The following is a 144,179-nucleotide window of genomic DNA, read 5'->3' as shown; positions in this document are numbered from 1 at the left end:
TCTTGTTTCCCTCAGATTTGTTCCAAAGAGATGACAATTCTGCCTCCTTTCATGGCTAAATAAGATAAATGTTGGACAGCTGATGAAAGGTTCCACTGTTTGAAGACAAAGCCTAGTCTAAATAATACATTCCTATGTATCAGCCACAAAAAAAAGTATTTGATTTGACAATGTCATTTTTAAAGAAAAAGGTTATTGATAACTTCTATTCCCATGTTCTTGGCTCTGAAGGGTGAGCACAGTGCTACAAATAAAAGGTATATGACTAGAAAGTGGAACATTAATGCAATTTAACTTAAAACTATCTAGAAAGTTATCAAAGAACCATGCTCTGGAGGCTGTGAAACATATGCCACTCCCATTATATTTGTCAAATATTCAAGTTTGACTCAAACAATTTGAAAGTATTGTTGAGTGTCCAGACTAGAGAGCAGTGAAAGGTAAGTGAGAGCCAGAAGCTGCAGCATGGTTTACATGCAAGCAGGATGCTCAGCTCTACTAACAGGATTGGACCACCCGGCCAGTTTACCAGTCACTTCTGTCCCAATCCAGTGAGAAGGCACATGTGGTGTACTGCAGGGATCAACTCATTTCTCAGGAGACAGACTTTCCACATCAGCAGTTCATCCGTTGTAGGGCAGGACTAATGTTGTTTGTACTTCAGTCCAAACAGAAGTGGTAAACCTAACTTTGCCAGATTTGGGGAAAATTTGCTGCCCTCAAAATATATCCACAACATCAGTAATCATTCTAGTTCAGAAATATGTCACTAAAGACAAAAAAACCAGTCTGAATAGTATGAAGTTTTCTATGACTTTGAAATGCTGTTGAAGGAACAAGGAAATGAATTATTTTAGTAGGAAATGATGCATGCAATTATCAATAGTTGATCACACAATTATAGGAAAGGGAAATTATTTTACTCAAGGAAATAAGGTGCTGTTGTCATGAAAATTTGTGTTTTCAGTAATCATTTCACTTGTCTAAAAGGAGAGTGCTAGACCATGTACCCTGAGTTACTGTGCCCACTGTGCAAAGTAAATGTATCCTCATTGGATGTAATGACGTAAACGTATGAAAGAATAGAAACAAAGAAGAAAATATCTTTAACTTTACAAGCATGAGAGATCCCAATTTGAATGTTCAAGATAGGGGTTTATGAAGCCTAAAAAGTTAAGTGGGTAAGGAAATAATGTAGCACAGCTGCATGAACACCTCAAATAACTTGCAGGAAATATCCTTAATTACCAGTGCTAGAAACCAACAGTTATAACCCAAGGATTTTTACGTTCTTTCATGTCATTGTAGAAGAACTTTGCCTGTTGGTATTTTTTTGCCTTGATTTTAATTGTGTAATGGTTTTGTGGCCACATAACTTTTTCCTTTTTTTTCTTTGTTTTCTTTTTTTTTGTTGTTGTTGTTGTTGTACTAGCAGTAGTAAGACCTTTTGAGCTATCAGAAGTACTTCTGAACAGTTATTTTCTTCTCCTCATTCTATGGAGATACATACACACACACTTTCATATGTGTATATGTTTATGGATATAGATATATATGCCCATACATACATACACACATATATACTTTTTTGTTACTGGAACACAGACGTATAAAACTTGGAAATTGTGTTTGTATTACCACAAAGGAAAAAGCTTCTAAACTGATTGATGCCCAAGATATAGAGAAAATAGTAGAACATGTTGTGAGTAGGCACGATGTATCCTTATACAAATGTTTAGGCAAACAATAAATACTGAAATGGCTTGCAGTATCTGTAAGAACACCTCAATACTTCAGCTCCTAAACTTCCTTCACATGTAGCTTTTTACTCTGATCTGTGCACGCTGCGTTGTAAATTTAACCTCCAATAATACATTTTCTACGGACAACATGTCAAGGCTCAGTATCATGCTTCCTGGTAGAATGTCTGCATTGTTCCTGATTTCTCATTTTACTGTGAGCCATAATGTATCTGGTGCTTCTTCAGAGATGCCAGTCATGTAATTATGGGACTTACTTCTTCCAGTAAAAACTTCTTCATTCTCTCCACAAAATGTAGTTTCTGGACGCTCCTGAATGTGTTGTCTAAATGTGTAACAGTGTCAAACAACTAAGAAATCCAAAGAAATACATTCCTTTTTCCATAGATTTTCTTGTCAATAGGAAAGTGTATGCACGTGTGTTTTCTGACCGTTGCAGATTTGGGAAAATCACCAATAAGCATACCTATAAGGCTGTCCCCATATGCCAGACAGCTTTAATGGTACGATTTGAAGACATCTTCTAGTGCCTTCTCTGGCATTCATTCAGCTTCTTATCAGAACGTCAAGACTAAGCTCTGCATACTAGAAAGGAGCATATGTTGCTATGGAAAATCCATCTGCATGTATCTTAGTGCATGTGTCAGTATTTCAGTACAAGATCCACCTATATCTCATCTAGGTGCTCATCAACTCAGTGCATGTGCATCTCTTTGTTCTTCTGCAGGTATTATCTATTTAGAAAATAAGTATTGGGAGGGTTTGCACCAAGGGTCAACAAAGTCGATAAGAAGTAGCCCTTAGTTTTAATGGTTTATGTTATATATTCCTAATTATTATTTATTCACTAATTGGAGGCCATTTTCACTTGTTAAACAGCAAAGAATTATAGGGAACTGCAATACTGCTGATGATGGAGTTTGCTGATGCCTTGACCCTCTTATTGATGTTTAGTCAATCAAATCTGCTGTTCATGCTCTTCAGGTTTCTTGTGACATCTTACCATTTCACTGATTTACAGAAAATCAGTTTGTCAAGCCCTCCATCTGTATTCTGTTATTAGCATCCAATATTTATTCAGCTTTCTGGATGAGAATGTACCCCTCCACATCCTTTTTTGGGGATCTGTATCCTGTATCATCATTATAGATTCTTACTTTGGCTTATAATATGATATTTTGGGTTTATAATATGATATAAAATTATATTTCATATTGGTCTATCAGTAAGAAATACTGACTTTTTTTTTTTTCTGATTTGCATCATGACATGACAGAAAAAAAGGATGATGTTCTTATTTCCCTCTCTTTACATCTTCCTCATCAACATCAAAACACCTTGCTAAAGGAGCTGGAATAGAAAAGAGTATAGAAAAACTTTTCGTTCTTGATGTCTTAAAGTGAGTGGATTAAGTGAGTTTTCCCTTGCCACCTCATTATCATCATAACCCCTTTTAGACTGTCTATCAGCTGCTTCTGATGTGCATAGGTTGTCCGACACTGGAGCCAGCCCTTATCTTCTAACATAGCATTAGGTTTAATTTTATCAGATATTGGGGATTTCAGATCTCTCTTTGATCTCTAAAACAACTTTTTTTTTTTTTTTGAAGAGGTGATAAAACTAATGAATTGCAAATCACCTTTGAGAGTTTTGAGATTTTAGTACAAGTATTAGGAAGGATAACACAATACTCCACAGGAAGTTGAAGCTTTTTGAAAACCACTGTAAAGCTTCTTACTAAGAATAATGTTCCCAGAGAAGACCTAATTGGCTGGGAAACTAGTGCTAACATTCAGTTACTCTTGGAAATGGTATAAAGGGAGAGTGATTTCTAACATTACAGTGTTTCTGTCATGAATGTACACTTTCAAGCCCTGAGGGCACTGCAGGACCTACTCTCTCTGGCCCCTGGGGCTCCCCAGATACTGCCCACAGCCCAAGATCCCGTGTCATTCCTCTGGGGATGTCAGCCCCTGCCCCAGCAACACTACAGCAGGGCCAGTGTCCAGTTCCCCACACCCCTGCCCTGCACAGCTGTGGGGCACGCTTAGCCAGGCCCACGTCCCAGCCCAGCCTTGGCCCGTTCCCATCCCATGGAAGTGCTCAGTGCCGAGGACCGGGGCTGCCCCAGTGCCCTCCAGCTGCCTTACTCCTGTCTAGGATGGCAGGATGGGACCCAACTCTTGTAGCACCCTGATAATATATTTTCATTGGCTTTAAAATTTGTCAGTCAGTCATTCAGTCAAATTTTTACTTCAACAGCTCAAAAAGCTGTGAAAGCAGTATGGAAAAGCAGAAGTAACATGTCCAACGGAAGAAGACATGACATTTTTAATCTTTCCATTGTTGCCAGACCTAGAAAAACATCTTGGAAAAATCAATATGAAAACCTGAGTTTTCTACAGGGAGGAGACACTACAGGAAGTTCTGCAGAGATCTTTTGGAAGGAAATGGACTGTTCTGTCATACAGCAGGTGGCTTTAGCTCAGAAGTCTTTTAGACGTGTTAACACACTTTACTGATCTACTATATAGTGTCTCCAGAGACTACTTTCTGAATTATCTCTTCTTTACAGTATTTTCTCCAGTTCATTTGTGCTTTTTCCTCAGTTACTTGAGCATCATCTGTAAAGCTTGGACTGATTGTATTGATACTTGTTGTAACAAAATTTAGGATAGTCCCAAAGTATTTTCTTTTTTTTCATTTGGTGACACAGTAATGCTTTCGTATCTTCATCATTATCTTGAAATAAAATATAAATAATCTAAATAGAACACAGAACAGCACCATAACAGATTTGGCATTTCCTGGTTTGGGCCTTCAAGACTTCAACTTGATTTTTTGTATTCACTTTGAATTTCACATCACATTTTAGACTAACTCAATGATTCATTCTACTATATTTCTGTTTCCAGATTTTAATTATGTATGTTCTAGATCAGTCCAAGCATTGTTAAGATTAATATTTACAAAGAAATATATTTTTTCCTCAATTTTAGCTTTCTGTTTTCATTATTTTTTTCTTAGAATAAGAAAAGTAGTTTTTGAGTACTTAAGCCTGTCTTTTAATCAATAGGAAACAGATAAAATATTTTTAGAGCCCATCAAAGAAGTACAGACACACTTGGCATTTTAGAGGCCACCCATCAAAAGAAATACAGACACACATCTGGCTTTTTAGAGGCCTTTGATTGTAGTCCTGTGTTCCTCTCCCCTTAAATACATTTAGACTTATGGCCGTAGGTCATCTCCAAATAGCATTTCACTCTTGCAGATCAAACACTGTGATTCCCAGACCAAACTAACAGAAGACAAACATCTGATTAAGGTGAGACACATCTGTCGGTGAAGATTAGGGATGTTATTCTCGCTGCCATCTCTTGTTTCTCTAGTGCATCGGGCACCCCTTAGGCAGAGTACAAAGGGAGCCTGTGATGAACATTTTTCAACCAACTCGGCTATTGTAATTTAATTTTGTTCTTCTGACTCCAGATCTCTCAGCAGTGGCTGTTGGCATTGGAGAGAAGCAGAAGGTAGAAGCAGGAGGTTTGATGGGCAGATTGACCAACTCCATCATTGCATTAAGTGCTTTACAAATGCACTTAATGGCAGTAGTGGTGCTGCAGAGCACCATGTGAAAAGGATGTTCATCTTGGGAGAACAAAGCACTTGTCTACAAATATCTAATGAGCTCATATGTGGTTGCGCACACCATAAAAGATCACGGTGTTCCTCAGCAATCCTTTAGCTATTGATATTTTGACTCAATTCAATTCAGACATGCAAACAATATTTCTTAAAAAGCTCTAATTTGTCTTGCAAGCACAGAAACAAAAGAGGGAGAGAGATATACATCTGACACAACTTTAGGAAAGACGGGAAACTCAGACTCACAGGGGAGCACTACCCTCTCAGAGAAGACAGCCTCCTCTACAGTGCTTCTGGCAAATCCTATCCAACAATCAACATCTGTTTCCCCTTACTGCAAAGGGATTATGATCACAGTAGTGAACTGTATCTATTTTATTTTCTAGCTCCTCTCTTGTGTGCTACATTTCTTAAAGACAAATAGGTCAGATGGACTGCTGTAGACAGGGGCAGAGATTGCTTCTCCCTTGGGAGCAACCAAGTGTGTAAAGGGAAAAGAACATTCCAAAGACAGTCTAGAGGAGATGCACTCCTATAACCAAGGGACTTGAGGGATTTTTTGGGATTTGATGCCACTCAGAAAGCTATTAAGTAGACTGAAATTGCTCCTGGAAGCAAAAACATGCCTTCTTGATACAGTGAGTTGGTTATAAAACACTCTTATTTCTGTTTCATGTGACATAGTCATTTTGGAATTTTTCTGTTTAAAAAGTGAAATGTTCTATTTATATTTCAAGCAATCCAGTCTTTTTTTTTTTTTTTTTTTTTTAGAGTTTGAAGGCTTCTTGCTCTTTTGGAGTGTGTTTTTGTATGGAAAGTCCTAGAAATATCTACCTCAAAGCTTTGACAGACTAAAGATCCTGTCAAAGTTACCAAGGCAGAAAAGAAGCTGTGACCCCTGTGCAAAACTACTGGGAAAAAAAACTGGCCAATTTTTGCCTTTTTCTTTGAAATGGTAGTGACACAGGAGGGGACAGCTTCAGCCACCGGATCTGAACCAAGAGATAGATTCTACACCTTTCTTGACACATCCTTCTCAGAGAAATTTCCAGATCACAAAGAACCCTTACAAAAAAAAAAAAAATCCCATTTGGCATTGTTCCTTTTTCCTTCCTTTTCTATTTTTGTAATATACTCCTTGGTTTCTCCTAATATTGGCCACCAGACTTGTGCTTCAGAAGTCTATGCATAGGTCACACCTTTTTTACATATATGAAAAGCTCCTCAGTTAGCATCTTCTGCCTCTGGTGAGCCTAGTGGGCCAGTAAGTTATTTCTTCTTATATACCTGCATCTTTTACTCTCGGGAAAACTAGATCTTAGGACTGTTTGAAGCTAGTCATCCCTGTTGACCATCCCTGTCACAATGGTGAAGGTCCCAGTGAGACTCCTTCCTTTCACTAATGTCTGTTTCTTCTTCCTGGTTGGGTGTTTGCACCTTTTACTTGTACGGATCTTTGAGAGTGGTAGATTTTAAGAGAGGCATATATTTCATGTCAGCTGACACTTACGTACAGTGTCTCATTAGCTATCCACAGCCTTCTAGAAATTCTGTCTTTTCAAATTAATTCCTATCTGGTCCAGCTTTTGGCTTACTGCTCTGTGGGGAAAATGGTGACCAAGTCTGTTCAGTTGCAGACTACCTTCACTAATTTGCGCAATGTCTGGTTTGTGTGGACTGGCTGCCCATGCATGAAGAGCAGTTGAAGGGTCTTCAACAGGTTTACGTATTTTGTATGGTTTCTGCCCCAACAAGGCATATAAAAGTAAGAGTATTGTAAAGTTTTGGCTTTGGGCCAGTGTTCCTTGCTGCTGGCTTCATCCGTAACATCCAGTAAGCTGAAGCATTGTCAGAAGAATATGGTTTCTAGGACAAGGTAGCTTCTGCCTAACCATGCCCCTCTATATCTACCTATGAAAAATCATATGTTAGATTGGCAGCATATCCCAGTGACTATGGTAGACACTCAAGACACCAGTCTTGAGTTTCCCCTCCTTCTCATACGTTTGTAGCTCCTCCCTGATCTCTAGCCTGTGCTTGAGATTTCTTCTGTATCTCCATAGTTGCAGGCTCTCTATTCTAATGATCCTGTCCCCAGTCCTGTTCATCTGGTCTCAGTTTAACACCAGTTGTAATCTTAGTAGCTATCAGAGAACAAACTGGAGATTCAATAACTCTCTCAAGGACAAAGACAAATGGCAAGGGATTGAAAGCTTTTGTATATGCATGTGAGTGTTGCTCTGTCTGTGAGCTTCAGATTGAGTTTTACTCAGTGGGCATAGATTGGGCTGCCAGATTTATTTGAAAAAAAGAGTTAGGCTTGTGACATAATTCTGATGTAGCATTCAAACAAGATTTGGGTGAAGTTTCAGAGGGTGAAGACCTATGCATCTGTGGGAGTAACAGCTTAAGGTTCTTACAAGATGAATAGAAAGAGGACCTAGCTCCTAAACCTGCCTGGGCAAGTAAATTTGGGAGATGAAGCTGACTGATACTATTTCCAGTTATATAGGTTCTTAGACAGTTTGTGGAAGAGGTATGTCTCTGAACTCTGGATCTGCTCATTGAACATATACATAATGAACAGATTAAGTCAAATAATTGATTTAATCATAGTTAGAATCTGTAGTTTCCTTAGACATTGAGAGTATTTTCTCCAACAGGGATAGATTCTCATAGTAATTCTCAAAGTTACGTTTACCAGGAAATATATGACACAGTTGACTTTTTTTTTTTCCCTGAAACTCCAAAAGAGTCTAACCTCCACCTCTTCCATAAATGGAATAAATGAAGGGGCAAATAACTTGTAGTCCTTCCAAAAATATAAGTGTAAGATCTATCAAGATAAAAATAGAGACTTCTCTTAGGTTTTGTTCCTAATGCACAACCAAAATGTCGTTGTTTATTGATTGGGGTTTCTTTAAAAAAAAAACAAAAAAAACAAACAAAAAAAAGACACAGAGACAAAAGCAAGAAGTTACACTTAAGGCATTGACTAGGTTTTGATTTCTATTTATTTTCTTAGCTGAGCCAAACTATTCAAATGATTTCCCTAAAAGGTATTTTATTAAGACTGAACTGTGACATAATGTTCCTCCTCACTAATGAGTTTAAAATATCAAATTTTCTGAAGTTGAATGGTATAAGCTCAGCCCTGCAGCCACATCTCTACATCTTCTATTATATGTTCAGCAATGACTCCTACTCTTTAAAGCCAGGGAGTCATGCAGTGAGTGAAGTTTCTTTTATTCTCTCCATTGTAAGCAATTTGGCTGTAATTCTGGTTATTACAAGATCTTACTCACTGCATTACAGACCTACCTCTAGGCTGAGCCATGTTGCCAAAGGCTTTGTACATTCATTTAGGACAGGTGATTCTTGGTGGTAACGGTATTTTTCTAGTCTCACCAAGCCAGGAGACTGAGATTATGACCAATTCGTTACATGTATCTCATTAGAACCTCAAAGAGCCAATATACATTATTGTCCGGAAAGAAAGCTGCTTATAGCTACCGAAATGTCAAAGTGCCAAAACTCTCTTCAGCTCCTATTGAACTAAGTCTGTGTTTTAGATTTGTCAGAAATGGCTTATCTGCAAGCACATTCTGTACTTAATGATTTTACCCACTCAGCCAGAGGCAATTATATTTAGTGGAAAGAATAACTTTTTGAACAGCACTCTTTACAAGTGCTTTATTTTCATACATTTCAGCTCTCTGATCTTATTGTTTAGTCCTTGAAATCAAACAATGAGAATCTTGAGAGATGAAGTCAAAACAAATAGGTGATGACAGAGTATTAGTGTCTGTCAGTGTACACAGGTGGAGTGGAAAATCAGAAAACTGATAACTTTCAGAGACAAGTAAAGCCTGTAGAATAAAGGGCACTTTCAGAGTCTACTGTCACCATCTTTAGAAAGTTGTGTAGATTAGAAGCATTAACAGCCTGGAAATTAGAGGGAAAACAAGATGATGATGTCTTATTTGATAACCATTGAATGTGTTAGGCATAAATGAGTTACATTGCTGTGAAAAAGCTTAGTTTAGCCTGTTGCTGAAATTTCTGTGATACATCATTTTACACGCTTCTGTCCTTCCATCTGTTCAGTTACTTATCCACTATTTTGTCCAGTTTAGCCAATTATATCTTGCAGTTATTCCATAATGACAGATGTAACGGTTTATAATCCATATAGATAGAGATGTGTCTCTTACCTTTAAAAGGATGATTTGCAGAAAGAAGGGAATCTCTTATCTAGCCAGTTGACAAGTTTTGTTGTTTTTTGTTTGTTTGTTTTTAAATCAGACTCCATCTGTACTGCACTGATCTGAATCCGGATTTCTGTTGGGGTTCACTTTTTTACCCAGAGAGGCGAGATTGTGACCCCTCAAACATGACAGTGATTTAAACTATTAATGAACTAACTGCTTGGTTCTCAACATACAACTTAGCACTCATTTAGAAATTATTAAAATCACATCTGAATTTATTTTAAATTGAGATCTTGTGTATGTATTTGCTACCTTAAAAATGAATATTGTATTTGAAGTCTGTCAGTTGATGATGCTTGATTATGAGTGTGCTACACAAGAAAATGTCAAATATGCAGTGCTCATACAATCTTCTGTTAGTCTATAACAAAACATAATTCTTTTGTTGAACTTAAAAAATTGCATTGCAAAAATACATTACCATTGAAGTGACATTCAGGTCTATCACACGAATTCAAAGAGAAGTCTAAATAAAGGATATATTTGACTATACAGTAAGGAAGAACAGATATGGTAAAATAAACAAGCCTTGTCACATTACGTTTTCTTCAAATATATCACAATAATGAAGGCTTGTCTTTCCTGCTCCCACACTCAGAAAAGGTTCACTTGGAGAGGTAGTCATCAACAGTTAATAAGTAAATAAATACATAAATGCCTAAATATTTTCTTTTTGATCTGCATAAGATCAAGGAGTATTTTCCATACCTGCTGTAGCCACTTTTACTGTTACTAAAAGTCTCTAACTCACTGTTGTGGTGGAAAGAGTAAATGTTCAGGACATGATTTCAGCTAACATGCTTAGAAAATGGTCTGTTTCTCTGATAAAATAGAGCTGGATGGCACTACTCATCATGTACTTTGCAGCAGTAGTTAAGCTCTACAAGAGTTGGTAAGATATCTTTGCTCTAAGCTGACAGATATAAGTTTTATGGTCACATGTTTTTCCCTATATTTAAAACACAGTCTGCAGTAAGACATTAATATGACATGCATTGTGTCCTTCTCTTTTTTTTTTTTTAAATTGCAAAATTGTTTGTATTTTCTTGGAAAAGCTAATTTTCAAGGTGCAGTTTGGCCACAAATGTACTGCAGTTGACCTAATTCTACTGTCACTCACACCAGTGCTAAACCATTGGGGAAAAAAACAAAGTTTCAGTATTTTAAGTATTTCTTCTTATACAATATTTTTATTTATGAAGATCAGTGCATGTTATATAAGTTAATAAGCCAAAGATCTGTAATCAAATGGGATCCATGTGGTAACCTTACTCCTTGTTTTCTATAAGACCCAACTTAAACATGCTTCTAGTTTTTGACAAACAGCTTTAAATTCAATTGAGATAGGGACATGCCACAGTGTTGACTATATAAATAAATGTCTTAGTCCTGGACAATTAATCCAGTTTTCTGTAGATGGCATAGTGCCTCTTCCCTGTGGTCATGCACCATACCAACAGAAGTAGCTGGCCATCACTTTCCAGCAACGAATGCAGCCCAAGGAGGTGGGAGTCAAAGTTAAGCGAGATATTCTGGACTAGAGGTATAACGGTTTCAGGGAAATTAAAAACAGTATAAGGTACTTCCCCACTTAAGTAAGTATATTTGCATCAACTGTTTTTCTGGACTTAATATCTCAGATTTTTTTTTTTTAATAAAGTCATTGAAAAATATATTACTATTAGATTCTTTGATTGTAGTAATTTCCTCATTTTGACCTAAGCAGGATGAGAATAAAAAGGGTATGTTTCATTTTTGCAATCTAACAAAACAAAGTGCAGTGAGAGATCCCAGAAAAGCTGCATGTATTTGAAGTTGCCAAAAATACCATTTTTATCAGTAATCATGGCTTTTTCTTTTTCTTCTAATTTTGAGATGGACCATGCGCTGGGTGGGGTTGTTTAAATGGAAGACAGGCCTGAATTATTTACGTAATAGAAAGCATCATTTCTTGAGTACCCAAGTATCAGTTCATTGACATTACTCTCTCCTTGAATAGAGCTCTGGAAACAACAGAATCTGCAAATATTTTCTGATTTCTCTTGAAATGACATTAAATTCAAATGGAGATGGTCTCCTTTACTAGGAGAGATAAAGAAAGATCAGTGCATAACACTGCATCAATATAAAAGTCACAGATATGTTTCCCAAGTGAAAGACCATTGTAATTAGCAGCAAAAAAAAAAAAAGTGTAATAATTTAGATCTGAGCAGAGCAACTGCAGTCTGGGAAAGCCATAGAAGTTTCAGAGCTATTCTGCGTCTTGTCAGGTACAGCAACAGCACTCTGCCACTGCTGCTGATAAAGCATCTCAGCAGCAACACATTGCTTTCTTAGTTTCCAGATATATTTATGGGAGAGCCCTGGAAGTTCCATGATTTCTGATGTGGTGTTTCTGCAGTGTTAACAATGTTCTCGTATGTACAGAAGAGATCTACTTATGTTTCCCCAGTGATACTTACATGGTACGGCAATATATTAGATCAGCTATTCCTTTTAGTTAACATACATCAAACTATGCTGAACCAGTGACAGGATACCAGATGGAACAGAGAAAAGTACTTGCAGAAGAAAGTTAAGAAAAGGACCATATCACAGGAAGGATAAGGACTTATATACAGTAGCAGATGAGTGAAGAGACAACAGTAGCTGAGCTATTTGTTATTGTAACACCTCATGTCAGTACTGTAGAAAATAGAAAGTCATGAAAGAACAGAACAGAAATAATTATAAGAATCCATAAGACACAGAAACTGCAACCATTGCACTACCAGAACACAGAATTGGGAGCAATTATTTTTAATTGCTTTTTGTATTGATGAAGACCGCGGATGTAACAATGAGAGTATTGGCTGTGGAGGACATACAGAAAGTGTGAAATTATTGATTTTAAGTAAAATTTCACTTAGATGTTAAACCTTTAAAAACATTAGTCAAATATATAGCTATTGCCCTTGCTTCAATGAAAAGCATACATTAGAATAATTAAATTAATGTTTGATTAAAATCAGTTAAAGTAAGTACAGATATTCCACATTGGAAGAATAGTTAACATCACATTTGTTAAAAGCCTAAGGTTACTGTATGTGGGGAAAGTCATCTGCACCAAGTTACTCATTTATCAGTTTATGTAAGCAATACAGCCTCTTACTGCTAGACCAACAACGGCTTTATGATGATTTATATCAGTGTTGAAGATATAATCTTTGCTGGCCTCATAGTGATGTCAGTCCCATTTTCAATTAGAGTATTTCTGAATATGGTGCCTTTTCTTTCTCTTGTTTGAGAGAGAAAGAGTTATAGTTAGGAATGGTTCCTCTTTCAGCTTTCCTCTAATTTATACAGTCCAAATCCTTCTGATCTCTTCCTGCAAGAGCCAATGAATAATACATATAAGTTTACAGATCCTGTAGAAATACTAAGTAGAAACTAGAGCTCTATTCAGGTTTGCAAATTTTAATGAGTTAATTTTAATACTTTTCTGCTTTGGAATACAAAACCAATATTTCTTTTGTGTCTCCTTTTGACTTTTAAAAAAATATTTTCTTTATTTTAGAGGACTTAAATATACCTTTCCTCCTGGAATTCAGGCAACATTCTAAGGCAAATAAACAAACAGAACTTAAAAATAAAACATTTAAATTCAAACAAATGTACATGGATAATTTCTGTTAGAGCAGTAGAAAACAATTTGTTGTGCATCAGTTACCAAGTTAGTGAAGAAGGTAATGTACTAGTATTTGGATATATTATGACTTAGAAGTTGTTTTTTCTTTTATTTTCAAATGGACGAAATAAAAATTATCCTTGAATTTTGCCTGGAGCTTTCATATTCCTGACACAGGTCTTGTCCAGCTAGAGTTGTAATAAAAAGGAAAGCCTATTACTATTTTTCTTTCAACAGAAAATCAATTGCTAATTACTAAAGATTACACTATCATCTGCCTTAATTGCCATATTGATTTTTTTGAAAGGTACTTAATAAGAAATATAAATGTATAGGTTATCTAAATAAGTGTTTTCACTCCCAAACCAGCAATTCCCAGATGATAGCGTCTAATAATTGCAAGCATTAATCTAGATTGCCTGTGAAATCACCAGAGTAATAAGATTAATTTTAATTGTCTCAGAAAAGATGGAGCCAATACAACAGCACACTCAAAATGACTTTTATTCCTAATACTTGAAAGCATTTTTATTTTTAGTTCTGCAAATGTATTAGCTGTTACTGACTCTATTTTTAAAGATGCACACTGGATTATAAATATCTAATACTTGCTAGAAGTAGGACAACACCTGTGTTCTTCCACAGAATTTGATTTTCATATTATCCATGGAATAGGGTAACTCAGCCTAACCATCCCAATCTGCTTTCAAATATAGAATTCAGACAAAAACATTTTAAAGTCCTTAATCTACTTTGATTATAGAGGAATATTAATGGTTTGGAAGTAGCATTTCTTTTCTAACATGTCAATAGGGAAGTACTAACCTTGGAAAATGATCCCTTCAAATTCCTGTTAGAAGTAAAGGTAATCCTCAATGCCCTAATTTAAAGTAGGGTATCACTAAACTAAATGCTGCACAAAATATCTAGCTGCAAATGGCACTGTCATAGAGAACTGTCACTTTATGCTCCCTGTTGTATAACTGTATCTTTTAAAACATATTCTGTCTCTACAGAGTTTCAATGACTCCGATGGATGTTCAATAAAATGGTGAACAGCAATAGGAAGTGTATGATAGAACCTCACTATCATACATACATAAAATCTTTGTTTAGGTTTCAAAGCCTGTGGAGCAGACAACAGTGAAGCAAGCTCAGTCTCAGCTAGAACCAAATGAATAAACAGGGCTTGAAGCTGTGGTGCTTGGAACAGAAGACTGCAAATATCAGTATTTGACTCGAGTGTTTCCCTGATGCAGGAGAGCCAGGACTACTACTTTTACTGCCAAAAAGTCTGCTTGGAAGCACTTCAGTCCTTCTCACCACCTCCTTCATTCCTCCTCATGACCTGGGATTTCTCAGTGCAAGTGGAGGCACAAGACAAGACCATCTGCAACTGGTATGACATTCAGGAGCTGGGGTCTTTGACCCTGAAGATGGAGCATCAAGGTGCAGGCTTAAAGCGATCAGTTTTCAATGCTTCCAATAACTTGAGATTAAAATCAGTGTCACTGTTTGTTTCAAAAGCAAATTCCCAAAATTTCAGCTCAGATTCTCTAGGAACACAGCATGCGAAGGAGAAACAGAGCACCTGTCAGAGAAGCACAGGCAGTACGTTTACGCACTAGCTAAAAGGTAGTTAACCATTACAGATGGTACAAAGGCATAGAATCAGCCATACGGACTCTCCCAGAGAGAACAGTTTTGATGACCTGAGATGATGAATGAATAACAACAAACACTAAAACATCTAGTAATGATGAAAACTAAGATAAAGTGGGAACAAAGTCTATGTTGCAGAAATACCTCTAGCAATAAAGTGCTCAGCCTCCAATGGTCAGCTGAGAGGAACAGAGCATCTCCTTACTTGTGAACCAGCCAAGAGGTAAAGCACAGTAGAAGTTTATTTTTTACAGATACAAGAGGGGTAAAACTTTATCAATTCTTGAGTCTTCCAGTTAGGTATACTGGAAATGTGAATATAGATGGATAAAAATTGCATTAACCCAGCAGAGCCCGACCTTTCTCTTTGATTATCTAAAGACAGAAATACACCCTCCCTCAAATTCCAAATTATGTTTCCTTCAGGACCTGGGGACTATGAGAAACTAAAGGAAATGCAAAGTTATATTTAATGACTGTGCAGAACAACTTTCACCTAGGTTGGGTACATATGTATAAATATGGAACCAACATCAAAAGAACACGAGAACAAAGGTTACAAACAAGCATAGAAAAACATCCATGCAAACAACATGAACTTAAATCATCTCACCAGGATTCAACAATTCACGCAGGCAGAAAGAAAACAAAATTAAAAAATTAAAATAACTTTTTTTTTTGCAAGTGGACGAACTTCCCCCTCCGCCTTTCCAGTTTTACTTTTTCAGCATTTCCAGTGCTTCTGGTTCCCTCAGACACGTGAATATTGCATAAAGATGGGAAAGAAAACACATGTTAAAACAAATTAAATGTCAAACACTTACTTTGGAAAAAAAAAATATTATCAGGAGACCATCAGAGGTCCTTGAGGCATAAAGATTACCATGGTATAAGGATATTTAATAAAATAAGTCTAGGGTCACGTAATATTTGGGTAATGCATTTTTCTGAGAAAGTTTGAGCTGTTAGGGGCTTGATTTTTTATGAAAAAAACCCTCAGGTCATTTAGAATGCCAAACAGAAGTGAAATATGGTTAGAATCTATTTCTAGTTCAAGATGTTCCTGCTCCTTGCAGGGAGGTTGGACTAGATGACCTTTAAAATTCCCTTCCAACTCAAACTATTCTATGATTCTATGATTCCATGACTTCAATATCCTTTAATTCAGGTGACTCAGCTGAACGTTAAATTGCCATTGGCTCCACTGCAATTGCAAGACTATTTAATGGGTAATCTTGAAAGTATTTCGAGTTACACTTAACTTTTTCTTTTGTATTATTATAAAATAGGGGTTTTTTTCAGTTAAAAGAAAAAAAAAAACTTCTTCAGAATTACACCAAGGAAAAAATCTAAACTACTAGTAACCATAATATGGGAATAATAAAAATTTAATTGATCTAAAAAATGTTAAAAATGCAAAGGATTGAGATTAATCTGGTTTTAACACAATATTTTTGGCTTTGGAGACAGACAATTTCATTGTCTTAACCTTTTTTATATTACTATGTAAGAAACAATTTTGCAAGGCTGAATGTATCTGTATCCTCTTTGTAATTTATTTTTTTAATATGGATTTAAAGAACTGCCTAAGCACTTTGAGCTTGGGGTATATACATAAGCACAGATAAGTATAAAAAATTTAGTAAGACTCCATTTTTATCCCAGTAACCATTTACTGAAAGACGGTTGCCCGACCATATACTGTGGAAGTGTTAATAACATAAGCAACATGCAAAAAGTAAGGAGAATGTTTGCATATCGCTTGGTAACTAACACCAGTCAGAATGCAGTCTCTTGCCAACAATGTGTCAAGGAGTTCGATGCTCATTAAATCATATAAATAACAGAGTAAGTTGGAAAACATTTTTCTTGCATGGTAGAATCAAACAAAAAGGAACAGGATTTTTTTTTGGTAGAAAGATTTCAAACAACTCTGCAAATACTTGGATTTTTATGTGTCATTATCGTATTCCACTGGGAGCTACAGTTTGTATATCTTCTTGCTCAATTCTCTCCTATAGGTTTGGTTTTCTGTGCTATACCACAGCATATCTCTCCACGAAAGGAGGCAATAATTTCAAAAGCCATAGCATGTCATGAAAAATAATGATTCAGTACAGAGAAAAGAGGGCAATGTGGTCTGTGTGGTTCCCATAAAGTAAGTACATGAGCACTAGAGAATATCTGCAGGTTTAAGGTTTCAGCATATTGTCAACAATTTCCATGGAAAGAAGGAAGTGATCCACACCAGCAAAAGCAATTGTTAGAAAGCCAGCTTTTGTGTACAGGAACAAAAAATCAAGCCAAACCCAAGAAAACCAGGGCAAGCTTGTGAAAAACTTCAAACACTCATAGAAAACGAAGAAGATACTTAACCATTCACTATTTTCTGTGAATAGAACCAATTCATTATCTCAGTTCCGTGTTAAGCAGTTTGATTTAACATGGCATAAAAACATCAAGCCAAATACAAGACACTTAAAGGAAACATACTTTAAGCTGTGATTGCTGCACTACGAAAAAAGGAACTGTGTTTCTACACCAGGTTGAGAAAAACCTTGGGGGCGATGGGTGCAGGAGCTGCCTGTACCAGAGAATTCAGTTATTCAGGAGTTACAGGAAGAAAGTCAATCAAAACAAAGAAAGAACGTCTGTTTTATTCTCTATATGTGATTTCCTTCTCACCTTTATTTAGTTAAGTTTCCTTTTCTATAACATTTGTGAAACAGATATAGATAAAATCTTCTGCAGGCACATGAGTTAAAATACAACAGAATAGTAAATACTCTGTTAGTGGCTTCTAGCATGTCAAAGTTAAATTAAGAAATTTTTTTCTACTCTAGTAACATATTCAGTAGATGACCTACTATAAAGACTTAAAACACTAAATGGAATTATTTTTAATTCTACTCTGTCAATTTGGGCTATAGCTAATAAAAGCAAAATTCGCAACCCAGTTGTCTGGCTGTCAGACTTACTGTGTCAGTGAATAGTGTGCTTTCCACTGTAAAAACACATATTTGAGAAAATACCATTTAAAAACCAAAGAGGTCTCATTTTTTGTGTTGATCAAAAGGTACAACCTAGTGACATAATACTAAATCTGTAAGGATTTGGCATTTCTAATTTTCTAGTAATTCTAAATCAGCTCCCCCTTCAGTGGGACTGCAAAGCATCTCTTGTGAGAAACAAAACTCTCCCAGCTCCTGCAGAAGTGGAAAGAGCTCAGCTTCCCATGAGAGATGACCAGCTTCTTTTAGCATTCCATTTTATCTTGGAGTCTTACCTGAGACATGTCTTGAACCTGCTATCACTCAAGTCAGTGCCATTTTTTTTTTTATTAGCCTTAAAGGAAGCTAGATTCTTCTGCTGAATTGCCAATTCCCATGCTTTTTGTATAGCAAGTAGGTTATAGCTCTGTCTTGAGTTTCCTTTTCCTTTTTGTTTAATGACTAGTATGCTTTTAACTTCTTAGTAAATTTATCTCAGCCCAATCAAGCATGAGAGCAGAGCAGCTTTTTTTTTGAAATCCACAAACAAATTATTAAGGCTACTTTAAAGGAAAGGGTAAATAACATCTTACCTGGTCTTCATACTACATGATCAAACAGTGATAGAAAGAACTTAATTTTCAAACTTCTTAAAGCAAGAAACCTAGCTTGCTCTTCACTGAGCTTGGTTCAAGGTTTGGTGGATAGACTCATCAGCATTTTGGACCATCAACAATAAGCTGGCTAGGAAGCACTCTGTGGGTGCAATTAAAGGAAAGTTGAACATGCTGAAAATCGTAGGTGATGTAAGGTGTAGCAAAAATATTTGCAGGTAAAGTGACAATTATGTAACTAATGTATTCAATATATTTGAAAACATCCACTTTATGCTGAACTAAATCTTACTTACCAAAAAGTGAGCTGCTTCCTGTTCTGTGGCTTCTTCATTTGCCTTTAAATGCATGGGGCAAACAAACTCTTTTCTAAAACCTGTTTGAATAGTCTATGTAAAACAATGACAAACAAAACAAATAATTGCTGTTTAAACAATGGAAAAGTATATGTTCATGTCTGTTTCTCTGTCTTTTTGCAAAGTGTATTTTTGTGTCAATAACTTATCTACTGTTCTGGTTTTGTTTAGTGAGTGGGGGCCTAAGGTGGTAGCTTCTGTAGGAAACTGCTAGAAGTTGCTCCCATTTGTTCAGTGGACTTGGCTGGGCCTAGGGCGGACCAAGGCTGAGCCAATTGGTAGCAGAATGTCCCGTGATAACGCCTCTGCGATAATATATTTAAGAAGGAGAAAATAGGAAAAAAAAAAGGAGAAGATGTGAAGCAGCTAAGCGGGGGCAGAGAGGGGGAGGCGCGAGCCTTGTGGGCCTTGCAGGCCTCACCCTCTGGCCTCCTGCCGGGCAGCCGACTGGGTCCAACTTGGCCCGGCCCGGCTGCAAGAAGTGGAGGGGAGATGAGAAGTGAATAAGATGTAAAAAGGATCCTGAGAGACATCTGCCAGCCTGTTGTGAGGACCGGCTGCAGACGCCAAGGTCAGTGAAGAAGGAGGGGGAGGAGTAATGCGGCTCCTGGCCAAGATTCCCCTGCAGCCTGTGGTGAAAACCATGGTGGAGCAGGTTGTCCCCCTGCAGCCCATGGAGGTCCACGGAGGAGCAGAGATTCACTTGCAGCCTGTGGAGGACCCCACACCAGTGCAGATAGCTTGATCCTTGACAATGTGCTTGTATTGCTATTAATAGCCATAGCAACAATTATTGCAATATAATTACCTTATAATCACATTATACTGGAAGTTATGGCAGTCATAGAAAACTTATTTTATGATGGAACAACTCATCCTCTCCCTTGGAACGTGTACTACTTGCTTAGCCTGGATGTCTGACATTAAAATAAGTCAAGTTAGTGAAACGGAATCCTATGTTTACTCTCCACAGTTATGAACTACAGTTCTATTGTAGCAGGCTTTCTCTATACAAGTTGAATGCAAATAGAAAGATAGCCACTGTTTCTAATGTAGCCCACTCCCTCCTACAACTATGGCTGGTTGATTGTTGGTGTATGCTTAAATATTACTTCTTGTTTCGAATTTTGCCACACAATGTCCAAAAAAAAATTATAGTTTTTGAACTTTTTTTTTCATCCATCAGTTTGTCTCTTGTCATAACCAAATATTCTGAATCTTAAAGATGCAGTTTGTTCTCCCTTCAAAAGTACCTCAGGAATCACAGCTAGAACACATAACTGTCCAGACTCTATCATCAGGAAGCTGAGTGCAAAGCATAGTATTTCTGACCAAAGGCATCCTATGCTTATGTGAGTAAAGCAGAGGAGCCTTGTTGACAAAGCCTTAGCTTTTTCAGTATGAGTGACAGCACTGGCACATGTTTTAGATGCACATGCTGGGTAAGGAGCATGGACTGCCACTGCTTTGACTTTTCATTCAAAAGCCTTTACCTGATATTCTTAGTCTTGTGCAGTAGCTCTGGTGGGTGTTTTGTTTCTTGAATCTATCTCTGACATTTTGTGAATAAAGGTTGCTTGTAGAGCTTCTTAAAGGATCTGGCCTCTGGAATTACCTTCTGTCCTTGGGGCAGAGCAGTGCTTAGTGACTTCTGTGACAGATCTGAGACACTGAGAAGAATACAGTGGATCAGAAAATCTTGAAACCAAATGGTATTGACACAGTAACTAAAAATTATCTCATACATTATGAACAAAAATTAAAATCTAAAGAATCAAAGTGCAAAACTGTAGTCAATAGCAACTCAGAACACTTTGTAATTAATCCTCTTTTCCAGTCCTCTGTGCTGTGATACAGACTACTCAAACATTATTGAAATGGTTTAGAAATTGAACCGATAGCAGCTGATTATTTTTAAAAGATGGGTTCCAGGATTACTAACTTGAGAAGTTTTCTAAATTGGAATAACTCATTAGCTATATAATAACAATGTGAAAAACAGCACATTTATATTCTATCCTACATTTTGTTGCTGATTCCAAGATGGTAATTCAGTATTGCTAACAACATTTCTTTTGGCCTTCTACTCATTTTATCTGATTTCATATAAATACCTTTGAATTCATTTATGAGTATTGTTGAGAGTGAATTAATCACCTTGGTAATATTAAATGTATTTGAACATTCAATAGAAAAGGTATTTAAAGTTAATATCCCTTGAATAATTTGCTAAGGCAAGTCTTATACAGTATAGAATATCAGATGTGATAGCTAGTAAGTATCTTTGCTTTTTCTTTATGATATGTGCAAGCTAGAACTGTGTCAAATTACTTGCAAGAGAGTAGAGTAAATCTCTCTGTGAGACTTCCTAAGGACACCAAGGTAGTAAAGTTGTCATATTCCTAATTTATCGATAAGTTTAGCAATTCCTTTAGCAAGAATTAAAAATAATTTGCAAAATCTTTCTGCCCCGCATCTTACTCCAGTAAAGGAACAGCCCAGATTCCACTGAAATTCATAGCTTATTGAATGGGACATCCTACTTTGTAAAGCTCCCTTGAGATCTCCTGCTTTTAGTTTCCACATTTTTCATGTAAAGGATGATGGGATGTGGTGTCAAACACATTAGCTCCACTACATGAGTGTCTAATTTTCACAACATATAGATGTCATCCAAAGAGGAGCATTAGTTTACCAACTGGTCACAGCAGTTCCTAACTTCCAGGCTCCAAAATTAGAAGCAGTACACTGTATGCTGTTGGCCTAAGAAGGTCTTTCTAATCTGTTGAGGTGCAGTCTCATCATAGCACAGCTCTGGGACCTTAGGAGCTAGCTTGCTGATTTTACATTATATTCCATTTGAAAATAAAAAGCTCTATTGGGAATAAAATAGCGTGTGAGCTGAGCACTGAAAAATCAGAACAATTTATATGGAGAATCAAAAGAGACAGAAGACACCAGCCAATACTAAGGTTGAAAAATCTAACAAGTTTCAAATTTATTTTACTGAATATGATGTGTTTTTGTCCAACAGCTAGCTGAATATAGAGTAGATTTTACATATTAAAGGCATTTGAAAGCAAAATCCACAGGATATTGCATTTCTGTCAAAAGTTCCTGACCAAGAAGGTTGCAGTGCACAAAATAATGAAAGACATTTTCAGTAAGAATGTATTCTATCTGGTCAGTGTGTTCCATTGACCAAACCAAGTTTGTATTCCTTTATAAAATCAAGCTGTCTTTTGCTGTCAGATCAGCTCTACTTCTTCTCCTTATGCAGACTGTTCCTTACACGAATTAAACTAAGCATGTTCTTTTGCCTTGTAACAACAAACAACATTTCAGATGTTACACTGAATGGTTAGAAGCTGCTGTCATTTATCCCTTTCATTTCCCTGCAGTTTCCCAGCTCGTTTCTGATATGCATCTGCATCCACAGGAAAGTATTTCTGGCTTATATTTGGCTTTGACATTCTAACTCCAGCAGAAAAGCAAGGCAGAATAAGCCTAATAATAAAGTATATTTTGAGTAATGAAGGCTAATCATCATTTTAGAGTTAGGTGACAACATCAGACATCATCTGCTAGAGATCTTCACTGACTGGATAAATAAGACAATATTCTCCATTTTAGGAGGCACAGGCATGGACAATCTGTGAAGGTATCTTGCAAATCAAAATAAAATAGTGAATACTCAAACTAACAAAAAATTTTCAGTATAGCTGTAAGTCTGAAATTATTTTTTATTAACAGAATGTGATGGTTAAGAAGGACCATCACAGGCAGGAAAGCTGCCCTCTTTAGAGTTTAAGGGAAAAAACTCCCAGCATTTAGTAGCCTTTGAGTTGATGTAAAATTGAATGGGCTAGATTTTTATATCCTTCTTGCTTCAAGTGGCTACCTATTGTTTTCCATGTCACTGCCAGTTCTATTATCCAGAAATTCCAGTAAAGTATTTTGCAAAAAAAAATACTTAGGCCTACACTTAAACTTATGTCTCATGTATTACTTTGTGAATTAAGTTTATGTAGCTTTAGTCATCCTGGAATCCAGCATCAGGATCTAGTGCCTCTTTCAAGTAAAGCTGTGAAATTTTTCTTCATGTTAATTGCTATTTTAGTCTGCAAATTCTAACACATTTACTCATTGATAGAAAAGACATCTAACAGGTAAAGAGTATCAGAGTTAGAAAACTAAGAAACTGCAATTATATCAATCCATTAAATTTTAATAAGTATCTATTAAAGGGAAAATCCCAATTTACACATAAGTGTCTAAATGTAAAAACGGCTGTATGATACTGGGGGATGCTAATTGTTCACCTTATATGTTGCATATGAGCTCCTTCTATTCTTTCTTTCCAGTTCCTGATCTGTACTCTGTGGACTTTTGCAGTCAGAAGTAGAATGTTTGGATTTTGCTAAATACAACCAAAGATATCCTTTAAATCTCCACAGCTGAATCATGCAATATCTTTCCTTTACCCCTTTTATTTTCACATTTCCCTTTTTCCTTCTTCCTTCTCCCTCTCACTTCCCCCCCTTCACCTTTCCTCTTTCCTCTTTCCTCTTCTTTCAATGTGTTTTACAGAGAAATATAAGCCAAAAGGGGCAGTTATGATGAATCCTTCCAATAGCAGCACTTCCACAAAAAATATCTGGCTCTGTACAACAGGAAACTGATCTACAAATTTCTTTAAGTTCTACCGCTATTATTGCATTACTCAGCCGAATGCTGTAAACATATGAGTACCCATTTTCAGATAAATTGATTTTACAGCCAAATTTGGTTTTAGCAATTAAGGACAAAAAAGTTTTGGAAAAGAGTAAGAGTGAATGTAAAAACTACCCAGGAGAAAAAGAAATGAGGTTATCCTGCCAGTAGTCATCCCTTAGCATTCCTCAACTACTCATGCTCCTGTAGCAGTGCAGGTATGCTTATTTACATACATTCTACTTACCTGTCCTTTGCTCTAAAAGAGGCAGGGGTGATGGGTAAGGTTTTGTATACTTGTTACTGGTCCAGCTGCTTCACTAATTTCATTCCTAAACTGCAGCAGTAAGAAGACACTGCATTGTAATAAATCATAAAGATGACTCCTGGAACAGCTCCAAGTCCAGATGATATTCAGTTTTTGGCTGCTGGAATCTTCTTGGGTTTGGGTAAAATTGGGTTACTTAGTTACATAGCAGACAAGTGTGAACAGTGAGTTTCAGCCTAATGGCTACAGTGAAGAGCAAGGCTAAGACTAGTGTAGAACAGCAGATTTAATGACTTAAAATATGTCTCTTTTTTTTTTTTCCAGTTGTACAAATCCACTGTAGCAAAGAACCAAACGCTTACAGATTACTTGGAACAAAAAAAGGGGGTTTGGTAACAGAATATTTAGGCTGGTACCCAAACCCTGTCACCCCTTTAGCCTTGTGTTGTATTATCTCTCCTCTTATTCTCTCAGAGGGTAGGGAGAGTGAGTGAGTGACTGCATAGGGCTTAGTCCCAAGTGGGGCTAAACTATACACTCTGCTGCTGGGACCTTTGTTTAAGTACTCTCAAAAGCACTGTTTTCACTCTAGCCCTGCCAACTAGCCCTGTTTGTTGATTGAAGAAACTGGTGATATTGCATGGGCTCTGGTGTGAACAATGTAGGGATGACCTGTTCTGTATACTACTGCCGAAATGATTGATTGCTTAGGTAAGAGTGGTTCCTGGATAAAGGAAGCTGAATATTAGGTCAATAACAGTCAAAGATTCAAAGAAGAATACAGCTCCTGAGCATGAAGATGAGCTTCTTCAAAGAGGTAAGTCTTTTAGGAGCTACTTTGAATGATAGTGGGCTGAGCAAACAAAAAAGCAGACAACCATCGAAAATTCCAAGGTGCTATCCAAAGCACACTGCTGTTTATTTTTCTCTAAACCTTTAGAATCTATTTCTTTGTGTTTTTGAGGTTATACCTGTATGTATTTATGAAAAAAAAATTTGTCTTGAGCAAAGAAATTCAGAGAATGAGAGAGAATCAGTTATGATAAATCTTAGATCACTTTGTGAATAACTTAATAGGGCTAATATACTGCAAGAAAAGCCAATAGAAGTACCAAAAAGGACAGAAATATATTGACAGATTATCTATTTTTTAAAGACTGGATAATTCTATGGTTAAGAGCATTTATTGCAATACAGGCAAATAAAATATTATTTATTCACCAAACATAACAGGAAAAGAACTTCACTAGTTCTGTGTTTCATTGCTTTATACAGTTCCATCATAATCTAAATGTTTTTTATTTTTTTATTTTGATTTTTTTTTATTGCATTCTGATTGTTTTATATTTATAATTTAATACAAAGGCAGATAGGTCAAAATCAAAATGCAACATTTAGATATGCATGCTTCATGAGTCAGTGAACCAGCTAATTAAATGTGAAAATAAAAAGGAAGGTCCTCCAGAATGGATATTATTGCTGTCCTGAAGGAGAGAAAGTTTGTATTAACATTGTCTAAGCTTATCTGAGGAAATACAAATAAATCAAAGTATCTTAGTCTCTTTTGTAGTTATATTATTTCTACACATATTTGTGATCTTAGGCATTGTTTTCTCTGTAGTTTTACAGTGTATTGATGAAAGAAAAGTAATACAAAGCCAGTCATGCCAATATCTCATTATCAGTCTAGGAAGAAAAAGAGGTATGTGTGAATTGGACAGCATTGATATGCTGCAACATTTGTGAAAATAAAATACTAGTGAAGAGTGTGACTTAATTGTAACCTCTAGGATAGATCCTGCCACTAGCGATACCCCCTCTCCTGTCCCACTTGGCTTACACTGGAATAGGTCACAGTGGCCAAATTGGACTTCCACCATCCCAGGAACAGACCCAGAAACAAACTGCAATGGGAGAAGCTTTTCCCTTCTCTGACATGGGAGGGGATAAATCTCAGTTCTGTTAAAGTGAGGTAATACACAACTCATATTGATTTCAGTGAAAGTTAAGATGCTGAGTACCTTTAAAGACTGAGTCTATTTGTTTTGATCTTTTTCTTCTTCCTTTCCTTATCTTCCTTGGTACAAGTGACAGTACAAAAGAGAGCCAGAACACCTTCCATTTTGTATTCGTCCATCCTCCCTCCCCTCATTTTCTCTCAGCTGAGAGCACTGTTTGTTCAGTTTAGTACTCCCGCCCATCCCCATGCTTGAGCTCGTGCAAGCAGAGGAGCAAGTGCCTCACTTCTCACATGTCTCTGTGAAGGCCATGAAATTACATTCATTTTAAGTTATTGCTGAGGGTGAAGCTAGAGATTTTTTTTTTTAACTGGGGACATGGTTTGAAAATATGAAAACTGTGTTTCTTACTGCGACTTTATATATACATATACACACACGTGTGTATATATATATACACATACACTTTTTGGGTTAAAGAATAACAAAATCTCTGTGTGATAGCAGAAAGATCCAAGAGGGGAAAAAAAAAAAAAACCAGTAAAAAATGACACCACCTTACTGTCATTGTGTCTTAATAAAGGTGGTTATCTCTCAGACAAAATGTAATACACTGTAGAAATGAGTAATGTCAAGATGGGACATGCCCATTTTAAAAAGTGCAGTTATTTTTAGCTCTGACACCACCTATTCATTTTGCAGCAAGTATCTGAACTCAGCTGGGCGAATAAAGTTATAAGCACTCTATTTTTCCAAATTTTCAAAAGGAGCTTAAATAGGCATGTTCCCTCCACTTGCTGCTGTCAGATTACCCATGGCACTGAGGATCACAGGCAGTAACAGGCATAAAAATCAGATGAGGGAGACAGAAAGGTAAGAGTGTAGGGTCTGTCCTCAGCAAAACCAGTGGTGTGATACTACTGATATAATTTCTTTTATGTGTATTGAAAGCAAGTAGCATGGAGAGAAAAGTGGCTAGAAACAAGCAAATGCCTCAGTAATGTAGACACAGAGAAATAAAGAAGAGGGAGCAGAAGAAATAAAGGTGTTTCCTTGATCTTAGCGGCACATTTTGCACAGTGCTTTACAGATGTCAGAATGACCACAGCCTCCTTTGCAGTAAGGTCTGCAATGCAATGGCCTGGTGTAACTGAGATGGATGGCTTCTTTCAGACACCAAGAACGGACACAGAGCCCAAGCCATCAGGCGGGTGTGGGATGATGAGACACGTCTGAGGTCAGGCCAGGAACATGGGTCAGGATCAGATGTTTTTCCCTCAGCCACTGCAGTCTCTCCCTGAATGAGTCTTGCAGGATACTCTTGCCGTATACTCTTAAAGAGCTCTTATTAAAGGACTCAAACTTAATTTTTTAATCTCAAAAAAAAAAAGAGTTTAATTGTCAGCTCTCAGGATCTGCAGACTACTTCAGTATTTTGTTCCACCTGTTAGAGTAGAATAAAAACGAAAATTTCCAATAACCCTTGGAGTTTGAGGATTTAGACTGGAATGGCACCAAATTGACTCACTCTTTGAAACTCGTTAGGGAAACTAAAATTACACAGACAAAACGTATTTCTTCTCACATACATAACTGACTATTTTTCATTAAAAAAAAAGACACAGTAACATGGCAAACGTATTTCCTGTTCAACAAGCATTTTTATGGTCACTCTGAATTGCAATTGAACATCATTCCCTATGTACTATGGCAGAAATTAAATAAATCAAAGTTTAAATAACTTTAAAAATTTTTCAAAATATTAGAAAATATAAAGTTATTCTATATTCTGTGTTCCAAAGAGAAAACACCTTGATTTGCGTACAAGTTTTAACAAATCGTAGGATTTTGTTGTTTAGAAGCATGAAAGAAATATTAGCAAGTATAAACATTAATTATTTTTGTTGAACTGCATTTCTCCTAGAATACTTTCTCTCAGACTTCTCTGGCAGAGGAGGAAAAGGAGGAATACACTCTCTTAATTTCATTGTGAATCTGATTCAGCGAAGTATTAGAGCACATAATTGGGTCCAGAGAGATTTTAACTGCATGCTCAAAGCTAAGCATTTACTTAAGACCTTGTTCAAGCCAGCATGGTCTGATTTCAAGTACAAGTCCCACAGAGGGCAGAATATGTCATCAAATGTTCCCCATTTATGGTAGAAGGATGTACAATGGTCAGAAATGCTTCCCAGTTTAGGGTTTGTTTTTGTCTGCTTGACTTTTTTTATACTGCATCTACACTGTGCTCGTGTAAAATCTGTTGGGTTTGTCTACAGGATCATTGTTCTTAAAGTAAAAAGACCCTTCTACTCTAGGGAGACTAAACCAAGTGCAGTAAAAAAAACCACCATACATTAAGAGCTGAGGTGACTGGGAATCTCTATGACAGGGTAATCTTTATGCCTGATTTGTTCAGCATTTCCCTGATATAATTTAGGACATGCTGAAAAGATGCAAGCAGAACATTATCTACCTAAAGTTCAGATCCTACATGGCTAACTATGATCACTGTGTTTCAGAGACTCCTCCTCAATGAAGCAATTGACCCTTGCAATTTCTCTGTGAGGCAGGAAAGCACAATGTCAAGAATTAGTGGATTAGGGTTTTTTTTTTTTTGCAATAGCTTAAGTCCAAACATCTCGTATAGGGGTGACATTGGAAGCTCAGCGATTCAAAACTATTTGTTTCACAAAGTAAATAAACCTGTTATCCACTTTTTTTTTGCACATTGAGGTATGTTGATACCCTGAAGAAGCAACCTTGAAAATGAGCCCAGTCACATATTAACTTCATTCTCTGCTAGGCTATAAACCACTGTGGTGGGTTTGAGATATCCAAGAGCAGGGCCAGATGGGGTTGAGGAAATAAGAGCTCACTTGGACACATTGTTTGCCTTTGCTGAGCTGTTTTTGGGCAGAGTGTTGCAAAATCAGGTTGTAATTAAACTTGTCTGGAGAAATAAAATACTTTGTCTCTTTTTACTCAGAGGTAAAGATGAAGATTTTCAACCTCAGCAAGAGCTGAGTTAATAAGGAGTGTGCTTACTCTCTGTGTTCCTGGAGGCATTTGATCCTCTACTCAAGCATTTTCCATTTCACTTTCTCCATGTCACTGAAGGACTATTTAATGTCAGGGAATTCAGCCAGAAATGATGGAGCTAGGGAGAGAGAGCTCAGATTCTTGCTGCAACTATGGCTGTTCATAGGATCACTGGCACTGGTGCTCCAAGTGCCACAGCACTAGTGGCTTGGACACTTAAATGCAAAGAGATATTCATGTTACTTCTCACAAAACCTTTAGATTTCCCTCTTTTTTTTTTTTCCAGAGCACAATAAATCTAATGACCTCCAAATCAACAAATCCTATTGTAAAATGTCTGAAAAAGTAAATTCCTGAATTGTTAAGTTACTTGGTGGGCATCCTATTTAATCTCTATCCTGTGTTGGATTGATCCCTCACATTTAAACAGTTTCAAATATTTTAAAGCAAAGATTTTATCAAAACAAGCTTTACCAGGCAAGTCCTACTTACCACAGACTAAAAAAAAATATGTTGTGGTTTGCACTTTAGAGTTTAAAGATCTGTAAAATCTAGGGAATCATCATTTAACCAAAGCCGGTATGTCCTGACCTTGTGGTATTAACTGATTACTATAAATCTTCTTTCTGCTTAGAAAACTATGCTAACATTTTCAATTTTGACATTGGCTTCCAAAGTCAGCAAGCACTGAAATCACAGTGAACTGCACGTCCCTTCCTTAGTCATATCACTGCTTTCTACAGATTCAGAAAACTATTTTATCCTGTTGTACTTCCATTGTAATGTACTTGTTCATAACTGTACAAGGTAGCAACATGCTTTAAGAAAAAATGGATGCTGACTCCCTAAGCTGCTGATAGCTGTCACATTCTGCCTCTTACTATTACAGCACCATTAATTTACAAAATTTTTCAAAAGTTCTCTAGCACAAAAAGGTAATAAAAAATGCTCAGGTTTGAACTGGTGGATAGTACAGTCATGATATACTGTGTAACGTGGTGCTCCCAGACTGGGGGCTGTGGAGAAAATAGGAAATATTGGGAAAAGGAGGATTTTTAAAGCTGTAATATAATCAAATGAGAATTTGAATGCTGAATGTATTTTGCTTGAGATTGGACAAATACTAACAAAGTGAATTGTGTGTTTTTTCAAGTCTCATGTTTCTTAAATAAAAAGCACCATTCTGCAGATATCAGGACACCAAGACTTCTGGTTGCTAATCTTTCTGAGGTAAATTAAACGTAATGGATTCAGTGTCTTAAGACACATCTAAATATTAAAGAACTCTGTCTAGTGAAGATCTAATTCTGTACAGCCCAAACATATGTGCTGATGACTTGAACAGTTCCAGCACAAAGGGCACTTTAGCACCATCAGAGTAAGACACATGATGCTCTTAAACTTCACAGAGAATGATCTTCAGCAATGGAGCTGAATAAAAGAATGACTATTCCTAGGATTTTACAAAGCCCTCTTTTTAATTTCCCATCATACCCTTAGATCATGATCTCCTGTAGTATGATCTTCAGTCTCCTATCTTAGGAAATACAAAAATATCTATTTTTGTGCTATGTTTAGCAACACTTAGTGTTACACCACACCAAGCAGTCTTTGTCTCTTCCTGCTGCCAGTCTGCAGGGGCTAAGCAAATCTTTTCTGACTCTTAGCCTGACTCAAACTGCAGATAAACTTTACACCCATCAGAGATTAGGCAAACATTTGCCTTCTCCTGCTTCTGTGGCTATCCTGATCCCTGATTCTGTCAAAATCAGTTTTACAGCCTGACAGCTGGCTGAAATTTTCATTTATTTTAGCAGCTTGAGAACTGCTTGCCTGTGTTGTGCGACAAAGACCAACAGCTTGTCCTGATACTTTTTATGCAACCATGTCATATATACATTTTTAGCAACTTAATTCTGAACTTCAGTGCATTTGAAAGTTGTCAGCCCCTTCTACTTTCCTGTAAGGAAAAAAAAAAACAGCAATGGCCAAAGAACATTGAAAACAGGTGCCATAAATGCATATTTAAACAAGCCAACAAATTTAGTTATCCAATGTATAGAAGAATTTTCATCAGCACAAATGTTCTTGAAAACAAAATGTAATTACTTTACTAGTATATTCAGGAGAGGCTGTTATTTTGATACATCTTAGCACTTGTCAGCCTCCATATGTGTAGTTTGCTTTTTTTAAAGTCCTTTTTAATCACTTGGCTGTCTAACTGCAGAAGCTTTTAAGTTGGTGCTGTCTTTTGTCTTGAGAGCCCACTCTCCACAAACGCATAGGACGCATAGGATTCTCTTTGAATCCCAGTATAAGTAACACATCATTGCCCTCATTAAACAGCATCCATCAGAAATGCTGTTCTTTGCCAACTATTTGCCTGAGTTCAGGCATCTCGACCCCCAACACATAACAACAGCTCTCCTTCCCTGCTAGAGTGCAGCTACACGGTGCTTTGGAAAGAGTCAGCAAGCTTCAGTAGTGCTTTTGGGGAAAACCCTTGCAGAAAGTTAAACATTAGCTAGAAAGTGTAAGACAAGTTCAGTCTGTTTGTTAATGGTGAAGACAAGTGCAGTTAAGATACCTGAAGATAAAACTGAAGAGTCACAAATACCTTTGGGAAATAATATTCAAAGATAGAGGAAAAACTGGAAAACAGTGATGCAGAAAAGGTCCCTGGCTTCACTGCAGCCTGTCACTTGGCCTATAAAGGGAGCCTTAACACTCATGGAAACTTTATCCACCCTAGCCCTGCTAGTTAGGTGCTACAGTCCTCTTGCAAGATGCAAAGATTCAGCCCTGAAGACTGCCAACCATAGGTGTCCTGAATGCCCCTCAGCCCACCTGCCAGTTGGCAATGAATGCTGAGAGAGCATTGCTAATGTCGACACCCCCACAGTCTATCTGAAATTTGCTGTGCCCAACTGTCATAAGTTAGAAAGTAATTCTACTCTTGAGGAATATACATATTCTATTGAGGGAATATCTTCTCTGAATGTTACTGACCAACTCTAAGGTTTAAATAAACCAGTGTTAAATCAAATGTGGAAAATTATAAGACTTTAAAGTTGGCTTATACAGACTTCCCTCAGAAGATTATAGCTCAATTTAAACCTGTATAGAAAGAAGTAAATGGCTATAGTTCAGACTACAGAGCTGTGCCTTCAAGTTGAGATCAAATACATCAAATCTGTAACTCACCTTATGGCTTTGCACGTATTAAGTCTGACCAGATGGGCTGGCAGTATTTTAATAGGAACTTTCTTCTTCCCTTTCTTTTTTTTTTTTTTTGTTTTAACAGCACATTGCAGAACAGTCTCTTAAAATGAGATGTTGTGAAGTGTATACAAAAGATATTTTAAAATAGTATGTCCTTGTGGGAAGAAAATAAAAAAAAAAAAGAACAAAGGTTGCAAAACTTGGATTGAACTAAGACAATTCTGTGCTGTCTGCAAGCACCTTCTTTAACAGCTAGGCCCAGATCTCAGGTTGGGTGCTTAAGGGCTGTTTACACCAAGAACTTTTGCTTGCATAGGACCAAGTGACACTAGCTTTTTGTTTGTTTCCTTGGTTGTTTTTTTTTTTTCTGATTGGTTTTCATAATTCAGGACTTAAATTTTGTTAACTTGCACATCCATATGGACACTGACTGTGAGCATTGGCCTGATATTCCTGGAACGTCAAAGCTTGAACGCTAGGCCTAAGTTCTGTGAGAACTAGAATTTTTATTATGCGGGAATACAAGCTATTTTAATGCTCTCATTTAAGTATAACAGTGGGTTAAATGAGTAGAATTAATTCATATGTCACCATTTAGGGCTATGAGACTGAGATATACAATATCTGCCATACTGGATGAGATCAAAAGTTCAGCTAGCTCAGCAGCTCATCTCTGGTAGAAGCCAGTAGCAGCTGCTTAGGGAAAGAGTAGAAGACACCAGGCATGTGTAGAGTAATCTTTTCTCTGGTTATATATTCCCAACTTTTCACAGTCAATGATTTAGAGATTTTGTGAGCCAGAGATTACATGCATATTGGAAAGTTTAATAGACCTGTTTTCGATCCAGTTGTCTAATCTCTTTTAGTCCGATTTACACTTTTGGTTTCTAAAGTCTGTTCATGCAGTGAGTTCTACCATTAGTGTTTTATTAAAAGGACTTATATTTTTCTTCAATTTAAATCTTTTGCCTGATAATTTTACTAGCTTCTCATGAGTACTTGTGCTGGAATGAAGGAAAAATTATATTTCTCTGTGATAGTTGTTCCTTCTTTACCTTCTGCATGATTTTGTAAACCTCTATCATACCTATCTTCTTTTTTTTTTAATTTTCCAAGCTAAAAAAATACAGTATTACGTATTAGTGGCTGTTGTTTCATATGGCTAAATATTCTCTTTCTTGATTTGATTAATTTGTTCTTTTCTAGTTAGCAGGAGGGACGAGAACTACATAGTGAATTGGTGATGTAGGCTTATCATGTATTTACTCACCAGAATTATATTCTGTTTCCATTTTGTTCCCTTTCTGAATAATTGCCATTTTGATTGTCACTGATCCAATGAATTAAAAAACTTGTCCTCAACTGAATCTGTGGGGTAACGTTAGCAAACTGCTGGGTGTTGCAAGGCAGAACTTACAGTCTAGCAACAAAGCTACGAGTGGGGCTGGGCTGCATGTGCGCGGGAAGGGCTGCGACGGGGGCTGCAGGAACACAGGAGGGGCGGTCCACAGCGATTCACACGCTAGGCGCGGATAGGTCCATGGGCGCAGGGGGCGGGTGCGTTCGCGTGCGTAGCGGATGTATGGGTATATAGTACTGTGTTGCGCAGCATTAAATTGACGGCTTAGCTTGACGGTATCCGTGTGATGCCCTGTTTTCCCCGGGGTGGGGCTCCAGTGCGTCCTGGGTTGGTTTGCTGGCAAGAGAGCTGGCAGAATCAAAGTTTATTTTTACTTCTTTTTCCTGTGCATTCAGGGCATTAAATACATTTTGGTCTAACTTCAGGGGCATGTATACAGCTTATCTCCTGTGACAAATACAAATTTCACTCTGTAATTTTGTCTCAATAAATGTGCCTTAAATACATCTAAACTTTTCTAAAGGTAAAATATCTGCAAGGACAGGAAATATAAAATATGTTTATGGAAGAACTGAATTACTAAACTGTAAATTAAATTTACACATTATAAGTATTTTATTTAGAAAGTGCTAGAAGTATATGCACTAAGCAGCATACAGCATTTGGCACAAAGATCTTTCAAAATCTATCTTCTCAAATAAACTTTCCATTGGCTCCTATTAAGACTCTTTCACTGCTATGAAATAACTTTTAAAACCTTTTAGTGTTGCTCAATATAATGAAATGCTATCTATGTGCTGAATATATTACTTCAATCTACTTTTCAGTTGAGTCACAGTAACATATTCTAAGATATCTGGTTGAGAGGATTTTCCAAGAGCTAGGCAAAGTTGGTTTTGTGTCATCATTACAGAAATTTGTTAGATAGTTTTGCAGTTCTCCAAAAATTTGTAATAATTCACACTCAGTAAGATGAAGTGCAACAAACTAACATTTCCTTTACAAAAGGAAAACATTGTTACCAACACTTCTTCATGCTTGTGGCTTTTTTTTCAGTCTAACTCTGAATTACAATAGGCAGTCACTTTTAAAGCTGATCCTGCAATAACTATATACTGAGATATTATGTTTTCATATTTGCAGCTTCCTTTAAAGGGAAGAGGTGGCATGATTCAGAGCTTTTGGTGCAACTTGCCTTTTTACTTTGGTGGGCAATGGGAAGGCTTTTATGGAATCCAGGTCCATAAAAAACTTTACATTTGATTAGTTTTGCAAGACATTGCAGCTGTCAATAGTTGGTATAATAACCTTGTTCTTAAAAAGCCTCTGAATAGACTATTGTTCTTTAATCTGTGTTAATGTTTCAGGGAAAATAATGTAATAGTAGGAAAATACTAATTGTAAAAACCAATGTGTCCGAGAGAAAACACCTTGAGGAAGCTAGGAAGTGAGCATTACTAAAAAAAGCTGTAGCTCCCGATTATTCTCTCTCAGTACTAATAGATTGTGAACAGTCATTATAATATTGCATTTGAAGGGATAGCAGAGTTTTATACTATACAGTCAACATGAAGACTCTGGATTTCATTAGACAGTAACAAGTATAACAAGACATTTAACTGGGGACATGCTGTCTGAACTGTGATTGGGCAGAAGAACTTACCAGTTTAGTGCTGTTGTGTTCTTTCCTCTGGGAGAAGAGGGTACAATAGATTGATTTAAAGAAAAAAGAAAAAAAAAAAAAGCATATGTATAAACAAAGTAACAATTATTATTGTGGTTTTCCAGGTTATTTTGTAAAGCATGGTTTGGTTATCTTACACAAAAATGGAAAAGGGAAGAAAACTGTATACCTTGTACATGTGTGGATTTTGTTTTTTTTTTCTTCTCCAGAATTTTGCATAAACAAACCAGAAATATATCGGTCTTGTGGAATTCTTTCTTGCATATTTTGTACAGAAGAGTATTTTTTTCTTTTTTCCGCAGCTTCATTGGAACATTGTGACTTCCCCCCCTGCCCCGAAATGCAAGGAATCTTCAGCAGTTAAATTAACTTCAAAACGAAATGCACAATATCTGAGTGAATGCATTCGATCTGAAAGTCAGGACCTCTGCAAGACACATCTTTAAACAGAACATGTGCTTATCCAAAGTGTACGCAAGTAATTAAGCTCAACCCTAATTTTCTTAACTGTAATTGAATTTCATGGTGTGTGGAGTATTGTGGAGTTACCTACCAGCGGTTTAAATAAGCTTTGGCAGCATTAGAGACAGCATGTTTATAGCATCACAGTGGGAAGTTTTAAAAGTCACTGATTCCCTAAATGCTAAATGTACAACAAGCTTTTTAAAAATTTCTTTTGAACTATCAGTTCACATATCTACACAAATCCTCTTGATGCAGCTATGCTGTTTTTCAGTATCTTCTGTTTGCTAAAGGGAAAAAAGTTATTATTTTGCTTTTGTAGAGTGGCATTCTTCTTGCAACTGGTCCCATCAGCGGGTGAGAACTCTTTATGAATTTGAGTCTCCTTTCTCCTGGTGAATCTCTGGATTTGTAACTGTTCCTCAAGAGCCGTTTAAAAGCTAACCATTTCACAGCTTAGATACTATCAATGAACTCCTCTTTTGGGTGAAAAAACCAAAACATTCAAAGGAGTGCCTCATCTTCTGCTTTTACAAAATAGTTTCATAGCTGTAAGGATAAGAAATGCTGTGACATGAAATATGTGAGCTTTGGAGTATGTTTATTTGTTGCAATGTATTTAAGATCCTGTGTTCTCCATGGCTCTTCTAATCTCCCTTCCTCCCACCCCACTGTATGGTAGATTGTGACAGTCACACTTCAGAAGTAAAGTCTCCTCCACTTTTCAGATCTGTCTGAAAAAAATACCTTTCTGTCCTAGATATGAGAAAAGAGGATCACTTGTTTCTACTTCCACTGCAGATAACAGTGATTTTTAAGCAACTTTTTCCTGCAGGCTTGAGTGAATGTGATTTGTATATCATAGTACATAGGAGGCCAAAGGTAATAGAATGTGAAATATGGAATATGGTGATAGAGCTAATGTGCCAAACCTCATGCTCAATTCATTAATAATTCTCATGCTGTTATTTATGTCCAAGTATAACAATACTACAGATAAGATTAAGCTCTCAAAGTGGAAAGCCATGGAAAAAAATAGGAATATAAATGGCTAAATAAGTTATATCAATATTAGCTGAATTGTAGATATTTCCTCCACCTATGACAAGTCAAACAATTACTTTCTAGTAATTCATTTAGTTCTGACTCCTTCCAAATGGTGGATTATCTAAAGCTGGAGAATGACTGTAACAGGAAAAGCACAAAGTACTGCTATCTGTAAGAGGGCAGTTTTGAAGGCTGTTGCTGTGTTGCAGAAAGGATTTCACATGTGAGAGCCTTTGGGTAAATGTTTTTTGATCCTAAAATTGGTTTTCTCATGTTCATCATCAACTAGGAGTGAGGAAAGTATTAATAAGAATGATAAAATATAAGAAATTCTGGACAGCTGAAGAAAATCTTCCTACACTGATATCTGTGAAAGAGTGGCACAACAGAGCAGCTTTACCTTCACAGTGCCGTTTGCAGCACCATTCTGTATACTTTATACGGTTCCTACTTTACAGCTTGCATAGAGATGGTTTTCCATAAGCTATGGAAAAATTTGAAAACAGGCTTTTTTTTTTTTTTTTTTTGAGGGGGGGGAGGAAGAAGGGAGGAGGGAAAAAACTGTTCCCAAGATAAACTCTTTCACTTCTAGGTGAAAGTAGAGAACCTCATTTATCTAAACAATAAAAACTTAATCTATATTTTTAAGATGTTTCCTATCAATAGGAAAAGTTCCCTTGTTTTGCTGATAGTTCCTTCAGTCAGGGTGTGAACTTGAGGCAGTAATTCTGAAAACAGGTAACCTTTATGTACCACAAGTGCTCATAGAGAAGAGCAGAGTTGAAGGGAAGAGGGAAGGCAAGGAAACTCAAAATTTAGTTCTTTATGCAAAAGTACAGGAATTGCAGATTACAGTGTTTTTAGCAGTTTCTCAGTCATCTTCTAGTGATTTCTGTCTTATGCTAATGTCAAAAACCTACTGTCCCACAACCTGTGTGTGTTGTCCAAGTGAAACAGTAATCAAAATCTGTTTCCAGTTTATCTGCAGGATTATATCTACACAAGGGTTAGACTACTTTTCTTCTGTTGAGATACAGACCTTTTTTTGTTTGTTTGTTTGTTTGTTTTTTTTTTCCCTTCATCTTTATCATTAGTTTATTCTGCTCCTGTTTTGGAGTTGTCCCAAGATTTTGTTCATGAAACATTTTTCATATCTTGCATCAGAACACAAATATCTAAATACTCTATTGGGAAATTCCTTCAGGCAGCTGTGCTTAGGGGATGGTTTATTGCTTCTCTTTGAGAATGATAATTAGTTGGTTTTTTTTTCTTTTTAATACATTTTTGCCTCTAAAAAAACACATTAGCCTCTGCCTTACAGATAAAGGGAATACATTTCATATAGAATATTTTAAATTTGGAATTTTAAATATTATAATGTTTAGTATTAATAAAATAGTACATACTTTTTTTTTCATGGTTTAGGTGTTCAGACTTAAATAACTGTGCTTAACAGCAACATTATTTCCCGAAGATTTCAATACTCACAAATGGAACAGTGCATGGCCACCAAAATAGAGTTGGTGTTTCTACACTTTAATGTCTTTGAATAGGCCTTGGAATTAACAAAATATTATAAGTTACATTGGATGGTAATGTCTATACGTATAAATCAGAACCACACCTCCTATCAAACCTAATGGGAAATCTTGCAGATAAAAACCTGTGTAATAACTCAAATACAGGTTCAAGTCTTCCATAAATTGTACATTTAAACTCTATGCCTTGATGAGAAGAAGAAACAGTTTTCTACCATAGTCACTTCTGTGGATATCAAAATCTTGGACCATAAAATGAGAAAAATATTTAATAACAATTTTTACTTTTTTTAAAGAATATTTTAATGTACATTATATTAATTGGAGGCCAGACAACTGTGTGTTGGACCTTTTTTTTTTGAGGGGAAAGAGGCGGGAGGGGAATAACTCTTTCAAGTTCTTGATAAATTGAAGAAATCATCTGATATTGTTGACCATATAGACCTGTTAAAGGTGAAAGAACTTTGCAGATAACTCAGTTTGCTGCTCGAACACAAGAACACCAGTAACACTAGGACTATACTCTCAGTACTATGCACTGCAGTTCCTCGACTGGAGTGTACATTTCTGTGCAGCAACAGGAGTCACACAGTGAGTAAAGTAACAGTTACACTGAAAGCTTCAGAATTAAATGACATTTCTGTTTGAAGTTATAGCATTTTATATAATGTACGGGGAATATTTAAGGTAGCAAGGCAAGTTTGTCTATCGATACAAAATGGGAAACCTAAAAGTGATTATTTTTTTTTTCTTTAAAAGAGAATAATAATATCTAATCCCTAATGCAACAGTCCAATGAAATATTTTAGGAATGAAAGACAACATGGTTCTACCAAATTATTTTAAGTCATTAGCAAAATAATGAAGAGTAATATGCGTAATAAATTCTCTCAAGTCTTTCAAAAAGAAAACAATGCTAACAAACATGTATACTCTGACTATCTTATTCTAATTAAATGTTTCATAAGACATTTTGATTAAGTGATAATTTTTAACTGAAATATTTCCAGGTGTCACACCAGTAGTAATGAAATAATCATTACAACACCTAGGCAAATTAAATATTGCTGAGAAAAAATCAAGCATAACCTTGTTAAAGCAAATTTATTCCAAGATACTTACTAATATTCAAAACCTCATTTTGGCCCCACACCGGAGACAGTTAATGTATCTTGTGGGGACCTGGAAATGAGATTCAGAATTATCAAGTGTGCTTTTAAAAATGTTGGGAGAAAAACCTATTAAAACAACTTTAAAACCTTGGCTTTTAGGAACCTTTTCCAAAAGTAACTTGCATGCTTGTGAATCAGTGTCCTTGAAAGCAAATTTAGCTTAGCTTCTAAATTCAATGTGCTAATGGAAGTCACCTGGAAACTGTGGGCCTTCCAGTAAGAGATACCTATATTCCTGTATACTTCAGCTGCCACATATATGAATTACATCACCTGAGTGTAAATCAGTAAGGGAAGAAACTCTTACACCTCTGTGAAGCAATAAGGCAGCAAGAAGCAGCTCACTCTCAAGAAATACTTATCTTTATCTCAAGTGGTTTCTGAAAACTTTAGCTCCCTCAGTGACTTCGGTAAATGCTAATGCTGAAACCATACCTTGTTCTCTTTGGGAATAACAGTGTGGGATGGATTACAGTCCATGCATTACACCTCAGTAACTGAGTTTGCTCCTGCATGCAGCCCCAAATAGGCAGTACAATACAATACAATAGTTACATCAACTGGGCAAATATCTACAAAAGTATTTCTTTTGCAACACTTACAATTCTCGTCTTTTTCTGAAATGAACTCAGTTTTAGCTTAGGGAATCTGTTATTAGCCTGCTGCAGCTGTTTCATGTGCACTCACCACGGAAGCTCTGCCCATCTGCAAAGAGTTTTTCTTGAAACCTGTTAATCTCCAGATGTTACAGTTATAATCATTGAAGTAAAGTCAGGAAAGAAATGTCAGAGGCTTTATGGTACATAGCATCTTGCAAAGAAGTTTGTAATTGTTTTTGAAAGGATTTTTTGTGTGTGTGTTTGGGAAATGCGTGATCTACTTACGTACTCTGGTCTACGACACTTCTTGTCACATCAGAGCAGATGACAGAATACCAGTGGATTATGAAGGCTTTGTAGAGAAGCAGGAAGATCCAAGATAATGCTTTCATATAGTATCTGTTAAGTTACAAATAAAATATATTATGTAATAGTAAAGAACCAACAAATATTCTTAAAAATTCCCAAGTAGCCTAAGGCTTCACAAAGAATGGAAATGTTTTCTTTTGTTCATTTAGTAGGTTCTCCTAGACAATGGGAGCCTTTATGTCTTCACAAACTACTACAATAAATGATAAAAGCATCCAATATAGTTGCATACATACTTGTTAACTGCAGAAAGCCACTTAATTTACTGTAATTGAGACGGAGCTGGGGACCATCAGAAGAAGTAATAGGAGTCTTCGCGGTATAAGACAAAGACAAACTCCTGTACCTCAGAGCTGTAGAAAAAGATCTTGTGTGACTCAGGAATAAAAGATACAACATTCCTCACCTTGAGGGGAGTTAGTGCTAGACCATCTATGATGTAATTGTGCAAATCAGCAGAGGGTAGGAAATGACAGTGACATGGGTGGAATTTCCAGGAGATGCTGTGAGTGATCCAGGAATTTTTCATGGGGGCTTTCTGGTGCAAAACAGGAATGGCCTATTGGTACCAAGTTCAGAAATAGCAATGTAGCATAATACATCTTCCTCCATTATAAATTTTCTCAAAAAAAAGCAAGGAAAAGCACTGTATTGCTTACCTACATCCTGGGCTAATAGATCGTGTGATCTTTTCTCAATGTCTATTTCTTCCAAGCAGTAAAGAAGAAGGGGACAAAACATGAGTCATTAGCCATGAAGAAAATCTTTTTCACAAAAAAAGGCATGTCCAGCATGTGATTCTTTCTTGTACAGTATACACTTATATTGCTATAATGGATTTTTTTTTTTCCTTGAACTTCACTGTTAGAGATTGTTCTCTCTCTTGTTGGATGTGCTCTGGCTGGTAACATTGCCATTTGTTGCTATGGAAATTGATGCCAGAGGTTGCAGGGCTACTGAGAGTGTGCTGGGTAAATCACTTAATGGAATATGACATTGTCAGACATCCATTATCTTTCATTTTTAGCAGTTTAATTTTCTCTCTTACTTTTCTGGGCTGCTACCACTTACTGATTAATAGCCCTGGTACAATGTGTATTTTTTAATGTATTGTGGTTTTATTGTAAACCTTTAGCCCTGCAATATTCAGATGCTTGTTATCCAGTTTTAAAATAAGTGAATGTTACAAGGAATGGACTCCCATACTCGGAGACTTCATGAGCTTTGTGCCAGCTTAATTTTCTTAGAAATCTGTATGAAGGTGGTAGACATACTCCAGAATAGTAGGTAAGTAATGTGTGTTGCTTATGTCATGTAAACTAAGTTAGGCTATGGTAGTGATTACATTAACAAAGAAATTTAACTCAAATTTTCGATTGCCCTTCAATTCCATGTATAATACAATAAAAGAAGGCTAAAGGATAATGGATAATGGTACTATGAAAAAAAGGCATAGGCTTTTAAGTTCAGTGGAAAAAAATGTAAATGATTTTTGAAGATGCAAGTTGAAAAAAATCTGAACTGGAGAAACAGCAGACATCAGCAATTTTAGTAACATTTGTACTCATGTTGTTGAGAAAAGAACAAGCCTTTTTTTTCTAGTGGAAGCTAGAAAGCCATCCTTAGATGTATGAGAGATCTGAGAAGAGTTCTTAATGAACTAGGAGCTTTTCTTTTCGCTCCTTTCCTTGTTCATGCTTACATCTTCAAGGCCATGTTCTCTGTGGGGAAAAGTGCTGGAGTGACACTAAAATAAGTTACTCTGATGTGTTTCACAGCTAAGGATCTGACCGCTATTAATCTTTTGACTTCAAAACAAGAAGCAACTATACCTGCTGTCAACTAGCAAGTACAAAGGCAAGGCATTAACCGTAGTACAGAATTTCCTGAACTTAGAAAAAAATATAGGAAAATACTTGCACAGTATATTTGTAAGCATTTATATGTTGCTGATGTCTGCTTCTAGGCACCAAGCAGTAACTAATATAACTTTATTGCACTAGTCGACCACTGTATCATCTGGAATAAAGCTTTAGTTTTTTAAAAAAATACAATTTGCATGGTAATTCATGTTTTGTATTTCTTTATGGTATGTATCAATCTCTTAATATAATAAGTAATTACAGGACTCATTAATCACAATATACATAGAAATACTGGCTCAAACTTAAGGTCCATCCAGTTTAATATCCTGTCTCAAACATTGAGATTTGAAGGCATTAAGGGTATATTGAGAGATAAAATAAGCATTTGGTCATATTCTAATTACTTGGTAGAGAATGGCTTAAGACTTGGAAGATATTTCTTATTCTTTTATTCTGCCCCTAGTTAGCCACAAATCTGACTATTACTTATATTCAAGTAAAAATTAAAAAAAAAAATGCTGAAAAATGTTTTTGGGAACCGCAATGGGAACCTGATAAAATAATTTTCCTCCAGCAAAGAGGTTTGATAAAAGGAATAAAGGAAAAATATTTTACCAAGATTGAAATGTCCCTGCTCCTTGGAGGGGGGTTGGATTAGATGACCTTTAAAGATCCCTTCCAAGCCAAACTATTTTATGATTCTATGATGGAGCTTGATTATAGTATTTTGTTAGGGAAGATTGCATACCTAAACGTTGAAGGATGAAGCTTATGGGTATTAATCTACTGCAACAGCTGACAGTCTCCTTTGTCCAGCTTTGAGCAATGTTGTCCTCTGCTCTTCCAAATCCTTAGTCATTCTACTGAAAGATGCAGTTTTGATTAAACAAACATGCTTCTTACTCATCCTTCATAGAACTTCCTTGGAAGATTACCTTCTACATCAAAAACATGTTTTTGTGAACCTGTCAGATGTGTTTGCAAAAACAGATTGTTAGTTCTTGTTCAATAAAAGCAGAGGTATAAATAAAATAAGTAACTAAAGGGGTTTTTTTTTTGTGTATTCAGGACTCCGGACTAAAAGGTTATCTGTCTTTGAATTTCCAACATAGATGAAGAAAAACATGATGGTTTATTTTTCAAGACAGAACTAGGTTGCAACATCAGTTTCCAGTTCTGTTCTGCCTCAAAGCTTGGAAGTATTTGCTTTCCAATGTTTTGATCCAATTGCTTTTCCAATATTTTGGTATAATTGCATTTCCATATGTTCTGTCCTCCCAAGTGAAAGTGTGAATCGAAACAACAAAAACAAATATAACACACTGAAGAATGAAGTTTTAGCATTGTTTTTTCTGTCTAGCATCATACATTTTAGGTTAAATCAACAGTTGGGGATGACTTCCTTCAAGAATTTTTTTTTTTTAAATGTAAAGCAGTGCTTTCCAAGTAGAAAATTCTGGTTTATGTTTTGTCAGCTGTAACTGGCTTTCTGAAGACTTGACGAATGAGAAAACAAGAAATCTAGAAGAAAAATGGAAGGGGTTTGGATTTGATTTCTTTTTTTTTTTTTTTTTTTTTGCTAGCAGATCTCAGACTTTAGCACTTCATGCATCATCTTTGCAATTTTAAGCATGGGTTAAGATTCTGTGGGTAATTGTTTACTTACTAAGCTTGTCTTAATAAACCATTTGTAGCCCATCTTGATGGCATGTCTATACATATTTTCTTTGAGCTTATATTCAGAATAGTTTTAGGTTTCCCACTGAATGTTTGGGTTTTATGTAGTGTTTGGTTTGTTTGTTTGTTTTCATTTGGGTAAGAAAAGACTTTGCTTCCTTTAAGACAGTCTTTTCCTTGAACAAAAGGTAAGGCTGAAATGCAAGAATTCTGTGGTGGGCTTTTTTTTCCTTCCCCCACCAAAAAGCCCAGACCCTGTTTTGCTGTCTGAGAAACACAAAACAATGAGTATTATTATTCACTTGATATTATTTTGGAGTTATAGTTTGAATGTTTTCTTTTCTTTACTTTTCATAAAGCTCTAGACTTGGATAACATCCCTACTGTATAACTCTGTAACATGAAACTCTGTATATAGGAAATATGCTTTGCTCAGAGATTTTTACCTAACGTGGGTGAACAGAACATAGCTTACATTTTCTATGAGGTAGCATACTTCAGTGCTGTTAAGCCAAAGGCAAGTATTTTGTTATCAGAAAACTTGAATGAGTGTTTTCCACCCCACCTTGCTCTTTTAAAATTACCTACCTCTGACTAGCTGTACTGATGGCAGGATATTCTTTATTTCTCTGTTTTGTGAGTAGTCTCTCTTCTGAGAGCTCTCTCAATAATAAAACCATGAATCCTGGTGTTTACTAGAAGGGGAAAAATGGTGTTTGACAGACTTTAAAATTTATCTCCGTATATGTTTGCAAAGAGAACCCTGTAACAACATAAATACATCTACTATTTTCAACATAGCTTTAGTATATGCATCCATTTTGTTTTCTCATACTTTCTCTATTATCTTCCTTTTGTTCCATTACTTTTTGGAACTCCAAGGATGAAGACCAACCTTCTATTCTATCAAAAATCAAACACTGTTTTCACAAATTGTATAAGCAGCAGGTGTTTATGGTATAACAACTCTGAATCAAGATTTTTCCTATTTTACTTTGTAAAATAGGTGTGAGGGGCTGGGGTTTTTGTGGGATTTTTGGTGTTGTTGGTTTTTATGTACTTTCCAAAAGGGGTTTTTTTTTGTTTATTTGCTTTTTTGTTGTTGTTGGTTTTGGTATCTGTGTCAATAATTTCAAATAAGACACACCTTCTTTTTTTTTTTCAGACAGTATTTTAAAGAGAATCCATTAAGTGCTCTATGAAACTTGCCACTTTACAGTAGGTAATAATTGAAATGACTACATTTGATGTCAGAAGTATAAAAAAAGAGTACTATTAATTCTCTTGGTCTCCAAGTATATTAAATCAGGCTGAGGGATAAACCCTTGAAATAGCATTACTCTTACATAGGCTACTACATTATTTTTTATTATTTCTTAAATAAGGTATCTGGGAATAAAATAATGCTTGATATTGCAACTTTATACCTTGTTTTATAACACTAAAAGGACATGTGTACTCTTGCTTGAAAAATATATCCATGGATTGTTATAGTGTTGACATACACTTGTAAGGACATAAAAAGAAAGAGCCATTGTGTCCAGGTAGAGGAGCTCCAGAAAAGCCAAAGGTAACTGTTCTCACAGAGCATAAAAATGATCAAGATGCTGGGAAAATTGACTCAAGAGGAAACACTGAAGTAGCTAAATATGTATGAGGGCTTGGCTAGGGGATGACTAACAGAGAAGATCAGGACAAGAAACATCTGAGGAACGTAAGCGCTATGTGTGGAGAGGAATTATACAGTGTAACTTTTTTTTTTCCCACCAAAGGCATTACTAAAAGCAATGAGATAAAATTGAGAGAGCATCATAGAAGGTTTCAACAGTGAGTTATGCCAAATATACCAACAGTGGATTAAAAAAAAACCCAGAATTTTTATTTGAAGTAGTGCTGTGTGGAAATAATCTTGTAAGTGATAGAAGATCAGAATCAGAACAGATATTTTAGCTTTTGCTCAGAATTATCACTCTATTTGCATTTGATAAATGTGATTCTGAAAATGTGCTATCTGACACAAGAATTGTTTGCAAACAAAGAAATTCAAGTGCTCCTTGTTTTTAAAGAACAGCTTTTACTTATGATACTCTTACAGTGGTTTCTGGGAAAAATATTTCAACTTGATTAAGACTAATTGTAAAGGGGAATTGAGTGAAGCACTGTCTTATAGATTGAAATTTTTGTGTGTGTGTTTGTACAGCATTTCTAAAACACGTGGAAAGCTACATAGTTGCAGGTATTTAGTTAATTATTTTATTATTACTCAGGACAGGGGAATTTTTTTGTGCTTGCTGTGATTCCTAAATTTGAAAAATTTGATAACAATTTTCATAGCTTTTGTAACCCTTTTGTGAACCTCACTAGTAAGATTGACTGGAAATTCTCCTGCAATTTTTTTCTTTCCCACCAGAGTTTAAATTAGACAGTTTAACAGAAATTTTCAGGGGAAGGAAACTCAAAAGACTTTGCTGATACTATGTCTATGTCAAACACTTATGTATGAAAATGCGATTCTCCACCAATTAATAAAAAAGCAGCTGGTAGTCAAAATAAAAATTAATTGCTTAAATTTACTGAAACAAGAACTTTAACCTACTTTTTGAATATTTTGCTGTAATTTTGTTTGTTTGTTTGTTTGTTTTACAAGCATATATAGCTGTTTCTATTATATTCTGTGGTCTTAGTCTGTGATGTCAGGGGATGAAAGACTGTAAACTCTGTGTTTTAAGTATCAGTGTATGCAGAAATAGCTCCAAACAGTTTTCTGTACAATGGGTTGTGGATTGTCTAATAATGGCTTCTTTTTTTTTCCCCTTTTTGAACCTAAATATGTGTACAAGTATTTGGAGGTCTATAGAAGTTCTGGTGAATATATTACTTGAAGCTTTAAAATATTTCCTCATATTAACAACTGCAGGACTGTTATCTGTAATTTGTGGATTGTAAATTTTGCTCAGCCTGGAATAATTTAATCTAATTAAAACTGTCCTCACTAATAAATTGGTTTTGGATTTGTTATATGTAGACTGCTTACACAAAACTGTGTAAGAACTGCTATAGAAATATATTTCTAACTGCTATAGAAATCTTACTGAATTTATTCTGGAAAGTTCAAAGCTTAAGAAATGTTTGCAGACTCATTCCATTGTAACAAGGAAAGGAAAGAATTGTGTTTCCATGTTGCACAGTTCCCAGTTCATATTTACTCTGGATGAATTTACTCGTGCTGACCATACACAGCTGTTGTAGCTCCTGAAGGGCATTTTGGGATTGATTAACCATCTGCTGGTTCTCAATGTAACAGCTCAGTGACAACAGCATGAGGGAATTTGCTTTAGATAATCTGTAAAAACATGAGCAGCACAAATATCCCTTTTCCAGCAGCTGCTCTGATTGGTATTCTTGCTGCTGCCATTGTGTAATAGGATTTGGATTCAATCTGATCTTTGCAAGTTTATCTATACTGGTTGTGTGTAGAACATCTAATTTGGAGCTTTAAAAAAAGGGCTTTTGATTTTCTGCAGTGTCAGAATTTACTGGTTCTTTAGGCAGCATTATCAACACAAGCACTGATTAAAATATGTTACATATTAATATAAGGGAAGTTATATTCGGAACTTAGTAGGAAATTTGCAAAGTTGGCACTTTATAATTTCACTGGGTAAGCCCAAGTCTAAAACTGCAAGGAGGTCTTTCTAACTGAAGCAGAGTCAAGTCACTGATTTGGAACAAAAAGAAAAATAATTGACACCCAAAGATAGCTGTTTTGTTACCAGATAACTGGGGACATCTCATGGTTGTTATTCCAAATAAGATAAATATCCATTCTAAATGAGAGCTGGACATATGGTGCAAAGTTTCTCATGCTGAGTGGAAAATAACTCGCCAAAATCTGCAATGTGTTACAATGCTAGAAATATGTTCACTTTTGCAAATATGTTTTGACCATCTTCTCTCTACATTTTAAAACATAGTATTTTGACAGAATCACAGGAGGTAAAATAATATTTTAAATGCACTTTGCTCTTTATAATGCATATATATATTTCAGAGTCCTAAAAGCAGGTGTAATAGAGACAGAACATAAATAGAATGTGTTGGGGTGAAGGCTGGTGATTACTGAACACTGTATGCTAGGTATCATGCATATAGCAGTATCGTCAATAATTACTAACTCTGTTCTAAAGTAAATAAATATTTACATGAACTGAGCAGTACGGTCTTGCTCTAACTTCTGGCATTTATTATGCAAAATACATATATGTATACAGATATGTAGAATTTTGTTAAAATCCATGCTGCATAAGAGAATTTTAAAAATAAAGCTCACCAAAGACTCAGTCCAAAGAAGTAATAATGAAAACCAATGGCTTTCTTTTTATTGTCTTTGGTGCTATTAATAATGCTCTTCCATCATCCCAAAAGGGAAAAAGATAATAACAAAAAGTACCATTACCTTCTAATGCTTTTAGGGCTTCTCTCCTCATACGCCTTCTTGCTTACTATGGTGTTGTGTGTCTCAAACATGTAAGTTAAATATCTTAGTATGAATTGGAGACCAGGTATCCACAACAGGAGATAGAGCAGCACAGTTCCATTTTATTGAAATGTTGCTTGGAATGGATAGGGTAAGCAGGCATTAAGAAAATTATTCTGCCGTAGCCAGGTTTCTGCTGGGGAATTTGTCATGTTGCAGTGCAATCCAGTCTGAAATGTGACTATACCTTAGGATAAACTATAGTACATGTTTGGAAAATAGCAATGGCAATAATGGTTCTGTCAGTTTACTCCAACACTGTTACCCCTGTAGAGGAGGGGAGTGACTCTACTTCCTGATATGTTGCATGGCTCCATCTAGAAGCTGCTGCCAAACCATCTTTTGCCTGACTTACTCTCACAGACAGTGCAAATTTCCTAGCAAACCAATGACATTTTAAAATGTCTTTTTTTTCCTATACTGCAATTTAAAAACATATTTGCTTACTTCTAACAACTTTCATTTTCTACTTCACATTTCATTTGTCTAACTGTATTTTCCAAATTGAAGTTCTCTTGCTAGATACTCAAAATGTGGTGGCTTTTTATTGCCCCATCACAAGTGCTTGATTTAAACTCTAGTAAGGGCTAGTTGTAAAGAATAATCTTTTTTTTTTCTCATTTGTTTTTATGTGAGAAGATATCCCAGCTGCTTCAATAGAACTTCATGTAGTTGCATAGTTATCCACACGGTTTGTAGGTCATGAAAAATTATTACAATCACACAATCTAAGCTCTTTCATGACACAGGCAAAGCTGAAAGAGGGGTACAAATATCTGTCCTTTAGAATCATAGTATCACAGAACATCTCAAGTTGATAAGGACCCACAAGGATTATTGAGTCCAACTCTCTCATCCTCGCAGGACTGCCTAAAGTGAAACCATAGACCCAGGTAACTACAGGCTGGTCAGCCTCACCTCTGTGCCTGGCAAGGTCATGGAGCAGATTCTCCTGGAAACCATGCTAAGGCACATGGAGAGCAAGGAGGTGGTTGGTGACAGCCAACATGGCTTCACCAAGGGCAGATCATGCTTGACCAATTTGGTGGCCTTCTATGACGGGGTTACAGCATCGATGGACAAGGGAAGAGCAACGGATATCATCTACCTGGACTTGTGCAAAGCTTTTGACACTGTCCCGCATGACATCCTTCTCTCTAAACTAAAGAGACATGGGTTTGATGGACGGACCACTCGGCGGATAAGGAGTTGGCTGGATGGCCGCACTCAGAGAGTGGTGGTCAACGGCTCAATGACCATGTGGAGACCAGTCACGAGTGGCATGCCTCAGGGGTCTGTGTTGGGCCTGGCCCTGTTCAACATTTTTGTCAGTGACATGGACAGTGGGATAGAGTGCACCCTCAGCAAGTTCGCTGATGACCCCAAGTTGTGTGGTGCCATCGACACGCTGGAAGGGAGGGATGCCATCCAGAGGGACCTTGACAGGCTGGAGAGGTGGGCCCGTGCCAACCTCATGAAGTTCAACCAGGCCAAGTGTAAGGTCCTGCACCTGGGTCATGGCAATCCCAGGCACAAATACAGGCTGGGCGGGGAATGGATTGAGAGCAGCCCTGAGGAGAAGGACTTGGGAGTGCTGGTGGATGAGAAGCTCAACATGAGCAGGCAATGTGCCCTTGTGGCCCAGAAGGCCAACCGCATCCTGGGCTGCATCAAGAAAAGCGTGGCTAGCAGGTCGAGGGAGGTGATTCTCCCCTTCTACTCTGCCCTCATGAGACCCCATCCTGGAGTACTGTGTCCAGTTCTGGAGCCCCCAACACAAGAAGGACATGGACCAGTTGGAGAAGGTCCAGAGGAGGGCCACGAAGATGATAAGAGGGCTGGAGCACCTCTTGTATGAGGACAGGCTGAGAGAGTTGGGGCTGTTCAGCCTGGAGAAGAGGAGGCTCCGGGGAGACCTGATAGCGGTCTTCCAGTACTTCAAGGGGGCCTACAAGAAAGATGCGGAGAGCCTGTTCAGTAGGGCCTGTTGTGATAGGACGAGGGGTAATGGTTTTAAAATAGAGGGGGGTAGATTTAGATTGGATATTAGGAAAATTTTTTTTACACTGAGGGTTGTAGAACACTGGAAGAGGTTGCTCAGAGAGGTGGTGGATGCCCCATCCCTGGAAATGTTCAAGGCCAGGATGGATGAGGCTCTGAGCAACCTGATCTAGTTGGGGATGTCCCTGATCCTTGCAGAGGGGTTGGACTAGATGACCTTTGAAGGTCCCTTCCAACTCTAACCATTCTATGATTCTATATGACTAAGGGTGTCATCCTGACAGTCCTTGAACTCTGACATGCTTGACGGTGTGGCCACTTTGCTGGGAAGCCTGTTCGAGCTATCAGCCACCCTCTTAGTGAAGAACCTTTTCCTAATGTCTAATCTGAACTTCCCCTGACACAGCTTCATTCCATTTCCTTGTGTCTTGTCACTCTGTGTCAACAGAGAGAGGAGATCAGCACCTCTCCCCCCAGTGCTCCCCTTGAGGAAGTTGTAGATTGTGAGGAGGTCACCCTTCATCCTTCTCCAACCTGAATGGACCAAGTCACCTCAATCGTTCCTCGAAGCCTTTCACCATCTTGGTTGTCTTCCTTGGACACACTCTAATGGTTTGATATCCTCTTTGGATTAAATCACTCAAAACTGCACACAGTACTGAAGGTGGAGCCGCACCAGCATAGAGTGTGACAATCACCTCCCTCGAGCTATGCTGTGCTTGATGCACCTCAGGACACAATTGTCTCTTTTGGCTACCAGGGCACACTGTTGACTCATATTCAATTTGCCATAAACCTAAAGCCGCAGACCTCTTTCTGTGGGGCTTGTCTCCAGCTTCTCGTTCACCAATTTGGATAATCAGGATTGCCCCATCCCAGGTGCAGAATCTAGCATTCGCTCTTGTTAAATTTCAAATGGTTTGTGATTGCCCAGCTCTCTAGTCCATCTAGATCTCTCTGTAAGGCCTCTCTACCCTCGAGATGGACCATTATCCCCATCACTGTTTGGTTTCACTTTGTTATAATAACTTCAATATTATTTTTTTACAGTCTAACTCTTTCCATAGAAGTAATATCTTCTGCATTTTTTCCCTCCCTCGGTTGCATTGCATCTCAATTTTAAATCTGTAGAAAATTACATAGCTGTTTTGGAGGAAGAAGGGGGAAATTTTGTGAAACTTTATAATATTTTTGCTGTTTGAATGATGGCAACCTATCATAATAGTTTGTGCTTTGTACTGTTCTGCCAATTTTACTTTTAGGGAATGATGTGTTTTGATTTGAAAATTCTGTTTTCATGTGTAAAATATGTTTACAGCCATGAAATTTTTGTTACAGTAAATGTTTAAAACAAAGCAGCACCATATTCTCTGAATAGCTGAGAAATAGCAAATACACTGTTAAATACTTTGATTTAATTCCCTTCACTCTTCTCAGTAGTGAAAAGGTTGTAAGTGATAGGAAAATTGCAATAGTGAAAAACTTTGTAAGTGATGCTTAGTACACTGGAATTTGCACAACTAGTCCCTGTTTTACTGTATATTTTAAAAATATAAAGATTTGTATTGATTTTTGTTGTTCTTGTTGAAAGTACAAATAATTTTGGAAGTGGTAATGCAAGTAATGGAGAAAGGTCACATTCACTGGAGAAAGATCATTCCTGCTACAGTTTGGGATTTTTTTGCTGAGAGGAGATTTTGGTACTGGAATGAAACATGGCAAATTCTCAGTTTAGTGTTTTCATTTCAAAATGTAAATGACTAGTTTAGAGGCAGCCAAGAAACTCTGATAAGCTTCAGTTTTCCTCGGTGCTAGAGACTGAAATACATATCTTAGATGGCTGACTTTTTTTAAGGTGTGATAGTGTAAAATTTTTTCTTCTCAATAAAACTATGTTCAATAAGATAGTACAGCTCAGAAGACTGTTTCAAATTCTTTCTTTTAAAAAGTACTGACAGTTGATCTAACTTGGCATGCTTTGAAAACAGTGGGAGTTTTTCAGTACGAATGGGGTTAGCTGTATATAGAATAACTTTGAAAATCCCAACAGCTGCTCTTATCCTATTTTAACTGTTTCTATACTTGAGAGGGAATATGAGTTATTAAAATATAGTATTTTATACTGGTGCAGCTGTATGCAAGCAAGAGGTTGTATGTCGTAGTACTCTAGTGATATCAGTTGTCTGTTTTTCTCAAGTTCTACATGCAAAATAGTTATATTAGGATAAATGCTTGTTAACTAGGCATTTAAGGAAGCAATTTATAGCAAATATGCTGTTCCATGATCTGGATCTAAATCAGTAAAAGGTCATTCGTAAGTCACCTCAGAATTCCTTCACAAGGAACAACACACAGTTGGTTTAGTATTTGTAAATACTAAAACCTCATGTCCAGATCATACTAGCACATGCCTACAGTGTAATATATGCATCCAGAGTATACCTAAATCATTCTTAATGTCCGTTGCCAGTTACTTTCCTCTCTCTGTGTTCTCTTATTTCTCCAAAGCCAATCTCTTTTTCTAAGTTTTCTAAATTCTCTCTTGTTTTCTAAATTCTCTTTTGATTCATGATTTCATTAAGATTTCCATCAGCGTTAGGCAATCTTGTTACCTTTTTTTTTTTGTATTGTTAGCATGGCATTAGTTTCTTAATCATACTCCAAGACACTTGCCAAGGTAAATTCTTCAGCAGCTGTTGCTCCAGGAGTATGTGTGCCTGTCTCTGACATTGCCAAATTGCAGCCATGTCCGAGCTAAGCTTAGCAAATCTGTTCAGGTTTCTAACAGTAGTTGGCTTTTTGGAGTTTCATAAACACACTGGATTAGTTAATATATGAGATTCTGAAGTGGGAGATTCAGTTTAATGGAACCTATGAATAACTGTATGGTCTTCTGTGAGTTATGTTGGTACAGGGAAACTAAGTCTTGTTCTCTCTTACCATTGGCTTGACCTTTCATTTACGCTTATTTCCCAGAAATATGATCTGGTTCAGTAACCCAGTCTTGACTAACTTACAGTATTCTTTTGGTAGTCTCAGTTGTCTTTTGTTGTCTCTGTTCCCCTTTTCCTTAGAGAGACTTCTCACAGAATGCCACAGAACATCACACTGGATGGAAATCTGTAGCATTCATTAATTTTTTTTTTCTAATCAATTGTGCTAGCAACTGCTGCTTCTCCAAGCAGAACCAAATAGAGAAGTAAAGGACACACTGAAATAAATGCCAATTTATTAACTCAGTAGAGTGTGAAACTAAAAAATCAAGCCATATTTTTATATTCTATGACAATTCTTGTTGCTGTGCTTAGTTTGTCATATATTATAATATCATCTGAACTAAAACAGTTCTGGGATTTCCATTAATATTTTATCCATAACACACTAGATGGAGAATAATAATGGGAAGGAGGTGTTTCTCCTCTGTTAGAACTATATCAACAGCTTCTGTACTACGTACAAGAAGATCTTTAGTCACTTTTGTTTGTTGTCTTAAGATCAAAAAACCTTTATGGCTATATAGACCTGGAAATGCAAACTGCTTAAACAAACTGTGTGGAGATTCTGGTATTTGCCTCTGGGTCTCCTCACTGCATTGTCATTCTGTAGCAATATAGTAACAGCACAAAATCTGTCATGCTATAGCCAACTGGACTGCTATTTCTAAGGCTTTTACTGTGTATTTCATTAATCATTTAGTGTTTCTTCCCAGCGGCTCTATTTTACTAAGTGTCGGAACCTGCACTTGAGTCATAAGAATGCCATGCAATGCTATAGGCTTGAGGAAGAGTGGCTGGAAACTTGCCCTGTGGAAAAGGACCTGGGGGTATTGGTCAACAGGCAGCTGAACATGAGCCAGCAGTGTGCCCAGATGACCAAGAAGGCCAACAGCATCCTGGCTTGTATCAGAAACAGTGTGGCCAGCAGGAGTAGGGAAGTGATTGTCCCCTTTGTATTTGACACTGATGAGACTGCACCTCAAGTACTGTGTTCAGTTTTGGGCCCCTGAGTACAAGAAGGACATTGAGGTGCTGGAGTACATCCATAGAAGAGCAATGAAGCTGGTGAAGGGTCTAGAGAACAAGTTTTACGAGGAACAGCTGAGGGAATTGGGGTTGTTTACACCGGAGAAGAGGAGGCTGGGGGGAGATCTTATCACTCTCTATCTACCCAAAAGGAGGTTGTGGCGAGGTGGATGTTGGTCTCTTTTCCCACATAACAAGTCATAGGACAAGATAAAATGGCCTCCAGTTGCACAACTGGAGATTTAGGTTGGATATTAGGAAAAATTTTTTCACTGAAAGGATTGTAAAGAACTGGACCAGGCTGCCCAGGGAATTGGTTGAGTCACCATCCCTGGCAACTATTCTATGGTTTTAGGACAGGAATTGCCAGAGGGACGAATATCCCTGCAGAATATCGGAGTCTGTGCCCAGCAGTGTACACTTGACAAAGCAGTTGAGGTGTATAGGAGAAGCTTTAGAGTTAGTAATGTGCAATTGCAAAATGTTATTAGAGAAAGTCATCAAATATAAATAGATGTAGAAGTTTAAAGAAGGTGCTAGAACACTGAACAAAGTAAGCTTCAGAAAGAGGAACAGAGGTAGTGGTAGTCTTTATTCCTCTTCTCTAGTAATACTTTGTTGTTATTAATTCAGGCTTCTACAAAACCAGATCAGATCTAACCTTTTAACCCTCTTGCAAGTAATTTTTAGGCAGATGATCAAGCTCGCTTTCAAGAGATTAGTAGAATTTACAGTATCTAATGTCCCGTCTGTATATGTTCAGCATACCCAATACGAAATCTTGTAAAATATGTGTTCCCCCCTCCTCTTTTTCTTCATGTCATTGTTTGGCAGTATTTAGCAATTTTGAGTGTTGTCCTTTCTCCCTAATACATCGCTTCATGATTATGCTATCTAGATTTCCTCCTGTGTCAATGTAGTAGTCTGGAATTATGGATTTTACTTTATTTTCTTTCTACAGACTAAATATACTTTGTACTAAAAGATTCAAGCCATTCCAGCCTTTCTTGAATCTGCAGGTGTTCAGAGACTCTGAGCTCCTGATTTTTGGACTGCTGCTTGAATTGAGTTAACTCTTCACAACAATTCTAAGAAATCTTTGCTGAGTGATAGAAGCCATAGTTGAGTCTATCACTGTACATGAGTAGGGTTAGCAATATTATTTTCTATATGGACAGTACATGTCATTCACCAGTGTTGAATTTTTGATCCATTTTATTGCCCAGATATTCAGTATTATGGAAGTCTGCTGAAAATCTTTGCAGACAGTTTCTGATATTTTTTTTTTCAAGGTAGTCAAAACCTTAGCAAGCTTCAGCTGCTCAGTGGTCATATTTGTCTCATTTTCCACATAGCTTAAATATGCTGAACAGCTGAAATCCCAATACAAATTTCCATGGTATTTAGAAGCAATCACCTGTTAGCTTCATTGTGGTTTACATGCTCCTCATTACTTCCAGCACATGAAGAGTGAAGGTTCACTATGCTTCTCAATATCATCTTGACTTCTACATCCTTTCAGTGTTTGCAGCCTTCTTATATGCATTTGTTCCAGTATGCTATAGAAAGAAAGATCCAAATAAATTGTGAGCTTGAGCTTTCTCTCCAACAACTTAACTTCCAGTTCCGATACTTCATTTATTTGTGGAATGAGTGTGAATTTGTCTCACTGTCACAGTGTTTTCTTTATTTACATTTCAGCAGTGTATTGAACAGTTGTCTAATAGATATTAGAATTCCAACCATATTTTTGAGAAAATTCTTTAATATAAGAGACATGACTACCCTTTTCTGAAACAATTTAAAGGACTGAAGAGAGAAGTTGCTCTCACTCTTTGTCCGTTAGGAAGAAATATGTTTAAATACATTTTTCTTGTAGATCCTTTGTAATACATTACTTGAGCTATGTTTGAGCTATGGTCAGGTCTGAAATTGTAGGATTAGTAGAAACAGTTTAATTAATTTTCTTTCTGTAGTGTTTTATGCCGCAAAGGGTAAATTCCTACTTTCAGAGAAAAAAATAGGTAAGTTTTTCTTGCCAAATAAATTGTGGGAAAATTTAATGTGCTTTTAAATATCACTTCATTTTAAAATGAAATATCTTTAAACTTTACCTTCAGACAATTTAGAATATGCTTGCTTTTATTCCAGAGCATTTTTTGTCTTTCTCATTTTTTATTACAAGAAACTGAGGTGTCATAACTGACATAAAATAAAAGCTGTAATTACAAAAAATAATGATTGATACAATGCTATGTGCTTTCTTAGCAGGACAAGTTATTTTGAATTTCAAGATAAGCAGTATTATCTGTTTTGCCTCCCAGATCAAAGTAATGCTTGAGTCATGTTTCCTTTATAACTGATATTTTTTACTTTTCTTAGTAGCTAGAACAATAGAACACTTCATCTCACATAAGATACTAATTTTCTAGAAATCAATCACTTCAATGACTGTACTGACTTCTCCTTAAGAAGAAGGCAAACTTTTTTTTTGCAAACGTGCAAGATATTATGTTTCATTTTTACTATCCCAATGGTGATATGAGCAGATACCTATTATGTTTTTTCCTCCCTTACCTTTAAAGAAATATAGACAGTGTGCATATTCTTCAGGAATAATGAAAAGGCTGAGATCCTTCAATTCAGACTATAAGAAGATTCAATAACACCCAATAACACTGTCATTTCTTAATCATCACATTTATTTGTATGCTAAAAATGCTTGAATTTTATTTTTTGTAATAAAGTTCAGCACATAGATAAAACTATAGAAATACTTAATTACTCTAACTAGTAGAAAATGCACTATTTTAACTTGACAGGAAAGGTTGCTACTAAAAGCACATTTAAGTATTAGATACATGTAACTGAAAGTCATTGTCGTGGTTTTGTTAGTGAGGAGGGGGCCTAAGGTGGTAGCTTCTGTAGGAAACTGCTAGAAGTCGCTCCCCTTTGTTCAGGGGACTTGGCCAGGCCTAGGGCGGACCCACTGCTGGCCAAGGCCAAGCCGATTGGTAGCAGAATGTCCCGTGATAACGCCTCTGCGATAACGTATTTAAGAATGGGAAAACAGAAAAAAAAAAGAGAGAAGAGAAGATGTGAAGAAGCTGAGCAGGGGCAGAGGCGCAGAGGGGGAGGCGCAGGCCTCATGGGCCTTGCAGGCCTCACCCTCTGGCCTCTCGCCAGGCAGCCGACTGGGCCTGACTTGGTCCAGCCCAGCTGCAAGAAGTGGAGAGGAGATGAGAAGTGAGTAAGATGTAAAAAAGATCCTGAGAGACATCTACCAGCCTGTTGTGAGGAACGGCTGCAGACGCCAAGGTCAGTTCAGAAGGAGGGGGAGGAGTAATGCGGCTCCTGGCCAAGATTCCCCTGCAGCCTGTGGTGACAACCATGGTGGAGCAGGTTGTCCCCCTGCAGCCCATGGAGGTCCACAGAGGAGCAGAGATCCACTTGGAGCCCGTGAAGGACCCCATACCGGGGGAGGTGGATGCCTGAAGGCAGCTGTGGCCCGTGGAGGGCCCGCTGGGACAGCTGTTCTGGAGAGACTGCACCCGTGGAAGAGATGACCCACGCCAGAGCAGTTCCACAAAGGACTGTGGCCCGTGGGAGGGACCCCACGCTGGAGCAGGGGAGGAATGTGAGGAGTTCTTCCCCCGACCATGAAGCAGCGGTGTAAAACAACATATGATGAACTGACTGCAACCCCCATTCCCTCTTCCCCCCTGTGCCGCTCGGGGGGGGGAAGGTAGTAGAGATAATGTTAAGCTTGGGAAGAGGGAGGGGTGGGGGGAGGTTATCTTGTTCTCTGTCTCATTATCCTGCTGTTTGTAGTAATAAATGAATAGTTTTCCCCAAGTCGAGTCTGTTTTGCCCGTGACGGTAACTTTAAGGATTTCTCCCTGTCCTTATCTCAAACCTTGAGCCGTTTTTCCTTATATTTTCTCTCCCTGTTTTTCTGGGAGTGTGGGGGGAGTGAGAGAGAGACTGCGTAGACTGGTCCGATCGGGGCTGAACTACGACAGTCATAAATGACCAAAGAATACTCTAGACCTTCTTTGCCTTATCACTAAAATAATTCATGTATTGCTACATACAGGGATAAAGTATACATTAAGTTTCACAGCAATCACCTATAAGTAAAAGACTTCAGCGCTGACATGAAAAATTGTTTCAGATATTTCATAAGGACTGGCTATATGTGTACTTGTCTCAGCTTCTGGTTAATGTAATCCAAATCAACTTGCTTTTTCTTGTATAATCTAGATTGCTTCCAGATTTTTGAAAATGTTTTTCCCTATTTGTGGTGGGATAGGAGCTCATGACCAGGTAACTACCAGGGTTAACTGAGGTGTATGGAAGCACAAATATAGGGTGGGCAGAGAATGGATCAAGAGCAGCCCTGAGGAGAGGGACTTGGGAGTGATGGTGGATGAGAAGCTTAACATGAGCAGGCAATGCGCCCTTGTGGCCCAGAAGGCCAACCACATCCTGGGCTGCATCAAGAGGAGCCTGGCTAGTAGGTCGAGGGAGGTGATTCTGCCCCTCTACTCTGCCCTGGTGAGACCTAACCTGGAGTACTGTGTCCAGTTCTGGAGCCCCCAACATAAGAAGGACATGGACCAGCTGGAGAGGGTCCAGAGGAGGGCCATGAAGATGATCAGAGGGCTGGAGCACCTTTCCTATAAGGAAAGACTGAGAGAGTTGGGGCTGTTCAGCCTGGAGAAGAGGAGGCTCCGGGGAGACCTTATAGCAGCGGTCTTCCAGTACCTCAAGGGGGCCTACAGGAAAGATGGGGAGAGACTGTTCAGTAGGGCCTGTTGTGACAGGACTAGGGGTAATGGTTTTAAAATAGAGGGGGGTAGATTTAGATTGGATATTAGGAAATTTTTTTTTTACAATGAGGGTTGTAGAACACTGGAACAGATTGCCCAGAGAGGTAGTGGAGGCCCCATCCCTGGAAATGTTCAAGGCCAGGATGGATGGGGCTCTGAGCAACCTCATCTAGTTGGAGATGTCCCTGCTTCTTGCAAGAAGGTTGGACTAGATGACCTTTGAAGGTCCCTTCCAACCCTAACCATTCTATGATTCTAAGCAGTATTTTTGGTACTAGCCCAACAGACTCTGGGTTTACTGAGAATTGAGATGCTTTATCTTACTCCATGCATACTACATGTGTATCTTTTTTACTGCGCTGAGCAAGAAAACATCTAAGAGCATAAACTTGTCAGTTGTTGTGCCTAAGCAATAAGCATAGTCTAATCACATAGTCTAACAATCATGCAATTCTCATTTGACTAACATCCCCATTGGTATGTCAATGGTATAGATATATGTATATATATGTATCTAACATCAAAACCAAGTTTTGTTTTCATTTGTTCTTCTAGAGCAGTGATGATTTCCCTGTGTTCTACTATGGTTTTCGTCTCTTTATAGTTAATTTCTGCCAATTCTAGTTGTGCATAAGTAATATCTTGTCAACATAGTTAGAGGTGAGATTGCAAAAAAATAATTGTGTATGCAATGTCATTTCCATTGCGTAATGTAAACCACATTTTTTTTTCTCCAATAAAACTATCAAGTACATGCCCTGGCAGTGTTCTTGACATATATAAAGTCTGATTTAGATGTTGTTTAAGAAGAATAAGGAAACTATCCTATTGTTTATTTTATTTCTCTCAAGATTTATGAACTGTCACATAAATTGTTAATCTTAAAAAGAAACCTCCAAGAAAATTTAAAAATTATATTAAAAAGTTGTTCAATATCACTTTTTCAAATAAGATTCTTCAATTAGTAATCTCAGGTGTCCAACTGCAACGAATAATTGGTAAAAGGCCTAAATTAAAAGTTCATGCAATATAACTGATAATCTCTGGAAGTTAGGTGTTAGGGTCACTGTTCCTTTATGACTGTCTTTGGGGACAGCTAGTCCTACTATGTACTTCCTAAGTTTTACTCCTCATCCTCACATGAAGAAAGAAGGTATTAGAGTACACAATATTTATCTCTCTTTCTATTGCCACACCTCTCTTTCTATTGCCACATCTCTCTTTCTATTACCACACAATCAGGTCAGTATCCAGAGAGATCAGATTTACATTAACAGAATATAGCTATGAATGTATGGATCTTTCACACGTGATTATACCTTTCACATACATATACCTCAAATCATTCCTGTAGTCAATAAATGCTGTAGGCAGTTAACTAATACATATTTATTGGCAGAGGTGCAGATAATTTCCTAGTTACTATCTTGATTACAGAGAGACTAAATAACATTAGTAATCACGCATGACAAATCTAAAATAAGCCCCTGAAATGCAAATATACAGACAGAAGTTTTCTAGAGGCTGAATTGATCATTGAGGACATACTAGGATAGGCATTGAAGTTGGAGGAAGCAGCATAATGCATTACAAGATAAATTTTTCCTACAGAGAATAATTTTGACTGTGTAATGGTTCAGCAAACAAGCTTACTGAAGCAAACACCATGCGTTATTAAGGAACATTTAGATAGTATTTAGTAAGCAAATATTCCATTCGCAGACTGAATAAGCCTAGTTAGAGTACATCACCTTGATTAGAGACCTTAAAAACACTTCCTAAGATGCATTCCTACAACTGGATAAACATGATTTGGAAAACCAAGGACAATTTGTACTAGACAAATTCTACTTTCCTCCTCCACCCCTGCAACAGTGTAAAACGTGATAATATTTCTTTTAGTTTGAAAGTTGTTATAGATATGCCTCAAGAACTCTGGACGTTTCAGTGTATTTTCAGCCCAAATGAAATCTAGAAGTGTCAGATTTGTGAACTCCCATCATATTTTATAAGTTAAATGTAACTGTCTTCATACTGACAATATTAGATAGAAATTATTATTGTTCTCTGTATACTATAAAGAGAGGATAAACTACCCTTGAGGGTTTTGTGACATTTAACTATGTAACTAACTTTATCATAATCAGAAAATTTGCATAAGTAATGCATATTCAGTGTAGTCTTTGTTTCGTAAATACCTATCTGGGGCAAAAATTTGCATGCCTGTATGATTTTACATGTAGTAATTGAGAATATCACTTTTCTTTTTGGTTTCTTTTTTTTTTTTTCTGTTTGTATGGGGACTTTTTTTCCTAAAAAAAAAACAAAAAAAAAACAAAACAAAAAAAAACCAAAACACAAAACCCCCTCAAAAACTGTTAAAGGGATTCTGAAGTAATCTGTGAATAATTTTTTCACAAGTGCAAGGAAAAAAACATCACTTCCCACCCGAAATACATCAAAGAAAATCTAAGTCTAACCAATCCCTTAAAACTTTTGTATGCATTACTAAAAATGACTGCTTTGTGTATAACAGAAGGATTTTCTTCTTAGTATACTGCAGAATGTTGGAGTAACAGCACCTTTTAAGTCAAGCAAATATTTTTATGATGATAATATTTAGACAATATTTGAATTAGTGTAAGTCTTCTGTGTTGGTGTATGTATGTGTATGTATATATATATTTTATATGTATATATGTGCAGACTGAAGATGAAATAAACTGCTCCCTACAATGACTGAAACAGGAGACCTGACAACAACAAACATACGTGGAGAAGGCTGAGGTATTCAGCAAAAGTTTTGCCACAATCTTCACCAGCAAGTGCTCTAGTTACACCACTCAATTCACAGAATCTGAAGGCAAGGACTGGGAGAATGAAATTCCGCCCACCACAGGAGAAGCTCAGGTTTGAGACCATCTAAGGAACCTGAATTTGCACAAATTCATGGGACCTGATGAGATGCATCCGCATATCCTGAGGGAACTAGTGGGTGAAGTTGATAAGCCACTCTCTGACATATTTGAAAAGTTCTGGTAGACTAGTGAAATTCTCGGTGACTAGAAAAGGGGAAACATAACCCCCATTTTTAAAAAGGGAAAAAAGGAAAACTCAGGGAACTTCAAGCTAGTCAGTTTCACCTCTGTGCCCCACAAAATCATGGAGCAGATCCTCCTGGAAACTATGCCAAAACACACAGAATATAAGGAGGTTGAGTAGTGAGAGGCAACATGGCTTCACTAAGGGCAAATTGTGCCTGACAAATTTAGTGGCCTTCTACAACATGGTTACAGTATTGATGGATAAGAGCAACTGATGTAATCAACTGGACTCACACTGACCTGCACAACATCCTTGTCTCTAAACTGGAGAGACAGGGATCTGATGAGTTGACCACTTGGTGGGGAGGGAATTGGCTGAATGCTCGCACTCAAAGAGTTGTAGTCAATGGCTCGATGTCTGGGTGGAGATCAGTGATCAGTGTTCATCAGGGGTCCACACTGGGACCAGTATTATTTAACATTTTTCATTGCTTAACATTTAACATTTGTCAGGGACATGGACAGTGAGATTGAGTGCATCCTCAGCAAGTTTGTGGATGACACCATGCTGAGTGATGTGCTTGATACTCTAGAGGGAAGGAATGCCATACAGAGGGACTTTGACATGCTAGAGATGTGGGCCCATGTGACAGTCATGAAGTTCAACAAGGCCAAGTACACTGGGGTTGGGGCAATCCCAAACATAGGCACAGGCTAAGCAATGAGTGGATTTGGAGCAGCCCTGTAGAGAAGGTCTTGGGGATGTCAGTGAATGAAAAACTGAATATGAGCTGGCCATGTATGCTCTCAGTTCAGAAAGCCAACCATATTCTGGGCTACATCAAAAGAAGCATGATTAGCAGGTTGAGGGAGGTGATTCTTCCCTTCTGCTCCCCCACCCCTCCCCTCTTCCCAGGTTCAACTTGACTCACAATTTTCTCTACCTCCTCCTCTTCAGTGGTGCAGGGGAATGAGGAATGGGGGTTGCAGTCAGTTCACCACACATTTTTTCTGCTGCTCCTCCCTTCTCAGGGGGAGAACTTCTTACACTCTTCCCCTGCTCCAGCATGGGGTCCCTCCCACAGGCTACAGTCCTTCACAAACTTCTCCAGCATGGATCCTTTTCCACAGGGTGCAGTCCCTCAGGAACTGGCTGCCCCAGTGCAGGCCCTCCACAGGCCACAGCCTCCTTTGGACATTCACATGCTCTGGTGTGGGGTCCTCCACGGGCTGCAGGTGGATCTCTGCTCCTCCATGGGCCTCCATAGGCTGCAAGAGGGACAGCCTGCCTCACCATGGTCTGCACCATGGGCTGCAGGGGAATCTCTACTCTGGCTTCTGGAGCACCTCCTCCCCTTCCTTCTTCTCAGATCTTGATGTCTGCATAGGTGTTCTCACATCTTCTCATGCATCTCTTATCACTTGGTCAGGCCATGCCAGGTTTCATGCAGATAGGTGCCTGGCAGGGGGCAGGGAGGTGAGGCTCACACCTTCTGCCTCTTTCTCCACTGCTACTTCATTTTCCCCTTCTTAAATACATTATCACAGATATGTTACCACCATTGCAAATTGTCTCTGCCCCAGCCAGTGACGGGTCCACTCTGGTGCTGGCTGGCTCCACCAGTCAAAGGGGAGACTTCTAGCAGCTTCTCGCAGAAGCCATGCTCACCACCAAAACCCAACTCAATATGTAAGTATGGGAAAGAAAAAAAAGAAAGGAAAAAAAAAAGGCAGAAGAAAGAAAAATTCTGCAAAACACACTCTTCATATATTTCACTTTGTGATTGATGAAGGTTTTATTTCATTTTATGGTCATGAATACAGTTTTATTTTGTATGATAAGCTTACCTGGAGAAACATGCAGACATTTCTAACTGGGATTTCCAAGGAACCAAAATTTATATAATCACACTGTAATCATACTGACCTTAGCCTGTGTCATCTCACTCTGTGCTTCATTCTCCATCTGTTTGCAAAAAAAAAGTTTGAACACATTAACTGAGTTAAAGAAATCCCAAGAAAAACTGTTCATATAGGTTTACTGAGAACTCATAGATGGGTAAAGATGAGACCACTGAGGTATAGCTGGGATGCATTTGTATTATATTTTATTTAGAAGTTACTGGGTGGCAAACATGTATGCATAGAGTTCTAGAAAAAAAAATGCAGTATCTGCTGTCTTTTCCTAGGGAAGAAGACAAGGGGACGCAACAAAGAGGACATGAGACTGATGTGTTGACAGGGCTGGTGACTTCGGAAAACAGAAAATAAGTCCACCAAATGGACAAGTTAGTTTTACTTAAGGTCTGTGTGAGACACAAGTAAAAGGAGACATTATTTTCTTGGGTAGTTGTGAACTTACTGATTAGATTCTTGAACGTGTGTGAAAGAGAAAAAATAATAGGGGATTTACCACTTTTTAAATGTCTCTCCAACAGCTGCCAAATTGAGCTCTTGAAAGGTTAAGGCATTAGGCTTTTTAGTGCATTTGTTATAAGCAAGCAGTGTATTCATTACTGGTTTTGACATTAAGTTGCATAACAACTGAATTAATCCAAAAGAAGTTTTGTCAAAAAACATAATTGTATGAAATAATTGAACCAGCAGGTATCCTATATTCTTACCAACTGCATATAAAAGAAACATGCAGTGTGTTTTGTAAAAACAATTTAGTAACCACATAATTTTCTGACAAGACTGGGGGCTGTAAAAAGAAACTAATAATAAAATAAGCTAGGAAGGAGACATTTGCATTTATAGCAATGAAGTTCTAATTTTATAATCATCTTAAATCAAGACTTATGAAAATGTAATGAAGTCCAATTTACTGTTAATGTTTCATTTCTGTAAGAAGAAACTTTTTTCTCGTGTTTCAATATAGAATGCTGATAGTAAATAATTTAAGCAGCATGGTACAACAGATAGTGTTATATATATTTTAAATTAAGATGTCTAAGGAAAAAAAAAGTTATGACTTAAAGAACAAAGTGCTTTGGGAGGAAAGGAACAGTAAAAGCAGCCTTAGAGAAAAACTAAACAAGTTTTCTGATATTTTGCAAATAAAAAAAAAGTTGCTCACAGTTTCATACAAGCATTGTGTTCCCTTAGATGCTGTCTTCACTCTGAGGAAGCCTTGTGGCTGTACCCAGGACCGGGGTTTTGTCCGGATCCTGAGGTCACTGCAGGACTGACTATCCCTGTCCCCATCCCTCACCCCACCTACAGCTCAGGATCCCATTACAGCCCCCAGGTGCTATCAGCCCCTACCCCAGTAACACCGCAACAGGGATGATCTCCAGCTCCCCATGTTCTGGCCGGTCCTTGTCTCCAGGGAGTTGCCAGATGCTCAGAGCTGGGGCTGCCTCGGTGCTGCCTGACTCCTGGCTGGGGTGGTGGGATGGGCTCTGGCTCTTCCTTGACAGATCCATGAGGAGCCTCCAGCGCACTCGGCCCCCAGCAGACAGGAAGCCACTGGACCTTGTGACAACCTACCTACACACTTTTTTGTCTAGAGATAAGGCAATAGGCATGGAAACTTGAATCAGAAATGACAGATACCTCTGTAGATTTTCATTACTTAGAATCCTTACTCTATTTTCTCCATTTATTTTCACCAGATCTTACTCCCAGAAAAAAAAAAATCTTCCGTTCTTCTTGTGAAGACAAGCATTTTTGGTAACAGTTGTTTTTGTATACTTCTTCCACTACTCTGTTTTTTGTATTGGTAGGGGGATGGATTAAGATAGGTACCATTGATTTGCTTTCAGAGTGGAAGTACTATGTAAGTGACCTCAGAAATCAGGATAAAGTATATCCTTGAAAGGTGCCCTAACCACTGAAAAGATCCAATATATCTGGAAAATTTGATGAATCTCTCATCCCATTGGATGAGAGACAAGGAGGGGTGCCATGCTCAACCTTGTGCTCACCAGCAGGGAGGGGCTGGCGGGGGATGTGAAACTAAAGGACAGCCTTGGCTGCAACGACCATGACATGGTGGAGTTCAAGATCCACGGGGCAGCAAGGAAAATACATGGCAAGCTCTCTGCCCTAGACTTCAGGAAGGTGGACTTCAATCTCTTCAGGGACCTGAGGGGCCAAGTGCCATGGGAGGCGGCCCTGGAGGGAAGAGGGGCCCAGGAAAGTTGGTCTATATTCAAGGAGCACCTCCTCCAAGCTCAGCAGAGGTGCATCCCGATGAAAAACAAGTTGGGCAAAAAGGCCAGGAGGCCGGTGTGGATGAGCAAGGAGCTCCTGGACCAACTGAAAGTGAAAAAGGAAGCCTATAGAGGGTGGAAGTGGGGACAGGTAGCCTGGGAGGACTACAAAGAGGCTGCGCGAGTGGCCAGGGATAAGGTAAGGAAGGCCAAAGCCCTGGCAGAACTGAATCTGGCCAGGGATATAAAATGCAACAAGAAGAGCTTTTATAGGTACGTAGGGGACAAAAGAAAGTCCAGGGATAATGTAGGCCCCCTCCGAAAGGGAACTGGTGTCCTGGTTACCCAGGACATGGAGAAGGCTGAGGTTCTCAATGACGTTTTTGCCTCAGTCTTCACCGATAGGAGTTCCTGTCCCACCACCCAAGCTGTAGAAGCTGCAAGCAGGGACTGCGAGAATGAAGAACTGCCCATTGTACTCGAAGAGCAGGTTCGGGATCATCTGAGGAACCTAAAGGTGCACAAGTCCATGGGACCTGATGAGATCCATCCGCGGGTCCTGAGGGAACTGGCAGATGAAGTTGCCAAGCCACTGGCTATCGTATTTGAGAAGTCGTGGCGGTCTGGTGAGGTCCCCGAAGACTGGAAGAGAGGGAACATAACCCCAATTTTTAAAAAGGGGAATAAGGAAGACCCGGGTAACTACAGGCCGGTCAGCCTCACCTCTGTGCCTGGCAAGGTCATGGAGCAGATTCTCCTGGAAACCATGCTAAGGCACATGGAGAGCAAGGAGGTGGTTGGTGACAGCCAACATGGCTTCACCAAGGGCAGATTGTGCATGACCAATTTTGGTGGCCACCAATTTTTCGTGCCACCAATTTTGGTGGCCTTCTATGACGGGGTGACGGCATCGGTGGACAAGGGACGAGCAACTGACATCATCTACCTGGACTTGTGCAAAGCTTCTGACACTGTCCCGCATGACATCCTTCTCTCTAAACTAAAGAGACATGGGTTTGATGGACGGACCACTCGGTGGATAAGGAGTTGGCTGGATGGCCGCACTCAGAGAGTGGTGGTCAATGGCTTGATGTCCATGTGGAGACCGGTCACGAGTGGCATCCCTCAGGGGTCCGTGCTGGGCCCGGCCCTGTTCAACATTTTTGTCGGTGACATGGACAGTGGGATAGAGTGCACCCTCAGCAAGTTTGCCGACGACACCGAGTTGTGTGGTGCCGTCGACACGCTGGAAGGGAGGGATGCCATCCAGAGGGACCTTGACAGGCTGGAGAGGTGGGCCTGTGCCAACCTCATGAAGTTCAACCAGGCCAAGTGCAAGGTCCTGCACCTGGGTCATGGCAATCCCAGGCACAAATACAGGCTGGGCGGGGAATGGATTGAGAGCAGCACTTGGGAGTGCTGGTGGATGAGAAGCTTAACATGAGCAGGCAATGCGCCCTTGCGGCCCAGAAGGCCAACGGCATCCTGGGCTGCATCAAGAGGAGCGTGGCCAGCAGGTCGAGGGAGGTGATTCTCCCCCTCTACTCTGCCCTGGTGAGACCCCACCTGGAGTACTGTGTCCAGTTCTGGAGCCCCCAACACAAGAAGGACATGGACCAGTTGGAGAAGGTCCAGAGGAGGGCCACAAAGATGATAAAAGGGCTGGAGCACCTCTCTTATGAGGAGAGGCTGAGAGAGTTGGGGCTGTTCAGCCTGGAGAAGAGGAGGCTCCGGGGAGACGTGATAGCGGTCTTCCAGTACCTCAAGGGAGCCTACAAGAAAGATGGGGAAAGGCTGTTTAGTAGGGCCTGTTGCAATAGGACGAGAGATAATGGTTTTAAAATAGAGGGGGTAGATTTAGATTAGAAATTAGGAAAAAAAATTTTACAATGCGAGTTATAGAACACTGGAACAGGTTGTCCAGAAAGGTGGTGGAGGCCCCATCCCTGGAGACGTTCAAGGCCAGGCTGGATGAGGCTCTGAGCAACCTGATCTAGTCAGGGATGTCCCTGCTCCTTGCAGGGGGGTTGGACTAGATGACCTTTGAAGGTCCCTTCCAACTCTAACCATTCTATGATCCTATGATTCTATGAAATGCATCTTTAAAGACATTTCTTATGAATCTAACTTGCATGTGCACAGGGTGACATGCAGCTTGGTACTACTAATAAAAAACAACATCTGCTTTTTGTTTCAAGATGGAAAAATGTTGAATGGAAACATATAAACTATGTTTAGGCCATACAAGTCTTGATAATACAATTTACTTGGGTTTTTTTTCCTATTGTCTGGCTTAAACAAATAATTGTTTTTTAAAGTTTTAAATGGTACTGAAAAGGGTGTTTGAAATCATATGTGACAACTTTCAAGGACTTATGTCAGGATCTTGTAAAATGTTTTTATCAGATAGATTCTAAAGAGGTAAAATTGTTGGCCACTGTCTCTTCAGATGATTACACATTAGCGTGGCTGGGTTCAGATAATGCAAAATTGTATGTAAAATTTCAGCTTTAAGAAGTGCAACTGTTTTGAGGCTTGTTGCAAAGCAACTGTGAAATCAAGCCGTTGTTTTCATCATCCAAAAGCAACACTGGTATTCCTGTAACCCTTTAGCTGCTCTGATATTATAGGGCATGTGAATGTCCCAGCATTTAAAGCTTTCTATACCTTCAAGTTATTTTCCAGTCACATGTAGGACTATGTTTTGATCCTAACAAAATTCCTTTCTAAGTATTTCTCCATATGTATCTCCTAAAAATAAATATATATTAATAATCTGGGGAAGAAGGTAAATTTATATATACTTGAATGCAGGGAAAAAAAAAGTTCTATTTCCATTTGTGAGTCGGTGATCAGGCCACTTAGGGCACAAATGATGTGGATTTTGCCATGTACACCTGGAGACATTCAAATGTGTTTTCCTTAGGAGCACTGGACATATAGCCAGCAGAGGGAGGACGAGTGCTACACTCCTAGGCATGGAGTATGGTTCTGCTGCAACTTGTGCCATTGGGCTATGGAAATACATTTTAATCCTAACCAGTTGTGCATGAAAGGAGGTCATCAGGAAGGGGATTGCATGCTTCCATAGGTTCTTTACATGAGTTTTCTGGTAGCAGAAATATCTTGGACTATGGAAGCTCCAGGAAAAAATATCACCTGAAAACTTATAGATACTTTTGAGGGTGTTAATAAAGGTTTATGTGTAGGAAAATGGATCACCCAGGATCTTGTTAGTCTATGTGTCCATTATTACTGGTGACGTAGCTTGTGTGAGGACTGTATAGATGTGTCTTCAAGAAGGCAAATTTCATACATTTGGGAGCAGTTCACAGAAGCAAATATCCTTCTTCACTTTTACTCCTCCTCTGCCCCTGCATACATCAAACTTGTTTTTGTTGAACTGGATTACTTCTGAAACTAAGGAAAGGGTGGGAATATTCTTCTGGAAGATGAGAAAAATTGGCTTAAATATTTTCACACAGAGGAGAGAATTGAATCAAGTTTCATCCTGGAAGAGTTCTTCAAACATAAAGTGAATGGGCAAAAGAAGGTCATTACTGTAGGCTGTTGATGTGGTCTACCTGGACTTCAGCAAGGCCTTTGACACGGTCTCTCACAGTATTCTCCTAGGGAAACTGGCTGCCTGTGGACTGGGTAGGTATACCCTTCTTTGGATAAAGAATTGGCTAGGGGGCCGTGCCCAGCGGGTGGTGGTTAATGGAGTCAAGTCCAGCTGGCAGCCCGTTACAAGTGGTGTCCCCCAGGGGTCGGTACTTGGGCCCATCTTGTTCAATATCTTTATTGATGACCTAGACAAGGGGATTGAGTGTACCCTCAGTAAGTTTGCAGATGACACCAAGTTGGGTGGCGGTGTTGATCTGCCTGAGGGTAGGGAGGCCCTTCAGAGGGATCTGGACAGGCTGGATCACTGGGCTGAGCTGAATGGCATGAGGTTCAACAAGGCCAAGTGTCGGGTCCTGCACTTTGGCCACAATAACCCCATGCAGCGCTATAGGCTCGGAGCTGAGTGGCTGGAGGACTGTGAAGAGGAAAGGGACCTGGGGGTGTTGGTTGATGCTCAGCTGAACATGAGCCGACAGTGTGCCCAGATGGCCAAGAGGGCCAACGGCATCCTGGCCTGCATTAGAAATAGTGTGGCCAGCAGGAGCAGGGAGGTAATCATCCCCCTGTATTCGGCACTGGTGAGGCCGCACCTTGAGTATTGTGTTCAGTTTTGGGCCCCTCACTACAAGAAAGACATTGAAGCCCTGGAACGTGTCCAGAGAAGGGCAACAAAGCTGGTGAGGGGTCTGCAGCACAAGTCTTATGAGGAGCGGCTGAGAGAGTTGGGATTGTTTAGTCTGGAGAAGAGGAGGCTCAGGGGAGACCTCATTGCACTCTATAGCTTCCTGAAGGCAGATTGTGATGAACAGGGGTTTGGCCTCTTCTTCCAGGCAACAAGCAGGACCCGAGGAAATGGCCACAAGTTGTACCAGAGGAGGTTTAGATTGGACTTGAGGAAAAACTTTTTCTCTCAAAGAGTGGTAAGGCACTGGAACGGCCTGCCCAGGGAGGTGGTGGAGTCTCCGTCCCTGGCAGTGTTCAAGAGGCGGCTTGATGAGAAGCTACAGGATATAGTTTAGTAGCTGTGGCAGCAATGGTAGTGGGAAGACGGTTGGACTAGATGATCTTATAGGTCCCATCCAACCATGTGATTCTATGATTCTATGATTTTCTTCCTGTGACCATTGTTTTTAGCTCTGGACCAGATTATGGTGTTTGTAAGACCAGCAAAGGTTTTGCTGTAATTCTGATGGACTAGAATTAAGCTCTTTGAACAGTTATGGGTGGAAGAGCATTTTTTTCACCTAACTATTATGAAAAACTCAGGATGAAGACAAAGTTTTAATTTCACAAAGATGTCAGAATATTCTTTTACTTATTTTCTGTAACACGAGTTTTCAGTCCCTCTGCAACTCTGCTTGACAGTTCAACTTCACAAATAAAACTTCCTTTAAAATTAAGAAGCTTCACTGAGACTACTCACTAATTACTGCTCGGAAAGTTACTACTTACTTAAAAAACATAGCCTCTCATTTTCTAAAGCCAATACACCTTTTGTGTTTCTCCTAGGACATTAAGCAGGCCCTGTTAAACACTTGGTTGTTAGTATTCATCAGATTTAAAAACTGCTAGCTAGAATTCTCTATGCTATATTACAGAACTCTCTCTGATCATGATCACAGTTGTGAGTAAAACTCAAAATTCATACTGTTTAAAAAAAAAAAAAAGGTCATATAAAGGAAGTTATTCATTCCTGATGGAAAAAAAAAACAACGTTCAACACAGATTTGTAGTTTGCCTGTCTGTCTTTCAGATAGAGACAGCAGTGCCTTCATCAATTAAATGGCTATGTTTCTATTAGTTTGAAAGTCTTCAATATGCATGTGAATCCAGCATGTTTTATCTTGGCCGGTGTTTCTCAGCCCCCTTTGCTTCCATCCACCTAGCTGCTTTGCACCAGAACATTAACTGAGTGTGGTTGAGGAAGGAAAAACAGAGTATGTTTCCCTCAAAATGAAATCCTCCAGCTGTAACAGCATGCTTGTATACCTACTGTTTCTAGGAATTAAACTTTATCTTTAGAGGAATGTATGGTGGCGTTTAAAACCACTGTTAATGGTGCCAAGAAAACTTGCCTTTACCTAGTGAATATGACAAGTTAGGGCTTAAGTTTTACTTGAATGTCCTTTCAGACCTGAATTATTTTATTTTTCTTTAAGCTTGCTTTTTTTTTCACACTTAATGACAACTAAGTTAGATCAGCTAAGACTGATTAGATTTAAAATGAGCATAAAGCTATTAGTTCCATATGTTAGATGACATTCAGCTGAAATAGGTAATTGTTTACGTGACTTTGAATACCAATAGCAGAATAAAGACAATCCCTACAGCTAACTTCTCTACACACTGCATTTGCTATCTATTGGAATTAGCTTATTATTCAAATTTCAGGTCTCATATAGTGAACTCTGAATATCACAAAACTTTCTTTATCTTTTTTGTTTGGTCGGTTTTTTTAAGGGGCTTAATCTACTCACAGAGTTCTAGCTTGATTCTGTTGTATGCAAAGTGTCCTGATGAAACCCTTATCAGTAAAAACCCTAAGAAAGCACACTATAAGTTTTGAAGACTTATGTTGGTCTAATAACTGCTTGTAAAATCATCTTTAGCTGGAGTATTGATTTGCATTTATAGATTTTTTTTAATTAAAAATCTGCTTAGAAACTGAAATTCTATAGATGCTTAATTTCAGAAAAAAACATTGAAGTAATAACAACACTGGAATTTTTAGCATTATTTTTCTTGATTAAAGATAACATTTACTGTTAATATTACTCCATTTCTACTAATGAGCAACTACCCCAAAGCTGAGTCTGCCTAATAAGTTTGTGTCTTGATCTAAACATTTTTGTCTTTAGAATAAGGAAGCAAACAAGGAACTTCTAGATGTAGGGAAGTGGACTACAAGTTTGTCCTGGTTTTGTCTGGAATGGAGTTAATTTTCCTCTCAGTAGCTGACATGTTTTGGATCTCGTATGTGAAGAATGCTGATAAACCCATTGATGTTATGAGTTCTTACTAATGAGACCAAGGACACTATCCAGCTTTCCAGGTCTTGTTAATGTGCAGGTGCAGGAAGCTGGGAGGCATATAGCCAGAACAGTTGACTCAAGCTGGCCAAAGAGACATCATTCTCAGTATATAAGTGAGGATTGGCTGGGGGAGCATCTCTCTCTCTTTTGCTCCTTTGCTTGCTGCTCAGTTTCATTTCTGTGATCGCTGCTTGGGAGGGCTGTATCGGTCATTGGGTTGTTGGGTGGTGAGAAATTGTGCATTATTCATTTTATATATTTTAGGATCCCTATGATTTGTTATTATTATCATCTTCCTTTGTATCCTAGTAAACTGTTTTCATCTCAACCCACGAATTTTCCTTTCTTCCCAGTTCTCTCCCCCATCCTGCTGGGGATGGGGAGGGAAAGAGAGCAACTGTGTGGTGACTAGGGCTAAACTACAAATTACTACAAAGTTTTATGATAATTTCATTTTTCATGAAATGTCTACCATAATCAGTCTTAAGGGAAAATAAAACATTTCCAATATAAAATAAAAGTTAGAAGAGCATTTATGAGAAACTGTAAAAAGACACAGTTTAGACCATCCAAGAGGTAAGAAGCAAAGGATTTCCAGAAATAGAAAGAGGCTTTGGTTGATACAAATTCTAATCACTATACTGAAGTTACCCATTGCTAACCTCCAGACAGTTATGCAGTCTCAAATTAGAGATAAATCTTACACAAAATAGAAATTAACCATGTTTATTTTCCCAATGGCAGAGAACCGACAATTAAGAGCCTCATATCCCGAATGTAATATCAGGATTCTGGTGAGAATGATATAGGTGGGATTGTTTACTGCACAAACATGAGTAGCAATAGTGTTTGTTATTTATTTTTAGATCTGAATTCAATTAAAAATATAATAGGCCACCACACGGAAATAAACATTGATTTTAACAGTCGACTCACACAAGTATTGCAGGAGGATTGTTAAGTAGGAAAAAATATTTTCATAGTATTGGAATTAGAGCCATAATTCCTTCTATGAAATGTACAAGGAATTCCTCTGAGTTTCTGCTGATACTTTGGAGCATGCTTATTAGTAAATACTGTCAGAGTCTTTGATTTAGATTCTATCTGTCTGTGATTTCTTTTTTTTTGTTCCCTTGAGCTGTAATTTGTATACTGTTAAATTTTTCTGTATGATAGAAATTACTGCCTTATCTATGCAGAATTCCTGAATTATGACCTTTATAGGCAGAGGACCACTGGTTGGCCAGGATAATTTGGTGTTACACAAATAGTATACCCAGAAATCCTCTAAAACCTCCGGACAGACAGGTCAATCCTAATAAAAACTTAAGAAACATTAATATTATCTAAGAATATGCTGTGAAGGTAATTTTCCTAAACTTAGGGGTTATCCATAAGAAGTGTTTTCAGATTCAGGGCCGAAGTTAATTGTATTAGAGGCAACCAAATAGAAAACAAAATATATAATAAAATAGTACTCGTTCCATTTGAAAGGAAACGGAAACTGGATCAGCAAAATTAAAATATTAGCTGAATATATAACTCTATTATGTCTGCTGCTTTCCAAAAATAAAAAGATGTAGAAAATTACTTTCAATATTTCAGTATTTTATCAATATTATAGTTTTCTTCAAAAGCCATAGCTTTGGATAAAAACACATACATTAAAATGCTCAAGTAAATCTTAAAAAGTAAGAAAAGCTGCTCCTGAAGTCTATGAAACCAGACATGTTTAATTTATTTGTAATTTTATGTGGTAGTTCAACTGCATATGTAGACTTAAGTTCTTTTTTTTTCCCCATAAGAATATTAACAATAAGCATTTTGTAGCAAAAGATGCGGCTCAGAATTTCACAGAAAAATAAGGATTTCTCTGTTAGCATTGAAGAAACACCAAACATTTGCAGATTTGATGATAGTAAACATCCAGAAATCTTGCATGCTGAAAATACAAAAAAAAAAAAAAATCATGCTTTTCTATGAAACAATCAATACCTTTAAGGATCAAGTCAAAAGAACTGAAAAATCTGCTGGAGAACACTAGAAATAAAACAACAGAAGTTCAGCTAGAGAAGCTGTGGGAACAGAGAGTGCAGCACAGCTGTCTGATGTTGAAGAATTTGAGCTATGTCCTTGAACACCACTTGCTCAATAACAAAAAAAACCAGCAATTAGAACAAGATAAGTAAATACCAAAGGCAAAAATAGTAAAGACAACTAAAAATCAATAACCAATCCAAATGAAGTTTAAGGCGCGTGAACAGTATATTGCTACCAATTGAATTAGATGATTAAGTGTGTGCATTCCCCATGTAACTGAGAAAAGATATAAAAGACTTAGGATGATGGACAATAAAGGTCTCCAATACACCATCCACGGAGTCCGTGTCCTTATTGCAACAAGAAGCCATATGTTTTCTTGGCTTTTTCCTATTTTAAGGTGTAATTAAGTATACTCACATCATATATGTGTATTAAACTGCTTGAATGACCTCCCTAAAAATCCCTGAAGCAAAACATCAGCAATAAGTTTCAATTCAGTTTGAAAAGGAAGGGAATAGTATGGGAAGATGCCTCTATCAAAAATATATGGACCACAAGATTTTTCATTATTTGGTGGGAGGATAAAACTGACTTCAAAAGCTTCAAGAGGTCTCTTACACTTATGAGACATCAATTTTGTTATTACATTAAAAAAAAAGAGCAGCATTCTGAGCTCTTTGACTCAGGATGAGAGTAAGGTCATGGAGTCACCAAGATTTGATTACGCGTACGAGTTTCCCATTGTTTCATAGTTGTGGAATTATAAACTAACCCATATGACGTTCCACCAAAATTAAATCCACAAAAAAAACCCCCATCAATATAGATATTTTAAAGTACAATTCAGGCCTTGCTACAGTTGCTGGGAATAACTGTAGACAACCAATACCTTTAGAGTTTATGTTATTTCTAAAACTGGAAAAGATTTTTTTTCTTTTTGGTAAACCAATGAGCTGTTGAACAATAGACTCTAAACAATAGCATAAATATAATTTGCCAAGATAATACATACAATTGCCATAAATGTCTACCTAGTGTCTCTGAATCAACATTTCAGTAAAATAGCTGCCTTTTTCAATTACCAAAAACATTATGAAACTTGTCCTGAAAATAATTTAATTCATTAAAGAGACAAACACACATGGATTCTTTTCTTTCCTCCCCCTATTAAACAAAACAAATCAAAACAAATTTAATTCAATTAACTATTGTAGATGACACCAGAAAAGAAGGATTTAAAGTAGTATACAATCTGTACTGCTAAACCTATACACAATCGAGTCCATGTAAGTTAGAGAGATGTAATTGGCAACAGAAATATTTGCATTATGACAGATGCCAAAAATTATTTCATTGCTCCTGAGATCTTAAAAATAGAGTTGTCCAGACATCATTTAAGATTCATAAATACAGTAGTACTGTGGGATAACTCTGGTCAGCAGCTAAGCTCTCAGCCAAACACGGAGGAGAATAGGAAGAATAAAAGCAAGAAAACTTATGAAGAAAACTAGCTGCATCATAGTCGGACTTAGAAATCATATCTTTGACAACTATTCATGCCAGTGTCAACAAAACTCAACATAACAAAACAGAAATTATTAGAATCGTACTCTTGCAAGTAAATATTAAGTCAACGTGTTCCAGAATTAACGGGTTCTGGTTTTTTTCATGTATTCTGGCTATTCAAAACATTGAAGCAGTTCTGCAGTTGAACATTTTGAATGGGAGGGAGGCAATGTCTGTTGTGGGTGGATTCACTGACGTCTAATATTATGAGAGATTATGCTAAAATATTTTCAGCAATTATAATACTTCTACCATCTTTTTTTTTTCCTACTTAGCTAAATATTTGCATCATACTTGTAAGAACATAACCATCTTTCAAACTTTCACCCTTTTGTGAAATTTGCTTCATAATATTCAGTAAATTAAACCACTACTAGGGATCTGTGAGCTCATACTTACAGGGAGCATGATCTTAGAGACTTCACTTTTCTATGGAAGCAGGCTGATGCCTTCCACACTGAAAGATTAAAATTTTGTCAGTGTTAAATGTAACTCTAAACTTAGACACAAATAATCAACTGCATCCAATGTTGTCATGTGTCACAAGCTGCATAATCTTCAGCATTGTCATATTATCATTAAAAAATAAAGAGACTATACTAGGATGAACGAATAAGAGTATTTTTTATTGGTTGCAAGGAGTTCTCCTCTATCTACTACTGTAAGACCCAATGGGAGTACTGGATCCCATTTTGGTTGTCACATTCTGGGAAATGGCCAGATGGATATTTCCCAGAGAATGATAGCGTAATACTTCTGAGTGTAGTCAGAAGTCTAGAAGATGTATCTGGTGTGGAAAGCGGTAAAGAACAGTGAATGCCCTGTCTGGAGAATAGAATCCAGAGGAGATGTGATAGCAGTTTTCCAATAGTTTAAAAAAAAAGACAAAGGTAGTAATCAATTATCCAGATCTTTAGGACAAAAGTAATTGCAGCAAGAGAACTTAGGTTAGGCATTTAGGAAAATGTCAGATATTATTAAGTGTTCAAATAGATTACTTAAAGCTTGTAGTATCTTTATCAGAAGTGCCAAGGAACATGCTACTTCACCATTTGTCAGAAATGACCTTGGTATGATTAATCTTGCCTAGGGTACAGGTGATGTAAAAGAACGCTTGGTGTACTGTTCAATTGTATTTTCTGTGAGACCATGGGTGTGAATAAGAAGAAGAGAATAGAGAAGCTGCTAGAAATGCTAGATTAAATATCCATAGGATAAATATCATTTTTACCTGTGTTGAAGTCTGTAGAATTGAGTCCTTGTACATTTCTTGAATTATGGATCACTAGTTTCACGAGACTCTCCTTTAACAAAGTGTAACACACAAACAGAAAACAACAGAATCAAACATATAGGTCATGTGTAGATATGACCTTGTTAACTATAGCAGCTCAAGATGGTGACAAAATACATTTGAAACTCAGAATAAAACAAATTTCCTATATTAAGCCCAGAATAAGCAACAAGAATGGTAAATGCATTTTGTCTTTTTTTCCAGGCAATGTAGAAATAGTAGCTTTTTCACAATTTGGCATGAAAATAATTTCCCAAATGCTGTTATTTCAAATATAAAGTGTGTTCTTGTCTAGACTGAGTCTATTTTGGGTTCCCGATGCTTTTGCCCTAGCAAACAAGAAATGTCAGCAATTACAGAAAGCACAAAACTAAAACCATTTACAATGTCTGCTCTGTGCCTTTTTTTTCCCTTCAACTTATTCAGCTACCAGAAGAAATAGTTGGATTTGCTGTCCTATATTTCCATATGCAGATGATACAAAAGCTCCACCTATCTTTCCAAATTTAAACTTAATATAACATTTCTGTTGTTCCAATATTTGGTCAGACTCAAAACATGGATTAGGAAAAGCTGACTGAGCTAAACTGTAGAAAAGCAGAGATTATATAGATAGGCTATCTTAAGTACTTCAAAGAGCTGTCATCATAATTCTGTTTGCATTAGCAAAGACATCTATGTCTTGATAAAAGCAAATGTCTTGTAAATGGGCTTAGCCAGAAATATACAAAATATCAAGGAAGAAGGAAGGAAAATGTTCATACTTAATTTTACATTTTTTTTAAAGATAGTGTAAAATTAAGTTTGTTTTTATATTTAGTGCTTATTGAAAGTGACTAGTTTCACTTTATTTTTTAAATTAAAGATCTCAGCATCTTACACTGATTTTTGACATTACTGGCTAGGCACTCAGTATTTTTGAAAGTGAGTCACTTGTAACAAGCAATCTAGGAGCTTTCTTTGCAGAGGTGTTCGGTTATTACTAATGCCACTACTTTCAGTTGGTACTGGTGGAGGCCAAGGTCTGAAAAATTCGGCCTACAAATCTAGAAGTTAGGAACATCTATTTCAAAGTCCTACCCATTGTCTTTTCCTTACTTTTATGCTATTCAATCCAAAATTGAATAGCACATCTTTAGGAGAAATCAGCTCAGTCAATATATCTTCTTATATGTTTGTTTATCTCTTTTATCTGGTAGCTGAAATTGGAAGAACAAACCAATAGACACCACCACAGAGAGTTACATATTAATTTCTCTTAGTTTTGAAGCTTTATAATCCCTCCCCACATATGGTTATTATTATTATTTGATGATGATGACAATGAAGACAATGGTAGTAAAGAAGAAGAAGATGATTCTAAGAAGACTAAGAACAAGAACAAGAAGAAATCTTAGATTAATTTTATTGGACCATACTTGGGGATCTTTAAAGATGAGTGGTTTTGTTTTGTTCCTAGAAACAAGTGAAACTTGAAAATCTAGTCTTTAACCAGTCCAAATGAGTATCTCAGAAATGTATCTTTTTCAAGTAACATAGTCAGTGAAGATATTATTTTGATTCTTGAATTAATTTTCAATATTTTGAAATATTGAAAAGGCTAAAAATTAAGAAAGAAAATAAATTTGAGATCTAGATTGCAGAGAGCACAAGTTAATAGAGACCAACGTCATAATCTGAACCATTATTTTCAGATTTAAAATAATATTTATTTTCTTACATGATTTCTAAGTATTAAAAAAATGTTGTAACCTGTCACTTCTGTTGTTCATAAGTCTCTTTAAAACAATGTTTATTTTTATATGCATAATAGCCAAACTACTATCAGTATTGCTGATGATTCACACCATTTTTCTTGGTGTATAATGAAGGTGATCATAAAAATGGGGAGGATGGTAGGAAGGCCAAAGCCCTGACAGAACTGAATCTGGCCAGGGATATAAAATGCAACAAGAAGAGCTCTTATAGGTATGTGGGGACAAAAGAAAGTCCAAGGAAAATGTAGGCCCCCTCTGGAAGGGAACTGGTGTCCTGGTTACCCAGGACATGGAGAAGGCTGAGGTTATAAATGACTTTTTTGCCTCAGTCTTCACCGATAAGAGCTTTTGTCCCACCACCCAAGCTGTAGAAGGTGGAAGCAGGGACTGCGAGAATGAAGAACTGCCCACTGTATTCGAAGAGCAGGTTCGGGATCATCTGAGGAACCTAAAGGTGCACAAGTCCATGGGACCTGATGAGATCCATCCGCGGGTCCTGAGGGAACTGGCGGATGAAGTTGCCAAGCCACTGGCTATCGTATTTGAGAAGTCGTGGCGGTCTGGTGAGGTCCCCGAAGACTGGAAGAGAGGGAACATAACCCCAATTTTTAAAAAGGGGAATAAGGAAGACCCGGGTAACTACAGGCCGGTCAGCCTCACCTCTGTGCCTGGCAAGGTCATGGAGCAGATTCTCCCGGAAACCATGCTAAGGCACATGGAGAGCAAGGAGGTGGTTGGTGACAGCCAACATGGCTTCACCAAGGGCAGATCGTGCCTGACCAATTTGGTGGCCTTCTATGACGGGGTGACGGCATCGGTGGACAAGGGACGAGCAACTGACATCATCTACCTGGACTTGTGCAAAGCTTTTGACACTGTCCCGCACGACATCCTTCTCTCTAAACTAAAGAGACATGGGTTTGATGGATGGACCACTCAGTGGATAAGGAGTTGGCTGGATGGCCGCACTCAGGGAGTGGTGGTCAACGGCTCAATGACCATGTGGAGACCAGTCACGAGTGGCATCCCTCAGGGGTTCGTGTTGGGCCCGGCCCTGTTCAACATCTTTGTCGGCGACATGGACAGTGGGATAGAGTGCACCCTCAGCAAGTTCGCCAATGACACCAAGTTGTGTGGTGCCGTTGACACGCTGGAAGGGAGGGATGCCATCCAGAGGGACCTTGACAGGCTGGAGAGGTGGGCCTGTGCCAACCTCATGAAGTTCAACCAGGCCAAGTGCAAGGTCCTGCACCTGGGTCATGGCAATCCCAGGCACAAATACAGGCTGGGCGGGGAATGGATTGAGAGCAGCCCTGAGGAGAAGGACTTGGGAGTGCTCGTGGATGAGAAGCTCAACATGAGCCGGCAATGCGCCCTTGCGGCCCAGAAGGCCAACTGCATCCTGGGCTGCATCAAGAGAAGCATGGCCAGCAGGTCGAGGGAGGTGATTCTCCCTCTCTACTCTGTCCTGGTGAGACCCCACCTGGAGTACTGTGTCCAGTTCTGGAGCCCCCAACACAAGAAGGACATGGACTAGTTGGAGAAGGTCCAGAGGAGGGCCACAAAGATAATAAAAGGGCTGGAGCACCTCTCTTATGAGGACAGGATGAGAGGGTTGGAGCTGTTCAGCCTGGAGAAGAGGAGGCTCCGGGGAGACCTGATAGCGGTCTTCCAGTACCTCAAGGGGGCCTACAAGAAAGATGGGGAGAGGCTGTTCAGTATGGCCTCTTGCGATAGGACAGGGAGTAATGGTTTTAAAATAGAGGGGGGTAGATTTAGATTAGATATTAGGAAAAAATTTCTTACAATGTAAACAATGGAACACTGGAACAGATTGCCCAGAGAGGTGGTGGATGCCTCATCCCTGGAAACGTTCAAGGCCAGGCTGGATGAGGCTCTGAGCAACCTGATCTAGTTGGGGATGTCCCTGCTCCTTGCAGGGGGGTTGGACTAGATGACCTTTGAAGGTCCCTTCCAACCCTAACCATTCTATGATTCTATGATTCTATTATTTTGATGCAACTAATTTCGACTGTGCTTCAAGTGCAGATGATCTACGTTGTGTCAAAGGACATATCTTCGGACAATTGCACTTTCAGTCCGGAAGTACACCTTGGTCTGTTTTGATTTCCATTCTAAAGCAAGGTATGGCCAAATCAATTCCACTGGTTCTTCCACAAGCATCATCTTCCAGCCTAAAATGGCCATTCTTCTTCTGAATTGTTTGTCCACTGTTACATAGTAGACACCAATGGGATATGGTTTCTTAGAATAAAAGTGTTATGTCTCCACGAGTGTTTTATTTGGCCTTCCTATTTCTTGATTCTGGTAATACAGTGTTACAAGAGGGGGCCTTATTTCAAATGTAACGAGAGCAGCAGATGGCTAGATCCTTGAAGAACCTAACTCTGTATTTAGATATGACAGAGCTGATGCCCAATGTTATCTCTCTCCAGACATGTCAGTGTTAAGAAGCTATTATAAGGATGTCTCTGTGTATTAACAGTAATATGACTGCATGTTTTAGAAAGAAAGGTGAGCATTTACTTCTTTGCAGATAATCCTTTTGGCAAGATGGAACAGATAGAGGTGCAAACAAAAGACTTGCAGCAGCAATATTGTTTCTCTCTTATTCACATCCGTTAAGCTGCTTTACTATTGTTTTAATAACCATAACATTTTGAATGAATGGTTGTTTAAGCTTATAAATAAGAATGTTGCCAAGACACTGCTGTGCTTCTTTTCTTTAAGGTTTTCCTGTTTAAAGGTCTGCTACGTTTCCCTAGCTGTATGCAGGAAAAGCATTTTTCCTGCACCCATTCTTTTATCTTTGTTTTAAGTAAGCTTTTATATGCAGGTTATTTTGAAATAAAAGATGCCTAACCCCACTTATCAGTATTTGAAAACCTCTTTGGTGTTTAATTTTTGGAAATAATTTACAAAATAGCTTACAGAAATGGTGCAATCCGATTAGTCAACATGTCAACTATGTAAATATCACACTCAAAATTGCATAATGTAGCTCCTCTTTTCCTAATCTCTAAATGAATATTCCAGTGTCTTCTAACAGTGGCACATTAATTTATCAAGTGCATTTTATGGATTAGCTTAAATATTTGTTGTTGATTTTTTTCTCCTTTTATCATAGGTCCTTCAATTTTATTTTTAGTTATGATAAAAAAGGTTCAATATATTCCTTACTCTTCCAGTCATCAAAATTATTCATAGCTTTATGGAATACAGAACAAGTCTAGTTTCAGTGGCTATTCATGCTGTTAACTAGTTTCCTACCATTTCTGGAATACCTTGGAGCTATAATTCCACTTCTCTGTATTCAGTTGTGATGTTGGTGAGAAAATTTTGAGAGCATTATAAAAATTGTAGACTAGACAAGGCAAAGGAAAGTGCTATTGCAGGATTTAAGTGTGTAGTGTCTGACACAAATGCTCGTGCAATAGACAATCTGAGGTGTGGTGGTTTAGCCCGAGTCAGCACACAGTTTCTCACTCACGCTCCCCCTACCCAGTGGGAAGGGGGAAAGAAATTGGGAAGAAAGGAAAACTCTTGGGTTGAGATAAAGATAGTTTACTAGAATAGCAAAGGAAAACTACAATAATAACAGAATATAAGGGTATTAATATATACAAAATATACAAAATTAACAATGTATGATTTCTCACCACCTGATGTCCCAATGACCGATACAGCCCGTCCCGAGCAGCGATCATGGAAATGACACTGAGCAGCAAACAAAGAAGCAAAAGTGAGCCAGCAAGATAGAGGGAACAATGCCAGCGAGTGAGAGAGATGAGAAGAAAGATGGATGCACAAGATGCATGCCAAGGATGCCCCCTCCCATGGGCAACCCCCACTTACATACTGAGCATGACATTTATGGCATGGAATACTCTCTTTGGCCAGTTTGGGTCAATTATTCTGTCTGTCTTTTCCCCAGCTTCCTACATCTGCACGTTAGCGAGACTTGTTAAAGTCTTGGAAAGAGCTGGAAAGCCAGACAATGTCCTTGGTCTCATTAACAACAACTCATATCATCAGAGTGTTTTTATCAACATTCTTCACATACAAAATCCAAAACACACCGGCTACTGAGAGGAAAATTAACTCCATCCCCGCTGAAACCAGGACATGAAGCAATAGGGCAGAGCTGCTACCATCCACCTTCCCTCATTAATTTCAAAGCGACCAGTGGCAATAGGGGTGGGTGTGGGGAAGCCTTGCGTTTCTGTCTGGGAGTAAGAAATGTGTGATACACATTTTGGGGGATAAAATCATGAAAGAAAAACAGCTTGAAGGACAGTCATATGCTGCCTTGTAGTGTTTCAAGACAGTGGTTGTGCCTCAATGAAGTGCTGATAAAAACATTACAGTCCAATGTCAGAATACCATTTCATCAATCTGTGGCTGTTTCAGAACTTTCTACTCAAGAATTAACTCTACAGGGTTTAGTTCTCCTCCTCTCTGACAGTTTTCCACAGGCATATTTTCATTGTTGGCTCTTCTGATCTATTGTCTAACCTAGAGTTTGTTCTCTGAAGCAAAATTTGTTAATAAGGGGTAGTAAAAATTTTTGGCTCTTCATGGAAATCAGAACCTTATAGAAGACTAAAAAAGAAGAAAAATAAAAAAACATGGAAGAAAATAGAAGAAAAAAAATCTTATTAGCCACTGACTTGGAAATATTCAAGTCTGTAAGAGTTGCAAAGTTTTATTGTTTAAATATGAGTTACATCTAACTTAAAAGAAAAAAACTTCTACTTTGGGTTTTCTTGCTACTGTCTTTGGGTTTTTTCCTCATCTGTGATTACTTTCCTCACATTTTTAATATCCATTACTTAGATTTTCTTCTTCTAATGAACTTCTAAAAAGCTCTTTTAAGGAGCCTTTCAGTAGCTGTTTTTTCCCTCTCTTCTGCCTTTATAAAGGAATGCTGACAGAAACTCAATAGAGTTAAATTAATGCAAAGATTAATTCTGTTGTCTGTTAAACTGAAATATCTTCTTTTATCAATGATATTTTTATCATCTGCAAATCTCAGTTATTCTAATTGTATGAAAGAACCTACTTTTATAGGTGTGATTATCACTTGGAAATAAATATTTTTCCAGTGCATGGACATATGTATTTTCATGCTGAGATTTGCTTTGGATGCTTCCTCGAAACAGTACTGTGATATCCTTATGCATCAAATTGTAAATACACCTTACAATATATCTATAAATTAGCAATTGTTTTCTTTGTTGTTGTATATATTCCAGTGTTGCTGTCTCACAAAGTAAAGTGTGTTTCCTCTGTGATACATAGTTTCTGTCATGGAATTAACATCTTGGTGAGATAGTCATTACATACCACAGACATTTCTTTCTAATATCTCTGTATTTTTTGTGTAATGTAAAATAACATCCAACAGGTCTTGAATTTTGAATCAATATATACTTACGACTACGCTAGTGTATGTTTCAGAAAACATTCCTTTTCCACACTGTATCAGTTGATATCGCTAGAGGAAAACATATCATACCAGATCCAACAGCCTGACAGAACCAAGGCTTCCTGCTTTCCATGTCCCCAGGTTCAACCAGTAGCAAGGCTAAAGATGTGCTCCCAGCAGGCACACACACAAAAGCACGTATATACATCACTTATACACAGATATATATATATGACCAGCCACACAGACCACAGATAGACCCTCAAAGCAGCCACATGGGCACAGACAGCACTAATGGCGTCATCCTGCTCACCTATCTGGCTGGGCAGGATGAAGGTCTGCTGATGAAAAAATATATATATTTGTACACGATACATACCCACAGCAACTGTGCTCAGATACTAAGTCTGCCTACAGGCTGGCCTGAGGATCCCAGTCTCCCCAGTGGCTGGCACATGGGGAGTGGCCCCCTGAGGCCAGAGTCGTACTCCAGTTACTGGTATGGACCCTCACACACACAGCTGGCTAAGACTTCTCTGGTTCCAATGGCGGACCACACTGGGCTCTTGCCCCTAGTGACACACACCCAGATTTCACACTCAGAGTTGCCCTTAGAGATTCACTCACACCCCCTTTGCTCCCAGCCCACTTCACCTGCTCACCAGGTCATCCAGGTTGATCTTTGCCAGCCATCACACAATCACTCACACACCCACACTCCCTCCAGTTGCTGGCACCATGGACACATGGGTCCTCCCACTTGTGGTCTGACACCTCAGTTGCTACACTAACACCCCATACGTGCACACATGTGCACAGAGCATAGAGCGCCCTCCCCCAGGAGAAAGTTAGAAAGGAATTTAATAACAAGATAGGACAGATTGCATTAGTTACATGCAGGGCATGGCCAGGCAAGTGTATGGACAAGACAGCTATCTACACACAACCAACCCTTTTTATCCCCTTACTCCTGCATTTCCCCACTCTTGTTTCTCCACTTATCACCAAACCCCCTACCTTGTTTCATCTTAATTTCCTGTCCTAAATATCCCATAATAAGCCCTATGCAATCCCAAACTACATTTGCCCACACCCCTTAATATGTTCCTCCCTTAGGAAGCAACTCCCCTTAGTCCAAAAGTTGACTATACAGATGATTCCCATGCGGATGGCTCTGCTGGGACAACAAGGAGAGAGGCCCAAACAAGGTGACTGTTCCTTGGGAGTCCTTCCTTTGGGTTCCCACCTACCATTGTGTGTTGCTGTGCTTCTCTGGGCCTGAGCAGATGAGGTGATGGCCCTCTGTAAAGGGCCAGGGAGTAGCCCAGCAGGGGACTATGTGGGCTCACCCACTTTCCATTGTCTCTCTAGGCTCCTCTGTGAGGACGCTCCTTTGTGAGTGTATCGATGACCTTTATCACATAACCTAGTAGACACAATTTTGTATTTGCTTAGTTTAGAGGTTAAATTTTAATCTTCTGTTTGGCAGGTTAAAATTCAGTAAGAGGAAATTTATCTACCACTTGTTTTATGTATCTACCATGAATATCACAGGAAAAGGGAACACTTAAGATTTATCATGGACTTTTAAAATGAAGTTTGGACTGTCTTGGCTTTGCAACTTAAACATATTTTTTATAGGAGTTCTTTCCAAACTCTGTTTTGTCATGTTGGTTCTTTGTTTCATCAGCCATGAATCTGAGTCAATGCCTAGTTATCACACAAGATTCCTTGGGCAGAATGGAAAATAGAAAATCACAAGAACTGTATACTGCTGTCGAACAAAAAAAGTTACAGAATATAATTTTTCAGGCACTAAAATAAAATTTCAGCTTTTCTGACTTTTTAGTTGTCATTATATCAGTTCTCTAATGATTTATGAAACCTAGTCTTGTTTTTGACTCACACTTCCAGACCAGCTGACTCCTTTTTGTGTTGTTACATGTGCCAGTCATGTGCTATCCTTGTTGCCTCTCACCCATTTTACACACCACTGAAATGACTCAATGCCATTTCTTGGTACTTGTGCTTCACAGAATTTTCTTTTTATGTTGCAGGTAGAAAATCCATCTCTTTGGAGTTTTTTTCCCTATGTGAACTGGACTCAGTAGGTTTTGAATGCTCTTAGATTAAATAGAAAGAGGATTGATTGAAAATCTGGTTGTAGCTGACTCAGGTTTGCCCAAGCAGTGCAAAGTGATCTTCTTAAGCTAGAAATATGCTTCTACTAGTCTTTGAAACTGGATTAGCAGGTTTGCCACAGCGAAAACAGTGTCAAAATAATCTTCAAGTATATATTTAACAATATAATTCACACTATTGTAAATTCATATATTTCAATAAGAAAAAAGGTAGAGATTGCATTGTGACAATCTTTACAAGACTTATCCTTTTCTCCTTTAAAGAAAATGCAGAAGAATTTCAGTTTTAAATGTCTACATAAACATTACATTAAATCCTGAGCACAAAAACCCTAAATGAGTCATTTTTTCCCCCCAAATTTGTAACACACTCACAAAACAATTAAATCTAAAGCATGCCTCATCCATTAGTAGACTTTCTCTTTTCATAGTTCATCATCTACACCGCATCCTACCAAGATGCTCCTAAGTCAGTGGATCATAATGTATACAATTACAAAGGCAGAAGCTTAGCTGAGAATTCAACATCCTTTCAATTTGGAAATGCATTATTATAATGACTGTATTAAGGCACATTATGAAGATAGAGGAATCTCAAGGAAGTCACCTTTATCAAGAAAGACAGAAAATAATTGCAAACTGAGTCCTATTTTCACAAATTAATGGCTTTTCTGCTGAGGCTTCCCAGGCTAAGCAGTCTTATGTTTAGTAATACATTCTTCAGGGCAAGTCCCAGTGCCTTTTCTGAACAAGGACTACTTATGAGTTTATAATATTGTAATTAAGTCAATGGCCACTCAGGCATAAATAAAGCTTAGCAATCAGTGATTAAAAATTAAATGGCATTTGCATGCTTTTGATCTGCCAGTGCCTTAGCATTCTGTTTAAATGAATATTATGTCTTATTTAAACGAACATTATGTCTTATTTAAACCTTTCTGAACAAAAAGTTAGGTTGAATACTAGTGATGCTCTTCCTGATCAGTAAGTCTCCACAGCCTCATGTATAGCTTGGATAGTACAAACTGTGATAAGTAACTGTATGTACTGTACTAGAGAGAAATGATAGTACCATGCAAAAGGTATAGAAGAAGTATCTCCCCATTCTAATCACAATTATATTTTTTCTCCAAAGTAATTACTCATAAAACAATTCACTTTAGATGCAACCTTCAGGTAATTATAAGCAAAGGAATAATCCTCAGTCATAAAATTAGCGAAAGCTTGACCTGTAAATTTAGGCTTCTTAGGACAATCAATAATTATACTTAATAGTTTGGGGGTTTTTCTTTGATTTTCAGTCTTATATTGACATTGTATACTTTTAAGCCAACAGACTTGTTTGCACTCCTCACAATATCTGTCAAATCATAACAAATGTCTGCCAAATTACTATGTTAGTCTTTTCAGTTGGCCCACTTATTTACGGAAGAGTCACATGAAGTATATCACCAGTCAGCAATGGATCTGGTCAGAAATCAATTCTAACCAGAAATACTAGACTTTGTTGGATAAGGGAGTGCCTTGGAAATGAAAACTAAAAAATAATAATAAAAAAAAAGTAAAAAAATAGTAGGGAAATACTACACAGATACAGGAGGTGTAAAATCAGCCAGTCACAGTCTCCAAAGAATCATATAGGCTAAGTGTAATAAAATCCAAAGTATTTCTGGAAAGTGAGTAGTTTGTAGTTTTTTTTATTATGTGGAATGCAAAAGAAAAACAAAACAAAATAAACAAAGACCAATTTCAACTGCTTTATTTGCCTCAAGGGTGAAAAGGTCATGTCATTTCAGTCCAGCTGTGTTTGTGAAACAAACAACATCTCCAGGCCAGAGTCACTTAGAAACAGTTTGAATCCCCAGCGTGTACTTCTGTAAGAAAATATTTCAACCTGGAGCAACCAGTATGCTTCTAAGTCCTCAGCCTTGCAGATTGTTTATCTCTTTGTTTTTTTTTTTTATTATTGTTCTTTTTTCCAAGTTATTCTTTTTTTCTTTGAGCTAATTTCATAGACTTGTCTGCTTTACACTTGAATACCACCAAGACAGCTATATCTTTTATGACCAGTTCCCTGATGGAGAAGCCAGTCAGTGGGAGAAGTTTAACACCAGCTAGCAGATGTTTGGCAATGACTTTGATCAGTTTAAAAAAAAAAAGCAGTGACTCCCATAAGCTGTTAGTGCAGTTCTTCCTTGCCGGTTTTAGGCTTCTGTGCTTCAATGAACTTTCCATCTTTGAGACTTTTGCATATCTAGCTTGATGAATCTCTTCAAGATTGTGCTTCATTTTACTTCTGGGTTTCTTATTAACCACGCCTCTCTCCTGATACTTGTTTCTTCAGGCACTCCTGTGCTGCCATGCAAGAGTTGTCAATAAAAATAAATCAAACAGTGGCACCATCATTCATTCATGCAATCAACCTCTTACTGATACTCTCTTCAGTCATTACTGCCAAACATCCTGTATCAGCACAGCAACTAATGGTTCTCATCCCTTCTGACTGAGGCACCATCGTGAACAGGAATAATATTCTGTTTTCTAATCACCGTACAATGATTGCTTCTTGCTGTAGACAGTTGATGTACCATCATCTGTGATGTTGTACTACATGGATGTTCTTACCTATTGGCATCTCAATCTGCAATACAGGACAGGTAATTTGCTAAGGGACTAATGTAAGTGTACCTTACTAGGCTAGTTAAAATTATCTACTGTGATAAAGATGACACCAAGAAACTGTGTAATTCTATCTTGCTTGTTTCCATACCTCTTGAGAGTACTTAGAGAATCTATCTTGCATCATTTTCCAGCATGTTTATTCAATCACGTCTACCTAGAGGGCAAAGGTCCTTCATCAAACTTTGTTCTAGTGCCTTGATGATATGAACAGGCTTGGGAAGCTCCAGATGAACCAGACCTTTTTTTTGTCAGACTATCCAGCAGCAATGTTTGTTATCTGAATAGATAAAGAATTCACAAATTTGTGGCAATAACTGACACCAAACACCTAGGCTATTTATCCTGTGCATTGTATTGTGTATTCTCCTACTTTAGTGAAATGTTCCCAAGTGCTTTGGTGCATTTAGTGGCTTCTTCTCTGTTTGCTGACGTCAAACTTTACTAAACTGATTGTCGTAGTTCAGCCCCGATCGGACCAGACTACGCAGTCTGTCTCTCGCTCCCCCCACCCTCTGAGAGAATAAGAGGAGATGATATAAGAAAAAAAACAGCTCAAGGTTTGAGATAAGGACAGGGAGAAATCCTTAAAGTTACCGTCACAGGCAAAACAGACTCGACTTGGGAAAAACTATTCATTTATTTCTAAAATTAGCAGGAGAATGAGACAGGGAACAAGATAACCTCCCCCCACCCCTCCCTCTTCCCGGGCTTAACATTATCTCTACTACCTTCCCCTCCCGAGCGGCACGGGGGGGGGAAAAGGGAATGGGGGTCGCGGTCAGTTCATCACGCGTTGTTTTTACGCCGCTGTATCATCGTCAGGGGAAGAACTCCTCGCATTCCTCCTCTGCTCCAGCGTGGGGTCCCTCCCACGGGCCACAGTCCTTCGTGAAACTGCTCCGGCGTGGTCATCTCTTCCACGGGGTGCAGTCCCTCTAGAACACCTGTCCCAGCGGGCCCTCCACGGGCCACAGCCTCCTTCAGGCCTCCACCTGCTCTGGCGTGGGGTCCTCCACAGGCTGCAGGTGGATCTCTGCCCCTCCGTGGACCTCCATGGGCTGCAGGGGGACAACCCGCTCCACCATGGTCTTCACCACGAGTTGCAGAGGAATCTTGGCCAGGAGCCGCATTACTTCTCCCCCTCCTTCTTCACTGACCTTGGCGTCTGCAGCCGTTCCTCACAACAGGCTGGCAGACGTCTCTCAGGATCCTTTTTACATCTTATTCACTTCTCATCTCCTCTCCACTTCTTGCAGCCAGGCCGGGCCGAGTTGGGCCCAGTCGGCTGCCTGGCGGGAGGCCAGAGGGTGAGGCCTGCAAGGCCCATGAGGCTCACGCCTCCCCCTCTCTGCCCCCCGCTCAGCTGCTTCACATCTTCTCCTCTTTTTCCTGTTTTCCCCTACTTAAATACGTTATCGCAGAGGCGTTATCACGGGACATTCTGCTACCAATTGGCTCGGCCTTGGCCAGCAGCGGGTCCGCCCTAGGCCCGGCCGAGTCCACTGAACAAAGGGGAGCGACTTCTAGCAGTTTCCTGCAGAAGCTACCACCTTAGGCCCCCCCCTCACTAACAAAACCAGAACACTGATACACAGCTACCCTTTCCCTTTGTTGCCTAATTTTGTAGTGTCCAATACACAGCAATTCCTATGCTATAGTAGGATCCTAAGTTGTTAGAGTAAAACAAATGCATTAAATGCATTAAATCTTTTAGGTCTGGGTCAAAATCCTGCTATCCATTATGTGTTTGTTTTTCTTATATATGTAGAAAGAACAAGTAACCAAATGGTTTCCTAGCATAAGAAAAGCTTGTAGCATTTCTCTATGGTTGCAATATTACAAGATTTTTAACCCTCAGTTTCCATAAGCACTGTCTGTAAATTATTAAAACAGTCAAAGAGAGAATAAATATTGCTTGATAGTCTAGTCCCTTATACCAGGAAATTAATCATCTTCATGAAGGATTGGTCTAACTACATTTTCCTAAGTCCACACATCTCTGCTCATCACTCTTTTTGAAATTAGCATAGAACCCTGCAGGTTTACTTATTGTTATCTATTTGTCAGCCCTGACTGTAGTCAGGGATGGAAATGTATTTCATTAGTTTGAAGTACTACTAAAGTCAGAATTACCCAAAACATGTTTTTAATCTTCATTTTTTTAAATTTTTTTTTTTAATTTAAAACATCTTATTACAACTACTTAGGATGTTGGCCTCAATTTATATTTTGGGTTTTTCTTCTTTTTTTTAAGGAAACACATCTCATGCCACTGATTAACTTGGTTTTGACTTCTGGAAATACAAAGCCTCATTTACTTTCAGTAAGTTCCAGCTGCTTTACAGCTCCTCAGTGTCACAGAACAGTTGTAAAGATGGCTAACCAGCTAATCAGACTGATTTTGCAGCTGCTTTGCATCACTGAAGAGAATGAAAGCAGTTGGTGCATAAAAGGTAATCTGGCCCACATTCCTTTATGCATGGTATTTGAGTAGAGGTCTTAAAAAATAATCTGTTGCCCTCTCTTGTGAGCTGGTGAATATAGTGATTGAAGTTAGTCCTTGAATGTTTTGTTAGAATGCTACAAAACCACGAATGTCTCTGTCTGTATATAGGTGTATGTTTACAGTGGCCTTGAAGGTTATATTTAATGCTGTTGCTGCTGGTATGTCTTTTTCTCTTTAACAGTAAGGTCAGATCAGATAGTTTCTAGCCAATAAGCTGTGGAAGACAGTCTCTGACAAGTTTTTTTCCACCTGGTTGATAACAGTATTTTTGCTTCTGCTTCCAGAACTGTCATTTGGTTTGTCAAGCACTTAGATTTGTAAAAACCAAATCACGTTTTAGACTCTTTCTTGTAACAGGCTAGCTTGCCAATCGATTAATATCTGTTCTGTCTAATCCAAAAAGAAATAAAAAACCACCCAAACTCACTTCAGATGCTTATAAAAGACTGTAGGTTGGCAGCTACTGAATTTCCTTGACAACAGTACAAAGCCTGGTTTATAACATTCTGTAAACAAGCATAGCTATGCCATAGCTTATGTAATTACCCAAACCTGAAAAGCACATATGGGCTGTACTTGCAGGGCCTAAATTCTATATCCAAATCTTTTCGATGCAACATGAAAAAAAATACAGAATTCAGCTCCAACTAACAAGGAACTCAATCACTCAGAGTAGGCAGAATTGAAGTGCCAAAACTGCACTTCAGAGATGCTTGCTCAAATTCTGCTTATAAAGCACCTCTCTATTTGATGGTAATGCTCTCTGGATGTCCAGACTCCTGCTTTTGAGAATATGCAGAAGGAGGAGGAGCTCTTAGAAGTTTTTTTTTCTCCTGAAGTTTGATTACTATTTAGTACTCAGGGTTTTTTTGTTTGTTTGTTTGTCTTTTTTCTTTCTTTCTTTTTCTTTTTTTTTTTTTTTTTTAATCTGTGACCATTGTAGGTAGTCCTCCATATATAGAACATAGGCACTCAGTAAAAGAAGAATGCACCACTAGCGGACATCATTAAAATGGGATTTATTGGCAAAAGACTCCATCCTTTTTTTCCAGATAACCTAACTATTTCTACTCACTTAGGTTCCTTTTCCCCAGCTTTTTCTTAGTCTGGATCCTCTTGTTCTCACCTACTGACAGGCTCACTCTCATAATCTGTAGTACTTCATATTTTCTGTCAACAGCCTGTTCCACTTGACTCTAGGCTCCTTGTTGAGTTGATCTTGCCTTGCTCTGTAGCTAATCTCTGGAGGATATTGCCTGCAGTTTCCACGGAGGCAGCTCATCTCTTTCCTGGCTCTGTGTTTCAGCATCACCAGTGAGCCCTCCCTTTGTCCCTTTCATCTACCTTAGTTCAACCTCTTGATTTTTAGATCAAGTCTTCTGATTCAGTCTTTAATTCACTTCTACTTGCCAGTTGTCTTACTCTTATTGTCACATTTTTTCATCAATGTCTCTTCTCTTCTCTCTTTCCTTGTTTCTGCTACTGGCTTATAGAGAACGTATGATGACAGAGTCACTTCCTCACAGTGCCCACACGCAATCAAGCCCCACCTGTGAATGTATTTTTGTAGGGAAACTCTTTACTTCGTCTTTTGATCCTGTTTTGGAGCATTCTTGTGGGCTCCAGGGTGATAGAACATGTGCAGTCTGGGTAATAAGAAATGCTGAGAAGAAAATATTAGCATTAATGTATTTGCCAAAATAAAGAGTGCTTTTCACATCTTGTACAAAAAGCTTTTAATGAGGACAGGTTTAGGCTGATGCTTACAAGTCAGAAAAACACATTTCAAATGCAGTCTCTTGTCCTCTACCAAACTTTTACTATAGTGGAACAGTTTTTTGTTTTTTTTTAATTAGCTTCATTTTTGGAAGTGGCTACACTAGAGACTTTCATTAGATTTTGAAATTTTACAGAAAGTAGAATCAGATCTTAAATTCCTGTGAGGAATAGATGCCTAAATTCTTACTAGTTTCAGTGGCAAAATAGGAATTAGAGATGAGATTCTTCTACTTTATATAATGATCAACATCATCCTCTAAGTCAGTCGTTTCAGGATCTTAAATTTTTTTAATAGAAATTAAGAAAAATTAAAGGAATATCAGTCTAAGGCAGATACCCAGCATGAAATATTGTAATGCTATATAGTTAAAAAAACAGCCATAGTATGCAAGTGAAACCTGATTTTTGTAGTAGGAGGTTGGACAGTTTTACTCAGAGGTAATACTAACAAAAACTCTGTTCCTGTAAATGTCACTTAAATTCTCAAGAACTTTTTATTTTGCTTTTAGGAAAAATACAAAGTCACCCCTGCCTCTGTTTGTCTTATGTTGTTCTTCTTACATTTTTCTTTCTGTTATTCTGTACTTAAAGCACCTTAGTGGAACAGCACCAATCTCAAAAATATCAGAAGGGTATTGTGAGAGGTATTACATAAGGTAACCATAATACTACTAAAGAATTCCAGCACAGTAATAAGTTGCTAACTCAAAAAAGTTAACTGAATCAGTGATTTTATTAATGTGAATAAGTACTAAGAGACAAGGGCACAGAAAGAGAATTTAAGCGTTCCAGAGAGGACTTTAACACAAAGGTGTTCTGCTTTAAGACAAATTATTTTGGTAACTGTTTCTAGCAAGGAAATGACATAATCTTATAGATATTGAGGTGTAGCTATTCCTAAGGATAGAGTGAAAGTTGACTTTCTCTTTTGTCACTGAAATGGTGAATAATTTGTACAGTGACTTCGTAAAAAATTATTATACATTAGGAATATTGGGAGGACTGAAAAAAAGGAGCTTTATGTGTCAGAAATTATTTTCAATAGGATTTGAAAGTACAAGATACCAGAGCTGCTAAGGCCTAAATTCCTATGGATTTCAAACAGTAGCAAAATAGAAATTGAGGTCGGGATTCATCTAACCTTATGCTAGGTATCCATAATAAAAGTGTCTGAGTAAGTCTTCTGAGACTTCTTTAATAATGAGTAGGGAAAGCTGGCCATTTTTGAGGTGTAGAACTAGTGCCCATCATTGTTCATTTAGAATCATAGAGCAACCATCAAAGAGTCTCTAGAAGTCCAACTCTGCTCAGAGCAGGTCTGATTAGATGAGGTTGCTCAAAGCCTTGCACAGCCCTGCCTCCACGGATAGAGATTCCACAACCACGTTGGGCAATGTGTCCTATGGTGGTATTTTACCACCATTAAAAAAAAAATGTTTTCCTAATGTCTAATCAGATTTCCCGTGTTCCAACTTGTCCACTTTGCCTGTCATCCTACACCTCCGAGCAGAACCTAGCTCCGTCATCTCTGTGTCCCCCGATCAGGCAGTTGTTGAGAGCAATAGATCTTTGCTGCTGCTTCTCTTCCAGAAACTGAACTTCTCTCAGCCTCTCCCCACATGGCACATTCTCCAACACCCAACCGTCTCGGTGGCCCACTGTTGAACTAATGCCAAGATGTTGATATCCTTTCTGTACTGGGAAACTCAAAACCGGATATAGTATTGTAGATGCAGTCTTAAAACTACTGAATAGAGAGGATGGTCCAACCCTACACTTGCTGAGTATATCCTTATTAATACAGCCAAAGATGCTGTTAGTCATCTTTGCTGCAAGGGTATAGAAAGGGTCCCACAGTTTAAAGCCCTGACTGCACCATGAAGAATGTACAGCCAGTTGTTGACCTGCTAGCTGAGACCACTTCTTCTCTAGTCTTTCCCCATCAGTGGCAGGCTTGGGGAAACACAACACAGGCGCTATCATGCCTTTTACCCTTGCCCTCAGAGTTTTGTGGTTGTTCTCACTTAGCTTTGGTTTACCCCAAGTAGTATTAGTGATGTCACATGGAAAAGCAATACATCAAGGAGCCAGACAAGCCTCCGTAGTCCCTCTGCAGCACCTTTGACCTTCACTCAGGCCAAGACATGATCCTGAGACATCATGAGTCTGAAGGGTCAAGCCATCAGACTGGTACCTTGGTCCTCACAGGAGGGGGTCTCCAGTAACTATTACTTGTCTCTTCCCTTTTGTGTAGACAAAAGATTTGTGCTCAGGCAGCTCCGATAAATCCCCTGACAGGTCTTGTTTGTTCTCACTAGCACCCAGGGCACTGAACCTATTTTGAGTTTAGAATCATAGAATAGAATCACAGAATGGTTTGCGTTGGAAGGGACCTTTGAAGGTCATCTAGTCCAACCCAACCTGCAAGGAGCAGGAACATCTTCAACCAGATCAGGTCGCAGATCTGTAGGTGGAGCAAGAGCATTTTTCCAGCCCTCTGTCCCTGGTGTGACTGCAACTCCCAGCTGTCCATTTTTGCTCACTTCTCTTGTCTCAGGATCTTGTCTCAGCCTACTTTTGTCAAAGAGGCCAGTCAATAGCAGCACCTCCTTCTCCTGTTTACTCTCATAGCAGATAATTTGAAATGTTACCTCAGGGCTGGCAGAAGATGTGTGCTCTTCTAGAATAACAGCTGAGGGTTGTGCTACTTGCCTGGAGAGTATCTGGAATACTTGAAGGCACAGCAAGTGCTTGGGCAAATGACTCAACCAAACTTTTATTCTCCTCTGGAAATTCCTTTTCACCATCATGTTCTTAAGTGAAGTTCCCTCACACGTTGTACTTGGTAATAATCCATCCTCTATATAAGATAACTCTCCTTTCTTCAGAGGAGTGAAGTAAACTAAGATTTCCCTTTGAAGTATGTTTACCCATTCAATTCTCATTAACTCACTATTTGAAAGAATAAAACCTTACATTTACGCTTCCTGTAGTACATCACACATTCTGCACTGTGAAAGCAGTTGGGATTTTCAAAGGAGTTGCAAAGTGCAAAATGCTCTAGTCCTATTGGTGTTTAATGGGTGATTAGCATTAAAAAAAATCTCTGCCAAAACAGGATTTAAATGGACTTGCTTGGTTCCATCACGTTTTTGAAGTCAATGAGTTGTTATTAGCATTTCATCATCATAAATTAAATTTCTGCTAAGATTAAAAGTGATGAGTTCTATTCACTTTTGCTGTTAAGTAAATACCCTCAACTGCAATATGTGAGAGACACCAAAATAAAATATTTACCTATATTTATGATCACTTAAAAAGTGGATTTTGTCAGTTGCAGCTCTGTCCTTCTCTCACTAGTTAGAATGTGTTTCTAAACCCAGGAATTTGTGTAGGTATATTACATATACTAAGTGGAAGCCTATTTTTTCCATATACGTAAGGTTGTAAAGGTAGATGATTGGAGATAGAGTCTGTGGTTAGGAAATTACATATTTGGGAGAGGGAAATTTGTGGGTTTGTTTTGTTGTGTTTTGATTTGTCTTGTTTTTCTTAAGCTATGTGGAATGCAGTTTAATAATGATAGTAATTAAAAAATATCTATCCATGGTTGACAATAGTTGTTTTTTTTTTTTCTCAGTAGCTTTCGACTGGAAAAAAAATAAAATACTAAGACAAAGGAGATTTGGCTTGTTTTCTAAAGCAATGATGTGTTATAATTGCATCATCAGCCCTCCATTTGGTCTATGCTCTTGTTTCTTGGTATCCAGTGGCTGATTTCAGCTATAGAAAGAGAAGCCTGAAGTATTATATTCCCATAAACTTTACAAAAGCTATTCTATATTTTGCTAATTTTTTCAACAAGGAAAAAGTAGACAAATGTTAGCCATCAACCTTTCTGTTTAAGAGAAAATCCATGACTAATGAGCCTCTGCACTGGAAGGCCAATCAGCTGTAGACAATTTGGACATAACCACGGATATCTGCGACTGGTCTCTGTTGCAAGACATATGTTCTTGCAGCCAAACAGCTGAATGTACATTATTGCTTCTGTATACAGGGTAGGGTGACTGGGTGACAGCACTGATATCAGTGAGGTACTATCATCATCTACTCAAAACAGACAAAATATACAGTCCTATACAAGTATAGAGATTAGACAGGAAAGATAATTCGTAGTTTAAAAATTTGTTAATTTTAATTCCAACTAAGAAAGAGTCTAACCTCTCTCCTCCACTCAACTCCTGAACCATGTGAGAAGAAAATCATAGCAGTGGTTCTGTTCCTTCATGAAGTAAAAAACAGAATTGTATAAAAGTTTTGGGATTTTTTTTTTCATTTGGTTAGTTAGTTTGTTTTTTCCAAGGGAATGTTTGGAATGTAGCTGCTCTTTTTTTTTTTTTTTTTTTTTATGGCATAATATTGAGTTAAGGTGCTGTGCTCTTTATCAGAGTGATAGTTTGGTTGTGAGAGTTTTTTCCCTAAGCTAGAAGGCAGTAAGACATGTTTATACAGTTATATATTTTGTGTGTGTGTGTGTTTAGGAGCAGTTGCTGATTTATATGGAAGGCAGGTGGGGTTGTTGTGGTAAGTTGTGGAATATTTTGTGTAATCATTCTAAATTTCTGCATTTTCTCTAAGTAATTGGGCACAAACAGTGTTTCTCGTTACTCATAGTCCTGTCAGGGACAATTTCTGAATAGCCTTAGATCAATTGATGATTTCAGGTTGTATACGAACAACTGCTATTTCTTGTTTGTTTCTTTCGGTTCTTTCCCTCCATGTCCTATGATATCTATCAATTGTATCAATGGCTTTCAAAGAAGCCATTATCTATAATGTAATATTGGGTCAATTATTCTGTCTGTCTTTCACCCAGCTTCCTGCATCTACATATTAGTGAGACCTGGGAAGCCAGACAGTGTCCTTGGTCTCATTAACAACAAATAATATTATCAGGGTGTTTTTATCAACATTCTTCCTATAAGAAATCCAAAACACACTGGCTACTGAGAGGAAAATTAACTCCATCCCTGCCAAACCAGGACAACTTTATAGGTTAATGTAGTACATCATAAAGTGCTTTCAAAGAAGCCATGTTCTATCATGTAATATATGAAAAGTCTGTACATACTATGATCTCCATTGCACATTCTGACAAGCAGTACTATTTTACATGTCAAAAACCATATCTGAATGTCTCCTTACGCTGGAGTATATCCTAATGCCTCAAGTAAAAATGATGTCAAAGAACCATTGAAAAACATTTCAATAATCTGTTGAGCATTCATGATTTAGCAGCAGTTCTAAGGATATGTCAACCCATAGCACAGTTCAGTACTTCACAAAGCAGTATGACTGTCTAGAACCATTTATCTTTTATTTTATGCAGCCTTATTTAAAACTAACTGCAGTGATTTCTTGTGTAGCACTGAAAATAGAAAAGAAATTAACTCACAAGAATACAGATCTGAAGGGTAAAGGAAAAGAGTTTGACTAATATATATTAAAACTGAGATGTGTCTACAGGATAAAAAATCAGCTAAAGTATTTTTTTTTCTTGTTAATTACAGACAAGATGTTTCCCAGATTGAGTATTAACTCTGTTTAGTTTGGGCTAGAGGATTAAAAGTTTTATTGTTTGTCCTTAAGTGCCATCACAATGCAAAGGTTAATTCATACTCAGTCAGAACAAACAAATGTCTCCATAGTGGTAAGTTTGTGGTACAGCCTTATGGAAATTAGTTATTTAACTAATAACTCCTTACTCATAATCTTACTCATAAGAATGTCTGTAGTAGTGTGCTGTTACCTTATGCAAAGATTGAATTGGTTCATAAAGATGGTGGCTTTTATCTTGATTGCATTAAACAGTTGCTTTTAAGCAATAAAAACAGTAACCAAACTAGATTAAATTTTTGTTTAGTTTTCTAAGTAAAACTAAGTGGTCTGCTGAATATCAGAAGCAGTGTGTATGTTGTAGGGTGAGGTTCAGCACGAGGAGAGGCTATTGCCTCATTTGGCTTCTGCACTGGAGAGTGGTAGAGGAAGAATATTGAGAAGTAGAAGGGAGAAAAGAGCAACTGATGCTCCAAAAATTTGTTAAAATGCCATTTAAAATACACAAATATTCATTTGTTATACAGCTGGGCATTGGGATTCACAAATCTTCTATTAATGGCACAAAGAAGCTGTGATATTAGGGTCTATGTAGTATATAGTAATTTTAAATGAAAACATGGATAATATTGGATTAAAACCTGCCATTTACAAAATCTTGTGTCCTGGAAGAAAGAAAGGGATTGAGGGACAGTTAGGAAGTCAATTTAATAAAAACTCTTCTGTCATTGAAGCTCTGTTGAATATTCTACACAGTAAACATGCCAGGCCTGGAAAATATTCTCCCTTACCAGTTTTCTTCTGGAGATACACAGATCTAAAATGGCAACTCAAATATTTAAAAGAAGAAACAGGGGAACATGTGGTTTGTTTGTTTGTTTGGGTTTTTTTTTTTTGTGGTTTTGAAAAAAAAATAATCTACAGTATAAAGACTTTAAAAGAATTGTCTATCATTATTAATTGTAATAACTGCCTTGACAGCAGAATTTATCATGCATTTTTGTTTCTCACTCACATTTCTACCCACTGATTCATCACTGCCATGATCACCACCAAATGTTTCAATGCAGAAACTCCTACAGGTTACATGATAAATCTCCTGTCTTCCATTCAACAATGGTAAGTTTTCCCTTATAAGACAGAAATCAAATAGAACTCAGCTCTGGACCAGTGGTCATTTTAGTGTCTAGGATATGTGATCTATTCCTTCTGCACTTGCAGTGGAAACAGCAATTGCAGCTTTTTATTTCTCTCTTTTTTTTTTTTTTTCCCCTTCCAAAATGGACTGGAGAGACAGATCAAGAATATTCCTTAGTGGTGTATATATTTTTTTCAGTGCTTGAGATATGTGGAAAGCAAATGCTGAAGATGTGAGGTTCCTGAAAGCATAAGAGGTCTTCCTTGTGCAGACCATGAGGCAGCCAACATGTGTGTATATGTTGTAGTGCCAGAGGTGGAGTACTCTTAATCAGGTTTCTAGGGAGATAGTAGAATCATTTCAAGCAGAGCTAGAAATATCCAAGTGTGTACTTTGAGAAAAGAAAAATAATCTTCATGAAATTTTTATGTTTGAATTGTCTTAACTGGAGAGATAATCTCTTTGGTCCAGTGAGCTGCTGAGGGTTCCTGTGAGGCTGGACAACTACCAAATTAACAGTAAAATTTGACTGTTTAGTAACCCAGTGGTGGATGAATGATGCTGGGAATGTGAAGCGATATGCAGTGGTGTTTGTATGTGAAAGCTGATTCCTGGAGCTGGAGAATGTCTGACATGGCAGCAACAGTGCAGGATAATAGATGTGCAGAAGAAGACAACAGGGTGTCTTACTGGACTAAACCAGCATCAGATTACAATGGAGGGCAAGGTAGATACAGAGGTTTATCTTGTCAATCACTACAATGTGCATGAAAATACAACCCATCAGGTGATTTTGCAGCTGGACACTCATAAGAGAGGATATCAATACTGTTGTGTATTTTGTGATGCTATCTTTATGAGAAATCAGTCATAATAAAATTGTGTTTGTCACATCTCCTGAACTGTTTCAGTGTGTTTACTGCGCAGTCATGTACTTTCCTCAGAATTGCACTTAACAGCCAAAAAACTCATGAGTATCTTCAGACACAAATAGGCACCTTCTTTAAAAATAAAATTAGTTTGCAACAAAAGGTTTTTGTCTTATGTATGTGAATTTCTTCCTCCTAAATTGGACTATGACCTTGACCTCTTAACCCCTATTTTATGCAGACATCTCATAGCATGAAGGACCTGCTTGGGGATGTGTAGTTTATACAGTTGATTTCATACTTGGCCATAGGGCAGTAACAAGCCTTAATTGATGTACCTGAACCTTCTATTGACATTTATTTTATCATATAATACAAAAAATGTGACTGCTAAAAATGTGGGCTAATTGCATGGCATTTGACTTTTTACTAGTCTTTGTAATAACTAGTATTTAAATCAGTATCTGGTCTGTTATCCCTCTGCTTTATTATTCATTTGTTTACTAAGGACTTTGCACATCAAAATGTAGATCATCTTGCCTCATGACAGTATATTTCAGGTGTGTGTAGGTTCAAAGGATGACAATTTTCATAAAACTAAGATAAAGGTCCTGATCTTTTTTTCAAGCTCTGTTTAAACATAGTGCTTTATTTTGTGACACAAAATCTTAAAATGATTAACCAGACCACTCAGATTGAATATTAATCTGATTTGCAGAAGAGATAGATAGTTTAGTCCAGCAAAATGAGGGAAACCAAAACCCTGAATTTCTGTGGAAAATTAAGGATGTTTATTAAGTGATGAAATTAATAGCAAAATGGATTTGTGTGCTAAAATAAAGTAACTCATCACAACTATTTCCCCAGGAGAGCTGCAGAAAGTAGAAGGTATTGATATTAGATTGAGACCAGTAGAGTTAAATAGCTAACTTAAAACTAAATTGACCTTAATTATTTGTCAGTGGTGGTTCCTATTCGATCCAACTTCATTAATAGTGAAGCAAATAATTATTGTTATCAGTGTGTTTTTCTGCAGGGTCCTGTATACCCAAAATAGTATACATTGAAATACAACTGGGAAAACTACACTCTTAATGTTTTTTAAATTAAGTAAGAAAGTTGCAAAAATCACTTGACCTAAGTATGTAATACAGAGCTAAGGTGCCCTGAAAGTGCAAGTTAGGGCTGTCTTCTTGATGTATAACAGGAGGTGAAAGAGCACAAGACTGAAAATGGATCATCAAGGAAAAAAATTACTTTTTCATATACTTGAAAAGGGAGAAATCCAAAGGCAAGCAGTATATCTAATCAATGAGAAGTGTTTCTAGCCTTAACTAAGTCTTCCGGAAAACGGTTGTCTTTTAACCTGAAATGTAATTTAATGTACCAGATATTTACTGCTGCCAGACACATTTTCCTGATGTTGACTACCTTGTGTTACTTGGATTTGTGCTCTACATCCTCGGTTGACAGGCAAGAACAGCTAGATAATATGAATTTTATTCCTGTCATGTTACAGTTGTTTTTTTTTTTTTTGTGCAGAACAATTTAATTTTATGGACAGTTTACCGAAGTTTATTTTATGAGTTGGTAATGCGATTTATAATTCTGATGAATTATAAAGTATTTGACTATTCTGTATTACTGCAGTTCTTTTGTTTAAATGAGAATTCTGTTGCCAATTTAAAACATTTAGAGAGAAAATTTTATCTTGGACTGGAGATTTGTTAGTTTCCAGTCATTGAATATGTATAGTTTCTTCTGAAACAGAGTTACCTAGTAACCTATGAGAGCCAAGATGGGAACAGATGGAGTTGAATTACCTAAAAATGTTAAATATAATAAAAACATAAGCTTCTGTGTCGATTTTGTTTGGGGGGTGGTGGGCTACAGTGGCAGCTTCTGCAAGAAGCTGCTAGAAGTTTCCCCTTTGTCCAGTGGATTCGTCTGGTCCTAGGACAGTGTCGTAGTTCAGCCCCAATCGGACCAGACTACACAGTCTCTCTCTCACTCCCCCCACACTCCGAGAAAAACAGGGAGAGAAAATATAAGGAAAAACGGCTCGAGGTTTGAGATAAGGACAGGGAGAAATCGGAGAAATCCTTAAAGTTACCGTCACGGGCAAAACAGACTCGACTTGGGGAAAACTATTCATTTATTACTACAAACAGCAGGATAATGAGACAGAGAACAAGATAACCTCCCCCCACCCCTCCCTCTTCCTGAGCTTAACATTATCTCTACTACCTTCCCCTCCCAAGCGGCATAGGGGGGAAGAGGGAATGGGGGTCGCAGTCAGTTCATCATATGTTGTTTTACACCGCTGCTTCATGGTCGGGGGAAGAACTCCTCACATTCCTCCCCTGCTCCGTTGTGGGGTCCCTCCCACGGGCCACAGTCCTTCGTGGAACTGCTCCGGCGTGGGTCATCTCTTCCACGGGTGCAGTCTCTCCAGAACAGCTGTCCCAGCGGGCCCTCCACGGGCCACAGCTGCCTTCAGGCATCCACCTCCCCCGGTATGGGGTCCTTCACGGGCTCCAAGTGGATCTCTGCTCCTCCGTGGACCTCCATGGGCTGCAGGGGGACAACCTGCTCCACCATGGTCGTCACCACAGGCTGCAGGGGAATCTTGGCCACGAGCCGCATTACTCCTCCCCCTCCTTCTGAACTGACCTTGGCGTCTGCAGCCGTTCCTCACAACAGGCTGGTAGATGTCTCTCAGGATCTTTTTTACATCTTATTCACTTCTCATCTCCTCTCCACTTCTTACAGCCAGGCTGGGCCGAGTCGGGCCCAGTCAGCTGCCTGGCGAGAGGCCAGAGGGTGAGGCCTGCAAGGCCCATGAGGCCTGCGCCTCCCCCTCTGCGCCTCTGCCCCCGCTCAGCTCCTTCACATCTTCTCTTCTCTCTCTTTTTTTTCTGTTTTCCCATTCCTAAATACGTTATCGCAGAGGCGTTATCACGAGACATTCTGCTACCAATCGGCTCGGCCTTGGCCAGCAGTGGGTCCGCCCTAGGCCCGGCCGAGTCCCCTGAACAAAGGGGAGCGACTTCTAGCAGTTTCCTACAGAAGCTACCACTTTAGGCCCCCCCCTACTAAACAAAACCACGACAGACAGACATGCCACTGGCCAGGGCCAAGCCAATTGGTGACAGAATGTTAAGTGATACTGCCTCTGCGATAACGTATTTAAGAAGGGGAAAGTAGTTTTTTAAAAATATGAAGACGCACAAGCCGGGAGGGGGAAATGTGAGCCTTGTGGGCCTTGCGTCCCTCACCCTCTGGCCTCCTGGTGGGTGGCCATCTGGACCTGACTCAGCCCAGTCTGACCACAAAAAATGAATCATAGAATCATAGAATCATAGAATGATTAGGGTTGGAAGGGACCTTCAAAGGTCATCTAGTCCAACCCCCCTGCAAGAAGCAGGGACATCCCCGACTAGATCAGGTTGCTCAGAGCCTCATCCAGCCTGGCCTTGAACGTTTCCAGGGATGGGGCTTCCACCACCTCTCTGGGCAACCTGTTCCAGTGTTCTATAACTTGCATTGTAAAAATTTTTTTCCTAATCTCTAATCTATATCTACCCCCCACTCTTTTAAAACCATTACTCCCTGTCCTATCGCAACAGGCCCTACTGAACAGTCTCTCCCCATCTTTCTTGTAGGCCCCCTTGAGGTACTGGAAGACCGCTATCAGGTCTCCCTGGAGCCTCCTCTTCTCCAGGCTGAACAGCCCCAACTCTCTCAGCCTGTCCTCATAAGAGAGGTGCTCCAGCCCTTTTATTATCTTTGTGGCCTCCTCTGGACCTTCTCCAACTGGTCCATGTCCTTCTTGTGTTGGGGGCTCCAGAACTGGACACAGTACTCCAGGTGGGGTCTCACCAGGGCAGAGTAGAGGGGGAGAATCACCTCCCTCGACCTGCTGGCCATGGTCCTCTTGATGCAGCCCAGGATGTGGTTGGCCTTCTGGGCCACAAGGGCACATTGCCTGCTCATGTTGAGCTTCTCATCCACCAGCACTCCCAAGTCCTTCTCCTCAGGGCTGCTCTCAATCCATTCCCCACCCAGCCTGTATTTTTGCCTGGGATTACCATGACCCAGGTGCAGGACCTTGCACTTGGCCTGGTTGAACTTCATGAGGCTGACACGGGCCCACCTCTCCAGCCTGTCAAGGTCAAAGAGAGGAGACGTGAAGAGAACCCGAGAGGCATCTGCCTAAGCCAGACTGTGAAAAATTTCTTGTGAGAGGAACTGCTGCAGATGCCAAGGTCCCCACGCTGGGGCAGGTGGATGCCCAAAAGAGCCTGTGGCCCATGGAGGGCCCGCTGGGGCAGCCGTTCTGGAGGGACTGCACCCCGTGGAAGAAATTACTCACACCAGAGCAGTTTCATGAAGGACTGTAGGCCGTGGGTGGGACCCCACGATGGAGCAGGGGAGGAATGTGAGAAGTTCTTCCCCAGAGGAAGGAGCATTGGAGAACAACACGTGATGAACTGACCACAATCTCCATTCCCTATTCTCCCCCTGTGCCACTCAGGGAGGGGAAGGAGGCAGAGATAATTTAAATGAAGTTAAGTCCAGGAAGAGGGAGGAGTGGAGGGAAATTGGTTTTGTTCTCTTTGTTCTCTTTCTTATTATCCTGCTATGGTTTTATTAAGAATAAGAAATAAATATATACTTTTCTCAAAGTTGAGTCTGTTTTGCCTGTTAACTTCAATGATCTCTCTCTGTCCTTATCTCAAACCTCAAGCCTTTTTGTTATATTATCTCTCCTCCATTCCCTTGGAGGGTGAGGGGAGTGAGTGAGAGACTGCTTAACTTGGTCCAGAGCAGGGATAAACTATGACAGGTTCTTATAATTACTAGATCAAGAAATAGCTTTAAGACTTCAACCATCTGACAGTTTTCTAGCATAAAGTAAAATTGGCTTTTCATCAGTCAACAGCACCTGAAACATCAGTACAGACCTTGTTATCCTGTTGTTAAATGACACAGGGTTGTAGAGCTGAGTAATAACCTTTGTGGCATCAAGCAAAACAGGAGACTCGGAGAACTGCTGTAGCACAAGAGTGTCACGGGGCTTCCTGCTAATAAAGGACCACTGTTGCTGCTTGCCTTCCCTTCTTATTGATCCCAAGAGCTCCTTTGCTTCTAGAGAAAAACTCATTAGCTTCCTTTGTAAACAAAATCTCTTTAGCTTCATCTCTTATTTCTTCTCAATAAAGTAATTCTGAGATATTATATAGGAAAGGGGGTCATCCTTAAGTAACAGTGAGGATAGTTTACCTATCAGAGTGGGGAAATGTATGAGCTGGTGGGTGCCTTACCCTCCTTACTTTGCAATTTTTATTAAATACTTCATGAACAGATTTTGTTCCCCTGCAATCAATGGATCGATGTCTTACTGCAGTACAAGGAAAAGCAAAGAAGATACAAAACTTTTTCTTACTCTTTAATGTAACCCAGCAATTTTATTACTCTAAAAAATAGATGCAGTGAAGTATCACACCCAAAACTCCAAGATAAATGATGAATCTTCCCCCTGCCCACCCCCACCCCCCATCTGAGATTAAGTTCTTAAAAGCTCATTACTCTGTCATCTGTGTTGACTCTATAAACTGCCAGGATGTCTAAAGCTTGGGAGGAATTTATTGCTTTAGGTTATTTTACTGTAAATTTGCCTTCTTACAAGCAGTGACAGCTTCAGAAGCATAAATAAGAGGAATGTTTTTTTTGACTGGCAGAAAGCTCAGTCGTTAATATATGTGTTCAAAGTGCAAATTCATTGTAACAAAGTTTTTGCCACCAAATACTTAAAATTAAGGGTTTTTTTTGCATACATTTAATTTTTGAAAGATGTCCTATTTTTCTCTGTGCTTTTAGAATAAATAGACATTCTAAACAGCAATTTACATTCTGTACTGTGTTAAAAGTCCATTGCACTATCACTTAGCTCTCAGATACTTCCATCTCAAATACTCAAGTTACACAGAAGCTCCTCTGTTTTAACTTATACCTTCTGATATGATACAGCTCCCCTAAATTGTTTGTATTAACTAAGCTCTTGTATAACTGCCTGGATAAGCCTGATTCTTGAGTCACAATCCTTTAAAATTAATCACAAATCACTGATTTTCCTTAAAAGTAGGAGCCTTTCACTTTGAAATTTTGCATGTTTTCATATGCACTTAGCATTTCCCTTACATTTTTGTATGATTTTTTTTTTTAAATACATGTCTGTACAAAACTTGCAAGGAAGAAGGCTCATAGCATTGTTTCTTAACTTAAACTTAAATCAAAACATAGCTAGCTAGGGAGCTATTGCTTATCTGAGGCCAATCTCGTTTGCTGTAAGGCTCTCGACAGTGCCGTGGTCAAGTAAACACTGGAGAAGTTTGGAGACAAAATGGGAGGAATAACTGCCTGTTAAGTGCTCTGTTACTTTTATGAAGATGCTCTTTAGAGCTGCCGTTGAGGTAGTCCCATCAGTGCTTCTTAGAAGTAAACTCGTCTGAGCCTCATGATTAGTGTGTGCTGTAGGGACATGATGATTGCCTGCCTTAAGAACAGGCTCAGCTGTCAGCTAGCCTGTTGCATTTCCAAAAGGGACCTCTGGTAACAAAGGTGCCATGAGGGCAGATATGTTTTGTAGACAGCTTGACATCAACCTGACTTCAAATGGCCCATGAGTGATAGCATGGATCCTAAGCGCTGGACACAGGGAAACCTCTAGAAAGATTTACAAATCATTCTTAGTGCTGTCCTAGCAAGCACAATCTGGAGGCAGCCCTTATGACTGCATACTAAGCAGTGCCTGATGATCTAAGAGGTGTTAAAGCTCTGCCTGGCTTGTCATCCAAAGGTGCAATGCAATGGTTTAGTATAAGCAAATTATCTTTCATCAGTTATTTTCTGTTGCAGCTCCAGAGCTTCATAAGAAGAGGTGGAAGTACACCCTATTTGCTCTGGCTGAACTGAACACTGCTCTATCTCCAGAGATATCAGTACCTGATGAGGGATGACTGAAGACAGGTTCATTGTGTCTACACATAGAAATCATGCTCCTAGGTACAAAGTAGACAAAGTGAAAGTAAAAAATGTTTAAAAAGCAGATGTTAGGCCAAAAAGCCCTTTGAAACTTCCTAGGTTATTTGCTATGACTGTTCCATTATTTTACCCATCAGTCCTCTGTGTTTGAATGAAATCCTATTTTTTTTAATTAATAATAAAAATGGTACCAATCGCTGAGTAAGTGCAACATAATTGGGCATGTAAAATCAGACGAATTTTGCTGACGTATGCCAGTACCCTGGATGATCTCCTCAGGAGTTTGGATCCTAGACTTAAAGACCTTATGTTAACAGAGTATGCCAGTGCTACGGATTGGAGGAGGGTCTTGTAACCGTATGTCCACTCTGTAACTGTGCAGTACAGCTTTTGGAACACTAGAATTAAAATCTTGATTTTTCCTTTCCTCAGCTGTTATTCCTACCAGTTAGTAAGTGGTTTTCTCCTTTCCCTGCTGGTTAATTTTCATTCAACAAAAAACATTCCAAAAGACACTGTGAGTTTTTTCTTTCCTCCTTTTTCTCAGGTCAAATTTTGTCCTATGTATACCGCTCACTCAGCAAAGAAACAATCAAACAAACAAACAAAACCAATCACAAAAATTAATTCCAAACTACATTTCTATGACAAAACAGCTGCACATTTTGGCTCCTATGCTGAGTAGGTCATAACTATTTTGTTGTGGGAAGCAAAGTACAGCCAACATCATCCTGGGCTGCATTAAGAGGAGCCTGGCCAGCAGGTCGAGGGAGGTGATTCTCCCCCTCTACTCTGCCCTGGTGAGACCCCACCGGGAGTGCTGTGTCCAGTTCTGGAGCCCCCAACACAAGAAGAACATGGACCAGTTGGAGAAGGTCCAGAGGAGGGCCACAAAGATGATAAAAGGGCTGGCGCATCTCTCTTATGAGGACTGTTCAGTAGGGCCTGTTGCGATAGGACAGGGAGTAATGGTTTCAAAATAGAGGGAGGTAGTTTTAAATTAGATATTAGGAAAAAAAATTTTTACACTGAGGGTTGTAGAACACTGGAAGAGGTTGCCCAGAGAGGTGATGGATGCCCCATCCCTGGAAATGTTCAATACCAGGTTAGATGAGGCTCTAAGCAACTTGATCTAGTTGGAGATGTCCCTGCTCCTTGCAGGGAGGTTGGACTAGATGACCTTTGAAGGTCCCTTCCAACCCTAACCATTCTATGCTTCCACAAAGTAGAAGACAGGAAAAGGAGCACCGTATGACCTTTGGCAACAGCCTTCCTTCCATCCTCATCAGAATCTGTACAGAAACTATATCAACATTCAGTATTTGAAACCATCTGAGTACAACAAATCTGGGAAGAATGTGGTATGACAGGAGCTTCTGTAGGAGTTTGTACAGGACATGCTCGAAAAAGCTTGGCCTCTGCAGATTACTCTGAGACTGGTTTCAGTTTATCATATCTGCAGCTTAGAATAAAATGAGTTAATAATTTTAATTAATTAATTAATTAATTAATTAATAATTTATAATGAAGATTCTCCTTCCTGTATCACTTACACAAATTTTACTTCAGCTTTGTAACTTTGAATTACATGCTTAGAAGGGATAATAGACTATGTGCTGTAAGACTTCCTATGCTGCCTTCCATGACCTTGAACTTAGGTCTTAGTCTGTAGGGCTCTGCTGCATCAACCCTCTTCCCTAACTTCTGCTGCCATGCCTGTGGGAAACCTTCAGGATAGCTCCACAAAAACATACTAGTTTTATCTTGTTGAGCCTTCACAGATTGTCATAGGTAGTCAGAAGCGATAGCAGGGTAGCTAGCTCACAAATATCCAAGCTGGTTTAATAACTTGTGAATAAGGCAAGTTGAACACTGCCTTGAATTATAAGGAGCATTGCCTGCTGATCAAGGGCACTCATTATACTCCTCTGTTTTGTGTTGGCAAGGCTGAACATGGAATGCAATGCACATAGACTGCAATTGTTTAAACACTGCTGACGGTCTCTCCACCTCCACCTTCCTTTCACTCTCTCTCTCTAATGATACCTATTAATAAGGCCTAGAATGTGCAGCTTTACTAATTCATATACACACAGGTATAACTGCTGATTTTAATCTATGTATGCAGTTTCTTCCTTAGAGAAAACTACTGATCTATTTTCATTCATAGACTGTGTGGGAATTTAATATTGCATCTGGAAGCAAAAGACTTGTAAAGGCAACTCAAGAAATATTGCTATGCTGTCCTGGTTTTGGCTGGGATGGAGCTAATTTTGTTCTCAGTAGCTGCTGTGTTTTGGATTTCGTATGGGATTTAGTGTGTGAAGAATGTTGATAATATACTGATGTTGTTAGTTGTTGCTAAATAGACCAAGGACTTTTTTCAGCTTCCCAGCTTTCAGTTTTTGCTAATGTGCAGGTGCAGGAAACTGGGAGGGGTACAGCCAGTACAGTCGACCCAAATTGGCCAAAGATAATATTCCTTACCAGAAATGTTGTGCTCAGTATATAAGTAGGAGTTGACCAGGGGGTTACTCTCTTGGTCTTTCTCTTGCTGCTTGGAATCATTCTGGGACTGCTTTTTTTCATTTCCGTGATCGCTACTTGGGACAGGCTGTACCAGTCATTGCGTCGTTGGGTGGTGAGAAATTGTGTATTGTTCATTTTGTATATTTTAGTATCTCTCTACTTTGTTATAATTACCATCTTCCTTTGTATCCTAGTAAACTATCTTCATCTCAACCCATGAGTTTTCCTTTCTTCCCAATTCTCTCCCCTATCCCACTGGGGAGGCGGAGCAAGCAGCTGCCTGGTACTTGGTTGCTGACCAGGGTTAAACCACAACATACAGAAAGGCAATGTCACTCAAATACTGCTATGTTGAAGAAGTGGGATAGTCTGTAATTGTGGGGTTTATTGATTACAGTTGTGCTGGTAACAGGCAATACTGGATAACAAACACATAGAGCACATTAGAGGAAGAGTTTGCCATCTCCACACTATTTTTGACTGGATGCTTGTTCATTGTAAATATGGACATACTAAGTTTTCCAGCGTTTGAACTGCTTGATATACAAAGATAATACAAGTCTTTTGGCTGCTGTTATCTGAAGTGAAATTGAAATAATTATCAAAAAAGATTCATTGCAACTGGATAGTTATTAATATATAAAATGTTAAATATGTAACATTAAATGCATTTTCACTTTATCTGTAAATCTGAATTGGAGGTGTATTCTGTATTATCTGAACACAGTAATGGAAATAGCATCACAGTATCATTAAAAGCTTTGTTCTAATTTTGTCTTACTAAAATTGTGATTAAGAGAGGCTCAACTGATCTGGAAGGAAATAAATCTTACCTTAAAAACCTAAGTGGAAGTCAGATTTATCTGAATCTATTGGTATTGTGCTTTTCAAGTCCTGATAAATTATTTTTCCTACAATGCTTCCTGACATTAATTTTCTTTATAGGAGGTACAGTGTTATATCATTAAAACATCAACTCCTGCTGGGAGATGCATTCAATGCCTTAGAATGATGTAAGAAATAGGTGTTCTTTAAAAGCTGTTTTTAGTGAGTTATTTACTGAGTAAGAATATATTTAGATATCAGTGGCAATTAATCACTGAAGGCTTTTTTTTTTTCTTTTAATTAAAGCTCATACTTTAAAACATTAAATCAAGACAAGTCGTTCTGAAGAGGAACACTTTGTCCCTCACATTTCCTACAAGGCATAGATATTTTCAAGACTCTGCAAACAGTAGGCAGTCTTTCTTCTAATCTGTTAACTTTATGCATTTCAACATCAAAACACCACATGTGGGCTACGGACCAAACTGATGTCATGACACTACAATTAATAGGCTTTTGTAAATTTTAGGTTAGACTTGATTTTCTTTATTTGCTTTTAAAAGACATATTTCCTATTTGGAGGTAGTATAAGTAAACAAAATATCTGTCAAGAAATTGTTGAGCTGACTGTAAACCAGCTGAAAAACTCCTTTTAAGCCATTATTATTTATAATTAACTACCTATTTGAACAATCCATATTTGAACAGTCATGAAATTTCACAATTTACACAGTAGAACATAAAGGACTTGGAAAGAGCCTTTTGTTGTGTAAGCAGTGTGAAGGAACCAAAAGAAGAAATTTGCCTTTATCATTTTAATGAAACTCTGAAAATAAAATGAAAGAATGCTAGAAAAGTCTTTCTTGGAAGGTCACTACATTGCTGAGGAGATGCCAAATACTTGCTAGTAATAGAGGGCTTGGACCTTCTTCAGTTACTTGTGCCACCCACAAGGAATTTACCTGTTTTCACTCAAAACAGAAAGAATCTTCACCTGAGAAATGCAACAAAAGATCTCAGGTCTTTCAGTTGGGATGCTAGAACTTTCGAAAATCACTGTCCTCAAACCAGTCTTACCCACAAGAGAGAACAAAAGATCTTTCTAGCAAAGGGTAATGGAAATTGTCACTGCCTTTTGGAAAAAGAGGTAAGTTCTTCAATAGTAAAAATAATTTTTAAAAAAGTTTAATTATGTTCTAATTAGAATAATAATATAAGATAAAGTATTTCTAAACCTTTTGATTCATACTTCATCAGTCTGCTTCTTATATCAGGAAAAAAAAAATCTCAAATTTAACAGGTAGAAATGAGATGATTTTATTTCTTGATGCAAAGCAAAAGCTTTGCAAAAGCTTTCAAGCTAATGCAAACCCGGAAAAGTGCAGAACAAAAACAAGCTAACAAAAAAAACCTATTGCGAGTAGTGAAAGGGTAAAATCAAATAATATGAGTGAGGAAACACACATGTAACATTGAATTAATTTTCTTTAGTTTTCAAAATGTGTAATTATCAAGAACATAGGACGAATCTTCGGTGAAGATAAATGCTGTGAATAATTCTCCTTAGTGGACACCTGTCGCATCATTCAAATGCCACATTTGGCTTGAGTGTTTGTTTACTACCCAAATTTTTTTCTTTCATATAAGTTTCCTGAGTGTGAGAAAGGTAAAAAGAAAAGATTAAAGAAGAAAATGAATGAATGAGAAAGTGATTTTTGGTGGTGAGTTTTTTGGCTGGTTCTTTTTTTTTTTTTCCTCCACTGAGAACTCGAGAAATCAGGTTGGCCTTGTACTAGAAGCATATTCAATATCAAGATGAAAGTATGTCTGAGGAATAACAAAGAAGTAAAGGTAGTTTGGGAAAAAAAAAAAGAAGCACACATGTAACATTAATCTAATGGACTATTCAAAGCTGCAATTAAGTACCTGTAAAGGAAGGTATAATCTGCTTTTATTATAGAGAACACCTAAGTTGTATAATCAATTTTTATTCTACAGAAAGTAAACAAATATTCCATCTCATTCTTAAAAACCATGGACTTGTATTTTTTAGAGAGCATTTAAAGTTAATAAATATTGCTTTTATAGGAACCATTAGCTGTATAACACCCCTTAGTCACTCCCTGAGAAATGTATCTTGAGTAAAACTGTCAAAAAATTGCAACAAAGTAGCAACACATTGTCTTATATCCCACAGTTTCTAAATCTTGTCTGTATTTATGATGGTAAATGCACGTATTTATCAAATTGGCAGGCACTGAAAGTACCTTAAAAGGATGTTCTTTCTCATACTTTATGAAAGCTTCAAAGTGTTCTGTAATAGATGGATGTGCAGTTAGTCAAATGAACAATAATAGACTCATTTCTGTAGTGCATCTGCAGGGAAGCAGCAGCAAATTGGTATGAAGGAAGGAATTAAAGGAATTAAAACACTGAATTTTATATTTTGAAAAGTAATTATAAACAAGTTACAAAGGTGCCACAGAATTCTGTGGTTTTTTCCTTGAAGACCCTAAGAAGAATTACAATCTGTTTAATTTATTTAGTAATGGTAGTACTGACTGCATATATTTTTTGTCTTAATTAAGTTTTCTTTTGCTGACACACTATTAGGAGAGTCAACTAAGTAGAACTGGATTTTGTGGATTTGGTTTTTTTCTTCATCCTGGATAGGGTCACTTTATTTTTCTTAATTCATCCCACAGGATTGAGCTCTATAACCAGTGTTTAAAATCATGTTGAAATTATAAGTCCACTGATTTCAAAATAGAAGGAGCATGGAAAAGTGAAAGAAGCTGACATTTTGGTAAAAACTTTGAAATTTTTCAGTTGTATTAAAGGTATACCTGCTCTAATTTAGACCTCATTCTCTCATTACATGAGGGGAATATGAGTTTAACTCTAGAAACATTTTGAATGTGTCTGTACTTTATAATGGAACACACTGCCAAGATACCTAGGGTACTGATGGTAAAAGCTGACATATGTACATGATTCAGTGAGTACTGTGTGAAGATATTGGTTTAATCTGGAAATTAAACCATTAAGCATTTTCATTTCACATCTGATATAATATTCCCTCTTGCTACAAAAAACCTAAGAAGATTCTAGAGTACTCTAGACAAATTATTTTCAGTACAGAGGAGAAAGTGGTATTATCATTCTGGTTAATTTAGGAAAAGAAATCAAAAAGCCTTCCTAAGATATCAGACAAAGGTTTGATAACATTTTATGTGTACTAAATGTCAGAGGAACTGAAAGGATATGTTAGTACAGGATCACATTGTTATAAATCAAGTCAATCTGAACTGAAAATTAGAAAAATAATAATCCAAATAATGAAGACCTGGAATAGCCTATCAATTAAAATAGTAAGGCAAAGCAATTTCAACTGTTTTAGAGAAAGTCTTGATGTTTTTATGGGCAGGATTGTAGAAATGGAAAATTATGCTTGTCGTGAGTGCTTGGATATTTTACATGTTGACATGTCCATGGGGCATCAAAAGCGAAATGAAGAGGACATACTTCTGTTTTCACCAGTTTTGTATTAAACCTATGTTTCAGGGCTTTTACTAGTCACCAGCTGAAACTAGGAAAGATAATTTTATCCCTTCATGTACAATTTAATTTAAAAGTATGTATTCTGCAACATTTGAGACTGCCTATAGTAAAACATGGAAGGATTCATGTATGTTCACAGTGGTATTTGAATCTCTCAGGCATCTCATACATTCTAGGTAATAGGTTCAGGCCATTGATTTGTGGTGTACAGTTTGGAAATACAGCAATGAAAAAACAACAAAGTAAGATACTGATTGCTATAGTGCCTGAGTTTGTGGACAAGGTTCAATAATCATAGTGAGCTCCTCCAGTTTTTCTTTGCCAAATCAGATGTAATATTGAATGATTATACTGTTTTTAGGTCTGGACTTAGAACTGTCACTGTAATGTTGAACATTTCTGTGGTGTTTTCTTTAGCTCAGTATGTCCTCTTCACATAGCTAACAGTGATACTCTCAAAATACCCAGAGCTATTGTGTAGTCTTGTAGATGACCAAACCTTCTCAGAATTAAAGATTCTGTACATAATGCAGAGCAGATTTCCCTCATGGTGTAATTACTCTCCCGTTCATCCACCGAGGCAATCTACTTTTACAGTGCCATTTTTCCCACCTGAAAACCTTGGTTTTGTTTTGATGAAAACCAGCAGGGTAAGAAGATGTATGCAATGGGAAACCAATAGGATATACTTCAAACTCTAAATTGATCTTGCAAGTCCTATAGTATGGATATAGCTGAAGGTTATCTTGTGCACCTGTGTCCAGTCACTAAGTCTTAAAAATGTATAGTTTTGAGTCATATGGTAACTACAGAAACTCTTGAACTTAGGATTTTTTTCTAGCTATCTTAGGAGAAATTCTTGAAGTCCAAAAACATACACAAAAGTAACAAAGAATTCAGTTTTTCAGGACTTGGTTATGAGATCAGTTTCTACCCATTCTCTCATCAGTTTGGATACCTTCTAGGGATGCAAAAGACTTTTTTTTATTCCCCCTTCAATGGGCTTGAAGCTAAGAGTTTGAACCCAGAACTCATACTGTGATGCAGTGTTTTATTCATCAAAAGGCTGGGTATTCTCACATGTGTGTCAGTCCTTTAGAAGGCATTATGAAGTAGTAACTCAAAGAGCTGTTAAACAGATTCTCTGAGTTCCAGAGCAAGAGCGGTAGATGCTGGTCTACAGAAAGTATCTTGGCAGTGGTGTCATTATGGAGGCGTTCAGAATACGATACTGGAAGAACAGAATGACACAAAACCCAACTGTTTTTTAAATACTGAGGGATGCATAAGTTTTCCTACTACAACCAAACAGCTGTAATCAAGTGGAAAGAGGATCTTAGCATATCTGATAATATCACCTAATGTTTTATTTTGTTTATAAGGGAAAGTATTCATCCCATTGTACAAGGCAGTGGTTAGACTTCACTTCAACAAGTCAGACTACTCTTTCTGAAGTGGGAGGCAGTAGTTGCTACAAGGCAGAGAGATTTTATGGACTTAAGTAATGGCTGAAGAGCCAGCTAAACACTGACTGTGGGAGAAATTGAATGCTGTCTGTAAACTTGTGGAGTAGGGAGAAGAGAGACTAATGCTAAAGATGGGAAAGAGCTGTTACAACAAAAAAGCTGTCAGAAAATAATGGTACAAACTACAGAGGACTGTATTCAGGCTGGATGTGTAATGAGGAAGAATGAGATTTTGAAACAGCCATCTACAGGAGCAGAGTAATGCATGCAAGAAAATTCAACTGAAATTACGTAACAAAACAGTTCAGTGATGCAGTGACAATCAAAGGATTGACCTCAGTGACCCAAGTCTTCTCCTCTGCTATAAACTTTTTCCATGTACTGAATAGTAAGTATTTGTTGTTTATCTAGGCTTGAAGATCCTACAAGATGACAGGACATTTAAAATTTTGGTATTGCTGTCCTCAATATTAAAGTGTGGTTATGAGCTATATGGATGTCACTGCCATAGATAGCTCTAGATATCCTTTCATTACTTTGTTAGCTTCACTGTGTATTTAGATCCTCTGCTAGTCATGAGCCTGTAAATATGCCTTCAAGATTATTCTCTCATGTATGACTTTCTAACATCATAATTTCTTTCATCATTTGTAGAGAGCTTCAATAAGATTTATTGGGGCTTACGGAATTAAAATGAGACCTATCATAACTAACTTCACTAGACTGTGAATTTTGAATGCTAACTTATCTTTTAAAATCTTTATCCATTAGGTAAATAATAAAAATACAGTATTGTATGTACTGATACGCTCAGTTATTGAAAAATAACTAAAGAAATATATGATATAAAGCAGCTGCATAAAGGAAGATTTAGGGAACTGAAGTGTGTAAGTAATGTAGAATCTAAATCCCATTTCATAAAAATGAAGTTGGAATTAAGATCTATGAGCTACCAAACTTGTTTTTTCCTCTTGAATTGTGTTACATTTTCAGAATAGGCACATATATTTGCATTTCAGATGTTTACAAATATGCACTTCATTTGCCTATGTTGTGCTACTGTAATGGCCAGAACAGTCTAAAGACTGGAACTGTTCTTATCTGTATTAGTGTTCCAGGTGGTCCTCAAATAAAAATGAATTATACTTCATAAAAATTTGTATATGATTTCTAAATTTAAGAATAACATTATTTTCTAAATTGGAAGGCATATTATTGAGGATTGGTAATGCATTGCTAAAATGGTGACTTTTACTGTAGTATTTTTCTTTGCTTCCTTAAATATAGATTTATATATTCTTAGTGGTTAGCTATCTCAATTGCCAGAAAAGGTACATGTTGCTTCAGAATATTAGGTGTCTACTAGAAGCATGAAAATACGAGTATCTGACAAAAGAAATAATTTCATAACATGCAAAAAAAAAAAAGGAATAAAATAGGGGGAGCTAAATCTATAAAAATTCAGTTCTCTATTTACAGCTTTTATTGCTGAATTACGTTGGAAAAAAGTCATAATGCAACACATGGCAGGGTTTTTCAGTGAACTTAAACATTAACTAACAAAGATATTTTTATTTTGAATTTTTGTAAATTTATCAAGGGAAGTAAAAAATATTACGGAAACTTGAGAGCCTTAAAGGGAAAGCTGATTCAGCTGCTAATCAGGGACATACTTCTTCTGTCAAATAAGCATACTTCAGGAATACTGGTAGCAGGTCTCTCATCTTGATAAGAGAAATCTTCCAAATACGTGACAGATGATTCATAACAGAAATCAGTACTATATAGTTGCAGCTATGCTTCCTTTAATGGCACATGTTTTAAATTAAATACATCTAGGGAACAATATATTTATTTTTTTTTATTATTGCTGGAAAGAATTGTCATAACTTATGCAAAATTTTAGAAATAAGCATTCAGTAAGGTAATATATGCTGCTGAAGAATATGCTTTCATTAAAAGACAGAGCAGCCTGTGGATCCAATCCCAAGAAACTTCAAACACTTTATTTTCTAAAGTAACTTTAGGCAATATTGAGAAAAGTACTCCCATAGAGTTCAAAGGAACTTTGCTTATATATTTTTGACTGAGTGAAACTGAAGTAATCCACTGACCTTAGACAGATAAAAACCAATAATGTTATCAGCTTTCTTATAGTTACAGAACAGAACTGGTAATATTCTTATTTCATTTATTTCTCAAAAAAAAAAAACCAGGAAAAAAATTCTTTGAGCTTAGTTTTGTAGCAAGGTGAGCCTGGAACATGAATGTGGTTGAAGCCTTCATTTAGTATTCAAAATAAGTTGTTTAGTTTCCTCATTCCTAAAGGGGAACTTACTATATGTACTGGGTTGGTTAACCTTGGCTAAAGGTCAAACTCCCACCCAGCTGCTCACTCTCCCTCCTCAACAGGATGGGGGAGAAAATATGATGAGAGAGAATGGGAGGGAGAGATAATGTTGGTTGAGATAAAGGCAGGGAGATCACTTACCACTTACTGTTGCAGGCAAGCAGACCGGACTTGGAGAAAATTAATTTAATTAATTGACAATTAAAATACATTTAGGTGATGAGAAACCAAGACAAACATTAAAATATCATCTTTACTCCCCCTCTCCCAGGCTTATGTTCATGCCTACATTCCTAACTTCTCTTTCTACCTCCCCTGCCCATCCTGCCCCTGGAGCAGCACAGGGGAATGGGAGGCTGCAGTCTGTCCTTAACAGCTCCTTTCTGCTGCTCCTCTCTCCTCACACTTTTTCTCTGCTCCAGCATGTGCCCTTCAAGAGATCACGGTTCCCTCAGGAAATACCCACCTGCTCTGGCATGGCATGCTCTCCACAGGCTGGCGGGGAGTCTCTGCTCTAGCACCTGGAGCCTTTCCTTCTTTCACTCTGGGATTTGCAAAGTTGTTTCTCACTGTTCTTGTTTTCTCCTTCTCTCACCCTGTGATATTTTTTGCCCTTTCTTACACATTTTCACCAAGGCACCCCACCCAGGGCTGGTGGGCTCAGCTTTGTCCTGCAGTAGGTCCATTGCAGAGGTGGCTGGAACTGTCTGTGTCTGGCATGGGGCAGCCTCAGCCTCTCCTTACAGAGGCCACCCTTGCAGATCCCCTCTGCCAACACCTCAGCACTTACACTCAGACAACATACAAAAGTCAGGTTTCAGGAAATAAGAATGTCCTGATTTATCCAAGTTAAAAAATAAACCCCTCATAAATGTATTAGCTCATAGTATTAGGAATAGGAGTTGTTTATGTGGATGGCAAACTCAAGCCATTAATCAAAAGTTTTTAGGAAGTTTGAGCCATTTTCTTTCTTTTGTCTGAATACCTGTTTTCATGTGACAATTCTTTCTGAAACATCTACTTGCTCTGCTAAGTAAAGTGTTCTGAAATCACTAGGTACAGGAAAGAAACAGACACAAAGGATCAAACTTTCTGTAGGAGCTCAGATCACAGGCAGAAAAAAATACCCACAGTAAAGCTGTTTTTCGATGCTGCAGGCATCAGTAGGAGAGCAAATAGGAAAGAACCAAGTCTTGATTCTGCCTGAGGCTAAGTGAGATTATTGTATAAATGTAATAGCCGCAGCTGCCTAATAGGAAGAAGACTCAGTCAAACTAAGGAACCAGATCAGTGTTAAGGCATTCAGGTTAATCTGAACTGCTTGCAGAGTCACCATGAAGCTTTTGGCATGAAGCTACCCTTCAGCAGCTTCTGCAAGGCAATCAGCTAGGGGCTAGGTTAGTTGTTTGGTTGGTGGGTTGCCTTACTGAGATCTCATAGAAGGGGAATTTATTATCTGTTGCTTTCTGTCGTGTGTCTATGCTGCATTTCTGAAGCCTTGACTTTGACCTTGTAACTGTTGTTTAATTGTCATCCTGAATTCCATCCTATGGTTTGCATTTTTTTTTTTGGTTTCCTGATCTTTTTCTGACTACTAGTAAGTGACTTGCTCCACAAGCTGGTGCGATAAGCTCCTTTTTTTATTTTCATGACATTGCTTTTGCTCACCTTATGGTGCCAGGTGCTGTGTTGCACTCCTGATGTTTCCCTTCTACAGTGGCTTCAACAGAGTACAGCTATGAGTGGAATGAAAGGACACAACCTGGTAAAAAGTTGGATCAAAATTACTCAGCTAAAGGTTGATTGTACCTGGTGTTGATTAAGGAACCAGCTGTGGAAAGGACAAAATTCATACAGGGTATTAGCCCCAGCTGAACCCTGACCACAATTTCTAGTCTAAACCCAACTGTGGAGTGGAAGCTGAAGCTACTGGTAGGTATGAAGGTATGCTTAGGCTTTGTGGTTTTTCTATGTCTTTTGCTACTGGATGGGAGTGCTGCAAGGATGAACCAGGTAAATGCTAGAAGTTTGCAAAAAGCTTTCAAGCAGTCACACTGTGTAACTCTTCCATAGTAACTCATACCTACACAGTTGGACTGTCCATGTGGACTAAACCCACTGAATTAAATCAAGATTGGATACTCACCTAGGAAAGATATATTAAAGCTGAAACACTTTGTGGAAATATCACAACTTGCTGGATAGCAAACGAGACTGTTATTGTAATCGTATTTTTTGAAATTAATCTCTGAAGTATGTCAGATAATTATCATTTTTCCAGATGTAACTCTCCAATGGCTTCAGTGGAATTACTCATGACTGAAGTAGACACTATGTTTTGTAGATATAATTTATGTATCTGTACTTTTGCTCTCCTTTTCTCTAAGTTAGAACCTTGAAACTTCATCAATGAATTAATTATAATTTAAGTATTTTTCACCTGAAATAATTCTTCTATTTGTAGTACACTATCACAATTAAATCAAAGATGTTAGAGCTGGAAGAGGTGATGTTCTGTTACAGTTTTCGATTCCCCCCAAAATTCTTTGACAGAATTCTGTCTAAGCTTTAAGGCCTAATTTTAAACAGGGGAATTGATTATTATTCCAGCTAAGAATCTAAATTGTTATAATACTACTTGCTAATAAATTCATTCCGTGGTAAGAGCTGGGACATCTGTGGAAAAAGTGAGCCCAGGAAACAAATTCCAATGAGACTAGGCTATCACAGGCAAAGGTTTTAAAAAATTAATATGTTAAGCACACAGCACTGTGGGTAAATAAGTAGGAATGTCATCCACACAAATTCAGGTTCTGTGCCTGAATAACACTAAGAGTAAAATCTATCTTCTAGTTTTACTATTTGTAAATAATTTAAGCTGTTAAAAATAGTCTGATAATGTTATCCTACCATTATATGTTAAATAAATACATGTGAGCTAGTTGGCAATTGCATTTTTTTTTTCATACCTTTACTCTTGGAAAGAGCTGGCTACTTCTTTCATGTGATGTTCTCTCATTTTGTTGACTGCTAGAGTATCTAAAACTAAGATGTGTGAAAACAAATTTGGGTCTGAGAACAGGACAGAATGGGATTTGTATGTCTGTAACAGTGTGCAGGCTAAAATAAGATAAAATACCCATAAAAAATTGTAACAGGGCTTCTGATGATAGATAGTAGAAAGTTAGTGGTTACGTATGACAATATCTCACTGCCCTTCATCAGCTTATGAAATGTTTGCACATATATGCCTTGTACTAGTACTAGTAATGCATTAATTTCTTAGCCTGGTTCTGAATGTTACACATTCGAGTTTACTAGACTTCTGTTAACATAAAGTCCATTATCTTATTCATTACATGAAATAAAAAATATTAGACACTAGATAGTGTCCTAAATGAAACATCCTTTTTTTTTCTCATAGATGTTGCAAAAATTATTTCTTAAATCCAGTGGGGATTTTCTGGTTTATTCACATTCTCCTTGCAGCAGAAATCAAGTTAGTCCTTGCCAATTTCCAGTGCAGAAGTAAGTGACTAAAATCTGTGTATGTTCAACCCTTAGAATCTGATTTCTGCTTTTATTTAGCTTCGTCTTGGGATAATGAGTGTTTGTTCACTTGAATTTTGAAGTAGATCTGAATACAACCCAAGGCTGACCAAATTAGTCTGTGACTCAATATGTTGGATTAAAATTAAATTGACAGTATGTTTCAGCAGTATCCACCTCTAGGAAGGATGACTTTGTGTAGTTGTTCAGCATTCAAAGAGTAAACATTCTGATCTGTAAAGAAATGTGATGTGGTATTAAATTATTCTTAAGAATATTATTTTTGACTCAAACTCAGTTTATTTGGATTCCTTTTTCTTCATCTGTATCATGGGATGTATTACTGCATTTACCTTCCAGAGATGTTACAAATATTTTAATTACAAATATTAGAGAAACATGCTGAAAGCCTTGGATAATAATTCGTGGGAATAGAGTATCAGATATTTTAGGTTTTATTTTAGTGGATATCCCATAACTGAAAGAGGAGACATAGGAAAACTTTCCAGAGATGTCTGGTAAAAGAAAAATGGCACTTAATATTTTCTAAAGCTAAAATACTTTGGAAGAGAAAGCAAGCTGTGGGCTATATACAGTGATTTAAAGTAGGATTTAAGTTTTCATAGAATATAGAAGAATTTGTATTTTCCATGTTAGCAAATTCTATTCTATGATCTACATGCTATTTTAAGATGAGAGCAAGTATGAATCTGGGTTGTCTCCTGCTGAGCTAGTTTCTTCTGTGGTGGTGTTCAATGCCTCCAGCTATTTATTCAACACCAGTAAATTAAGCTCTAGGAACAGCAAGATTAGTTAGACTAAGGATGACTAGTTGGGGGGCAGGGGTAGTAGCTTCATACTCAACTATGATTTAACTAAGGGCTTTGTTAATAAACTAATTAATCACCATTTAGACACATTTCCTGTGGCTCTGTTTTTAAAAGTAGTGCAGAAGGAATTTTTATTCCATTGCTGTTCATTGTTCCCATCTATTTTTTTTTTTTATTTTGCCCATTTTAGAAACTGCCTCTGCCCAGGTTCTGAGATGGTACTAAGAGGATGCAATTACACTACATCCCTGCAGATCAGAGTTGGAAAGCCACTTGTGGTTAAGATGCACTTGATTTCAGTATTATAAGGACTAGGATTTCTTGTTCTTCCTACTTCTTTGCTAAAGCTGTTCTGGGTAGTGCACTTTCAAGTGCCATAATTGTTTGTGTTGCATCTCTTCGCTTTTAAAAGGATCCTATGGTGTGACTGCCAAAGGCAGGAAATGGAAAGACTGAGCAAGCAGGGAACACTAGCATCTACAGTAAGTTGAAAGACAAGTATTAGATGCAGTGGCTGTTTCTGGGTTACAAATTCCACTGGAAACAGAATCTGTTGCTTTGAGAGAAGGGGCTGATGGGGTCCACCTGACAGAGAAGGGGAAAAGCATCTTCAGTCATAGGCTTGCCAGTCTGGTAATGAGGGCTTGAAACTACTCTTGTCAGGGGAGGGGAAACATAATCCATCCCACTAATGTCAGTATAGTGCCAGTGACAACAACAGGTGCCCAGAATCTGGAGAAGGATCACAGGTAAATAAGAGAGCACCTCAAGGGCAGCTAAAGGGAATTCCAGCCACTCCAGCCAGAAAGTCAGCTTCACTGGAGCCCAGCATAAGTGCCTCTATGCTAATGCAGGTAGTGTGGGGAACAAACAGGAAGAGTTAGAGATGTGTGCACACCTGCAGGGCTATGACCTTGTTGGCATCATGGAGACGTGGTGGGATGGCTCCTATGACTGGAGTGTTGGAGTGGAAGGACGTAGGCTCCTTAGGAAGGACAGGCAGCAGAGACAAGGAGAGGATGTCACCCTCTATGTCAATGGCCAGTTGGAGTGCATGGAGCTTCATCTGGGGATGGATGAAGAGCTGATAGGGAGCTTATGGGTCAGAATTAAAGGGAGGACAGGGACAGGTGACATTACAGTGAGGGTTTGCTACAGGCCATATGGCCAGGAGGACTGAGTGGATAAGGCCCTCTATAGACAGATAGGATCAGCCTAATGGTCATAAGCCCTGGTCCTCATGGGGGACTTCAGCCACCCTGATAGTTGTTGGAAGGACAACACAGCAGGGCACAAACAATCCAGGAGGTTCCTGGAATGCATGGATGATAACTTCTTTCTCAAAATGATAGAGGAGCCAATGAGGAGAAATGCTATGCTGGACCTTGTTCACACCAACAAGAGGGAGCTGGTGGGGAATGTGGAGCTCAAGGGCAACCTTGACTGCAGTGACCAGGAGATGGTGGAGTTCAGGATCCTTAGGGCAGTGAGGAGCGAGTGCAGCAAGCTCTCTACCCTGGAATTCAGGAGAGCAGACTTTGGCCTCTTCAGGGATCTACTGGTTAAAGTGCCATGGGATACATCTGTGGAGGAAAGAGGGGCCCAGGAGTGTTGGTTGATATTCAGGTAGCACCTCCTCCAAGCTCAGGAGTGATGCATCCTGATGAAGAGGAAGTCGGGCAAAAATGCCAGGAGGCCTGCATGGATGAACAAGGAGCTCCTGGACCAACTCAAAAACAAAAAGGAAGCCTACAGAGGGTGGAAGTAAGGACTGGTATTCCCAAAAATCTGGGAAGGTTACAGACAGGTTATCCAAGCAGCAAGGGATAATGTAGAGAAGGCTAAAGCCCTGACAGAATTAAATCTGGCCAGGGACATCAAGGGCAAAGAGAAAAACTTCTTTAGGTACATCAGGGATAAAAGGAAGACCAAGGAGAATGCAGACCCTCTGTGGAAGGAAAAGGGAGACTTAGTTACCGGGGACATGGAGAAGGCTGAGGTACTCAATGACATTTTTACTTCAGTCTCCTCCAGTGAGGCCTCTACCCACATCACCCAAGTCGCAGAAGGCAAAAACAAGGACTGGGAGAATGAAGAACTGTCCACTGTAGCAGAAGAGTAGGTTTGAGACCATCTAAGAAACCTGACGGTGCACAAGTCCATGGGACCTGATGAGACACATCCACAGGTCCTGAAGGAACTGGTGGATGAAGTTGACAAGCTGTTGTCCATGGCAACAGGAAGTCATGGCAGTCTGGTGAGGTTCCCACTGACTTGAAAAGGAGTAATGTAACCTCCATTTTTAGAAAGGGAAACAAGGAAGACTCGAGGAACTACAGGCCAGTCAGTCTCACCTCTGTGCCTGGAAAGGTCATGGAGCAGATTCTCCTGGAAACAATACAAAGGCACATGGAAAATAAGGCAGTGACTGCTGACAATCAGTACGGCTTCACTAAGGACAAATCACACCTGACCAATTTGATGGCCTTCTACGATGGGTTTACAGCACTGGTGGACAAGGGACAAGAAACAGACGTCATATTCCTGGACTTGGGCAAAGCATTTGACACTGTCCTGCACAACATCCTTGTCTCTAAACTGGAGAGACAAGTTGACAATTGATGGATGGACCACTCGGTAGATAAGGAATTAGCCGGATGGTTGCACTCAAAATGTTGTGGTCAATGGCTTGATGTCCAAGTAGAGGCCAGTGACGAGTGGCGTTCCTCAGGAGTCAGCATTGGGACCGACCCTGTTTAACATCTTTCTTGGCAACACGGACAGTGGGATAGAGTGCACCCTCAGAAAGTTCACTAGTGACATCAAGGTGTGCGATGTGGTCGACATGCTGGAGGAAAGTGATGCTATCCAGAGGGGCCTTGACAGGCTGGAGAGGTGGGCCATGCTAACAACATGAAGTTCAAGAAGGCCAAGTGCAAGGTCCTGCAAATGAGTCAGGGCAATCCCAGGCACAAATGTAGGCTGGGCGGAGAACAGATGTGAGCAGCCCTGAGGAGCAGGACTTGGGAGTGCTGGTGGATGAGAAGCTTAACATGAGCTGGCAATATGTGCTCACAGCCCAGAAGGCCAACCACATCCTGGGCTGCATCAAAAGAAATGTGGCCAGCAGGCTGAGGGAGGCAATTCTTCCTCTCTACTCCACTCTTGTCAGACCCCAACTGCAGTTCTGTGTCCAGCTCTCGAGCCCCCAGCATAAGAAGAATGTGGACATGTTGGAGCAGGTCCAGAGGAGGGCCACGAAGATGATCAGAGGGCTGAAGCACTTCTCCTATGAGGACAGGCTGAGAGATTTTGGGCTGTTCAGCCTGGAGAAAAGAAGGCTCTGAGGAGACCTTATAGCAGTCTTCCACTACCTAAAGGAGGCGTACAGGAAAGACAGGGAGAAATTCTTTAGCAGAGCTTGTTGTAATAGAATGAGAGGTAATCGTTTTAAAATAGAGGGAGGTAGATTCAGATTGGATATAAGGAAAAAATTTTTTACAATGAGGGTAGTGAAACACTGGAACAGGTTGCCCGGAGAGGTGGTGGATTCAAAGCCAAGTTGGATGAGGCTCTGAGCACCCTGATCTCATTGAAGATGTCCCTGCTTCTTGCAGGGGGGTTGGACTAGAAGATCTTTAAAGGTCCCTTCCAAGCCTAACTATTCTATGATTCTATGATTCTAAGGTTTGATTCTGCCCAGAAGGCAAACAATATAACCCATGAAGTCCCCGCCTCCTCCTGAATTGGTTTATCTCCACTATTTTATTTGCCAGTACAGGGTCTCTTCCATTGCTTGCACCTGCTAGTTACAAGAACTATCAGAGGATGACCTTGTATTCAGTTAGGGACAGAGAAATACTGTTTTTTAACAGGAGCGAGTGACTTACCCAGACAAAACAAAGGCTCAGGTATAGACTGTGTATATGTTCAGAAGTAGGCTAGCAAAACAGCCATCCATGTGAAGATTCCTGAATAAAACAGAAGTTTGGATTATACCTCCAAATGGCAAGAATGGCATCGAATCATGGAAGGAAGCAGAAAGTCCTTCTGACTGCAATTTTATTTGCAATAATTTATGTACAGAAAGATGAAAAAACTGCATTTAGGATGAGTACAAAGCACAAAGTACACACAGTAGGCAGGACCTTATGCCCAACAGGATTGAAAGGGAATGGAAGAATCAGGACTTTGTAAGAAGAAAATATAAGATATAAAGTTTGCAATGTTTGGCCCCAGGAAATAGCTTTGCCTACAGTCTTTAGTGGAACTTCATGCAGGGGTAAGACTGCTAAGGTCTAGGTTGCTAGATGATCTGTCATGCACTGGAGATACTTGTTTGTAGTTCTCAGTACAGTACAAGAACAACGTTGGGAATGTAAATAGCGGAGTTAAGAAAGAACAAAAATCAACAGTAATTCCAGTTAAGCCAAACCTGCTGGACAGCAGCCTAGATCCATCAGGACATGTGGCCAAAACAGGTAGCTCTTGCCATAGTTAGGTTATGCATACCCCAAATCTGAGCAAAATAAATAATAAAAAAAAATAAAAATCTGACTTGTAGTTTAGGAAAATATTGGGAAAATCTTAAACATCCTTTCAGTGGAAGTTGGGAGTGTAAAACAGAATATGAATCAAGTTAGATAGATGAGTATATAAATTTGCATTTGCCCTTTACTGGAGGATATTTTTACTAGGCTCTGATATGCACTTCTGAACAGATAGGTTGCTATAAATCTGGATCACATAATAGCTAGCCTTGTCTTTTTGCCTCCAAATTTAAAAATCCTAAGATTAGTAAAAATGTTTTTCATGATGTAAAGGCATTTTCAAAATATTATATGGAAAAACAAGTCATCAGTCTGAATTTTATCCTGCTTTTACTTACACTTCACAAAAGCTTTACAAATGACTTTTAACAGGAGTTGGATTTGGCCTTTCAGGTAACTACCCAAATAAATCTTCTTAGAGCTTCTCCATCTTTAGTAAGTGAGGATTTAAAAAATTCTAACATCTGTTTGATAATATAATACTTGCCCGAAGCCTTGTCATGATTCATTTTGGAAGTAGTTCTGATGCAGAAATGGCAGGTCAGTCAATCAGTGTTTGTTTCCAACAATCTTGTTAGGATAAAGAGTGTCCTATACCATTTCAGTTCCTCTCAGCATCAGAAAAAATTTTTTTATACACTTACATTAACAGATTTGCATTCTGATCTAAACTGTGAAAATGAAATTCTCGTATCTTGTGCTGGAAGTATGAATGTTTTCATGTTGTTAACCAACAATCGTCCATTCAGAGGGTGTTCTCTGAAAAAAAAAAATCTGAAAAAAGTGTTCCTGGAACATAATATTTTGGGTAAGATTGTAAAGGTCTATTTTAGTCCTTTTAATTAGAAGCATTATGTTGTACAATCCTATCTGAGACTGTCTTAGCCTTTTGAAACATATTTATTATAGAATATAGAGTTACTCAGATTTCTTTTACTTCTATAGAAAGGAAAAAGATCACAGAATCAAAATGTAAGTCCTTGTTCTAATGTTCATCGCCAGTATGGATGGACTTCAAAGCTACAACCCAACCAAACCCCCAACCCCTCTCAGTTTTCTAACTTTAAATACAGTTATTAGTAAATAATGAGAATAAAAGTATTTTTTTGAATAAAAAAATGATTGTGAAGATGTTAAAAGGCATCTAATATTAACATTAGTGGGAGGACAACTCTTTTTATTGTTATCAGAGACAGAACAAAGACTTTGTGAGGGGAAAAAAAAAAAAAGCCCCATGAGCCACTAAAAATGGAGACTGAAGTCAAGCTACCAGAGCTGAGGCCTGTAACAGACTTAAATGTTATATAGAGTGAACTCTGGTGGGGATTCATAGATAACCCTTTGACAGGAGTATAGCCTGAAATGCTATCCCCCTGAAATAAACAACTTACGAGTCACAGTGATATCACAGTACCTTATACCTAGAGGTGAATTTTGGCAGAGAAGATAGTCAAACGTTCATCAGAGATAGAGATTAGAGACTGTATTCATAAGGTTGTGGTTTTTTAATCTTCAGTGATATTGGAAATATTAGAAGTATGTGGAAAAATACCAAGTTGACAGACACATGAAATATCTTTATTGGAGTGACTACAGAATCTGAAGGCCTCTGCATATGGAGAGGACTATGTGTGATACTCTGTAGCTCTAAATTGAGAGCCTGGTATCTTTCACATACGCATCTTCTAGCAAAGGCAGTGGGATGAAAAACACATAACTGAATCAAGAATGTAAACATTTTGCTTATATATTTATTTCTCTTGCCTAATTTGTTTTACCAAGTTCTAAATACTGAAAAGATATTAGTTGCTTATCTGCCTTCTGTACTGAAAATCAGTTGCACAGTGCATGTTGTGTGGATTTGTAGAGAGGGAGTGAGGGGATCTAGGCACCTGCAGATTGTGTCCTGAGGTTAAAGCTGAAACTTAGTGGCCCTGATGCTCTTAGTTCCATATGTAAATGGGAAAAGTGGTAATGGCCATAGTATTTTCCTTAAATTCTCTTAACTTAAAAGCTCCCTTGCTTTTAATGAACTGCAGCATTCTTGATTTTGTATAGCACATGCAATGATCTTCAAAATGCTAAGGTCATTTTTCAGACTTTATATCTTTCATTTATTTTGTCACTGTTAAATATATGACAGAATAGTCCCACAATAATTGTAATCATAAAGTCATGACATCCTAAAGTAACATAGCGTATTAATAAGGTCTTCTGAGCTGCAATGCCATGGATAATGTCATGCATATGCTAAATAAAAATGGAACTGTGTGCCAGTAAAGATTCCAACACTTACTTCTCACGTATTTTGTAGAGCAATGGACTGTTGTTTCCTAAGTGTAACAGGAAAAGGTTTAGTAAAGGTTAATACTAATTAAAGTAACTGTGTTGAATTAAAATAATACATAATTAGCTTATTGGATTTTTAGGAAACATGCAATCAAAACTGTAAAAATAAAATCATGCAGTGTAAAATGCCATATTTGTCTTCTTCATCCCTTCCTTCTCAACGTCAATTATGCATCTGTCACCTGTGTTGTACCACTTGGAAGGTTTCAATTAATTTTTTCACCTTTAATGCTAAAGTGTTGATATACTTCTATTGAAATTTTTGTCAAGTTATTGGAACAAATGTACCCACTAAAGTTTATATAAGAGACGTGGAAGAGTTCTGCAGAACAACTGCATACGGGTGGAGACACACATAGCGTAACCTATTGTGATATGGTTAAAGTGAAGCATTTCATTGAATTTTTAATGAATTAAAACTTTGCCTCATTTTCAAAGAACCATACGGTGAAAAAAAAAATACCAAACTAACTTCCTTTGATTATTCTTTAGTAAAAATTACAGAGGCTCTGTGGGACTTCACAACAAAAGCAGCTTGTAGAGCTACAATAAAAAGAAGTCTAAGGTGCATCCAATATATCTAGACAGAGAAGATGACCTGATTTTCTCTAGTAGATGACAGTGATTAATATATTAAGCTCTTCAAAAAGAAATCACACAGTGTGCTATAAAACTGGAAGGATGTACAGAGTAAAAATCGCATATAGCCCTGAGGTGCAAAATACTGAGACTTCAGCATTCTAGGAGACTGGGACCTCTAACACCAGCTTCAGCATTCAGTCAACACATTAATTCAGGTCACAAAATTATAAGGAAGGGAGATGGAGCATCATATTATGTGAACTTAATTTAGAACAGTTACTTTGGGACTCTGGTCATGGTGGAGAGGAGTCTGTTTTCTGTTGAAAGTTTTCAGACATGTAGCAAAGAAGAGTATTTTGCCTTTGTTGTGGTCAAATCCTGGAGCAACTTTTGGGGCATTTGCTACTACTTGTTATGAATTAGGGGCAGAATTCAACCTATAGGGATCAGAGAAGTTGAGTTAAAAAGTCCTACAAATTTCTTTATCCAGATGTGTTCTGTGACAAACATGGATAGGAGTCTGGAACCAGTAAATCCAGAAAAACTAGCCAGATTTACTCTGGTATACTGGCAGGAATTATCACATAGTTTAAGACCTTTTTTTTAAAAACAAAAAACAACAAAAAAATCCTGCAAACAAAGTCATTGTACTATCACAATTGTCCTTTGTGCTACCTTATGTGTCTAAAGTATTGCTTTATTAAGGTATTCTGAGCAGGGAGCGGCAACTAACATCAAGTGCAGAAATCTGCACTCTTGTGATTTCTGGCCAGTGCCACGTGGATAAAGGGAAGGTAAATTTTCTATCTATACCCTTTATTCTACTTTTACTATTTTGGTCTGAGTTGTCCTGCTTGATAACTTGAAGATATCCTCTCCAACTTTTGTGGGGTATAGCAATCACTTGCAAGAAAGAAAACTAGAAGCAACTAATAATCTGAGCTCTGTATCCTGACTGAGAGACTTCTAAGTGAGCAAGATGCAAACTAGTTGCAAATTTGAGGTATTTTTATAGCCAAAGTTTTTCTTAACTCTTATTTGAGCATGTGCATCTGCGGACAGAGTGCAGAAGCTCAAGGAGAGCAAGACTACTCCTAAGGTTCTTACAGTAAGCAGCTTAGAATTTCAAAGAGAAAGTTTGAAGGAGCTAGGTTTTGTTAATCCTCTCCCACCGTGCTACTTCAGACAAGCGAGCTGAGAAGAGGACTCGCGATTCACCCTTAAGTCTTCAAAAGCAAGTGCTCTTACCTCCATCCCACAGTTCACTCAGGACTCCTGCTTTGAGGGCAGTTCTGCGATACTCATGAAAACATGCTTTTATTCTTTATAAGAAAGAGATCATTGTCACAATGGGTCTAATAATTTTTAGCTTAAAACCACGGATAAGCATGAAGGAGCAGAGGTGGCTTTTGAAGATTAGAAGTAGCTTGATTGTTAAGTGTTACCTTCTATTAGTCTAATCTTTCTTTTTCACACACAGCATAGCATTTTGGGTAATAACGTTTAACATCTTGTTGTTTGCCAACTGGCCTTTACAGAAATCTTTTCTTTGCAAGTTTGCTGACAATAGGCAAATGAAATATAATGGAACTTGTTGGATGTTTATAAGTATAGGACAATTCTACCTAACAGCTATATTTGACAAGTGTTTGAAAAATGAGTTATTGATAATCTCATTGAAATAAGAAGGGTTCTAGGATGAAGGACACAGAATAGCAGTATCCCTGGAGTAGCAGAACTATTGGAAGGAACAAATATAGTGATACAAACTCGATTATTTTTCTTTGTAGGTAAGAAATACTGTCTTTATGAATGGCTGAGCAGGTACCCAATATATATGAGAAGGCTTGAATTATCTAGATTTTCAAAACAGCACAAGTTCTCACTTTCTACAGCCTTCCATCCATCATTTAACTGAGCAGAACTGTGTGATTTATTATTTATTCGGAGCTGATTTATACATTTACTCTGTTCATGAGATTTTGTTTGGTTGCTGACAGACCTGAAAGGCTAGGAGATGATCTAATGTTTTCTGATGAGTATAACTAATCATTAGAATGAGTTAAAAAAAAAAAATCACCAAAAAAAACCCCAACAAAAAACAGCTAATGGACACAAATTAAAATAAAGCCGTAACAACTCTGGTTCATCAGTTACTTAATTAGGTGATTAAAACAGTAAAGTGTTTTCCCCTTTCTCTTGGGAATTAAAATCCAATCTAGTGGTATCTGTGTTATTCACAAAAGTTATCTTGTTTGTTTTTTTTAATACAAAAAAAAAAACAAACCAAAACCAAAATCCCTAAACCAACTACCTACAAGCAAACTACCAAACTGTATAATTTTGTGCTGTGATCAACAGAAAGTGTTTAAAACCTCAACACTAATTACCAGGCTGAACTTCAGCGACTGCAGAAGTAAGCTTTTGCTGATGTTGTAGGTACAAGTGCTCATGTCTCATTATTTCATCTTCATTTTAACAGTCATTTGCTTATTTTGCAGATTAGCATTATTTAATGCAACTAGTGATCTTGTATTGATCTAAGAAAAAGAAAACCAAGTATCTCAATGTTTCAGGATATACTGCTATTGCCACACAAAACAGATTTGAATTTTGAGAGCAAGGAATTTTAAGGAAAAAAAAAAATATATTTTCTACCTTCAAATTTCAAATGGACAAGTATGTTGCTTTAGTTGAGGACATCTTTCAGTGCATTTTTTTGTCTAATGCATTTTGTATTAGATATCTGTAGTTGTGTGTTACCCAAATTTTGGGCATGGGGAAATGTATGTGAGTTTAATTTAATATTAAAAAAAAATATTGTTTTAAATATATTTTATCTGGACTATGTAATATGCAGGATGAGATGCATTGGAACTACTATGTAGGGTAAAGTTATATGATTAACAAAAAGCTTTACAGTCCATATTTACAAAATGTAGGTGTGAATACTTTAAAAACATCAACTCTGAGTGGTTTAAAGATAATCAGATACTTAGTAGAATATTAGTTTGTACTATGAAACCATTCCTATAAAAACCTAATGCAATCCATAGCGATGAATACTAGGGAATGCTGAGCAAGAAAATTAAGTTCTCTGTATCCTGCTTGTGGTTGTTATGCAAATATTCTGAATTTTTGCATCTGTGCACAAATAAAGGTGGTAGAAATTTAGACGGTATGGAGAAGAGATATGAGTTAAAATGAAAAAAAAAAAAAAGAAGACTCAGGAAGCTCAAACTGCATGTTGGTTTTTTTTTTCTGAGAAGAGCACTGCAGGGTGACTAGTCTACAGGTAGATCAGCGTGAACAGATGAAACAATTCTTTAGATAGCCAATAAAACATAGTAAGATCCCATGTTTGGAAGTTAAAGCTAGACTAATACAGATTAGAAGTAAAAGATAAATTTAATCAAATATATTTTAACTATGAATCATCAATTAAGTATCATTTTGGTGGATTCTCCATCACTGGAATTCTTGAACTGAAGCTGGGATGTTCCTCCACTATGTAGTATTTAGTCCAAAGAGGATTACTTCTATTTTATTTCTGTTAGAGAAACTCTGCTGTTTATCTATCTGCTAAAACAGTATTAATAGTTTCTTAAAACTATCTAAAGTGAAAGGCAGTTACTGAAACAGGACCAGAGATTACTGAGTCCAATTAAGCTTAAATAAATCAATATCAATATTTATAATATTCAGTAGGGCCTGTTGTGGCAGGACTAGGGGTAATGTTTTCAAAATAGAGGGAGATAGATTTAGATTAGATGTTAGGAATTTTTTTTTTTACAATGAGGGGAGTGGAACACTGGAACTGGTTGCCCATAGAGGTGGTGGATGCCCCATCCCTGGAAACATTCAAGGCCAGGTTGGATGGGGCTCTTTGCAACCTGCTCTAGTCGGGGATGTCCCTGCTCCTTGCAGGGGGGTTGGACTAGATGACCTTTGAAGGTCCCTTCCAACCCTAACAATTCTATGATTCTATGATTCTATAATTCTACGATTCTATGATTAATCTTGCTGATTTACTTTATGTGAGGTTCTCATACTATATTGTCTTGGACAGCTTTCATATGTTATGCTGATACTAAGAACAGAGAGATAGAAAAAAAGTAAATAATCAGGGTTTCCTGTGCCAACATTTTACATCCTTACAAGAAATTATAGGAAAAAAAAAAGCAGACTGGTGTTCATTACTCAGAAAAGAGCTCCTCATATAGATAGAGGTCATGTGTGCATTTAATCATTACATCTACTTTGACACTTCGGTGTAAAAAAACTCTGTAAACATAGACACACAGAACAAAGCTTTAAGGTGGACCTATCTATGTTAAAAGCTCTATTAGAGTGCTTTTCAAGTGCATTTTTAAGCAGAGAAATTAAATTACAAAAGAGCCTTCTGATTAAAACAATTATTGTGCTGGATCTTCTGAAGAAATTCAAATGTGTTATTTTGCAAAACTGACCAATTTCGAAAGAGCAGTTATCACAGTGGGAAAGACTATAAGCTGTAACTGCAATAATATCTCTACAGGCATGATAAATGTATCTGTGATTGCACCAATTGGGATTTCATGGTCTGAAGCATTATGAATTTGTCAGTTCTATCCAATTGTTTCCAGCAAAGTGACTTCATCATATTGTTCATGTTATTTGCAGAAAAAAAAAAAAAAAAAAAAAAGAGTTTAAAATTAGGTTGTGTACTGACTCCAGGCAATTGGTTCTTGTCCAGAATAATTTTCCTATCTGTTGATAGATTCTTGCTGTAATATTCACAATCCATTCATGGCTAGTCACAGCCCATTAACCATCTGTTCCTCTATTAAGCAACTTTCTTTTTATAATGTAAGTATTTAATTTTAATAAACGTTATCTGCTAAGCATTTATCTTACACATAATAAGGAACTGTTTCAAACATGCTCACTAGGCCATATAAAAGTAATAATATTTTTGATGGACTTCCTTGGATATAAAAGGGAAAGACACTACTAGAATAATTTGAAAATCTGAAAGTTTTTAAAACAAAGATTATTGTAAATAACAACTATTTCTTTAAACTATGATATGAACAATTTTTACATGTTGAAATATTTGCCTAATTTAACAACATATGAACAGAAAGTGAGTGTGGAGTGTAGCTTTGATTTTATAGATTAGACCGTACAGTGAAGGTAAGATTGCTAACAGTAATACTTATGAAACTCTTCGAACATGAGATATAGATGTCTAGTGTATTTTTGCAAATTCATTTACCTGTCCTGTTTGTTTAAAATGATTTGGTGAACATAATGAAAAATATCAATTATGCCTTTGAAGTTTAAAAAGCATAGCATACAAATAAGAGGCAGAAAATACCAGAATTAAGATTGCTGAGATCTACACATAGGCATTATTATAATCTTTAATTATCTAATCATAATTTATTTCTGGCAAATTTCTGAATGGGACAGAACTCCCAGAGAAATTCACATATGTGCCAACCTTTAAGATTGCAGAGGAGCACCTGGGCTAGTATTTGAATTTTCCAGTAGCAACAAAATGACTAGTTATCTTTTGTGGCACACTATGTTCTTTGAATTAGATATTTAGAATAATAATAGAACTCAGCTATCTTCTTCTATGAAGACTGAAGATTCTACATGTAATTCGGAATTTCAGTTAAGAGAACTGTCTCTGGTCAGTTTGTGGAGAGCTCTATCTTATTCACTTGTCACCTTAACCTAATCTTTTTTTTTGTTTTTATCAATATTGTAGTCTTAATCTACTTACCGGTCATCTTGGGGAAAAAAAAGAGTATTTATCCTATTCTTTTATTCTTTTGTGGTTTGGTTTCCTTTTTTTTTCTTGCAACTTACTTGGCTCTTCATTTCTTTCACCTAGTTTCTTGCTTAAAGATGTTCTCCTGCAGCTTCCGTTGCAGCTGGTCTGGTTAGCATAAATTTGAATATTATCTTCACTCCAGGAAAATGTTTTACTTCCTATTTTGAATTCTACAGGAAATAGTAAAGCTATAGAGATAAATGTATTATTATTGTGTTATGTATAAAATAATAAAATTTAGACTAATGAGATCTACTTTAAAGATAAACAATTTAGTTTAAGTAAAACAGTGTCTAAAAGGATTGCTGTAGCACCACAGAAGAGTCAAGTCTTGTAGAAAGAATTGTGGAAATGATGGCATTCATATTCCCTAGGAAGTTCTGAATATACATATATTGTTTAAATTTTGTGTTAAAACAGAAGAAAAACTTTCCATGGAATGAAATTTCAATATCTTCCATGTTTAAAAGTGAAAATATAGTGACCGTGTGGTTTTAAGTATTTGGACACATCTGGAAAAAGAAGTTCCTATGAAAAAATTTTCTGAATAAATTAATCTTGTTCCACTCTCTTTGCAGTATGCACCTTAGCCTTCTGTAAATTCAGAATTTGTCTATCCAGCCTGACTGAAATCAAACAAAGGATAAAGGTCTCAAAGACCAAGTTCCACTACATTTTGTTAAAATAAAGGGCTGACAGAAAAGAGAAGCTTCTACAAAAGTGTTGCTAAAGGAGCTTAGTGTTTGTTAAAGTTTAGACTTATACCACAGAAGAAGCTAATCTTCATTTGTTTGTGGCTGATGGAATTATTAGATTGATTCAGTTCAACTTTTTATTGTTGGCAGTTGCAATGCCTTCAGAAAGTCATAGCACAGAAATCAGACTGAATTTGAAGGACCTATGCTCTCAGTTGTGAAACTGTTTAATGGTTTAGAGTCTTTAGCTTCTTAAATTTCATCTTGTGTATAACTGAACTTTCAGAACAAAATCTAGTAGTTTAATGCTGAATTTTCTTTTTTTTAAGCTTCTATAGGGTTCCAGCAGTGAGACATTGATGTAGTCCTATTTAAAGGTTTAATGGGGGCCAGAAAATCCTGAGTTAACAATGGTATTAAAATAAACCAATATTACACTGGGGAAAGCACCATATGTGCCTAGATTTCAGAAAGCATTCTCTCTTTCTATTGTTCCTGACCCCACTGTATTGTGCTTTTTGGTTTATTAGCATCTCATGTCACTCCCTTCGTCTTTCTTCATATATATAAATTTGTGAATGTAAAGCATCCTTCTTCCAAACTGGATGCTCTGGTAACCTTCAGCTCTTTAATATGGTGTTCTGGTTTTGTTGGGTGAGGGAGGCCTAAGGTGGTAGCTTCTGTAGGAAACTGCTAGAAGCCTCTCCCCTTTCTTTAGTGGACTCGGCCAGGCCTAGGGCGGATCTGCTGCTGGCCAAGGCTGAGCCAATTGGTAGCAGAATGTCCCGTGATAATGCCTCTGCGATAACGTATTTAAGAAGGGGAAAACAGGAAAAAAAAAAAAAAGAGAAGAAGAAGATGCGAAGGAGCTGAGCAGGGGCAGAGAGGGGGAGATGCAAGCCTTGTGGGCCTTGCAGGCCTCACCCTCTGGCCTCCCGCCGGGCAGCCGACTGGGCCCAACTCGGCCCGGCGAGGCTGCAAGAAGTGGAAAGGAGATGAGAAGTGAATAAGACGTAAAAAGGATCCTGAGAGGCATCTGCCAGCCTGTTGTGAGGAACGGCTGCAGACGCCAAGGTCAGTTCAGAAGGAGGGGGAGGAGTTATGCGGCTCCTGGCCAAGATTCCCCTGCAGCCTGTGGTGACGACCATGGTGGAGCAGGTTGTCCCCCTGCAGCCCATGGAGGTCCACAGAGGGGCAGAGATTCACCTGCAGCCCATGGAGGACTGCACGCCAGAGCAGGTGGAGGCCTGAAGGTGGCTGTGGCCCATGGAGGCCCACTGGGACAGCTGTTCTGGAGGGACTGTGCCCCATGGAAGAGATGACCCACACCGGAGTAGTTTCACGAAGGACTGTGGCCCGTGGGAGGGACCCCACGATGGAGCAGAGGAGGAATGCGAGGAGTTCTTCCCCTGATGATGACACAGTGGCGTAAAACCACGCGTGATGAACTGACCGCGACCCCCATTCCCTTTTCCCCCTGTGCCGCTCGGGTGGGGAAGGTAGTAGAGATAACGTTAAGCTTGGGAAGAGGGAGGGGTGGAGGGAGGTTATCTTGTTCCCTGTCTCATTCTCCTGCTAGTTTTAGAAATAAATGAGTATTTTTCGCCAAGTTGAGTCTGTTTTGCCCGTGACGGTAACTTTAAGGATTCTTCCCCTTCCTTATCTCAAACCTCGAGCTGTTTTTCCTTATATCATCTCCCCCTATTCTCTCGGAGGGTGAGGGGAGCGAGTGAGAGAGACTGCATAGTCTGGTCCTGATCGGGGCTGAACTACGACATGTGGTGACCAAGAATTTGTCACCAGTTTCTCACTAAAAGGAAAAACATATTACTAATGAAGTTTTAAAGCTGTGATACTAATTCTGATTTCAACTCTGTTTATCTTCAGCAATGTATCTAAAGAAAAATAAAGGAAGTTATCAGCTGTGCTAAGTCAAGCCAATATATGCAGAACAAACATTATAAAAATTGAGATAAATATTGCAAACAATTTCAGGCAGAAGAATGAAGTTGGATGAACTCCTGAGTACCCTCCCAGCTTTCTTTTTCTATTACTTTATATTTCATTTCAACAATTCAAAGAGGGGAAAAAAGCTGAAAATTGAAAGAAGAGAGCACATGCAGAAACTGGTCTAACTGTTTTCAACTTCTGTAGATGTATATATGCTTCTGTTTTCCTAGGCCAGTGACCTAGGTGGTCTTGGAAAGCTCTGCATTGGAATTGGGCTATACAAGCTGTTTGGAAACATATCCCAAATCTGTTAATAAAGTACTGTGCATTTGGAATTAAAATCCATAACTGAAACTGAAGCCCACCTCCTATATAGATTTTGGTGCATAAGAAATATATTTTACCAACAAGACATAAAAATATGTCCTAGTACTCATTAGAAAGAGTGTTGGTTCCAGGCTAAATATAGTCAAGTCAAAATAAAATGTCAAATGTATTTATCTATTTATTTATTTATTTGCTTATTTATTTATTTAAAATGTATATTCAAGAATAGGCCTTGGCACCAAATATTTTAAGCCACTCTCTGAAAACTCAGTGTGTAGACATGCACTTACCAATGTCAAGACAGGGACTTCACCTTGAACATTCAATGAAAAAATGGTATGAACCAAATTAAATTTTACTTGAGTTAATAGTGATTTAAACACTTGCCATCCTCTTGCTTTCAGAGTAGCCCATTCACTTCAGAGAGTACGATCAAAAAGTTCTCTCATCCTGAACGAAAGTAGTATTCATCTCATACAATACTAAGGACCTCAGTAGGTGTAATTTGCCTTTGTTCCATTGAATTCACTGAAATTGTGTCAGTTTTCCATGGCTGGAAATGTGGCCGTTTTAACTTACAGAATAGGTTAAGTTCAATCACAGGGTTTAACAAAGAATTAATCTTTCATCCGAATGTTACCCGAACTCCAATCTTGGCTGTCCTTCCCCTAAGCTCTACAGGCAGCATCAGTCTCGTGGTACAAGCAGCCATCTTTTATTGCTTTTATATAGCTGTTAAAATCAGGTACTTAACACTAAAGAGAAGTGGTGGTTTTTTTTTCTTCATTTATAGAGTGTTTATAAATTAAGTAGAGTTGGTTTTTTTTTGTTGAAGTTTGCTTTCCCTGGGAGTTGCTATAGTAATACGGTGCAATAATTGAACCTTAAAGGTGATGTCTTATTCATGTTGAAAGATAAAGATAAAGGCAGAGATTATAGAAGTCCTTTTACTAAATCATTTAAGGTATGTTTAAGAAGGGGTATTAAAAGTGGCAAAATTCCCATTTTTTTTTCAGGTTCTATTTAAACAAAACATGCAAGATAAAGGCCTGCTCAATCTTTTTTCTCTCAACTGTTTAAGTGAAAAGGAACACAAATAGTTCTTGACTCCAATATAGAATTTTAAATTTATATTTAAGCTGTAAATGCAATCCGAATTTGTCCCCCCAAGAATGAAGTCTGCTTTCTTTGGAAGTGCCACCACTCCAAAGCATGGCACTTCCATGCAGAAATTTGTAGTCATTCACTTGGGCACAAGATCATTAAAGAGCAAGCTTTGCTGCACAGTGATGTTCTGAAATAGTTTGACTTTAACATAACTGGTATCAGTGACAAGTGCTGAGCATCAGTTGTGACTCAGTTATATAGAGCTGAAGTGAAGATGTATGTATTTTCCAGGTTTGACTTGTAAGGGTTACACTGTGTATTATCATCAATATCAAAACTACTGACAAATTGAACTGTCAGCCTTTTTTCCCCATCTGAATTATTGTCATCTATACATCTAGGCAAATTTCTTTCATATTAAGATATTCCTGTGCAAACCATTATTTGATCTATTTCCACATTCTCGAGTATATAGCAGTACCCAACAATACTAAAGTATGTTAAAGGGAACTATGTCCCTTACTTTTATATTCTTTGCCAGGGACTGTGGCTCTTATACTGCACGATGTCTGCCTGTATAGCTGTGTCCTTGTAGCAGTAGTCTTAACACTTACTGGTGACAGTTGCAATACTCTTAATTCTTTGTGTTGCATGTTCAGTTTTGCATGTGATATCTTCAGATTTGCGTGGTGAATTGAATTAGTTATATCCACAAATCAGTTCGTGAAATCCATGCGGCTTTAGTTGGGGTGCGGGTTAAAAATATTCTTGTGAACTTAACAGAAATAACAAAAAAAAAATCTTATAATGTAAAGAAATCTGACTTTGGAGACAATATAAACCACTGAAATTTTGGCAGGACAATGTTCCCCAGAATAAAAGGTTAGGATTGTAAGTATTTCAGTGTATAATCCAGAGCTTGGGGATATAATAAACAGAAGATTAAGTGGAGCTTGTTTACCAACATTTCACCTGCTTGAGCCATTGCTGAGATAGAATTTGCAAGTTTGGTTTCATTTAACTGTATTTCAGAAATGAAATTATAGATCTGGTGGGGTGCTAAAGGGCATGACTGTATAGTACACATCACTTAGGAGCACAGTCAGAGCAGTGGGCTTTTCTATCCTTGCAAGCTATGTAACTAAAGATACACATTCAGAGGTATGCCAAGTCACAACTACAAGGAAGTACAGAGCTGAGATACATTAGATGCTGTTAAAGCTGTGGGAAACATTAAGTATGAGGCACCAATATATGGCATTCTGAACCTCTTTTTGCATTCCAAATTCAATCACCTATGTTTGAAAAGAGTCATGATGCTGTAACTTGTAAAACTGGGACATATACAGATCTTCTAAGAGGAAAATCACAAAGTGTTTTACTGTACTATTTAATAGATTAAGGGTATGGGTGGATTCTACGAAGAAGTTACAAGAAGTGGAAGGAATAAAATTACATCTGCTGACAGAAGAATAATGGAAAAATAATATTCTTAGATTAAACCTTATCATTCTGTAAAGTTATTTTATACTCTGAGTCCCATACTTGAATGGATTTTTAAATGAATTCAGCAAGATAAGAGACTTTTAATAAGAGTGATGCTAAAGTGAAGTGATGCACACCAGTTTTAAACTTCATTGAAGACTCTTAAGACTCATTCTTAATAATGTGACAAAATCCTCAGGTTTTGTACGGCATGACAAAAAGATGATAATGTATTTTGCTTTGGAATTGGCTTTGACGAATTCTGCCAGAATATAGATAATATTTTCCTCTTTAGGAGAAGTCTGCAAATAATTTTCTGATTTTTCTGAGCTATATTTGTTTATTAAAATTTGAAAGCAAATCTAATCAAACATCAGGAGTCTGGCATTTAAAAATTGGTCAGTTTAATTTTTTACTTCTGTGGAATTGCCTGATTTTACAGAATTTAAGTTCCTACCATTTTCTGTACAAAATATAAACTTTAGAAATCTTTATTGTTGCAAGAAGGTGTAGTAATACACAGCAAAGGAAAAAGAAATATGCCTTTAACTTTTCAGTCTACCACTGATTCTGTTCAGTGGTGAGTGGAAATTACTTGGGTTTGTTCATTCTTAATCCTCCAAAATCCATATTAGTTTGTGTTGTTCAGGGTCTTTTAACAACTATCAGAATGCTGTGGCAATTAAGACACCAGATCTATCAGGGTCCATAACCAGAGATACAGATATGTGCTTTGACTGAAGCACACATCATAATGGTGATCCTTGGCATAGACAGAAAGAGAAGCATAAAACCAGAACTAACTTCATCTGCAGTAGTGGAACCCTGTTTCTAACAGGGAATATGTGGTACTCTGAGTGCAAGAGGATAGTGATCTTTTTCCCTAACATGGGAAATTGCTGCCACTGTCTTTCTAGCAGGGCTTTTAATAGTCCAGCCAACATTGTAACTTGGACACCTGGCAAACACACCAAAACTGGTATGTCTGGCAAATCCTTTAATCTGATGGGATCTATCAATATGCCTTAATTTTGAAACACGGGGCATATTAAGTTTCAGTGTGATTCAATATTTTTAATTTGCTGTCCATTTCTGATCAGTTTGGCTCCTCTTA

This window comes from Chlamydotis macqueenii, chromosome 2 (genome assembly GCF_036417535.1).
Source record: "Chlamydotis macqueenii isolate bChlMac1 chromosome 2, bChlMac1.mat, whole genome shotgun sequence".
In the NCBI taxonomy this organism is placed as follows: Eukaryota; Metazoa; Chordata; class Aves; order Otidiformes; family Otididae; genus Chlamydotis; species Chlamydotis macqueenii.
This window is presented reverse-complemented; position numbering follows the sequence as displayed.